The sequence below is a fragment of the Parasteatoda tepidariorum genome, chromosome 5 (genome assembly GCF_982258835.1).
Source record: "Parasteatoda tepidariorum strain Cologne lab strain chromosome 5, Ptep-v5.0, whole genome shotgun sequence".
Lineage (NCBI taxonomy): Eukaryota > Metazoa > Arthropoda > Arachnida > Araneae > Theridiidae > Parasteatoda > Parasteatoda tepidariorum.
Window position 1 is genome coordinate 114,974,226 of NC_141759.1, and position 144,179 is coordinate 115,118,404.

The following is a 144,179-nucleotide window of genomic DNA, read 5'->3' on the forward strand; positions in this document are numbered from 1 at the left end:
AACCTTAAAGTAAAATAATTTTTTAAAAATGATTTAAGCTAAAAATTTTTTATACTAAAATTAATCATAAAGGACTCCCAAATAACGACAGGCCCAGGGCCCCGAAAAACATAAAAACGGCTCTGAACAAATCAATGACGACAGTCGAACAGCGGCGCTGCCTCACCGATCCAGACTTTACTTATGTTCCCTTATAAAGACTTTACTAATAGATGTTTACAGCTAATCTTTTGTTACTTAATTGCTAGCATGTTATCTTGTTATAAATATGTTTTTTGTTGGTTTTTAAATACACTTTTTAAGTTATGATTCTTCATTTGTCGTCAAAGATGCACACAGTTTAAAAGAAAGAGCGACGTCCCTTTTATATATTTTTTCAGACAGTTTAATTACTAATAGAAACATGGTTTTTTTATTTTTTAAATACATAAGAAACCGTCTAATAGTTACTAAAAAAATCTGTTAGATTATCGGAATTATATTTCTATTAAAATCCAAAAAAAAGTAGTTTGAAAAAATGTTTTTTTATTTACATTCAAAAATTTATCAATAATTAATTTTGAAAATTAAAGAAATTTACATGTTGAATTACTTATGTTCCCTTGTGTTTAAATGATTACAAATAAGTGCAAATTCGGAAAGGCATTGTTTGGAAGTGCGCCGTCAGTCCATGCTTCGCAATGGACACTTGTATCCTTATCTACATTTAGTTTTCTCTATTTCATAACCATAAATTATTATAATTCAAAATATTAAGTTTTTTACTTATTTTGACTTTAATTATTAGGAAATAATAAAAAATATTTTGAATGAAAATTCTGCGTCAAAGGGTTTAACCTTCTACTCTTCACCTGACTGTTATCTGCCGTGGAATATTATCTCTTTTGCATTTCTGTGTTTCTTTTGTTATCTATTTTGTATTGCTTACAAAATTAAATAATATCTTTGGAAAGTTCCAGCAAAATATTTTTTTTCAATTTCATTATTATTCTTTAATAACTGGTTTGTTCAAATGTAGTTTAAAATTCCTATTGTAAATGAAATCTGCAAATTTAAATATAGAACAGCAATGTTTATATAACGAAAAAACGTTTATTGAAACTGTATTAAAAAAGTTATTTTATTTAGCTCTTTTAAAGTATGTGAATAAGCACAATAAATTAGTAAGCTAAAATGCTTGTTAATTATGGTGTAAGCAAAATATTGATTGCACAGTAAAGATATTGCTTGTATTCAGTATTGTCACCTGGAAGAGTCATTCCACAGTATTTTCAATTAGGGGTTGAATAAATTCAAATTAATGCAGCGAAAAAGCGAGAAAATTATTACTCTCATGATCATTATCTCCACTATTTTCATTTTATGATCAATAAAAAGCAAGGTCACAGAAAGGGATGTTTTATAATGTATTACATTCTCCTTTTTTCCTGACAACCTTAAATATTTCTATAAAAATTTTAAATAACTACTAACTATTGCTTTTTAATTAAATTGTGATTAACTATTACTCTATTATTTTTCAATAATTACTATTACTTAAAAAATTGCATATAATTTTACTTATTAACTGCTTTTTTAAATAACTATTACTCCACTTAGGCTCCATCATTAAATTCATGCTTGTTTTGTAGAAGGGAAATATGAAGACTGAGTCGCAACGAACATTATGGATCTATATCCATGACCATAATGTCCTCGCAATTAGGCCGTTATCTGGTAAAAAATAATATTGCTCTCGTTTTTTTTTTTTTTCTTGTTTACATGATATGTTACACGATGTACTAAAAACTGAACTCAGTGGCGCGACAGCCCATAGAGGAATATCTAACTCTTCTTCATGTCAAAAGCAATAAACTATGGTATAGTACATAGGTTCTCAACCTTTTTAACGCTGCCGCCCCCATAAGGAGCAAAAAAAAAAGTTTAAACGCCCCTTTTGTGAAAATTCAGTTATTTGGAGCATAGGGTGAGCTGAATTATAAGAGGTAACATTTTTAAGCAATATTCTTACGCGTTAACATTGTTTGGTTTTTTAAAAAAAAATAGTGTGAACGTTAACTCGATACTTTTCTCCCGACAGGTAATCTATTTATTATAATCAAAATAAATACGGTAATGAGAAAACAAACAAAGAAATCTATGCTAAAAAGAGTTATTTAAACTTAATTAGATAATTAAAAAAACATCAAAAATAATTTTTTACACTTAAGCGTGGTATCAACCAAGCAATCAAGTAACTATGTCAGTGGGATGATTTTGCTTGATGGTTCAGAGCTAGTTTCTTAACATTCGGTTCAATATTTTCAGTGAGGTGAAGACGCAAGTCCCCTCGTTGCACGATTTCGAGTCGATTTCTCTTTTTTGTGACTAGATCCGTCACAGCACAGTCCAGGGTAGAGACGACTTATGTTATCTTGAAGCCAAAATTCTGTGAGACGATCACCATTCTGGAAGCTAGCTTTCAAAGTTTCATAAGTTGAAAGTTCGACCAATTCCTCCTGAATATGAACCTCTGCTGCTTCAATATTCACGTAAGGGTTCATAACCCATTGAGGGACTTCCAGGGTCAACACATCTTTAAAACGATTAGAAAAGCCCATGTAAAAAGACTCAAGATGTTGACAATATTCCTGTATATCACCAGAGGAAATTTCACCATTCTTTTTAAGATCCGATAAGATCGGAAATAGGCTAAACTCATTCCTACCAAAATTCTGCTTCCACAAAATGAGTTTTTTTAGAAAGGCAGAAATAACTGATTTTGAAGTGATCAAATTGAGTTCGTTGCCTTGAAATTTTAAATTAACACCATTAAATTTTGCAAATAAATCCGTCATGTAGGCAACGTCTATCTTAAATTCTAGCAATCTGTCTCTCAGAGCTACATCTTTGTCTTCCAGGAACTCAAGCACAGAGTCGAAAAGATTTCATAACCTATTGAGACAGGTCATAGCTGTCTGAATAATCGATCGTTAAGAGCATTACTGCGAATTTTGTTCACAGCAGAGATAACGTATTGCAGTGACTGATGCAAGCGGTCACTGAGATTTTTTTCCAACTAAATGCTGTCTGTGAATCACGCAGTGAGCAGCTAAAATATCTGGTACCTCCCTCTTCAAAAAGGCGATAAACCCACCATGTCGACCCACCATTGCTGGAGCTCCATCAGTGGCAACAGACATAATATTCGTAAAAGTAATGTTTTTCTCTTTAAAATAATCTTTGACAGTGTTAAAAATAGATTCTCCTTTGGTATCTATAATCAAGCTTCGTGCAAAGAGCCTATCTAGAAAAAATTCTCCTTCCTCAACAAACCGGACATACGCCAACAATAAAGCCTCATTACTTGGCAAAGTTGATTCATCAACTTGCAGGGAAAATTCATTCGATATCAAAAGTTTGCATAAGGAATCCTCAACGTCTTCCGCCATCTCATCAATTCGTCGCCGCACTGTATCGTTGCTTAATGGGATATTTTTTATTACATTAGATGCGGCTGGATGGTGTAAAACTGTTTCTAAGACTTCCTTAATAGATGGAAGTATCAACTCTTCGCCTATGGTATGAGCCTTGGCCAGATTTGGCAATTAATTTTGATATATTATAAGAGGCTATCAGACCATCGTCGCATTTTTGGGACGAGGTTGCTAGTAAGCAGGGTTGGCAAGTTTTTGACACATGACGGTTTTTACCGGTTATTACCATGGTTTTTACCGTCATGTCAAAAACCCATAGTTTGGATAAAACTGTATTTTTATTTGGGTTTAACTGCTTATAATTTAAAATTAATTCATTTTTTGGCAATAAAATTTAAAACAAAGTTGCTAAAAGATATTTAAGAACAGATTTCTGCATTTTCCCCAACATGATTATATCAAAACATACTATTTGAAGTAAAATATTAGGATACTAATCAAAATTTTCAACATTTCCAAGCATCATTTTGTTTGGCATATTACGTTACTGAAGAATGTCAAGATTGATTACTTTCATTCATAAAATCTTGCTGTGAGAAACACATGTACACATAAAAAGAAAGCCTCATCAAAAAAAAACTTTTCTTATCATTTTTGTTTTCAATATTTTACACAGAAATGAGACATGAAAAAGCCTGGGAAATCCTTTTAGAGTTTCCTTGCAACATTGCACTAACCTTTTGTTATCATTATCCTCAATGATCTCGAATCCTCATTATTCTTGAATTTCAGACTCATTCATACTAAACTCAGAAATCGACTGGGCAATGAAAAATGTGCAAAATTAGTCACTTGCTATCGTATGCTTCGGCACAGTGACCCCGACTACTGAACATATAATTTTGTTTGTAATTAAGTTTTGTTTAATGTGCTTTTTCAACTGAATAAAAGCTTTTAACTTGACAAAATAGCAGTAATTCTTGACATAGCGTTTGTTAGTAGTTAGAAGTTTTGTTTAGCTTATTTCTAATATTTAAGAAATGCCAAATTTTAAATTCTTCATTTTAGTTCCTGAATTTATTAATAGTTCCAAGCTTTTTTGTTTGTTTGTTTATTTCCCAACAATTAAGAAGTGCAAAATTTTGAATCCTTTGCAAATCAAGCTATAATGATAAAAGTAAGTATCACTATTTTCAATAAGTATATTACAATATTTCTGTATGAATGTATATCCTTCCATAAGAATACGTGTATGTAGTTGCAAAATCAATAGCAATCATTTACAACATTAATTTATAAAGGCAATTATGTGAAAATAATATATTGTCCACCATATGCCATAAATAAAAGAAAACAGTAGGTTTTTAACAGTTTTTACCACTGTCATGTCAAAAACCAGTTTTTGACGGCAAAAACCCAACTCTGCTAGTAAGCCCGAGACCGAAGGTGCCTTCAGAAACTTGTCCTTGATGTTCTTTAAAAATGACAAGTCTTTATTCTGTTTGTCAGGGTGAATATTTTGCAAATGCTCCTGCAAACGAGAGGGTTTCATGGCCTCATTCGATAAAACTTTGTTACAAAGTAAACACATAGGTAGTTGAGAGTTCGACGGTGATTAAATAAATCCAAACTTCCAGTAATAAGTGGCATTGTATTGACGACACTTCTTTTTGTTAAATGACATTGTTGGCGGCAACAAAATGCAAACGATGAAAAAAAAAAAATATTTCTTAGAATTAATGAATAATATACTATGAAAAACTAATTCACACACGTACCTGGCCAAAGAAATAATGAAATCGAATTGAAACCTGGGAAAAAACTGAAAGGAGTGAATGAAAACGATCATAAGAAATACTGATCTAATCAAACATTCTTACTAAAAGAGCATGCACTTCAATTTCGCCAAATGGCTTGAATGAGTCAGAGCTATAGGAGACAGTCTTAGAAAATCCGATAACAGTAACGGCAGCTGTCTGCCAAAATCTTAATTGTGAATTAATAACCCCCCTAATATTTTTGAGGATCCTAATAAAGCAAAAATGGAATACACTCGAATTTTAAAAAAATAATAATAATTTCCTCTCGTTCTAATAATGATTTTACTCTAAAAAAAAACTAAACAGCATAGCACTTTCGATTTAAAGTTATTAAGCGAATATGAATATCAAATTGACGCCTAATCCGTCCAATAGTTCAGAACACAGTAGTCACCCCCCCGCACTAAAATCTAAAAATAGATCTAATGAATATGTAACTCTCGAAGGTCTGTGCCAGTCTAAATTTGATGAAAATAAAACTGCAAATTTATTGCTCGATAGTAAAAAAAAAAAAAAAAAAAAGTTTTATTCAAAAAAAAATAAGCCGTTCCCAGAAATAAGAAATTTATGAATCAAATTTTCGCCAAACGGCTTAAATGAGTTAGAACCATACGCCAAATGGTTTGAAAAAGTCAGAGGCAAAAATAAATGACTCATGCGCTGTGCAATACTGTTTCGAAACGGAGAAAAGGTGTCGTACAAGTTCGTCTTATTGCTGGTGCAAATGATGTATCGAATATTCTTATTTTTTCATTTAATATTAATTTAAGATTTATTTTGCTTATTAAATTAATCTTAATTTAATAATTTTATTTGGTAGTTTTAAAACTAAATTTGAATGACTAACCATGCTCATTGCCCCCCTACCGCCTATAACATATCCAACGCCCCCCTACAGCCCAAAACAAGTTCCCTGCCCCTCAGCATACTCCCATCGCCCCCGTAGAGAAACAAGGGTATAGTAAAATAGGAAAATTTGCCCATTTTAGTGAAATATATCAGGAATATTCTGAAAGTGTTATTGATGCGGAAATAAGTTTTATAAGAGTTATTTTAACTCTAAATTAATTTTTTTATTTGCTTTGAACGTGAAAATATTAGCTGTAAAATGATGAATTTTTGAAGCCACGAATTCGAATGGTTCAAATTTGAATTTCTGCTTGTATAAATTCTAAAATATTAAAAAATTAAATACTATAAAAAATTTTAAATATGAAATTTCTTAAAATAATCGTATGCTCATAATTAAATTAAATATTGCATAACATAAAATTCCGAAAACCGCATTATACGTCAAAACATAAATGATCAACGTCGATGGATAGACAATTGCAGTGTCAGCCTGAAAAAGGCAAATTACGTATGCAGCTTATGTAATGCTATTTAAGCAGCTTAATTTAAAGGCAGCTTATGTAATGCTATTTAATTAGAATTTTTGGTAACGGTTGGCGTCATTAGTTTCGCTTTTTCTTTTTTAGAATTTATCTGTTCCTGATCTTTGATTTTAAATCATTTTAAAAAATAGTTATTTAAAAGTTAAAAAATATTTACATTGAGTTAAAAAATATTACATGATATTACATTGAACTATTGATATCTCCGAAAATATTAATTGTAAAAGGGCATTATCTATCGACCTTTTTTTTATGAAATTTTTACACACTTTTTGTTTCTAGAAAACTGTTTGTCTACTTTAAGTTTTATAAACACATTTATATATAAATATACATACGTATACATATTACGTTCGTAAACATATTACGTATCCATAAATATGTATACATGTGTATAGATATACAAATATGAATGCGTATGCATACGTATATGCATAAATACTTAAAATAAACTAACAGTTTTCTAAGAAACAAAAGGATGTCCCCTCCTATGTGTGTTGAATAGAATGAGATATGTAACAGGAATCGAATAGAGGGTTTTAAGTTTTTATTCATGTATTTTACATTGCTTATTCCTAATCGTATTTAATTATAAATATTGTTCCCAATGCATTTTTTCTTGCTTATTCTAATGGACTAATATTTAAAATGTGTTTTTTTTTATAAAGTATATTTATTTAAAAGAAACTTCTTACAGCTTTAAAACCAATTATGCCACACACTTGAATTTTATCTCATGCAATTAAGCATGAAAAACTAGATCGAAAAATGTATCTAATGTCTTCAGATAGCCCCTATATAGTGAAGCAAAAAGTGTGAATAAGTAAACGTCAAGAGTAGTTTTTTTTATACATGATTGAGAATTTTGAACTATTCGTTCTATAGCTAAAGTAAACTTTATAAGCAAAATAAATTTCATAAAAATTAAACTAAGACAAGTATTAAATTTAGAATAAAGTAAAATATTGATCAATATATTATTACAAAATAGTTTAAAATTATCTCATGCATTATTTAATATTTTTAATGTCATTTAATATATTAGAACATAACTAAAACGATAAATTAAAATGCCCAAACTAAAATAAGTAATTATTATATTGTAAAATTTATCGTTAAAATGATTTACGTTGCAAGAAATGTTAAAGAAAATATTTCATAAAAATACATAAAATAACACTGCAAAAGAATTAAATATCTCATTAAAGTCCCCATTTTTTATAATAATCAGCGAATCTGAGTTATAACTGTTATAACTAGAACTTAATATAGCTAGACTATTATAAGTTCTAGCTAGAAATTTCTATATAGTATAGCTAAAGAATTGATTTCAGATTTTTTTTATTCCCCTTCTAAAAATGTTTTTCACAAATAATTTCTATCAGAAATCTCTAGGGATGTTTTTAAAATTTTTGTCTATATTTGATATCAAAAAAATTTGCTATGCTCTAGAATTGAATGTATTTTAGTTGATTTTAAAACTATAAATTAGATATCCCAAAGCTACTTCACCCAAGGCACCCTAAGTGCTCATGTGGTAATTTTCAGTCACAGAAGTTTTTTTTTTTTTTTCTTTTTGTAGGCAACAGAAACCAATTATGTATTTATGTTTTTTTGTGTTATGTTTTTTTTTTCAAGTTCATGAATAGCTAAAAAAATAACTTCATAAACACATCATGGATATTGCTCTGAAAATTTATAATAACAATTTAAAATAATTTGAAACATTAGGTGATTAAGTTTTAATGAGATCTTTTAATATGATACGTATATTAAGATGTCAGACGGTAATAAGTTTTTGAGAAAAAGTGAAAATTACTTCTCCCATAAACTAACATGGATGTAGATTATAGCTAAAAACGATGCCAACAGTCTTAAATCGACTAACAGAAACCAATCGAATAAAACTCTTTTAATTAGACACGCTTTTCTATAAATAGCCTTTTAGACTAGTAAAATTTATGGTCCGTGTTCCTTTTACTTGCCCAAGGGCGCCCCTAGGACTTCATGATGTTTTTGGAAGTGCGAACAATCAAAGGAAAAGAGGGGAGCAAATTGAAAAGGAAATGAAAGTTGAGTGCCTAAACACCTCATTGAAATGTAGAGAATTTGGTTTCCGGTCACTTTTTGAGTATCACAATTTGAAAAAAGAAAAAAATATATATTATTTATTCAGTATAATATATTTATTTTAAAAGATTTACAAGGCAATGTGTTTCTTCGTAGATTTTTGTTTTAATACAATTAATTGGAACTCAAATTTTCAAGAGCTAATCCCCCCCCCTGATTGCCTGGGACCCCAGGCGCCAAAGAGAATTTAAAAAAGAAGAAGAAATAAAAGTACATGAAATGCTCTTGTATGTTCTAAAGCATTCTAAATGGCATTTTCTTTGCAGCTGTCAAATCTTTAAAAAAATAAACCACCGTTTTTGTTATATGCAAATACACACTTCAGTAAATGAAATAAAATAACAAATGTTCTTAAATACTAATTATTTTAACTAATAACACCTCATCTACCACCGCGGTGCGGGGGGGGGGGAGAATACACGAGGTTTAAAGGACGCACGATTCCAGAATTAATAAATTTCATCTATATTGATGAGCCTTCTACGGCCTGCGGTCTTTCTTAAACATATAAATAAAATAAAAACTATACATTTTTTTCACAAAAAAAGGAAGAAAAAAATAAGGAAGAAAAATAGATTAGGAATTTTAAATTGCAAATGAGTCTTTGAACGCGCCAAATCTAAATCATTGTAGTTTTTTTATAGCTCTTTTCGTTGTTTTTTACTACAAATTTTCATAGTTTTTAAAATCCCGATAATTTTACCTCGGCAGAATTAATGCGTGAATTTCGAATTTTAGTAATGCTTTTAAAGCTCTTTATTTCAGTCCATTTCAAAGTTAATTCAAGTTATTTTCGATCGCGTTTTATCGGAAGTAAAATTTTCAAGAGCTACCCCACCCCCCTGAGTCGGATTTCCAAATGTTTCTTGTCCGATCTCTTAAATGCAATATTATAACGGCTCGAGACTTTCAAATCGGGCAAGTAATAATCTCTTTTGAAGTACGTTATTTATGTCAGTCTTATCGTAAAAACAGGCTATTTTTCCATTGCTTGTTTTCGGCAATACGCATTTTCTCATGGTTTTGAAAATACCATACTTTTAATATATATTAACACGACACGAATATGCACTTGATTTGTGCGAATATGCACTTGCGAATATGCACTTGATTTGTGCCAAATTCATCAAAAATCTAAGAGATTTTTTATTGTTCTTTCAACTGTTATTGCTAGGCTTCTCCACAGGGTTTCAAAAATCCTGTTATTTTTAATCCGGCAATAAAACGACTTGCAACTTTCGAGGCATTTTAATCATTAATTTTGATGTGTTTTACTACTGCCGATTTCATCGTCCATCCAGCATGTTATTTTACAATCTTTTTTTTTTCTTTTAAAATAGCCATTATTTCCCTTTTTTGATTTTTTCAATACAATAACATTATTACAAAACGCAAAATTCGACTGTAGGATTTAATGCGTTTTTAATTTTTTGAGCTTAATTTTTAATTTTTGGTAGTTTAAAAAAATAAGAAGAAAAAACTTTTATGATTTAATATTCATGAAATCTCTTATAATTCACTAATTAGCAATGTCCTAAGGTTAAGAATATATAGAACTTAATCCTAAATTAATATTAAATCTTATTTTGAGCAATTATGCGTGTTTTTTTTTTAAAATTTTATTTTAAAATTTAAATTACCCCATACGATTTCTTTACTTAAAATATTTACTTTGCAGTTATGTTCTCAAAAAATATTTATCTCTTTATTTTTTACTTTCATTCAAGAACATTACAGTTAATTGATTTTAAATTATACTTTTATGTTACTTGATGTGATATAAAACCGTCACTTTTTCCCCATCTTTATATTTTTCGATAAATCTATCTATTTATTCATTTATTTTTGATAAAAAGGAAATATTTTTATTTATGAGAGTATTATTTTGGTTTTCTTCAGTTGTTAATGCTTAAGAGAATTTAATTTTATGCAAATATATTACAAAGCTAACTGATAAAAAAGAAAGAATTAGTTGAATGAATTAAGATAATAAAAAGAATTATAATTATTTAAAAGAATTTAATTTAATAGAAATTTATCACTTAGTGACTGATGAAAAGAGCTGTGTGTAAAACACTTATGTTTACATTAAAATTATATCTAATCTATTCAAATACTTGGAACGTAGCCCTTCATTCAGAATGGTAGTGCACTCTACTATAGATGAATTCAATGTTGTTACTCAGTAACAATGTACTTTTCTAAATTTCGCCTTTTCATCGCGATTATTAATTCTTTGCTAATTCATATAAAAATAATTTAAATTAAAATCTATAAATTTTTATAAATTAGAATAAAATGAATGATTATAAATTAAAAACAAAATGAATGACTATAAATTCCCGATTATCTCTTCACAGTGTTCTTGTCTCATATAATATATTTTTCAAAAAATTGTGTTTAGTCTAAGATTGAGTGCATTTATAATTTTTGCTGTGGGGGGGGGGGCGCACCTAAGTCTAAAACATAATCAAATAATATTAATTCTCAGTCTTTAAGCCAGGATGTAAACATTTCCATTACAAAAATACCTGTTAGAAAAGTATATCAATTTTGAATTTTTCCGCATCAAAACTTTAAAATAATGAATGTAATTGAGAAGCAAGAAAATATGGACAGTAGGAATTTTTTTTGATCAGTAAAACAAAACTTAATGGAAAAATTATTTTTGATATAAATGTGGCATGTGTACAGATGGATGGAAATGGAATTTCTGAAGTTGAAAACAAATTGTAAAATTTGTATTGGAATTTTTTTTTTTAAAGATTACGTTACATTTGAATTTTCAACTGTGTAAGAATTAATCACTTTTAATGAATAAAACGTGGAAAAAAATGCAAATAATTATTAAATACAATCTAGTTTAAAGAATAAATGTGTTAGTCGAACAACATTATTATCACAATAAAACTTAATATTGATATTTCAACTGTAACTGTTGTACCTATTTTCGAACTTATTAATTATTCTTACTGTTCATGTATTTCATTTCAATTTTCAAACTCAGCTGTTTACTTGAACAATAGGGCAAATGAACAATAGGACAATTTTTATCACAAAACATATTTATAATGAAACTACATAAATTATTTATGCTACGTCCTGTGATTGCTTTTTTTAGGTGCACCTAAATACTTTTCATTTTTGAATGCTTATAAGTTTAATTTTTTTAACTCTAATCTGAAATATTTAGGATCCTCTCAATTCTCAATCATCTTATCTTTCATAATTTATTGCTACCAGCTGTCGAGTTAACAGCCTATTTTGTAAGTTTTTCGTTCATGCGTATCCTTTCTCAAAAGGTTGGTGAAGGGAAGGGAAGCATCAGTTAAAAAAAAGTTTAGATAGAAAGATAGTGGTGGTGCCATCTACAGAGGCGTTATTGAAATATAAGAAATTTTTAAAATGATTTGTGTAAATTTGTAATTAAATACATTGAGTTTGGGAAAAGAATACAAAAATTATGTGCTAATTAATTCGAATTATGTTAGTCAATTTAATGCAAAAATTTCCTTATTTTGTCGATGATTTCAATCAAGTCTATTCTATTTCGCATTGAAGTTAAAAATATTGGCCCAAACTTTTTAAATTCATTACTTTGTCATGAACTCATACTCCCCTCAAATATAACGGAAAATTTACCTACACTCAATAAATAAGTGCCTCAAATTTTACATTATTGCTTAGTCTAATTAAGGAAACATGCTTTATATTAGTCACACCAATTGTATCACCTGTATGCTTGGGTCACATTTTGTTATGATTAGGAAATATTTCTTTTGTATTTTTTATTAAATAATCATGTGAAGACTCTTGAGTCAGTGAAAAACGAGTGAACAAAAGAGATCTTATTATGAGCAGTAAATATATTTTATTCAATACATGAAATGCTGCCTTTTCTTTACATTGAATGATCGTTAAATACTAAGGATTGTATAAATATATTTGCACTTACAAACTATAAATAATTTATTCGGATTTCTGTTCGCAATTTTTGCATTTTAACGTCTTAATCACCAGTCATTACATTGTACATTTAACATCAAATAAAGAAAATAGGAAAGGAACTGAACATAGATTCTTGCAAAGCTTTTTATTTATTCAACGTTCATTAATTAATTAAAAAAGATGATCATTCAACAATTAAGGAAATACATATTTCTAATGAAAAGGCAGAAAATCAATACTTCGAATAAAATATAATTACATACCCTTTTAATAATCTTTTATTATTTCTTGATAAGCTTTGATTTGAAATGAGCTTTGATTCTGGAAATGAGCGCGCCATTTTCTGTTCTGTAGACATCTGTAAGAAGGACAGGGAGGAGGCGTTACTCATTATGATTAGTATACTGCGCAAGCTTGAAAACATGCCTGGAAGGGTCATCCTGTTTCCTGAGGATTCACAGGCATCCTCACGCTATACACTACCACAAATAAAAACAGATTTCTAATACAAATGTTTATTTTGAGTAAGTATTGATGATGGAAATTTTCCGGTTGCCTACTTCTGTGCTATTTTAGATTTATTTATTGTTGGTTTACCAAGTTGCAAAGCAAAGGTAGCGCTTGGGTAACTACAGAGCCGTCCCGATACTCATTCCACCGGTTCAAGACTGCAACGGTATCACAGTGTACGAATATTCATTCTGAAGTCGAATCAAATCATTAGCAATAATGCCATTATTTAAATAAGTTTGGTTACAAATACTATTAGATAATTTACATTGAGTAGCAGCATTATTTAAGTGATGGTTATTATTTCCGATCTATTTTAATGTCTAAGCTTATAAAAAAAAATGCTTTTTGTATTGTTATTGACTTTTACTGTTTACAATATAAATTGCTCTACCGACTAATCTCAGTAATAAAACTTTCTACAATATTAATATATACGTAATATGAAATAAAAAGCAAACGAAAATTTTTTAAGAGGAATTTTTTTTTAAAAAAATTTAACAAACCAATCTCAATTTTCAAATACCAAATTTTTAAATCTTGATAATGAAAAGAAAATAATTAGATTGGACGTAGTAGCAAAATGCTTCAACTGGTTAAAAAAACAACAAAATTAAATTTAACGAGTGTTGTTGATACAGTAAAAATAAAGAAGAAAAAAAAAAGAAAACTTAACAGTGAATAACTTACTTCATAATTGCAAAAAAATTAATGCCAATTTAGAAAATGAGCGAATTTGCCTAATTGAGTTTACCATTTTAATTGGTGTGCAGCATTCGACATTATTTGAAGTAAATGGAAAATATTAGCTGGAGGCAGATTAATAAATTGACATGAAGTGGTTGAAAGTTTTCTTCCTCTTTTTGAAACACATATGTTGGTATTTTTATAGTAAATTTTGTTTATTGGCGGAAGTAACATTAAATCTATAGATTGTATTTAATTGTTCATTTACTAATAATTATAATACTTTTGTATATAATCCTGATTTTTAATTTTCACTGAATTAAATGATTATTCTGTTATGTTTTTAAATAAAGTAGTGATGAAAATGATTGATATTTTAAATCTATTTTTTATAAGGATTATTATTTAATTGTAAAAAGAAACCCTCAAAGGAAATGGTGGTATTTTGTGGTGCCGAATTCATACATATTGTTAATTTTGGGACCATTTGAATGGTTTTTGGAGTTATTCCAAGAAAAAAAAGGTTTTTATGCTGCATAAAAGAAAGAGAAATATTGCAATTATCGTAACGTCTTTTTGATAAACTCTTTGTTCCTTAAAATATGTGGAGGGGTAATTGCAGTGTAGCAAATATGACTTCAATAGTTAATACTCAGGAGAGGGGTCAAAAGTTTGGGACACAGAATTGTTAATTTCACTTTTTGTGTAAATGTCTGGAGTTACACCGATGTTGAGTACTTGTAACTAATCACATGATTATGATTATGTCTAATTACGTGGTTGTGCATGGCGTGTTAACGTAGCACCTTGAGGGCATGTTTTTATTATCATGTTGAATCAACGTTTTGGATCAGATTTAGTAGGATATCTGCTAGCGATGTCACGTGTGTTTCGCACCATGCATGCTGACTCATGGAGCACGTTACTTGCTAGCATCCAATTTTCAAATTTGTTCACATACCATCTTCCAGATAAATTTTAATAAAATTGGCAGACTTGACAAATTTTAATGAAATTTGGCATGAGCATAGGTTATAATAATACAAAAAAAATTATATAACAGTTATAATACACAATCATGATTGTGTGCAACGTTTGTGGCGTAACTACCACTATAAAATCAACCATCGATATTGGCATGTTTTTATCACGTCTGGGTCACCATTGAAGGGATTTAATCTTAAGACTCTGTCAACCTTCATCTATCTAAAGGTACTTCTGGTGGAATCAAGTTAACATGTATTATATACTAGTGAATTGGTATTTAATATTTGTAGTGGTAGTTAAGCTACATTCACTATAAGTCATAAGATATGGAATAATGCTTACATAATTAAACAAGAAATTGATTAATAGGGGGGATATGGTCCTTATTGTACAGGCTAATAAAGTGATTTCATAGTAGAATTAAAATGGTTGAAGAATCTGTAGCACTTGAGCCCAATAGTTCATCAATACTGTTTTCAAGCTGTGAATGACGGTCAGAGGAAAGTTGCAAATTCCAACAGCTTTAAGACCTCATTCATATAACCTACATGAATAAAAGTGCCTCGGTTGAATTCAAGTGGGCCATTTACATGATGTCTGCCTAGATCACGAAACCTCCGCTAAGATGATGATTGATTTCTAAATTTTTTTAAAGCAGCTATCGGATTCCAACATATCTCTTAAAGAATGAAGAATTTAAACCAGGAACTCGCTATCTGCCAAGTAATATTCGAGAAAGTAATCAGGGAAGGCATTACGTTGAACTCCCGCTGATCGTGAAATAGTGAACTTTAGAGTTGGGATTAGGTTTTGAATCCTTTTGCTTACTTTTCGAGAGTGCAGCAGAGAGTGTTTATTCTAATAGAAGACGATACGAATCCTTACAGAGTTCATCTGGTCTACGATTCTCTTAAATTTAAGCAAGAAACATTCACTGGATGAATTGTTCAGTCAGATCTCCAGACCTCAAACCTATGGAGCACATGCCTAGGACTTTCCGAAGGAGGAAATTAAACTCACATTTCCTCTCCGAGAACCATTTAGGGCCTGAAAATTTCAAAGCTTATAACAATAATTATAATTATATTTACAATTGTGACCAATTTTTATAGAAAGTTCTATACTGCTTATTTACATTTTTGGAGTTGCAATGTTAAACAATTTCTGTCTCTAAGAGTGAGTCATATCGTATCTTCACATATTTTTTTCCCTTGCTTGATTCTGCAATAAATAATTCATACCTTCCGATTCAAGCCAGTGTTTTACACAATTATGCTTGTAGATTACAACTATTGAATAGATATTTTATTGCATTACATTAACCTAAGTTCATATCCAAATTTATTAACATCAGTTCAATAATTCGTAAGATAATCGACTAAATATTGAAATTATTTTAATCTATTGTATTTCAGCGAATGAAAATTTAGTTGCATACAATTGTAAAACTAGTTGATCTTAAGAAAGTTCTATGTAAAACAACATTTTTATAAGAATTTATTATTTAATTTATAATGGTCGAATTTTTGTTAAAAAATAGTATGGTACATGAATGTTTATATTATTTTAAACTACGTATATATAAACAACATTAAGTCTTTTAGTTGAGAATTATAAAGAAAACAATTTCAATATTTATCCATAATTGGAACTAACCCATAAGCATTAAAAAAAGAAAGAAACGAAAGAAACGCCGTTGTGGCAGATAACTTAAAAGAAGGTACTAGCCTACACTGGGCTGTGTGACTAGCTATATTAATGATGAAATGAGCATGTCAAATATAGTTGAAATCAGTTTTTATGGAACAAAGTGTTTAGCATGCTTTGCAAATTAGCTATGGTGCATCTTTAAAGGATGTAAGGAAATTCATAATCGATTTGAAATAATCGTAAAACCTATACGAAGGCAATTTCGAAATATATTGTACTAAATATAAAAGAAAAATTATAGACCTATTTTATGTACCCTATTTTCTCATAAAAAATATATTTGATCAAAGAATTTCCAGTGCTCTTAAGAAAAATTGATCGAATGTTTTTTTGAAAAAATGAGAGAGTCACTGTAAAAAAACTTTTTAAAAAAAATGATTGAAAAAGAAAAAACTGATTGAAAAATAACTGAGCTCCGAATTTAGAAAAAAATTCTAATAGTGCTTTACGAAGATAACTTTTAAAATAACTGTATAGAAAATAGAAAGGATGAAAAAAAAAATTTCTCTCGCTTATTAAAGAAGGACCACCATCTTCTATCCCAAAATATGTAGAAGTTAATGGATCCAAAGTTATTAATAAACTCAGCTAGAAGTGACTGCGAAGGTTTTATTTTTTTATATATTTTTTGTTTTAGAATTAAGTCCATTAGCGAGCAAAAAGATAATAGGATTTTAATAACGAAAGAGAGGGATCATTAAATATGTATCTCATAAAAATTGCTAACGCTTGAACTTTTTTCATTCCCTTTTTTTTAAATTTTTGTTTTAACTCTGGATATTCATAGGATTTTTTTTTAAATACACTACGTTCAAACACATCAAAAATCACTTACAAAATGTGAGTTATGAATGATACAAGGTTGATTGAGCTTACAAAAGCACAATTGCTTTCTGAATTAAAGATTTTTATTGAGCGTAGTCTTAATAAATGAATGACATTCAAGACGAAGGAAGATAAAATCATTATTAAAATTCAAATAGTAAAGAATAATGTAATAAAACAGAGTTTAATGGTTTCGCTTAACGATCTAAAAATTTGTGTGAAATCCCGTTAATTCTTAAGGTCTGAAAAAAAGCGATATAAAAATTGGCCATTTTAACATTATTGTACAAGCAAGGTGCTCGGTAACCACCACTCTTAATGTAGAGTTTTCGAATCATTGTCAAAAATGAAGTAATAAAAACTTTCAGGTTTTCAAAGTAATGTTTCTAATGCCAAGAAAACTGTTTACTTACTTTAGGTTTATTTTGCAAACGAAATTATTAAACCTTAAATTAAGTCAGCGAAAGCATTATTGACAGTGATCAGTGAGCGGTGGGTGACCTCTTTGATCAACCTGCGAAGGTACCGAGTGTGTGTAGTATCGATCCTTCATGCGCTGATCATCTGGCTATAGGCAAGTTCATCGGATCATCCCTCAGCTGAGGATTAAAATTGTGATGGCAAGTTTTCGGATTATCCTCAGGGATGCTTCTGAGACCGTCGCCAAAGGTCCACTGGTGCAACTCTAATGCGACGCAAATAAAGTACTACTACTATGTGCTAAATTATGACTTAGTACTCAACAACGGACGATCGTCATACTCGCGCTATTATCAAACATTTGAAGATATTTTATTTATCAGATACAAAGATACTGAAGAGTGAGAAAGGAGAGAGTCCAGGAAAAATTGTGTCAGAGATAAAAAATTAGAACAATTTAGAAACTTGTTTTATTTTTCGTAAATTTTATAAGCAATCAATAAAATTTCAAATACCAAATTTAAAACTGTAATTGAATAAATTATTCAAGAATAAAAGTTTCGCATTAAACATGCAATAATGTTTTCACTTACATTAGTAATTTTTTGTAGACATGTTGCTTGTATACTGCCACCTACTATGGACTTTCCAAACCTCAAAGCCCAGTTGTTCACTCTGAAAAATAAATAAAAGCATTCATTATTATTTTTTTTAAATACACACTTATTTATATATTTATTTATAACTAGCCGCCTAAGGCGGCCAGCTGTCCGCCACGCTGAAGGTTTTCACAAATAAAGTTTTTTAAAGCAGGAAATCTGAAGATTAGTGGACAATTAAAGTGTTCCTGTCCAGCAATTTTGTCTTCATATCCAGTTCTGCTGCAAATGTATTATAGCTCTTGAGGATGTTTGAAATTATATAGCTACAACGCTTAAGAAAAAAAAACTAAAATGCTAAATACATGAAAAGAACACGAAAACGAATAAATTTTTTATGGTATCAATTTCTATTTCTATATAATTTTTTATGGTATCAAATTCTATTTCTATATCTGTTACGTCAAGCACTCAGGTATTATAATTTGATCTAGTTGTGCTTGTATAATTTTGATCTAGTTGCGCTTTCTACGTCATTTTGTTAACATAGTTTGGTTTGTTATTTAACATCGTTTGGTTTGTTATTTCTAAGTTAACTTTCAAAAAATTGGCTGGCATCAGCATTTTTATTCTTTAAGTTGTTTATTTTTTCTTTTGGAATTCGTTCCTTTTTAGCGAAATGTTTTTCAACCTAATCGAATTCTTTGCCGACTGTTCTCTGTATATATAAAGAAAATAAAGTAAATATTTTTAAAGTGTTGTGAAAAGAATTTTTAGTTGTACAAAGTACTACAATATCGCTATAAAAATTATCGTCTTCGCTTCAGAAAAAAAAAAATAGAGAGTGGAAAGAAGAAGAAAAACTTATTATAACAATTATGAACAGCGACAAATATATCAAAGCGAAGCGTTCTATTTACGTATCGAATATGTTGCCACATTTTTAATACGAAAGTTAAACTTTTCTCCACTTTAATAAATGTAAACTAATGCGAACTTTACAATTAAATTATTAATTCCTTCGTATATTATTGGTTTAAGTTGTCGAAAATTAATATTTCAATTGTGAGGTTCGCATTAGCATACATTTATAAGAGTGGGGAAAAGTATATGCATTTTTTAATAATTTATTGAATATGGCTCTTTGAAGACGAAAAAGCAGACGAAAAGCATAGACTTACAAAATGACTGATAACTAAATAACTAATCAAAATTTTTGAAAAAGAAAAAAAATACTTCTTCATTATGTGAAAACACAATTATGGGCCGAGTTTCGTGCCCGGGCGAGGCTTCTGGGGCGATATATTGTGATTACAGACACACACACACACACACACACAGCCGCGTTTATTATTATGTATAGATTTTTGGAGCTTTATTTTTATTGTTAGGAACACAAACTTCAGTTATCGAAAGTCATATTAACATCTGTCCATATTAACCTTAATCCTAAGTCCTATATTAAGTCCATATTATTCAGCTTTACTTAGAATCAGCTTTTATTGATCAGCTTTTATTTAAACAATTTAGCTTTACATATGTTTCTTTTCAATCGTTTTGTTGTTAAAATATTTCATATATATTCTTTTTCACACCAATATTACAAAGATTCTACCCCATTTTAAAAATTGAAAGTTGAAATTAGATTAATTAAGCATTTTATATTTCTTGCAACCATTTATGAATGTTTGGAAAAGTGCTTAAAACTAGATAATATTAATTTTTAATGGTAATAAAAAATTTCAATATGCGAATTCATTAGTAAGTATAGTAAGCTTAGAGTTATATTCTTAGTAAATACAGGGTGTTCCGTTATATCTGCCCTTAATATACATTTTCAGTAGTTTTATAAGAAAATATTTAAAAAAATGTACATTAGATGGGAGGCATAAATTAATACTGTAAGTGAAGAAAACAAAAACAAGAACGCTTTCAAACTCTGACCAATCATTATTGAGCCATGAAAGATCACAGGCATGTTCAAAACAATCAAAAGCCTGATTATTTGTTTAGTGAGACTTGAAGGCATTCACTTTTCTCGAAAAACCGTCTTTAAACTTCATCATCAAATAAACTGATTTGAGATGATTTTAATCCCTTCTTTGCTTTTGTTGACGACACATGCAATTGGTCAGTGATTAAAAATGTTTTTGATTTTTCTCTCTTAAATATTATTTTGTGATCTTTTTATAAAATGCACTATTTTTTTTTACTTGATATTTTTAAAAGGATTTAAAAAATACACATTACGGGTGCTCATAGCGGAACACCATGTATTGACAATGTTAAAGGTGTAAGATTAAACTGTTGAATATAAAATATTCGAGTTGATAATGATGTTGATGTTATAAGTTTGCGTTCGTTAATTGATGTCCTTTTTTTAATCACCAAAGAACACAAAAAACTGTTCTTGCAAGATTTATTATACGTAATAAAATTCGTTTAGTGAAGGAACGTTTATGATTTATTCATGTGCAATATCCATAATGGTTTTCGTGTAGTTATGCTTAAATTTCTATAAATCATGTTTAAGTTGAATGACACTATGTAATTTAATTTAGAAAATCAAAACGATGCTCTAAAATAAGTCTAAAAAAATAAATAAATAAGAAGTCACTAAAGTACATTTGAGGTCGAGAGACCCATGTTTATCGAAAGAGACCTAAAAGGATTTTTCCAAGCATGACCACTTTTCAAATTCCAGTTTAAGGGAATAGCCTGTTTTACTTCTCACGATAAAAATTTTTTGAAAGTCTTGTAATAGGTAAATAATTTGCAAAACATTGATTTAATTTAATAAGAGTTAAGGCACAAATTCAGTAAATTTCATTAAAAAAAATGTCAATTTGTTAAAAAAGTTAACATTTATCGGTTTTGTTAAAATTACATTCGTTTTTCCATCAGGCATTTCGCGCTTAAGAGGACACCAATCTAAGGGAGAAATTTTTTATTGCAAATTCTCTTTCATCTCCATTACAAGTTTAAAATTTAAAAGAAAAAAAAGGGAGTTCAAGCAAACTTAGAGTAAGCCATGAAATGATAAAAGAAAAAAAAGTTGATAAAAGAAAAAAAAATTAAAAATATCATAAAGCAAACAAATTATTGGAACTTCTCCATTGCGTAATTCTAAGTTATCTTCTCATAATTTAATTTCATTTTGATAATTTAAAAACTTCTTTTCAGTATTAGAAACTTAATGGTTTGCTCTAGGTTTGACTAAACTCACTTTTTCTATGCTTTTCTAAATTTTAAATTAGTTATAGAGATGAAAGAAAACTTGTGACGAAACGTTTCGTTCGCGGTAAGGCAAACTCTGAAGATTGTCAAAAAGAATTATTGTCTCTCAGATTATGATGAACGTCTACTTTTTTTCTTCTTCTTTTTCTTAAAAAAATTTAAAATTTACGAATGAAGAATCACTTCGAGGAAAATCGTAATGTCATAATACGAAAGTCTGTGAATTGAATTCAATGGGATTTTTTGAAAAAATTTGCTTTGTTGCCTGAAAAAAGAAGTAAATAATCAAACTCAAAATAAAATTTTATGATTCAATAGCGAATACTTACATTGTACTACCTAAATACCAACTAAATTATTCGTTATAAGATTTAAGTGAACCTACAAAAATTGCTGGTATTAAGTTTTCTGAGAAGTTTGTGCCAGAAATTTTCCTTCTCCCATGGTATTATCATTAACATATTTAAAAAACTCACTCGTGGTACAAACTAAAAGATGTGACAGAAAATCAGGCATTTTAAAAATGCCATTAACAGTGAATGATCAGCTTTAATAACGCAAAATTACGCAGTAAACATTAAAAAAAAATATTTTCAAACTTGAAAACTAAAGGGAAAATCTTTATTTTTCAGAAATAAAAATGCTCAGCATCCTTTCGTAACACATATGACAAGTCTTCTGCAACTATTATCTATTGCAGCATCTCCACCGTAACCAAGGCCGTTTTTGTAAAATGCCTTTACTTCATAAGCATATTGCGCTCCTTTCCACTGCTCCATTATAACTTAAAATGCTTTAAAGTTTTCTGAAATAGGAAGCGCAGTGGTTTGAGCTCCGAAAATTCTGGCCAAAACTACGAATCATTAATGTTAAGTCATTAAAAGAATGAAGAAAAATATAAAATAATTCGATAATACAATATTCTAATTATTGTACTATCAATACAAAATGGTTAATAGTTTTCTGTTGTTGTTTCTAATGCCACTTGCCACACGGTCAAGCCTGCTTGGTGAAACCGAGCAAATTTAAGGCAGAGTTCAGTTCATTGAACGTGTTCAAAGAATTTGACTTATGAGCAAGTATCTACAATAATTTTTAAGACAAAGATTATTTTTTTTTTTTTGAAAAAAGAAAGAGAACCGTGAATGAGATGTACTAACCAAGGGATTTCTAAACTTTTCCAAACAAATTATCTGCTGTATAATTTTAATTAGACTCTTGTGTGCAAGATTGAAAAATACAAACATAGTTAATACAACTAATTTTTAGAATTCATTCTTCTCTAATTTGAATTAATATGAGGTATTCATTATAATTTATAAATATAAGATGAAATATAAATAAAGCGAAATTACAATACTGCTCATAGCAGTTCTTCAAACCGCAAAATAAACAAGATTTCGTTTTTTTTTTCCGATTTTTTTAATTAAATTCTCGAACGAGAACAATAGCAAATGCTGAAAACCCAGTTTTGAATAGAACACTCATAGCTTTTCTTTTACTTAGGGGAGGATACTTATATAATATATTACATTATTTAAAACTCTTTCAACTCTACCTTGAAACTTTTTTCTAAATTAACAACAAACTACTAGTAAAGCAATAAGTTAGTTTATTTAAAGTCACCACTCCTCCATGGAGCTCCATGCACTCTTCTAACCTCACGCGGTGTACAGTTTGAGAATAATTTATATAAAACATTTATAAAAAAATATTTATTATTGGTCAAAATATCAAACACATGTTAATGGATAATTTATTATGCTTTATCATTTCCTCTCATCATTCAATAATAAATAACAAATTAATTATAATTCCTGCTACACTATTTCAGAGAAAAAGCTTTTAAGATTACTGACTAGAAGTAAAATATATTTTTAGAGATTACTTATTTTCAGATAATAATACTTTATACTACTTTATCATTTATACTTCATCGGTTTTATCTCAATTATTACTGAGGTTAGAAAGAGCAAAGCAGAAATTAGAATTATCAAAGATCAGTTTTGTCTAGTGAGCTCAATCCTTAAATAAAAAGATTTTAAATTTTAATTTTTTCTCTTCATCTCAATAGTAATTGATCCCAGTTTGAAAATGTTATTTGTTCTATATCTATATATACATATATATTTTAAATTTAAATGAAACAATTTTACACAAAGTAATTTTTATTATAAAATACTGTTTATGAACACACTACGGTAGTTTCCATTGGTCTTTTCCCTCAAATATAATTAATAAATCAAAATTCTCTTAGATGATGGTTTTGAGATAATTTTAATTATTATTCTCGTTTTTTAGCTTTAATAGTAATTGGTTGTAATTAAAAAAAATTTCTTTTTGTTTTATATTTTTTCTTTTAACATTTATTTGAATTATCTTACATGAATTTGATTTTATACATATAAAAAAAAATGGTTTATTAACAGATTAAGGTAGGTACCATTGATATTTTTTATTCAAACAAAAGTATTAGATCAAAATTCTTACATGCCTGAAGTACCTTGATCCAGAATACATATATTTTTAATTGTTATAAAAAAATTTTAAAAGTGATAATTGCCTAAAAAATTACCACAAAATAAACAAATTAAAAGAAAAATTAACATTGACAAAATTTAATGATAAAAAGTACGAATTTTGGCAGTCAAAGAGATTTTTTTTTATAGTAACTTCTTCACTGATTTGTACCTGAGATTCTTTTATGCCTGAATTAGATTGATAGAAAAATCTTTTTCTTCAGAAATTGATTTATAAAAAAAAATTATAATGACAATCCTCTTGAAAAAATTATCATAAAACTACCAAATAAAAAAAAATAAAAAAAATTATTAATTTCTAAAGTCAAATTTATTATTATTATTTTTTTTGTGGAAACTTTTATCACTAATTTGTACCTGAGATTCTCCCATGCTTTCTGCTTCCTCCAGATCTATTTCATCCTCTTTGTAAGTAGAAGATTCAGACCAAGCAGACAGCCAAAAATCAGTGCCTATTTTCATGGCTTGGGTAGCTATACTGAGAAATATCACAAACAATGCCAAAGGTAGAGTACATGCATTCATATACATAAGATAAACTTTCTTTGAAATTTTGCCTCTCTCTCTCTTTCTTCCTCTTTAATGAGTTTTCCATCGGGTAACTGCACTTGCTCCAAAGAGTTAACATTGGTAATTTTATCCACTTTAAAAAAATGATAAAATTCTATTATCAATAAATAATTTCAACATTACATTTAGACAAATATAGATTTGCTAATAAATAAAAAACAAAATTAAATGAAAGTCAGGGTGCGTAGCCAAATTATTCAACAAAAATAAGCACCTTTTAAGCACTTTTCAAGCAATGAAATAATATACAAAGATGCTTCACACTAAAGCACATTTAAAAAAAAATGCTAGTTACATCTTTAAACAATAAAACAATATAATTATTTTAGAAATCTCCATTACACATATAAATCTAAACCACATACCTTCAGTATTATCTTCCTCCTCTTCTTCTTCCTCTTCAATGAGATCATCAGTTCTAGTTGATATCCTGGAATTCAACCTTGATGGAGGGCACTTCCACGACCTTCTAACTACACTTGCAGAGCTCGCACTCGACCTCAAACTCTCGACAGACTTCATGTGATTCAGGAGCTTGTGTCCAGTATCAGGATTGTCTGAATGGACGGAAGAGAATCATCATGGTCATCCCAATCGTGGCAAGGCAAGGGACTGGAAGGATCGTGAGACATCTGCCGACTAAGTGAAACCATTCTGGCTCTTGGCTTAATATCCTGAAATATATACATATTTAAAAACTTTTCAGTTATTTAAAGGAGTCTAAAATAATTAGTATGGCATATTTATTAAGGTGTGAAAACCCAATCTTGGCATATAATACATTTTTCAGACAGCATAAAAGGAAAAAAAATAGACAATGCACATGGTGAAAAAATTAAAAGAATGCAAAACCCCCTATACCCCCCAAAAAAGAGAATAGTTAGATAATAAGAATAGATAATAAGGTAAAAAAACTAAAAATTTTTTCATTCAGAATCATAACTTCACTCTTTTTCATTAATTTAAAAATTGCAAGTTTTATTACACAAAAGTTGCATGAATAAACTTAAAATATAATGAAATTTAAGAGTTTGGTATATTAGTAATGTAAATTTTAAAATAGAGATGCATAACATAACATACATGCTTTTTAACTTTTTTGTTCACCGAGGAAAAATTTCAAAACATTTATTTTCCTGTACATAACTACTTTCTTAATTTTTAAATAAATCTAAATCTTTGAGCTAAATTTGTTTTATACTTGTTTCAATTACAGAAAGTTTAAAAAAAAAAATACTGTGGTGTCAAAAGATTTTATACACATTTTAACCTTATATTTCATTGTTTTCTTCTCAATTTATTAAAATAGTGTGAAAAACAGTTTTAAATTTTTCATATTAGTTACACAGGTTTTCAATTAATTTTTAAATGCAAAGGAGATGCTCCATTGCCTAATTGAGAACCCCAGGTTGTGCACCTCTTTGATAAAACTGATTTAAACCCAAACATAAAAAGAAATAAGTTGCATATTAATTTTTAATTTATAGAAGCTCTAAAATACTTAATACTTCCAGATAATATCCAAATAAACCATGAAATTGTTTTGGAATGTTTAAAAATATTAATTACTGCTTTACAAAAAAAACCATTTCTTTTTTTGTATATTTCATTATGCTTAACTAAAACTCATCTACATAAGTTAGAATGTTAGTTAGATACAATGCCATATCGCACATCAAATTTGGTAAAATATAATTCATTAACTTATAATTATTATTTGTTAATGTACTTTATTGTAACTGTGATACTTTTATTCGATGTACATGGCAACTACAATGCATAATTTAGTTTGTTTATGTTCTACATGGCTTTATGCCTGTCTGTGTTAAGTAAGAAATATATAGTAAAAGAATTGAAATCTTTGTGAAAGAATATAGAATGCGTCACATAGGAGAATTGATACTTGACAGGCTTGGCTTACTCAAAATATAATGGAGAGAACAGTTGCGGAAAAAAACAAATGCCACGTTTCAACAACCGATTAGGTTCGATATACCCTTGCAGGTATCCCATTAATCAATCCAAAAGAACATTACCTGAGTAGACACTGTTCTGTAGAGTTGTTGCCTGGATATTAGACGAACAAGCTTATGTTTTTCCTTAGATGTACCTTCAGCTTGACTATTATCACTCATATATGCCTTTTTGGGTTTCTTCATATTAAAATTGACATCCTGCAAAAGGCTTTCCATTTCTTTGGGGGTACCTTGTTTCTTTATTGTGCAGGATTCCATTAACAGTACCTATAATTGCATACCAAATTTATAACTGATTTGTTCGTTGAAGTTTTAATCACAAGTCAATTTTAATCTCAAGAAAGTTTTATGGAAATAAGAAAAATTAGCAGAAGTAAATATGAAAAAAGAAGAAAAGAATTCCTGATTCTTAAATATTACTAAAAATGAATATTAAAATAATAATTTCGATATACAGCGTGCAGCGGTTTAAATTTCATCTGAAATTTAACTAGTAGATGATGCACAATATAATATTAAATAGTTTTCATCATTCATAGATTGTGACTTAAGTATTATTTGAAAAGTATTTCATTCTGAAGTTATATCAACATAAATTCTTTAAAAAAAAACAGAGTATTAAGCTTTTATTAAAATTGAAACCAAATGAGTAGGAATCTAATAATGTTAAAATATTTGGCGCAGCAATTTAAAGTAAAAATTCTTTAAAAAAAAGAGAAAAGCATTGAAAAAAAAATCAGTTTAAACTTCTAAATAACAGTCTAGCTTTTTAAAATTTTAAGTTGGCTTGTGATTAACAATTGAATATTTGGCAGTTTTTATATCATACAATGACTGTATAATATCATAACATATAAAGACTGACTAATTTTAAGTAACTGAAAAATACAATACACTTTCTATAAATTAGGAAATTGGGGATTAAGCTTTCATTAAAAAAATAAGTACAATTGAAAATTAAAATTTCTTTGCTTATTAATACAGACAAGATAAATATATATATAAATAAAACAAATAAATTAAATTTTTTGAAACATCAGTCTATTTTTTTAAAATTTTAAGCTTGTAAATATTGATTATTTAATATTTTTACTAGTCTTTCTTGATACTTTTATAAAAAAAATTTTTTTAAATTTTAAGTCTTAAAAAAATATAATCGATATAGAAAGTATGTATATTAAAAAATATTTGAAGAGGGGAACAATGATTTCTAAATCAAATACAAATAAATACATAAATAAATATAATAATGATATTTTACTTTTGGAGAAGATTGCAGGAATTCCAGCTTATGAGTAACCAGAACAACAGTTCTTTGCCTCCTCAGGAGAAGAGTTTTCACACCGTGCTCAAACACATAAGCTCCAACATGGGCATCCAAAGCAGACAATGGATCATCCTTTAAAAGAATAAAATACAGAGGTATTTGAATCACGATTACATAAATATATATATTAAAAAAGGTGACTGTCACTAATAAAATCCCTAGATTATAAAATCAGCTATATTTTAAAATCAAATTAGCAAGACAGGAATCATCACAATATCAAAACATTCTAAAATTATTCTTTTATGAAATCATTATCGCCATTTAGAAAATAAATTTTTTTTTGGCGCATATGTTTAAAATAATGATAAACTCCATTTTTCCTTGTCTGAATAATTAGAATTTTCTATTTTCTCAAGCCTTTTTTTAAAATACTGTTTATGAATTAAGCTATAGAATGCCTACCATCATCCAATGTCAATGATCACCATTCATTCATTAAGGTAAAGCTATCGTCCTAACTTCAATAGATGACAGAGAAGTGTAATATTTTAAAATAAACTTTAAAGAAAATGATATATTGAAAGTAATAAAATATTTTACAGGCTTTCACACCATGTTAAATCTTTAACTATAAATTTCGCTAATCAAACAAATATGCTAACATTTTAAAAGCGTTTTGTAAATTAAAGAATGTAGCTTAGGTTTAATTAAAATTTCAAATGAGGATTCAGTAAAAATAAAATCAATTTCGCTTTCAGTGTGGATGTAAAGTTGAAGTTTTACATTCTGCTTCTTGAATATATACATTCCGGTTTATAAAATCGGATGCTTTATAAAATGAATTGTTCTCAGAACAAATGTGATTTTAGTTGGTGATGGGCACTATGTAATTTATATATATATATATATATATATATATATATATATATATATATATATATATATATATATATATATATATATATATATATATATATATATATATATATATATATATATATATATATATATATATATATATACATACATATGAAGTATTTCTTTCAATACTATGCTTTTAATAAATAGAAAGGTATTAAAGAAATATTAAGTTGTCTATAAATAACTCCTCTTACCAATTTAGTTATGTAAGTTGAATAGATTCCTTTACGATTAAGCCGACATACTTACTAGCAAAACAAGTCGTGCAGGAGAATAAAAAGCTCTAGCAAGAGCAATTCTTTGTTTCTGTCCCCCGCTGAGATTCAGGCCCCTTTCACCGATTTCAGTCATGTCTCTAGCAGGCAATAAATCTATGTCAGGTTGCAAAGCACAAGCTTGGATCACTTGGTGGTACCTGTTTCAAAATCATATAAAATACAACAGGATTATAAAGGAAACAAGTCAAAGTTAGAAGAAAATATTTTGAAAGTTTTACACATTCCTTTCATTAATTAATTGAAAGGAAACCTCAAAACCATGTCATCAGCCAAAAATAATCAGTCAGCACTGCAATAATCAAGAAAGAATCAGCACTGTCAATATGCCACATGATCACTGGCTTGTCATGGCATGCCAATAGTCACTATAGTTTAATTAGATCTTAAAATTTACAATGTAAATTGTAGCGGGACGGTGGCTCAAGGGATAGAGGTCTTTCCTCCCAATGAGGTTAACAGGGAATCCCAGCGATAGTTGGTTGAAAAGAATGCTGCATCCGGCTCGAACCAATAACAGTACTGACATAAAATATCCTCAGCGGTCGACGGATCATGGGTTAGAATCTCTTTGCCATCAGGCTAACTGTGGGATTCTTAGATTTTTTTTCTCTCCATCTAACGTAAATGAGGGTTGTTAGTTCCAATAAAAAGTTCTCCACAAAGGCTAGTTTGATCTAGAAGTCCCTTGTCTTCTGGATTGTGCAGGGCTTCAAGTGGCAAAACATGGTTTTGGAGCATCTTTGGAGCAACAAAAAAGCAATTTTGGAGCAGCAAAACAAAGATTTGGAGCATATTTAATAAATAGAATTAAAAGAAGAATTTAATAACAAGAATTTTTAATTTTGTCCATTAATAACATATCTTATTTTTTACACTTTTTTGAAGGTCCCTGCATTAACAAATTAAGTTTCTTTTTGGTACCTTCCAAAGCTGTTAAATATTCTGCTATCCTCGACTTAGCCTCAGATAAGAGGATCCGTCCGCTTTCTATAATCGACATGTCTTTATTATTTTACCCATCTTTAATATTTTTTCAGCTGCGGCTAAGAGATCTTGAGAAGCCTTCAATTTTTTTTTGCAAATCAATTTCAGCAGCTTTCAATCTGCTTTCCTCAGTTTCAATGTTTTTTGCTTTCTTTTTTCTCAACCTCTAGCCGAGCAGAATAATTTTTAAATGCTGCACGAGCCACTTTAATCATATCTTTGTCAACTTTAAAGTTATTTAAACCCCTATTTTGTTGATATGTGACACAACTTCTCTCAAACCATTAACACTATGCAAATTTAAACTTGCCTTATTGTCAAGTAGCTTTTTGTTCACACTTAAACCTCTTTCAACATCGGCATTCCCATGTGGTACGCACAATAGAGCTTTGTTATAGGAGGATATTTGATATTTCCCAAATTATCTTTCTTCACAAAATAGTTTTTCCAAAACACATCAATTTGTGCATATTCATTTGAGTCAGAAGAATAACCTTCTGGTTCCCCATGTAACCTTGCCCCCTTCATCTAGTAACAAAGATGCCTCTCCAGGTTTTATAATGGATGGGGTTACTGTTGCCAGATATCTTATTGACTTAATAGAAGTTTCTTCCATTCTCATTACAGGATGCAACACTTTAAGAGGGCACAGTAACCTATTTTTTAGAGGCATTGCTTTTAATAAATGTTTTGTGCATGCCAAGTAAAAAGATCTGACACCTAAATACATATTTTTTTTTCTGAAGATAAGGATGTCATCACCTTTGTGGTATCTAGTCCAACATCTATTAAATTTGAATTTTGCCAAATTTCTGCGTTTTCTACATCCAATGATTTTAAGTCCTTTCCTGACAAACATGAAAACCAAAACTCTTTAAAAAAACGCCCTAACAATGCTTTAACTAGGAACACCATTTCATCATACAGCAAGTGAATCAATGGTGTTTCAGTGTGGAAAAGACCTAAAAATTTATTTAATATTGCCGAAATATTAAAAAAAAATTTAATAAATTCAACATTGAGTGGCTCATACTATTTTTTAAATTAATAATTACTTTATTTAATTCTGTAAAAGGTAATTCAAAACTCTAATTAATTTAACTATTATTTAAGGTTATCGAGTGCAATTTTATTAAAATTTAAATAAATGTTATTTGTAATACTATATTCAACACAACATTAACAAGATTAATATTGATCATACCAAATTTATAAAAATATGTAAAGAATTAAGCAAATTAAGAAAACTTAAATGTAAATTAGTGAATGGCCCCTAATAAATTTTTATTAAAATTGGTTACTTATAAAGTATTGCATTAATGAAATGATTAAAAAAAATTAAATAATTTTTAAATGCAAATACAATGAGTATTGAAGCTAAAAATTTTTTTTCAGAAGTAAATTATTATATTGTCCCTACACTCATAATATTTAGCAAATCTGTGATAATTAAAATTTTTTATATCAGTTGCTTTAAATCAAATCATTAAGAGATGAATTAAAGTATTTTTGAATGACAAATCTGAAAAACATAAGATTTTTTGCTGCATTTAAAATATTGAAAACCCCTCTCTTCATACTTATTTAAAATCTTGCCTCTAAATATTATTAAGTTATTTCCTAAAACAAAATAAGAGCACTGAAAATTTTGAAGGTAATAATACAATAATAAAATGCAATAAGTAAAAAAAAAAATTTTTTTTTCAAAAAAGTAACAAAGTAAAATAATTGTTTAAAAACAATCTGCAATTAGTGGATGGTCCCTCAGACAAAAAATTTAAGTTATGAAACTCAATTAGTTCTTATCCTTATTTAATCTTATCTTTATCTAATTACATGAATAAAACGGAGATAGAAAGTTTGAGGTTATGAAGCTTTGTGATTCTTGACTGTTCTGAGGATCAACATGAAATTATGTACTTAGTGGATGGTCCCCTAGTTAATTCAAGGATCATGGTATTAATCTATAAATAGAATAGCGCAAGAAGGCCATTAGCTTTCCATTGACGAAGACGATGGTACATCAATAACGATGAAATCAACAAGAGAAAAAATTTTCTTTTGCTATTAAAATTTGGCAATGTTTAGTTGGTCCCCAAAACATTTTTGGCGCAGATTCGGCGCAAATTTAACATAAAATGTCGTTTCTGCGCAGTAATGCGCAAATATACCGATTTGGCGCAAAATGCGCAGCACTTGAAGCCCTGATTGTGTTCAAAGTTCCAATGGTATGGAGTTGAACATTGGAAGTCATACACTCACAGTAAACACATAAAAAGGAGAAAAAAAATTACAAAAGAATCAACAGAATGATCAATGTAACTGATGAGCAGTTGAACATCAGGAAATTGTACTTTTTAATTGTCATTTATGGTAAGCAACTTATTTAAAGGTTAAAATGTAGTGATGTACCATTGCACCACAGATATCTGATTTTGAAATGCATGAATTTATAAGTTGCTTTATGATAAACTATCTAATGGGCAAAAATATTTAAAATTTCTTACCTGGGTTGATGTTGAAACGGAATAAAAGTTTATATATATATATATATATATATATAAACTTTGTTAAATTGTTTTAACTTAATATCGCAGAAAAGTCCCCAAATTGTTAAAATTCTGAATAAATTTCAGCTTAAAAAAAAAAAAAAACAGTTCTCTTCCTAGTTAACAAATTAAATTTCATCATCTGAAAGATCCTCCAGCTGATTTTAATAACTAGGGTACTTACTAAATTTTTTGTCAGTCACATTTTGCATAATTTGTACAAACAAAACACAACCTTACAGTGCGATTTAAGAGCATGAAACATATACTTCAAAAATCAGAATATTAAATCCAGGGACCGATCAAGACAAATTCAGGCCCAAGGCCCACCAAATTTTCTGGGCCCCTTACAAAATATTTTGAAATTAAATTACTGAAGAGTAGTCCTAATAATGAAAAAGAATCTATTGAACTGCATGATTTAAGAGAAACATTCTAAGAAATTTTGAAAGCAGACAATTGAAGATTGTTTTTCAAAGATAAAGTTTATGTATCTATAAATTCAAGCAAAATATAAAACAACAAAACATGTTATGTCAAAATAAAAATAGTTTGGTGACCACAAACAATTGAAATCAGTGATTTTCGCTGAAAGTCACTGATTAGCTGAATTTTTTTTTATTGTAAGCTGAAATTATTTTTTATTTAATACTTAAACAAACACATAGCTAGCCCACATTACATTAGACTTTTTACTAATTTTTGAGGCACCTCAGAAATTGTGGGCCCTAGGCCCATGCCTATTGGGCCTAGGCTATAATCAGATCCTGATTAAATCCACTTTAATCTAATTAGCCTTACATAATCTGACATCTTGATTACACAACTAAAATGAAAGAATGTCTATTTTTGTGGCATTACTTGTGTTTTATTCACATTGTATCATACCTGCCAACTTTTAATCCCTTCCATTATCATTTTTCCCAGTGGTATTAAAATGGAATTAAAACTTCGATTTTAAGCAAACAAATACGTTGTATTTGAGAAATTTAAGTTGACATCTATGATAGTAACGCATATTAATATATGTGCTTAATTTTTGTAAGAATAGTGGTGAACAATATCATTTAAAAATTAAGATTATGAAAGAAAAAATAGTATATAATTACTACCACTTTAAATATGAAAATAAAATCTTCCGGAAAATCCGGAAGAGTTGGCAGGTATGTTGTATAGCTAGTACAATGTGAAGTAGTAGACTGTTTATATATATATATATATATGGACAAATAACAGTTTATTTTCACATAAAATATAATGCACTAACCTTCGCCCATCATATGGCTGACCAAACAAAATATTTTCTTTAAGTGTTGCATTAACAAGCCATGGTTTTTGTGGTACATAAGCAATGAGAGGAGAGCTGTAAAAGATAGATACCATAAAAAAAGGCAAATTTTATATTTCAAAAATCAGAAATCAGTTTATAATTCAGAAACTATCTTTCTTAAAGCTACAATTAACATTTTTCAATATAAAGCAATTCTCTTACATTCATTTTTATATTGATAATTTATTTTTCAAATATTTAAAATTTCAAAAGTCGTTGAGCAGTTGATCAAGATTTTCACATCCTTTAAAGTAGTTGCTTTCCTGCATAGCAAATCTGTTACATCCCAAGTAATTTAACTGTAATGCAGCATACCAGAACAAAGCTTCGTTCAGATGCATAATGCTTAAAGGGTTAAGCAAATCTTTTTCATAAAAAAAAAAATAATTAGATTTATTACTTAGATTTTATAATTAGATTTATTTAAAATTAGTGATGCAAATTTGATAAGCTTTTTTCTTATTGTCTTAGGTCACATAAGTGAAAAACATAATGAAATTTAGGAAGAGGAACATTTTTTTTGCATCAAGACATTGTGAACAAATAATATATTGAAAGTACAGTCTTTATTATAATTAAAATTACTGTTATTATTAAAAATATTTCACACATAAAGCTATGATTTACAATTATATATTAATATTGAATCATTTAAAAATACATTACAATGTTGACCTTTTATATCAGAAAAATACCACTACTGTGGTAAGATTATTAAAATACAAAGCTTTAAGAAATGATTAAAAAAATGGAAGCAAAATTTATAAGATGGCACTCTGATGCTTATTATAGTCACAAGAAAATTTTAAACTATATTTTTCATCCTACCTTACACGTATAAAACCATCTTTAAAAAAAAAAGAAAAAGAAGGACACATGTAAAAATTTTTTATTTATTCATAGAAGAAAAAAATAACTTGGACTAGTTATTAACATAAAACTAGATAAAAACATTAAATTATAATTTCTTTATTCATTGGAATTGAGTAAACATTTAAATACATTATAAGACACTTTTATTCGATACATTATTAGTTAAGTTTAAAACTTATAATTAATAAATAGTAATTAAGCTTAAGTAAATTTAATAATAAAATCTAAACAACATTATCAAATTTAAGAAAGATCAACTTTGAGCTGCATATAAATGTTAAGTCACAATAAAGTGCAAAAGCACAAATAGTGTCCAATAAACAGACATATAATTGGTTGGCCAATATAATGAAGCAACTTCTTCAAGGACAAAAACCCTGTAAGTCAATCCTTTTTTTCCCTTTCTTTTTGTAGTATAATATTTGCATCTGGCCATTTTCTTTTTCTCATTTAGTGTTTTGAATCTGAAGAAGGTTCGTCATAATAGCAATAAAAGAATGGCATCCCTGTTTATGTGCAGTATTTGTGTGTTATTTAAAAATAATCAACTTCATTAATAAACAGTGTAAAATACTGATTAAATCATTACAAATGCCTTCAACATAATATATTTAATAGCAAAATATGGAAGATGTTCACGTATAGTGCCATAGAAGAAACTGATTACAATTAATGGTTTTCCATTACTGCGCAAAACACCATTTATTGAGTTGTAGAAATTATTATTAACATTGAGAAATATTATTAACAAACAGTAAGCAAACCTGTTCCAGTTAACTGATCCACTTATCTGGTGAAGTTCTCCAATAATTGCAGATAAAAGGGATGATTTTCCACTGCCTATGGGTCCAACAACAATAGTTAACCTACCTAAAATAAACAATTTACATTATGAACTATATCCCACAATAAACATATCATTTCATGCTTTTTTTCATAAAGCAGAGATTTAATTAAATTTCAGCTTTATTCATAAAGCAGAAATTTAGTCAAATTTAAGAAGAAATTATAAGAAAGAAATTAGCCATTTTGACAATGAACTTACTTTTTAAAATGCTAATAACAAATAACATAACTTTTATTAAGCAATAACACAATGCATTCTAGTTAATTTATTTCAGAAGTAAATTTACATTACTTTTCTATGTTTGTGTAAAAAAGTTCCTACTGAATTTTAATCCTATATAACAACTTTTAATCATAAAAACTTGAATTTTATATTAAGATAAATCAACAAAAAGAGTTTTATATTGGAAGTATACATCAGATACAGTTAGTTATTACATTTTTCATGTTATCTTGACACTAAAATGACGGATGGGGTTAATTTGGTCTCTCTTGTTTTTTTGGTGCTCAGCAATTAAATCAGTGACTTACTGAAAATGTTGAAAATTTATGACTTTCATAATTTGATCCAATTTAAGTGCTTATTTAATTATTCATTATAAGGCACTTATAAAACCTTATATCTAGAATGATAGAAGGGGCCAGAGTGGGCTCTTTGGTATTTTGGTAGGTATCCTATAACCCCAGGTAGGTAGGTTTGGGTATAAGATACTCTTCAGTAAGCATAAGGTACCCCAATTTCATTAAAAAACAAAATTATTTCAATAGATGCATGATAACTATTTAAAGAGAAAAGGAAACTAAATTATCTGAGATACTAATATTTAAATATTATTGAAAAGTCGATGTTCCATTTAGTCAAATATTTTTGATAACCAAATACAATAAAAGACCATAGAATTTTGTTGATCAAGCATTATAATAGTTTTTATTAAATTAATTATGATTATAATTTGAAATTTTGGATCAGTTTATTGAGGTAAACTAGGTTGTCTTTCTAGCAATGTTCAGACTTTCTAGAGTTAAGTTGCTATTTAAAAAATCATTTTTATCATTTGGTTATCATTTTTAATAATAATTCATTTGGTTATCATTTTTATTAAAAAAAAAATCTAAAATTATTGGAGAACAAGCTTATTGTTTAAAATTTTTATTGTTCAAAATTAAATCGAATTTAATAAAAGCTAGAAACGAAGAATAAATTTCTAAAAAATTTTTTTTACTGTATGAAACTAATTTAATAAATAAAATCCCTAAACATATGATGTGTTAATATTTAACCAACACTCTTTTCTTTATTTCCACTATAGCCCAACAACTTTGCGTCCATACTAGTCAAATTTAGTCATTAAGCCAATAATTGGTCATTTAAAGAAATGCAAATATTAAAATCTGTAATAAGCATAACCAATCATAAGATAATTTTTCCAAGTTTTTAAAACAATGAATAAAATTAATCAAAAACAGCAATTGGAAAAAATAAGAAAAATCTACTTTTCTACCATAGACTTGTTTTAAAATTTACCTAATACCTAACAATCAGGTGTGTTTGATCTGAAAATTATATATGAAAATATAAAGTTTTAATTTTGAATTTGCTAAAAATTGCAGAAAAATTTAGACTAATAATTAACAAAATTATTAAAATTGTCCACATATGCTCCTTCTCCAATAGAATCAAACAAACTTTTAACTGGTCCAAAAAATTTACTACTCAATTCATACAAACTTCAAATTAAATATATAAACATTTGAATACATGTAGCAATAATTATTTTTTTAATATTTAACCTCAGTTTAAATAATTTTAAAAATAGCAGCAAAGTAATATAAGAAAAAAACAGAGTATAATAATAATTACCAGCAGGAATCTGTACGTTGATATCTCTTAAAGTTGGAACACTGTAATGTATCATATCATGAGTAAAATATCCCTTTTTAATTGAAAGAAGAGTATTCTCTTCAAGAGGGGGATAATTATAGAATTCAGGGAGGAACACTCCATCGCCTTCTTCTGATCCTGACAGGTATACTTTACTTTCAAATGAATTCTCTTTCACTTGCAACTGAAATTATATTTATATCCTTATGTAACATAATTACTAAATTTCTTACATACCCAGGGATGAGATTAGCCAAAAGGCAAAAAAGCTGAATTTCCACGATAGTAAATTTTACGCAAGCGTAACCCTTTAATAATAAATTCCAGACAGTTTAAGGTAATAAATAATGTGTTGACATACAATTGTGTACTAATCTATTATTATATAAATGATTACATTGATACTTAACATTTAGTGAAAATAAAAATTACCAATTGAAAAAATAAAGCTGGAAATTATATTTTTCCTCAGTTCGCATAAGAGACAATTATTACTTGAAAAACTACCTGGTTTAGCAAATTAAAACTACTGAGAATTTACATTAATATTTCATTTCTTTTAATGAATACTGTTATGTGATTAATAGTAAATATATCAGTAATATTACTTTTTAAATTATATTGAAAACAAAAACTTTAACAATGGACCGAATCATTATGTTCATATCATAGTCTAATTTAAGTAGAGCCCTCTGAAACATATCAATAACAGTGAAGTAGAAATATATAGTAACTATTTAACATACAAAAATTGCTATTTTAGTTTGAAAAATTACATGACAATCAGCAACTGTTTAGATAATTGTTTTTCATTTGATAAGAATTTTGCATTTTATAGCATAAATAACAGCAATTATAAGTAAAATTTTGATGATGAGTTAATTACTCTTTTTCCAAAAAAAATAAATAAATTAATTAAATCCCTTTTTAGGTGATTGCTTTTGTTTACTATATCTTTATGTTTGCTATATTTAGTCGTTAGTCCATCTTCAAACATCTTGTAACAAATCTTATTTTTTCTTCTTTGCTTTTTCCCTTCCAGTTTCTCTGATGTTGTAACACTTACATATACTAATAATCGTCGTTAGAAAAACAGTCACCTTTATAATAACTAATTTAAAAAAAATTACTTCTCACAAGAATCGCGATAGTTGATCTTAAAATTGCGCGAATATGAATAACAATTATGGATTTTGAAATCACATGAATATGAAACTAGATATACGATTTTGAAAATGAGAAAAGACAAACTGGGATATAGAATTCTTAAGACGCGTAAATACAAATCACGATTCATAATTTTTAGATAGCGTAAATACGAATCATGATGAGCAATTTTTAGATTGCATAAATAAGAATTATGATGCATAATTTTTAGAATGCGTGAATGCAAACCCCATTGCCTTATTTTAAAATCACGTATAAATACGAAAATCAATGGTTGATATTATAAACCGCATGAGCAAATCAAGACATTGAATTTTAAACTTGAGTGAATACCAATCGCTACATAGGTTTTTAAAAAGGCGTAAATAAGAATCGCAACGTACAATATTAAAATCTCGTAAATAAGAATCGCAACATACAATATTCAAATCGTGTGAATAAGAATCGCAACACGCAAATATGAAAAGCTATGTTTGATATTAAAATCGTATGAATAAGAATCGAGATATTAGCAGATTCCAGGCTTGGGACCTCTAAAAGGTTTGTCAGAAGCAGCGTCGTTTGAACTACGAAAATCGGATTTATCTGGAGGGCGGGTAAAAAATTCGGAAAATCTTATCTGCTGCGTGTAAAAGGGGAGAAAATAGCTAAAATAAGTAAAAATGAGAAAGGATTGGTAGCTATGTAGTTTGAATTTCCTGTTTCTCTTTGAAAATCGGTGAATTTTCTAAAAGAGCAGAATATCTAAAAAAAAAAGAGAAATTTTTAGAAAATCTGAATTTTTGATAAAAAAGCTGAAAAGCTAAAAAGCGGAAAAATCTCATCCCTGCATGCCAAAAGAACATAAATAGATGTGTGCATATATTATATATATATATATATATATATATATATATATATATATATATATATATATATATATATATATATATATATATATATATATATATATATATATATATATATATATATAGCATAATAAAGACAAAAAGGATAAAAGAAAAGAGATTAATGAAAAAAATTAAGAAAAATAATAAGTTTTCTTACTCTGCATCAGCTGCAAGTACATAGAACTCACAAAATAAAATAAAAATAAAGAGTAAACAAGGAAAAAGATATAAAGGTTTCCCAAAAGAAAAAAAAATTAAATTTTTTTTAAAAAAAATCAAATTTAAAAAAATTTTACAGTTAAAAAAATTAGGAAGGGATATAATCTCATCAGCTCACACGATTCCATCTGAAAAAATAGTGCTTTCAAATAATGTAGCCAAAGCAAAAGATATCAATACAGTAGTGTGAGGAGCACCAAAAAAATTGAAACGAAAATAGAACCTATTAAGAAAAAAAAAGCAAAAAAAAAAAGCAAAGCAAAACAATAGATAATAAAAATTCAAGAAAATACGGAATAAAACTCAAAATGTTATGTGAATTCAAATGTACTCAAATTTACAGGTATTTTTCAAAAATAATTTAAAATGTTTGCCAGATTACAAAATTTGAAAATAGAAGAGGATGAAGGAAATAAACTAATGGTGCGTTCTTACTGAAGTACAGCAGCCTGTTTGACTTTTTAGTATATATATATGTGTATATGTATATATACATACACATAAAAAATGTCTCAAAATGTTGCAACAAACGTTTAGCAGAGGTAAGGTACACCAACAGAATAAATCAAAAATTGCATTACAACCCATGACCAACAGAAAAAAAGCAAATGTATGAAATCTTAAAGGACATAGGAAAGCGATGAATTAAAAAGTTATATCGGATATCTTGATAGCATATAGTGTTCAGTTGGCACCATAAGATGCTATGCAAGCTTTAGATCAAGGAAACATTGATTGCTACAGATAAATTAAATTTTTTTATATATCTAAAAACAAAATGATATAAAGTTTATAATGTTACAACAGGCACCAAGTTTACATTATCAGATGCTACACACACCCAAGACCAAGAAAGCAGGTATCACTGGAATAGCTCATTTGGCATAAAAACTGTCATAATAATTTGGCCACACTATCAGGGTAGGTGAAAGCATCTTGGTGATAGTACTAATAAGTAGCTGACAACCATGGATAAAAAGTATACAAAATCTTGTAATTCTGGAATACCATTTGCCATCACAATAGATCAAAATTTGTAAAAATTTTATAAAAAATGGTTAAAATTATAAAAACCACATATTTTAGGTAATTGATTTGAGGTAGCATCTAAATGTTGCCACTTTTAAATGAGAATATCTGCATAAAAATTTAAAACTATGATACATCTTCTGCCACCTGAATGGTCCATTGAGGTAACAGAAGATATTAATTTAAGAGATTCAATTTTGCTAGATAAATAGTGCTATTTAAATATTGAAGCAAATAAAAAGGAGAAGATATTTAGTTATAATTCCAAAATAAAGATATTAAAGATATTTTCGTTTAGAAATGATAAATTTTAAATGCTACCACTAACTGACCAACAAAATAAATTATTTTTTTTATAACTTTAAAAATTATTCGGACAAATTTTTACAAACTTTGGTTAAAAGCAGAATATATTAATTCAGAGTTACAAAATTTTGTCATACATCAAATGATGATATTTGATAGCTTTTCCTGCACTACTGCCAAAAGACTTAAAACTCTGACTTTTTTGACCCACTCTAATATATACAATGGAATGTCACATATTCAGAATTGTTCGGATTTCTACGAGTCTGGAAAATCAATTTTCTGAATAATAGGTTTTTAAGGCCAACAGAGATTGAAAGATGTGTTATTCAATAATAAATTAATGAATGATAGTTAACAGCAAGTTTCATACAATAGCGTTTTGTTATTGGATAAATCTGAAAGAAAGATGACTCACTCCTCACCCTGTGTAACAAAACCAGTCTGCAAATGTTCTGAAGTACTATAAATATTCAGCTTCATTAATATTCATAGTTTATTGCACTCAGTAAAATATACTTTTTTTTAACTTCTAGTCTTTTCATTACAGCATTTTAATAAGTTCATTAAAGCAGCATAAATGTTATCCTGAACACAATAAAAGGAAATTAAAAACCAATGTCTCTTAAAATATTGAATTGGTACTATGAAAATTAGTTAGACTGGACAGATTTGTTAAAAAAAACTGACTTGCACAAAAAAAAAGTTAAGCATATAAACTTGCCAGAACACTGCCACTATCTGGGACAAATTCAACTTTTGCATCTGGTTCTTCTGAGTGATCTCTCCATGGAAGTGTTAAATCAACCTCAGGAAGAACTAGAAATTGTAGAATACGTCTTGTACTCACCTACAAACAAAGGGGGGGGGGGAATTAACCAATGAAATAGAGTGGGTTGATTATTTTAGATTTATCTCAAAAGTTATAAATTTTCACAACAAAGATAACTTTCAGTTTAAAAATTTTAGTTTTTTATATGGATAAAACATATAAAAAAACTTATATGGTTTATCCAGAACAGTTGAGCCTTGGGGATATTTAAGTAATGATAAATGTCTGCACCAATTATCTTGGTTAAGGGGCACAAAAAAGTGCTGAGGCAGCAAAAGGCGTGGCAGAATTTAATATATGTTTATATGCTACGGTTTGCCTAGCGCCATTAAGTTATACCCTTTGAGTCGGCTCTCTTCTGTGATTTTCTTTCTAACGTTTCACATGACAAGACTGGTTGTTGCCGAAATTCAGAAATTTTTTGGCTCAGGTATTGATACGAAAATCTTCCTGAAGCTTTATTGAGCATTACTAATCAAAGTAAAAAAAAAAAAAACAGTTATGTTATAAATTAAGATATGTTATAAATTAAGATTATGTTATAAATTAAAGACAGATAGGATAATATGCACTGCTTAAAGAAAAAAAGTGTATTAAAAACATGCATTTATTAATCAAGAAAAGTTAAATATTGGCAATAAAATAAAAATATATACTAAAAATACTTTTTTTCTTAAGCAGTGATAATATGCATTGCTTAAAGAAAAAAAAAGTGTATAAAAAACATGCATTTATTAATTAAGAAAAGACAAATATTGGTAATAAAATAAAAATGTATACTAAAAATATTTTTCTTAAGCAGTGATAATATGCACTGCTTAAAGAAAAAAAAAGTGTATAATAAACATGCATTTATTAATTAAGAAACGACAAATACTGGTAATAAAATAAAAATATATACTAAATATACTGGTAATATCTTCAAAATTTCACAAATACCAATAGAATTTATTGTTTGACAAACTTTTTGATCTTCTTTAGAATAGATAAAAAATTAATTATAAAATATTTCAGAAAAATAAGACTTACCACAGCATTGATAACCATTGGGATGACAAAAGGTATTATGTAGAGTGGCACAGTAAGTTGATTGAATAGCACTAGACCTGTGAAAACATCAGCAGGCATGAGTGGTCTTCCCTCAATTTTCGAATATAATGAGAATGTCTAACATAAAAAGAAATTTTGTTAAAATATATTTATCAAATTTTAAAAAATTAAATGTGGTGGAATTTGATTTTACGAGGGTTGTAAATTAAATAGTGGCAACTTAACCTTGGAACTCACAGAAGGGCGGGCATGCGTAAATAGGGCATGGGTGGGGGGAGGTGGCGCTGTTGTCGATGTGTAGAGTGCAAAAAAAAGTCGATTTGCTTAGAAGGGTAGTTGTTGCGTGGCGTTAAAGTGAGGAGTTTCTTTTCCATCACTCTAAAGCATGTTGTGAAAAGGCTTGATGACGAACAAAGACGAGATGCTTGAACCCATCGTGCTACTGTTCTATACGGTAAAACATTTGCTCCACAGGCTTCCACTAATCCTCGCTAGCATTCTGCTGCATTTTTCCACGGACAACCTCGATTGTAAATCACGACCGCTGATCACCTTTTGAAAACATGCTTTAGAGCGATGGAAAAGAAACTCCTCACTTTAACGCCGCACAACAACTACCCTTCTAAGCACATTGACTTTTTTTTGCACTCTACATATCGACAACAGTGCCACCTCACCGCTCCCATATCCAATTTGCGCATGCCCGTCCTTCTGTGAGTTTCAAGCTTAAGTTGCCACTATTAAATCTACAACCCTCGTAAAAAGAAACTATAAAACTAATGATTTAATATATAGCATACCACTAGTGTCACAATTATTGATGATGTTTGAGTGATGAAAGCTGAAATGAAGAAAATTTATGTTAAAAAATAACTTTTGAAATTGTTTTTATTAAAAGAAAGATAATTAATATAAAATTAAAGAAAAAAAAACCTTCAAAAGTTTACATGAGCAAAAAAATTCTATTAAAAATATGCTTGGAAAACAGAAAAAGTTTTTTTGTATTTGTTTTTTCAACATCAGATACTGAACTCTTGTTCTTCGCTTTGAAAGATGCCAAAACTGTCGCTGATTTAAAGTTACCCAGTGGGCACCTGTGAACCCAAGACAGCGGATGCTGCTTACAGGGTTGCCACTCAAATCTGGAGAAAAAAATTCCCTGTACATATTATATACAATATATTAAGAGGAAACCACGATTACTGTACTCCTGCGTGAGCTATATTGGGCTAACTACATTTATTAGTTCTAATTGCTGGAAAAACAGCTGAACATACTTAAATAATGCTATAGTAAATATAATGGTTAAATATCCCATAGATTACGTTTTGAGTGGTCACCAATTTTTAAAAGACAAAAATAAGATACAAAATTCCCCAGTTCGTTAAGAAAAAATCAAAATTCCCTGCATCCCTGTTATTTTAGGTGATTTTTAAATTCCCTGTATTTTCCAGGTTCTCCTTGTGGAGTGACAACCCTGCAAGAGTGGGCCACATTTACACATCATACAACAGAGGACAATACACAGAGAGAAACTTCCATGTCCTGAGCAGGATTTGAATCTGCAACCATTGGGTTTCCAGTCAGGCACGCTGATCTTTTAGTCACCTGGCCAGCTTGTATCAAAATAAGTAAACTTTCTACCATTACTAAATCGATAGATTTAAAAAAATTATTTATTTCATGCAACTTCTACACCCCAAAACAATACTTCTTTGTCACAGAGCTTTTCGAGCCTGCTTGAAACTTTTTTGAGATTGATGTTCGAAAATAAATTGAAAATTTTAATCAGTTTCATTTTATGAAAAGATTGGAAATATTCTTTTTTTCAGGTTTTGTTTTAAATAAATGATAAGGTGTAGAATTAAAATTATTTTAAAGCAAACTTTTCATTTTAATACAAAATACACTGCAGGGACAATATTTTTTGTCACTTTTTCATCAAAATAAAAATTTATATAAAATATATATTTAAAAATTGAGAATTTGATTGGTACATTTCAAGTAGAACAATCAAACAACATTTAGTAGGAATGCTACTTAAGTTTGTAAAAATTTTGAATTGCATTTTATTATTCAATAAGATTTTGACATTTTCTTTTGCAGTTTGTTTTTCTGATAGATAACAGAATTATTATTAAAAAAAATAATAATGACATCCGAACCGTCAAACGACTAACAATCGTTAACTTTAAATTTATAAACGTCTCAAAAGTTGAAGAAATTTCGAACAGACTCCAAGAGTTCCATGTTGCTGATTAAATTCAATAACACACAATATTTTCTAGAATATCACATTAAAATAAAATGTTTTAAAATTGCTTAACATGCACTTTTTTATAAATCTCTTAATCTAATACAACTTCTACTACTTACACCACCATACATTCAGTTATAAAAATCAGCAACTTAGAATAATTTTTTTAGCATAAATATCAGTAATTTTTTTTAATATTCAAAAAATTAAAAGTAAGATAAGCTCCTCAAAAAAGCATTAATTAGGTAAAAGTCAATATATTATTTGAATCCCAAAAAAATAGGCTTATAAAAAATGTCTTCTTATTACAATAAAATTTATTATAGATATTCTTTTTAAGAAGATAAAGAGATTTAAAGAGTATCACATGAAGAAGACCAGTTAAAAATTGTGAAATATTTTTAAACATATTACAAATAAAAAATTCAGTGTGACTTTAAAAACAAGCTTTTAAAAACAGCAGATAAAAAAGTTATACACAATTATTTACAGCAAACTATAAGCCATTTAAAATTGGTATAATTTTGGGGGGAAAAATGAAGAAATCTAAATTGTTTGGAAATCTCAAAGCAGGCATAAAAGGTGAAAATATGGGAGAAATATTTTTAATTTAAAATGCATTCAAAATGCTTAGGGGCAATATAGTAATAATAAACACTTTTTTAAAAGATTACATATTTACATCAAACTGTTTTTTAGCATAGTTTCCAGATAGGTACTTAACAAGTTTCCAGTATTCGCACAACATAATAGCATGATGCGTAAAAACCTGCTATTACCTAAATAAAAATCATGCTGCCTTCAGAAGAAAAAAAAATTATAATATGATTCAACAATAGACTGACCCAAGTTTTCATTTATCCTTTTGTTTAGGAATCAATAATTCGTGTTATTATTTTGAGAAATAAATAATTGGTAGCCAATAACTCTAAAAGCTGAATTGAAAAGTTGATTTGATTCATTTTGCAAAGAATAAATTCAAATTATTACATTATAACTTATAAAATATCTTCGGTATTTATTTACATGAAAAAATTTTCAAAAGTAGAATTCCTAAATTTTAAAAGGAAAATTTCGTTAAAATAATTTCCATTTAACAATTTTTCTTCTTCTCATTTTAGTTGTTAACTTTCATTCATTAATTTAAAACGAGGTTAAACCATGTAAGTTAACTAAAATTTCAAAACATAAGTAGTTTAGAAGTGACCTTGACAAGCAAACAATAACTTGTTATACTCACTATTAAATGACACACAAACTGCATCACTTCTTAAAATTTTAAGTTCTTTATTTCGAAATTTTTGCACCAAATGAGTATAAACTGTTTCCCAGCCATATAATTTTAACAGCTTGATTCCTTGAAGTAGTTCAGTAGTTCTTTTCACTCTCTCATCAGAAACATCCTTTCAAGAATAAATACAGAACAAACTTTTAAAAATATATACATAATTATTCATTTAAACCTATTCTACAGTAGTTAATATTTCTTTTTAAAATAGTTAGCTAGAGAGTCAAATATAATATGTTAATTTTAAAAAAAATAATACAATATTTATAAGCCTATTACAAACAATTTCCAAAATAAAATTTTAAAAATTTCAACGGAGATACAAGGGTAAAAATTAAGACAATTTAGAGACTAGTCCTCAGGAATATAACTAATAGATATTGCTGGTCCATAAACATTTTCACTGATCCCTATACAGGTCTTGAGTAGATTTTATTTTTAAAAAGTTGGTTCAGTTTAGTTGAAAAATAACAAAATATTGGTTTAGTTGAAAAAAAAAATTTTTTTAACTCAGTTATGATGATATACGTTTTTGAGATCAAGACAACTTTCTATTCTTTTACATTACTTGCTAGTTCAGGGGACCACTGAATATTTTTTGGAAGCCTGAGTTGAATTTCGGAGGTACAGGACCACTTGACCAATAACGTAAATTTCGAAACCTGAAAGAGAGTGTAGGCTTTCATAGAGTTCTTTCTAATGCAAATGCTAAATTTATAACCTTGACTTATCTAACTCATCTTTGACACATCAATTCTAAAAAATTTTTAATAATAATTGTAATAACTTCTCGTCGGAATTTTTTAGATTGGTTGTCTACCATCTTATTATTTAAATTTGTTACGATTTGAAGCTTACATTTATTAATCATTGAATAATCACACAAAAAAGCAAAAAAAAAAAAAAAAAAAAAAAAACTCTTATAGAAAAGGAAGAAAAAAATTTTAACTCAAAAAAGGGTCAAAGTTAGACAGCATTCTAAGAGGAAAAGAATCTTAATCTCCAGGAAATCCTTATTTAGTGCTTTGTAAAAATGTATTCTATATAAATAAAATACAAATAATTAAAAATTTAATAACATTTTAATTACAAAGCAAATAAAAAACTATTTCAACATTTATTGAAAAAATATCTATTCTATCTAATTTTAGAAATCAGGAAAGAAAGAAATATTTTCAAATTTTTTCCCAATCAAGAAAAAGTCAAAGGAGTAAAAATTACATAATGACAATAAAAAAACAAGAATTGCAAATTTTAACTGATTTTTGAAAGTTATCACACACACATTGATATTCACACAAAATAGAAAAAAGAAAATACCAAGAGAGAGAAGAAGTAAGAAAAAGGTTCAGAATAATAGAAGTTATCCAGATGAAAACTGTAAGAGAAAGGAAGAAAAATTAAAACACTTAAACTGCAAGTAATTAAGTTAATACACAGCATTTAGAAAAAAAAGTTGGAATCATAATAAACTTCAGAAACAATAAATTAATAATCAATTTCTCTTCTTAAATTGCTAAAAAATAAAGTTTTAGTTGGTCCATAGTTTTTTATAAAAGCAATACTAACTTGAAGCTGTTTTTTTTCTCACTAATCAATCTGTAATAGTATTTTTTAACCAAGAAATTATTTTGAAAATAATTCTTCCTACAAAAACCCATTGTGGGTCAGAGGGCCATGAAGGTTGAGGTTTAACAATTTTGTGATCAACAACATCATTGTAATAATGTGGTCAGTATCTTCTCAAGCAGACGGATACCCATTGATCTCAATTTGGTGAGCTTCAATCTGCCACTAGAAAATGAACCCCAGTCCTTTACAATAAAAGCTCAGTGCCTTTGAACACTGAGCTAGAAGTGGTTCAATTATTAGGTAAAGTCAATTAATGCTGAGTCAGCAGCCTTTTATTTAGAGATTCTAGATTTTAGCCAAGCCAAAAAAAGTGGATCTGATTTTTGGTGAGCCTTAATTTGGTGAGCTTCAATCTGCCACTAGAGAATGAACCCCAGTCCTTTACAATAAAAGCTCAGTGCCTTCAACCACTGAGCAGGGCCGCCTCGGAAGAAGGAGGAGTTACAGTTGAATAGGGGACCTCGGTACTGAAAGTGATCTTCAGCTCTGACGTCATGCATCACGATCCATGTTTCAGCTGGTTTGTGTTGTATGCTGTGTTGATTACATAACAAAATTGTTTTTTTTTTCTTGTTTTTTTTCAGAAAATAATGAATGCACTACTAGTTATTATTCTAATTGTCCGTGTTTTGTTCTTATTCTTTGTTGTATGATTGCATTAAAGAAATATTAGCTTTTGGAATTTTAAGCATTTTCATTAAAATTCTAAGGAATTTCATCTAAGGCTTATATAAAATTTGTTAGTGCTGATGAAAAAAACAAATTATATTTTGTTTTTGTTGGTTAAAGCATCTAACAACACTGTCAGGCTTAAAATCTTCCCTTTGAATGATTTCTTCTGTTTGGCTATTTTAGTGAAACACATTTCAAAATGTAATTTTTATTTATTTATTCAATTTTTTTTGTGTAATACAAATTGTACAAAATTGTCAAAAATGCAATGCTATTGGTAAATAGTTTTTAAGCTTTTAGTGGGAGAATTCAATGTATTTTTAATACAATTAGGGGAGGAAAAAATATTTTTAAATATTGTTGTTACCCATGATATTGGTTACTTAATACTAGTACATAATAATTTTGCTCATTTTATTAATAGTACAATACTTAAAATATGTTTCTAATACTTTTCTTGCTTTGTTATTCTATATATTCGTTTTCAACCATGACTGGTTTAAGTCTTCTTTTGAATAGTTTCTTTTGTTTTGCTAGTTAAACAAAAATTATTGCAAGATAGTATTTATAAGAACAAATTATTCACCGCCAGTTATTTTAATTTTTCATATCTTGTCTGTATTTTTATTTATTTATTTTTTATTCTTTTTTTTATGTGACTAGTCTCCTACCTGAAAGTATTCCAATTATTTGGTTCAAAACTTCCTATTAGTAAATATCAATATATTGAATGAAGATTTAGTTGAATCATAAAAAGTGTAGTTGGTTGTTCAACTTATAGGGATTTAAAATATAATTTGCAATAAATAATTGTTAAGCAACATCATAGCTAAATCACATTTTTATTTTTTTGAATTAAAAAAAAGATAACTTGGAGAAGAAATATAAATGTTTTAACGAAATTAAACGTAATTAAATTAATACAACGTAATTATATAAGATTAAACGTAAATAACGTGGTTAAAATGTCTTAACGAAACTCATAACATTTATTAAATTTACTAGTTATCTCTCTATGCATTCAGATTCAACTTTTCTTATGGATGATAATTTCATTTGCACTAAATTTTATGAGGTTAAAGGTTTGGTAGTTTAAGATGCAAAAGAAGCTGGAATATATGCATAAAATAAATTATGTATAATTAGAATAAATTAAATTCTAATTAATGTCACGTAATTTAGGCAGAAGAGATATTTTAAAAAATTACTTGAAATTCGTTTTAAGTCAACTTAACTGATAACTTATAAATATGCAGATAGATGAAAAAGTCATTTTTCTGCACTACTTCACATAAAAATAACAAAATTAATATTCTTTTGAAATTATTTCTAAGTAAATACAATGTTTTTGTTAAAATGAAGATTCCCTTTCTAGCAAACGAAGTTAAAACGAAGATTCCCTTTCATTCAAACTACTAAAGAGAAAGAGAAGAAACGTATTTGGATCGTAATGCGTGAAGTCAGAAAACGAGTGCCGTGGCCCCCTAAACTATACCTCCTCCTTCTTTCGAGGCGGCCCTGCACTGAGCTAGAAATGACTCAATTATTAGGTAAAGTCAATTAATGCTGAGTCAGCAGCCTTTTATTTAGAGATTCTAAATTTTAGACAAGCCAAAAAAAAAGTGGATCTGATTTTTCTTCGTTTAAATTGCCTAAAAAAAGCTGGCTAAAATCTAAAAAGCCAGCTTTTATAAGCACTTGTATTTTTTAAAAACTGTAACAATATAAATTTTTTTTGATTAATTAAATTGGTGTAATTGTGTGTTATGACTGATTTGGAGCAGCAACTTTGCACTTTCAAATAGTTTGCAGCAACAGCTTTAACCATGGAAGCCTTAAAAGAATAATTTTAAACTACTTAAAACTACAATTAAAAATCAACTTATTTAATGCAGCATAAATATATGAACAATACAAAATTAACTATAATAAATTACTAATAGTCTATCTTTTTAATAGAGCATTTTTACAATTTAAAAAAATAAATATTCTATATCAATTTTAAGCACAGTTAGGAAGAATTAAAACATGAAAGAAATAGGTTTAGAACATTTTAAGACAAAAATGTCGAGTTTCGAAGCTAACATAGAACAGAAATTTCATTAACATTAATTACATTTTACATATTTACGGAATAAATACCTTTAAAAGAAAGCAAAATTAATATCATTATGTACATTAATCAGATTTTACAGCATAGTCATTAATAAAAGAAAGATAAATACATGTACAATAATTTTGAAAAATAAAATATTAAAAAGCATGTATAAACGAGCTTTTTTGAATAAAAGTTGATTGGAAAAAGAAAAAAAAGCTTTTTAGCAATCCCGCCATTTACTTTTATATGATTAGGCCTATTTGCCTTTATGACAATAAACCCACAATTCCATGCTCATAAAAATAATTGCTGACTACTGTTTAGGTCAGTTGCACATGCACACCTTGACTCCTTTTGAGATCTATGTCACCACAAAACTTATTTGAATGCATGAAAAAAATTTTAAGTCACATAGGGACAGATTTGGGCACTTTTAAGATCATTAGCCCAAGACTGCTCATTTAAATTTCTCGCAGAAATTCCTTTATTTCATTAACTGTGAATGGTCAGTGCTTATTTAAATGTTCAGATTCGATCACTTTTCATTTTTACCAGCTACCTTTTATTTTTCATAGTAATTAGATTACAGTGGCTATTTCATGCAATTCATCTATCGAAACTCAAAAGTATTGTCAATATTTGTTATAGTGTTTGGGCACTTTTGCCATTGTGACAATAGTTGTACAGTTCCACTCTCATAAAAAACCATAGCGAACTATTTAGATCAACTGTACATGCACACCATGATTCCCTTTGAAACCAATGTACCTTCTCATTTGAATTTTCGCAGAAATTCCTTTAATGGCATGGCAGGTCTAGTATTGTCAAGCAGCATGGTGATTTCACAAGATTGTATATCGGAATGTTTAGATTTGATCACTTTTCTGAGTTTTGCTAAGGTTTCTACACACCACTGAGAATTTACTATAGCTCCCATAACAAGACAAGCATGAGCTCTTTGTGACCAGTCCTTTAATTACACATTACTCACAGAAACAGAAATTATGAATCGCAACATCTGAACAATTCTCATTTTTTTTTTAAAATCAATGATGTAATGAAAAGCATTGAAAGCATAACAGATGAAAAGTGTGTGAATTCTTATCATTACAACATCAACTACCTTTTCCTAAATAGAATAGTTTTGGCTTAAAGACTTTTGTCTATATCTTTATTGATTGTTGTTAATAATTGTAATATAAAGTATAAAAATATCTTTGTAGCCATGAATAAAATTTTTTATTCATATACAGTTAAGTAGAAAAATTATTTTTAGTAAAAGCAATATTTTCTATTCTTAAATTTAATAATAATCAAAAACATTCTAAATTGTAAGATGTAAAATGTTTTGTATACTTTTAAATTACACAATTTACAGTGATAAATTCAAATATTTGAGCTAAATTGGTTGAATAGTTTCCGAGGTTAAAAAAAGGCGTATTAACATTATAAGCAGATACTCACTCACCAAAGCTTTACTTTGAATCGGAGATAATAATGTACAGATATAATACTGTATAGGAACTAAAAAAATCACAGTGGCAGCACCAATCAATGCACTGTAACCAAGTTGGAGGTAGAGCAGAACCAAAAGAAGAACAACCTGGAAAAAAAATTCTGCTTTTCAATTTTTAGAACAGGTAAATTTTAGGTTTCACCAATTATTATTATTTGAAATTACACAAAGTACATAATTGTTAAAAAAAAAAATTGTATTAAAAAAAACATTAAACCTCAAATGAATTTATTAAAAATTTTAATGGTGACTATTCTAGATTTTTCTAAATAAATTACAACAAAAATCCAGTTTATCAGATAAAAGAAGAAAAAGCATTGTTTAATATTCATCAAAATACAAGTTTTAAAATCAAAAACATTTGTTCAAGATCATTGTTTTTTTTTCTTCTTTCCTAATGGCTGCCATTCAACTATAAGTTCTGTTAAACATCATAGATTGTCGGAAACAATAACAGTATATAAAGGTTCAACTTATGTACTTAAAAAAGGCACATAAATAAAGGTGACATTATACACAAGGTTGTAAAACATTTTAACTATTTTTTTTCTTCAAGAAAGATAATTAAAATAAACAAAGTATTAAAAAAAATTCAAATATATTTTTAATAGCAAAAAATAAGTTTGCCAAAAAATAATATAAAAATACTTTTGAATTAAAATTTAAAAAAAAGAGAGCTATAGCTTTACAGTTACATACCTTTAAAGGTACAGCCCATATATAATGGCCCATGGAAAACAGCATCAACATGTTAAAAGCATCAACAGACATATGATTGACTAGAGCTCCAGTATCTAAGCCTGTAGCAGAATTTGTCTTTAATGCTTTTTTATAAACAAGACACTAAAAGAATGAGAAAGAAATTAGTAAAATCCAAATTTGCTTAAAAGCTATAGCTAACAGTACACACTAAAATAATGAATTAAAAATGTAGAAGTGCTAAATAATAACTTCGTAAATTATATAAAAATTAAAATATAATGTATACCAGCAGAACATAATTTAGAAAAAGATTATGAAAAAAAATAATTTGTATTTGAGAAAAAATAATAAGCTTTTTTTGGGAAAAATAATTAGCCTGTTTCGAATAATGTCCATAAGTAATTGAATTGCTTAACCAGAAGAGAATATAATTAAAGAACATAATTGAGAAGAATGTTGATGAAAAATTGTTACAACTCGGTTACATCATTAAAAAAAGACCTAAAGACTATGAAATGCCTTGCGTTTGGTTCACACACGATTGCACAAGAGATAGTAAGGGAAACAAAAAACCTTATTTACAGGTTCATATATTCATTCAGATAGTAGTTCGACAGCAAACTTTGCATCACTCACAAACAATTGTACACTTTGTCTTAAGTAAGAACTCCCCAAGCCATTCGCCTGGTCCCACGGCACTGACTATTGTAATGAGATATAACTATTTCAAGTAAGGGGTGAGGTGTCAATTGTTTAGGACAGGTTTTGGCTCTGGTTGGCGAGCGAAAGGGAATCGTTTTCTCCTGTCTATCGCATTAGCTCTAGAGTGAAGAGAAGCTACACCCCTAAAGAGCGCTATTCCTGTTTCCATAGCAGCAGACAGCCTCAGACTTTGTGGTGGGGGGGAGTTCTTACCATAGACAAACTATAGGTTGCTACTCACAAACAATAATAAACATGCAATGGATAGATTTCCTTGCATAATGTGGCATCTCCATACTTTGCAGGCTTATTTGATAGCACCTATTGTCAATAAAAGCATATCAGTTAGCAGTGATGCTAATCAAACATCACACTATCAGATCACTGTTGAGCAGAGTAAAAACATCATGCAAGTAAGTGAATCAGTTAAGTGAAAGAAAACACGTATGAGTACTGGTCACTCATATTTATTTGGTGATCTAATTTACATCACAATGATGCTAACAACTAAATACTTAATCTTAACTATTAAAATCACTAAAATAAATATATGTAGACTGCCAACTTGTGACTAACATTGCAGACAGATGTATGCTAATTCTCTGTTTATGAAACGCATTGTAACCATTACGTCCCCTGACAAACTATCACGTAAATACCGGATGAGGTATAAACAGGACCTCTAAAGCAAATTAAGTCCTGCTCACGTCACCAATAAGATCAGTCAACCACCATGCTTTTAAATTTGCTTATCAATGGAACTTTCAAACAAAGCAATAGAAACTATTAATTTTTTTTATTATTTATTTGTTTACAATCTTGATACTTGAAATGTCATGTGCAGTGTTATGTCCAAAAACTGCATCATTTTTATAATTATTATTTTCTTTGCATTTTAAAGAATGAAGTTAAAATGTCTTTTCAATTTCTATATTAATAAGGGAAATATCTTAATTAAATATAAATTTCCTGCAAATAACTTTTAAATCGAAAATTTAAAAGAATTATTGAAAGTAAATATTCTGATAATAAGGTTTAGCTTCTAATGCAATATTCAATTTAGAAATTCTAAAGTAATAATAAGGTAGTAAGTCTCATAGGATATAAAATTTTGAAAATTATTGTTAACATTTATGAATATACAACTGCCTATAATAACATAAGAGTAGTAAAAATGTTTAAAAAAGAGTAACAAAGTATTTCACCTGCAAAGCTGTCCTTAAGTGTGTTCCTTCTGCTATTGCTAAGTGGTTAAAATTATTTGATAATGTGCTTTGCAGGAAAGTGGCTATAAGAACAATTACAGTCATAACAAAACCATTTTGAATGAATTCCCAAGCAGTAGGATAATATGGCTGAAAAAGAAAAATCAATTTAAATTATACAAAAATCAATTTAATAATTTTAAATTATCCTTGTTAAAAACTTTAGAGAGAGAAAATACTAAATGAACTAATGAAACATTTGGGTTTAAGGAAACCCTTGTGGTCAGATAACCTAAAATAACTTTAAGTACACTACATTATTACAGGGCTGCCAACTTTCTACGCTTTATGGGAAAATTTCATATTCTGGTAGTTAAGTTTAGGTGTTAACGTATAATTCTTTGTTTTGCAAATTTGATATAAAGTTATTATCCACACCACTACATGTTAATATTTAAAAAAACTTATATGAAATGCCACTTTGTTCCAAATCTTCCGTGGTAACTCTTTTAAAATGCTATCAAAATTATGAAAAGTCTGAAAGCTTTAATTTTTCTTCCACTCATTATGATAAATGCATAGCAGTTGGCAGCCCTGTTATTACAATAAGTATTTAGTTCGAATTTATGTTTGGTTTCACTATAATATTATGTAAGTATACATTTGATACCTTTTAACCTTTAGCCATAAAAAAACAGGCAACTATTACCATACATATATGCTAAATTTTATAAAAAAATTTATTAGGTGAATACTTTCTTTCATCACCTAACATAAATCATAGTAATTTTTATGATTTAAACTTGTTAAAATATAGCTGGAAATTAGATTAAATTAGGCAATTTGTTATTATTTTGGTATGACTACGTTTTTATTATTTTATTAGCAAATCCTAGTCTCACTTTTATATTTCATAAGACAAACTAAATTAAACTAAATTTAATTGTTTTCATAAACAAATCTGGAATTGTATAATCATTATTCAGCTTTTCATTTAAGCACAACCTTAAGATCACTTTTACAAGTTTTTTTTATTATTATTGTTATTATAACCGGGGTTGAACAGCCCACTGAACAACTATCACTGCTAAACTGCGTAGCCTTGTAATTTTGAAGCCAACCCAGAAGACAAAGGAACCCCTAGATCAAGCATTGGGACAAACTAGCTATAAACAGGGTTGCAACTGTAAAAAATGAACAAAAATAGTTGCTTTTAGTATCCTCAAGCATGAAAATAGTTGCCTAAAACTATAAAAATAGTTGCCTGAACAGGAGCAAAAATTTATCAAAAATAGTAGCCAAATAATTAAAATTGTAGCTTAATTGTCAAATACTATGATAAGGACTGGTTGATGTCAGAAATTTTAAATCGTTATACATCCTCCGTTAGACATCGCGATTTAGCATATGTTCAGAAATTACCTATGGGAAATCAATCAAAAATAAATAAATAAATCTATTACCAAAGAAAATATTAATTCTAAACATATTCTACTATAATATCAATATCATTGCTTAATTTTTTCAATTAAAAAAATAAAGAAGTCAAAGCAAAAGCAAACCCAGGAGTTATTTCATTTTTCTTAAATTAAAAATGATTTAAGATTTATTGGTTTAAAAATAATAATACTGTGACAAAATATTTTACATACGTGCATTAAAATTAAAAAAAAAAAAGAAAGTAGAAAACAAACCAAAAAAATGTTCACTTCAGAAAAAAAAATATTTTTTTAAAATTATTTGTTGGAAAAAAAACATGCTTTTAAAACATCATTAGACCCTCTTTTATTCAATTATTTAAAATAATATAAAGTAGTATTAAGTAATGGTTAAATTCTGTACTGAATAAATGTCAAAATATTTTTACTTATTTATTATTATTTTCGTTTTTGAAAATAAAATTGACTAAAGATTTATTTCTTTAAAAATGACACTGACTATCTAACAAATTATAAAACAAACAAGTATTGAAAGAATTTTAATAAAATTTTAAAAAAAATACTTTAAGTACTAATGTTAAATTATTAAAAAGCATCCAAACATTACTAAACTCTTTTATTTAATTTTTTTAAAAATTTTTGTTTTTTAACTAATAGCCAAATTTTTTTAAAACAGTGTTTTCAGTTTCTCAAAAGCATTTGTTTGAGCATTTGTGCTTGATTATTAGAAATCGAGAAACAGAGATTTTGAAAGAAAACATTTCGAGATAGACAAGGAAAATACATTGAATTTAAATAGTAAATGTGAGGAATTTTAGAAATTTTGAGATATTGAGGTTTGAGATAAAACAGCTTTAACTGTAATAATAAAGGTCTTAGTTCCAGATTGAAGTTAATTTGACATGTTTAAGTTCAAAAAACATGTAAGTATTACTAAAAATTTAATATGGGGAAGCAAGCCCAGTCTCATTCTAATCGAGAAATAAAACATGATTTGTTTAACATCAAAAAGAAACTTAATAACATTTTTTTCAAGTAATAAACAAAACTCATAATTCTTAAGCAAGAATAAAATTATCTCCAAAACCCAGTAAATGTAAGACTATTTAAAAGTTTTATAACAGCTTTCTTAAGAAGACATGCAAAAGGGACCATTGGAACAGAAAGGTATTGCAATTGCAATGAAATGACGCATGAGAAATAAATCTGCAGTGAATAGAAATTAATCAGCAAAAAGAATTTCCAAGCTACTGAAACTATTTACCATTCCAATTAAAAACTGCTTTTCTTGTCTTCTTAGAAAAGTTTTAATCCTCGAGATACTCCTTGGATAAAACTGTATTTCAAAAAACTGCAAAAGATTCTCTTATTTTTTCTACACCAGAGACACAGGTGATTGTGACTCAAAGTGTATCTTATCTTTACATCACTGGGTATCTTATCTTTACATCAATTGCAACCAATTCCTTTTAAATTAGGCTTTTCTAAACCATTTAAATTAAAAAAAGAGTTAGACACAAACAAAAATTAGACTGCTAAAATAGAATCCTTGTCAAATAGGCTTTTCTACCTGATTCAAATTAAAGAAAAGTTTAGAAAGAATTAAAAAAAATTGAATCTTTGTTAAACAGAATTTTTCACAATATTCAAACTGAAACTGTTTAAAAAAGCAAATGCAAATGAGAATCACAGAAATAGTAATACCGCTAAAAGTAAAATGTGTTTTAATTAATGCGTTAAATATACGAAAAAAATTTTGAACACATATTATACAGCTATAAGTAAACAGAGTGCTTAGCCTAATATCTCAACAAAAAATAAGCAGCTTTTAAGTACTTTCTAAGCAATCAAAAAATATTTTTTAACATAACATAACAAACTTAGTAGGTTTTACTGTATAAAAAAGAAACTGAAATACATGTGACAAGTATGGGTAAGTATTGTGTTGCAGAAATGCAAATTAATGTGAATAAATTAAATTTATTACAGACCTTCCAAAAATGATTGTAATAATAAAATAATAATACTTAAAACCTAGCTTTTCTCCTACTTCAAAAACACAAAAGCTCAATCAAAATAAATATATGAATCAATATTCTAATAAATTATTTACAATGATAATAGTTGAGAAAAAATACTTACTGTGTAGACTACAGATTGTGATCCTACTTTTATCAAAAACATTGCTGCACCCAACACATGCCCAGCATAAAAAGCTTTGATTTCATCAACCTGCATAAACAATATTCTATTTTAGAGTGCATAGCCAGATTTCTCAACAAAAAATAAGCACCTTTTCAGTACTTTTCAAGCACTCAAAAATATTTTTAGTCACTATAAAAAAATTATAATTAGGATCTGTCCAATAATAAAAATAATTTTTTTCTATTGCTTAAAGTTCTTAATTTATAAACATAAAATTCAATATTTTAAAAAACTTCACACAAACATGAAAAAATTACTAGTTTCTGATAAATAAGGCAGAGAAAATTGTGAAGATAATGCTTTTTTTTGTAATTTAAAACCCCAATTGACACGGCAAAGAAAAAATCTCTTTCTAAAAGATAGAATTAAAAACTTTTTTCAAATTCCGAATAGAAAAAGCACCTTTAAGAGCTTTTAAAAAACATAAATAAAAAATAAGCACCTTCAAACATTTTTTAAAAACACTATGCTAAAATTTAATAAAGAATATTATTTAAATAAGTAATAGTAATAAGTAATAGTATTTAAATAAAGGAAAATTTAAATTTTCATTACATTATACATCCCTAAAAATATTTTGAATTAATAAATAAACATAGTAAGAAATATATACATAAACTTATCGCTGTTAAGACTACCAATGGTCGTTAGCAGCAAAATAAGCATGATGTTTCCAGAGAACTTGTAGTTTTATACTTAACTTTGTAAAACCTAACATTAACATTGTTTTATTAAATTTATATATCTAATCGTCTTGTTAGTAACTGCTATGTTCCTAATTGTGATTCTTAATTAAAAGTAAAATACAAAAGTGAGGTCGTTATTACTGAGATAACATATTATTGAGTAACCCTCAATTCTGGCATATTAGCACTGAATAATGTTTTTATTCACAATAAAAACATTAAAGCTACGCATTTCAGAAAACTGTCTTGTCTCCCCCCCCCCTTTCTGTTTTGATGGTGATGAGATTTAAGATATTTGACTCATACACAACACATTATAATATTATTTGTCCTTTACAATGTGTTTTGTGTATCAAAAATTTTAATTATTGACCAGCTCAAAAGTGCAAAGAAGCTAAATAACAGAAATATAAGTTGTCTAGATTATGACTCATATTATTAATAAATCAATATAAAGAAGACCAACATATAAATGCATTCACATACCTGTCAACATTGGAGAAACAAAATAACGGAGAATTTACTAGTGACATTTTTTAGACTACTAGTAAAGTTTTGATACATCATGCATAATCATGTAAGTCAAAAAGAGAAATTCAAAATTGGAAATAATATAAACACTTACATTATGCTAAGTAAAAAATATGTAAATAAATCTTAATCTAAAGAAGATTTTTTTTGCTTATATTTTTAAATAATAAGCAAAAATATATAAATTAAAGTTTTTTTAATTTTATTTTAGCCATCAACAGATATTTTATTGAAAAATATTTTTTGTAAAAATTTCTTCAACAAATACAGAGAAACTTACTGAATATATGGGTAAACAGGAGATAGTCGTAAAATACAGGAGTTTTTGTTAAAAAACAGGAAGGAGACGATTGAAAAAATACACTTAAAAAAGAAGTTAAGACAATTTTATGCACAGCAAATTTAGTAACCAACTATGCATTTTAATTGTTGTGTTAGGGAAGAAAATAGAAAACCTAAATAATGTAGGAAAATACAACTTATAAGCAACTAATTTTGAAATATAAATTTTACAATATACAGATCTCGCTTGAAATTACTTAATTATTTAAGCTAGTTGATGAATATTCATTCTATGTTTATTAAATATTTATGTTCTTGAAAAAATTACAAAATCTAAATAATGTAAGAAAATATAACTTATACGGAACTAATTTTGAAATAAAAATTTCACAGTATCTGCTGTATCGTATTTAACAGATATGGCTTGAAATTTTATTAAATTATAGCTAGTTGATAAATATGCATTTTAAAATGCCGACACCCTACTTGCAACAATACTGATTGTAACTTTTATTATTCCTGTAAAAGGCTGGAAGAATTTAATACTAAGTAAAATTAATGATAGCATAATTTTAAACTTTTAACAAGGGATGATTCATCAATATGTAACTATACCATTTAAAAAGTGTTTACATAATGAGATGTTAAAAATATAAAAGGTAATGTATGGTAGTAAAAGAAACATTTATGCAGCAAAACTGAAAATCAGCACCTTAGTTACAACTGGCTGGTCTAGTACGTTACAAAAATAAATTAATAAATGACAAAGGATTTAAAAATTTATACTGTAAGCACTTGGCGCCATTCTTTATTAATTGATATTTTTTTTTTTTTTTTTGATTTCAGTAGTTATGATAAATTTTGAAACATACAAGAAAGGGAATATTGGAAGTTATTTTTCAATTATGTAAATAGTTTTTAATGTAAATGCTTTTAACTAACTATTGTAAATTAAATATTTCAAATATTTAATATTATTGTAAATTAAATATTTCAAATAATAAATCTTGCCCAAATATTTCAATATTTTTTTAAATAACTTCATATATATCCAATATTTCAAATACTTATAAATTATGCTATTTTATACCAAATAAAAATTAATGTAATTTTGTTCCTCTGTGTCCATTCATAAGAGTATAGTCATTGAATGTATTTCATTTTAATGAAATAAAAAAGTCAGAGTCATGCTAATGTCAATATAGTTGTTTACTTGCCTTTAGTTAATATGTTGTCTCATAGTAGGCAAAATAATTATTAGTAAGTAATTTTAAAAACTGAATGAATAAAATTAACATGTTAATGTACTAGGATGTTTTTTTTTCGTATACTGATTAATATGCTACAGTGTAAAGTAGAAAGCTAAAAGTGCTGCCTGAAGATTTCCTTTTAAATTTGCTTGAACCTTTCTGAAATTTTTAAATTCAGAATAGGGTTAAACTTTTAAAAATGACATCCTAACAGTGATACGACGCTATTTTTGTACATTCAGAATGCAATGGGATAAACTGGATAAAATAGAAGAAATCCTTAATTATCACAGAGAATAAAATTAAAATTTATAAAAATTCATAGAAACTAAGTTTTTAAACAGGTTTTGTTCATTTATATTGAATTTGTAAATTTAATATAAAAGATGAAACTAAAACTATAAATTCCACATTTAAATTTAGTCATAAAACAAAAAATTAAGGAAGATAAGCTTTATTAAGCATTATTCTATACTTATATTTTATTCCATACCAATTAGGAGAGAAAGATATTATTCAAATAAAATTAATTTCAATTAATTATCATTTATTTCAATGCTTTTGTTGTAAGCAATTTCACTTTTTTATGTCCTAATCACACTTAAGTTCAGCATTTAGTTATTATATGACAATACTAAATATAAAAAATTATTAATGTTATTTACATAGTAAAACATATAAGTCCTTGCTTAGAGTTACTCATTAATTTAAACATACAATTTTAAATGAGAAAAAAAGTCCCCCCCCCCTAAGAGCAGTTTTGTTCTGTTGGGGTACAAACTTCATGATCTTGTTCAAACTTAGTATACAGAAATATTAAAACATTAATGCTAGTATATAATTTACACCCCTTTGAAAATCATACTTATATTAAGCTATTTTTCTATTAATGTATTAGTATTAGAGATGTAGAAATTAAAAAAAAATTACAGCTAATTTAACACATTGGACATTTATTATTCAGAAAGGTATCAACAATTCACAACTGAATATGGATTAAATAAAGAATTGTGTATTATTCACATTACGAAACAGATTTGTATGATCAATTCTTTAAAAAAATTACTTGATACCTAAATAAACTTTTGCATATTAAAAATATATTTCAGGCAAATCTCTCCACCTTTAGGTGTTACTTTCGAAGTCACTAATATTGGGAATTATAATAAGAATTTAAGGGCTATTAAACCATAACCACTCTCAAATAAAGAAAACTAAAAAATTGAGATTTCAATAATTTATAGTACAGTTAATTGAATTTTTCTTCAAAGTTAATAATGAATTAACTATTTGCAATGTAAGAAAAACTAAATTGTATCTTAAATGTATCTAATTTTGTAAAATATTAAAGAAATATATATCCCATTGAATTAGCAATAAAACTGATAACTGATTTCTTTGGACCATTGAGAAACATAAATAAAAGAAATGTGATTGTCAATTAAAATAACTTTGCACAATTTCTTGATTCATAAGAATTTAGGACAATATATATCCTTCTTAATGAAGAAAAAATATTTTTATTTCTTGAAAAAAAAAGTACTTTGAAAAATTCTTATTTATAAATGTTTTCCACTAAAATTAAAATGCTTTAATTATATATAGATCAATACAATAAGTTAAAAGTATTACACTTATTATTAGCAAAAATTTTACTTACCAGATGAAACAGTGAAGACAGAATTGTCGTCTGACATGGTAGCTTGCTTGGTTGAATCATCTTGTATGCACACAGGTTGATAAGTTTATGATCCTTCGTTCCAAAGCTCTTGCCATACCAGGATTTCCACAGAAAAAATGAACAAAATAGTTGCTTTTAGCAGTCTGAAGTATGAAGTAGCCAAAAACTATGAAAATAGTTGCCTAAATAAGAACAAAAATTCATCAAAAATATGACTAAAATTTTGTTAATGACCTAATTGTCATATACCATGATTTATTTAGTCAAGTTGGTAGCAAATATGATAATTTTTAAATAAACGTTATGCTCCAGCACTATTTTCAATTTTATCAATAATTGATCTAGGAAATAAATAAATAAATATATATATATATATATATATATATATATATATATATATATATATATATATATATATATATATATATATATATATATATATATATATATATATATATATATATATATATATATATATATATATATATATATATATATATATATATATATATATATATATATATATATATATATATAGTTAAAAATGATCAGTCAAATTCGAAATTCACGCATCGTAATATAGTTTCAAAAAAATTTTTTTTTTTAAAAAGCATGTGGAATTTTGTAGCCATTGAAATATAACCAATGAAAAGGCGATCGAGAAACAAAATGGTTTTACAATGGCTATATTTAAGAATATGTCAACAATTTTTGAAAATAATTATTTTTCTAAGAGAAAATCTAGCAAAATAATAGGTACACAGAATAATAGGTGATAGTAAAATAAAAATTACAATAATATAAAATGCTTGTTTAAGAATTACTTAGTCTGAAGATAAAACATTTCTTTAAATTCTTCATAAAAAACCTATTTTCTAAAAACTAATTTATATGTATATTATATATATATATATTCGACTAATTTACTGAGTCTATCTACAGCACCATTTGCATAAATCAAAATTTGTCTACAATCCAAATGTAATCAAGTAGAGACTATTATAAAAATAGGACTTATCCAGAATGTACGGCAAAATTTAAATTCACAAATTTAATTGATAATTTAAGGTAAATTAAATTTAAAAACAAGAAATGTAATGTATGTTTAAATTTATTTTAAAGCATGAAATTATACTTAAAAAAGATAGAATAATCTGTATGTCATGAACAGTTGAAAAGAAAGGGAGTAGTTGCTTCAAGTTGCATAGTTAAAACATAAAAAAAGGCTACACCACACAGCTAAAATATGCATGTCATTCCATTAAAGTATAATGCAGAGTATTTTATTACTTCTCAATTTTTAAGCAATTCTCGTACAAGAATTTCTGCAGAGTTTTTTTGCACACAAATTTATCACTTCATAGTTCCTTTGCAGACAAACTGCCACATATCTCTGCAGAATGTTTGGGTGAATATTAAAATGCTTCTGTAAAAAACTTACATTGCAGCAACTAAGTAATAAAAGTGCTGCATCTGCCACCTAACTTTTAGAGAACCACAGAAACATTAACTGAATTGGATGTTTTGGACAGTGTGAAAAATAAAAACAAAACAGCAATAAATTGTGAGGAAGACGAAGAAGATGAAGACAGACATGATGAAGAAATCACTAATCCTTCATATGATGAAATGTTAAAATTATTTTAAACAATTCAATAGTAGATAATAATTTACAAGATAAAGATGTATCAATTTCTAATTTAATTATGCCAAGTGTTTATGAATTTAAAATTTGTGTTATGTTGTTCAAGTATTTCAAATGGTGATTTTCTATTTAACGAATTTTCCATATAAGGAACTATTTATCATGATTTAGTGACTTTGTTAAATAGAGGTTCGACTGTATTTTAAAAAACAAAACTTGTAAGAAGGTATTCCTCAACACAATTTTATAATACTGATATTAAAGTAATAATTCTAACGTTTCAAAGTCATATTAAAATGTTTGTTTGTTTGTTCTTCAGCGGTAAAAAAATTATGTGTCTTATTTACCAAAACTCCTTTTAGCTAGTAGTACATTGTTTGTGAAAGGTTAAAAACCATCTAAGAAGAATATACTGCAATAGAGAGATTTTACTGTGTTTGAAATAAAATAATTATTTACCTTTTTACTGCAAAATAATTTCATCACCACATCATACTGACAAATAATTACAGTTTGAGATGTAGTACAACAAATGAAGGGTCCATTTGTTACAGCATTTTCTTGAACAGCAAACAAATGGCAGTTCTTTATATTTGCCACAGACTTTAAAGTGGTGGGCTGATAGGAGGAAACAAATACCAGTGATTTCAGGCAATCTAGATCAACTGAACTCAATTCCCAATCCTCACCTATTGAATATATTAATTTACATTTTTCAGAAAATTTCAGGAAGTTATACGAACAGTTTTATAAAATATTGACACTATGAAATATTTAAAATAAAAAATTATGCAAACAAAGAATCCCAAATAATTTCATATCAATAATTTCTTAGGAAGAGGAGTCTGACTATCTTTTTCAGTCAGATTTAACATCCCATATATTATTGGACATATTACGCATAGTATAGCAAGAACATTTTCATATGTGGTTATTTCAAGCGAAACTTCTTAGGGGGGCATTTATCTAAGAATAAAAATGCAACTCCATAGGCCACTTTTTATCCCCACTATTAAAGAGTAAAAAATAAAAATTAAAATAAAAAAATTTAAAAAAAAGAAGAACCTCGTGAAATGATGTGAAGAAGACACAAATCAAATTCAGCAATATATTTGTTTGTTAAATGTTTTATATTATATGTCTAAGGATATACAAACTTAGCATGGTAGTATGTATAGTAAGTTGCCAGTTTTTCATATTTCACTTGTGATACTTATCCATTGTGTTTCTTTTCAAAAATAGCAGAATTAATCAGAATGACTTTCTTTTAAAGATAAAATATTTAAATACTTTGATTTCTTGATCCAAGAATAAGACTGTAGTATTATTTAAAAAAAATTAAATAGAGTTCAAAAACTAGGAGGAAGAAATAATTATTAATTAAATTATATAAAAGTAAAAATTGTACATGAAAGTAAATATAAAAGTGTTATGTAAGAGTAAAAAATTATAAATTATAAAAAAGACAATTTTTCTAATGCTATTTTTTTTTTGACCTAAAAGACTTGGTTAAGACTGCTTCCTAAACATAAATTAAAATAAAAGTATTTAAACAAAATATTATTTTACATTAACTATTTTCTCTTTTTATACTAAAATAAACTATTTTTGACTCACAGCTACAATAGCTACTTGAAATGGTTTGGAATTTATTCTTAGAGATCCAAAGACAACACTGGCATATGTTGTTACATAGCAGAGCAGATGGGTCACCCAGTCTTCATTTCAAACTTCCTACCTTTAAATACAAAGGAATAGTATATTAGAGTAAATTCTGAACCACAGAGAAATAATAGGAAGAGCAATTTTATCAAACATCTAAATTTTAGCACATACAATCCTTGGCTAAGTCAAGGAAAGTGAAGACTGGAAGCACCATGCACACTGGGTGTGACAAAACTAACTTGCGAAGTTATCGAAAGACTTTTACCATTTGATCTCAGCTTACATTAGAGAGCTAGTATTTTACGAAAATAATTATTCTAACAGAATAACAGCATTTCCAATTCTCATCCTCTTTTCCCTTTCTAACGTTAATATTTATAAATTTTCATTTACAAAAATTCATTTTAACTGTGCTGCATAATTTGATTAAAAAATTATATTTACCATTTATAAGGAGTGCAACATTAATAATTTTTAGACTCATAATTTGAAAAACACGCATTATTCCATCAATTTTTTTAATGGATGAAGGAGACTCATCTTGCATATCTGTAAGAGCATATAATCCTTCTATCGCATCCAAGAGCATAACCTAATAAAAACATACTTATAATTATTGCAAAAGAAATTAAAAATGGTTCAAATTAACAACAAGTCTTATACTTACTTGTTCATCAAATATACTTGCACATAAAGGATCAATAGCTTTACTGTCTTAGAGACTTATAATTGTTTTTGTATCCAATCTCTTAAAAAATAAAAAGATAGAATTTGTTTAATGTTAAGCTTAAATATTTACTAACTAAATGAAAAACAATAAAAGTAAATAAATGAATATTAATAAATAAATTAAATAGGTGAGTAAATCAAATAATTAAATAAGTATAGCATTTACAAAAAGAACTAGGTATACAGTTTTAGGAAATGGTAACATATTAAAAATTTAACTAATTTTTTACAGAAGCAGTGAAAATACCACATATCATGAGTTACTCAACATACAGAAGAATCGCACAAGGACATTTCACTAAATGTAGATAAAATAAGTAATACAACAATCTATTAATTAGATAATTAAGCTTCATTGAATACAGCAAATACAAACAAAATAACAAAATATAATAGTCTTAATAAAACCATGAAACATTATATATATATATATATATATATATATATATATATATATATATATATATATATATATATATATATATATATATATATATATATATATATATATATATATATATACGCAGTCAAACCTCTATATCTCGAGCTTGAAGGGAGAGGAAAAAAAATTCGAGATATCGAAAATCGCATGCTATCGATGGTAGAATAAAGAAAAATGCTCTTTACATACCTTATTTAATATTCCATATTTATTTTAAAAACACTTTTTACACTTTCATTTTAAAAAAAAATTCAATTGTTGTTTGTTTTAGAGATGTGTAAGAAAGTTTGTCTATAACATTTTCTAAGTGGACCATAATATTCGGCTGCCTCCCAATAAATCTCCTCACAGTATCTACTGCAGAAAGTGCTTGTTTGTTACTAACATTGAGCGGTAAATCTTAGATTTCCTCATCCTCTTCTTCTGATATAGCTCACAAGAAGCTTTTCTTTGTGCGATGATATCATTGTCTTCCCACTGATCACACACTGTTACAGCATTATCTACGTTTACAAAGTCAGGAAATTCCATGTCATCAAGCTTCATGAGTCGGGTCAATCTGTTCCTATCATTTTCGGTGTAGTTTTCATTAGAATTAACGATATTGATTGTTTGACTATTTTTGTGATCTTTAATGAGTCCAGACTTCTTGAAGCCATTCATTATCGTAGAGGAAGACACATCATTTCATGCCTTGTCAGCCATTCTTAAATTATTTTTTTTTTTGGAATATTTTTTTAATTTTAGAAAAAGATCTACACTATTTATGGAAAAAAAATTCAAGTTATCGAGGGATTAGAAAAAAAAATTCCTGAAACCAAGTTCTTTTTAGAATTGAGTGTATAGGAAATTTGAAGGGAATTTTTTTTCTCTTCGAGATATCAAAAAATTCGTGAAATCGAGGTTCGAGTTAGCGAGGTTCATCTGTTTACATACATATATATACTGATTTCTATACACTATCAGGATCAGTGAAGATTTAAATACTGGATTCTACAAAAGATTTTAAAACAGGCTTGAAATAGTGATTCCAATTTTAAAACTGCAACATACTTTATATATAGGTTAAACAGCTTAGGTGAAAGGATAAAGTTATGTACTTTTTACTTAACTTACTTTAAGACTACTGCCTACTTTTGAAAGGCTTATTTCAGCTGCTTTTTCCAAAACAGATACCCACATTTGCTTTTCATTGAAGTTAGATGTCATGATATACAAGATCCTAAAATGAACAAGCAATAAAAATAAGAACAAGGAAATGATTTTTAAAAAAAGCGAGAAAGAAAGAGATAATACATTAGATTAAATTACCATCATTGGAAACGCTAAAGCAATACATGTTAAATTGAATGCAAAAAATAATTTTAACAAAAAAATTGAGCAGCACATAAAATTTGTATAGAATTTAACAATGAAGTTTAATAGACGTAGCATTATTAGAAGCATGTTACTTGACTAATCGAAATAACTTAAACTTTTTAAATACCGAGCCCTCCAAACCACAACATGCCCAGAATACCGCAAACACCCGAAGTAGGAAAACAAGTAGCAAAAATTTCCTACCACCAGTTTTACTCTGGAATGACAGAATGACTGATCAACTCTTTATTCACCTGTGGAAATATCCCCAAAATAGGAGTTCAAAGGGAAGAAAGACATAATTTGAAGCAAGAATATCGCTAACGTAACGAGATTTATAAAATGTTAATAAATGCTTGCATTTATTTTCGGTTTTTATTTTTTTTTTTAAATTTTATTATTTATATTAAAACATAAGTATGTAATTCCATGTAATCCAGTTATACAAAATCTAAATTAAGCATTTAAATTCATAATAATATTCTCGCACAAATAAAATCCTTTTTTTTTCGTTGCAAAACGAAAACTAATATAATTCAATAACTTAAATGATTGAAAAATAAATTTTAAATTTCTTAGAAACCAACATTTAAAATTAACATCAGTCATTAAGGAGAAATTAATTTGGTGATAGTACTAAATATTATTCAACCTAAATGTGTGTCTTATTTTATATCAATTTACAATATGAAATAAGAGAAACTTTTCTTATTATTTAACAAGGCTCTGAAACCATTAAAAATATTATCCCCAGAAACTATAATTCCTCCTCAAGGTATAAAAAATACTTTTTGCTCTAGCCAGCATTAAATTCATTTCAATGAAGTTTTCATTTGTAAATTATATTCCTTCAAGCGCTGTACCATAAAAGAGTTTGTAAACTTGTGCATAAAAATTAAAAAAATGCTGAAGAACTATTTTAACAATAATATTTTAAGTACAATATTTCTATATCATTTTAAAAAATCAAAAAGTTCAATTTTTTTTTCAAATAAATTATCTTATCTGGTGATGTGAATTTCAGTTCATTGCATCGGAAAAAATTTTTAAGTTTGAAAATTAAAAAGTATAATAATTAATAAAATTATTTGTTATAAGGTTCTTGTAAATAATCTAAATTGTTTAACTAATTTTTAATTATTTGAAAGTAAACGACTCGAAATAGATGCCAAATCTTGTATATGTCTTTCCATAATTCATATAAAAATATTTTGAAGCATCCATTTCTTCGTTTTTGAAACATCCATTATTGCTGTAATTTTTCCACATGTCCTCTTCATACGAGTATTTGCTAATTTTTCTCAAGAATTTTTAAAATATTGTCGTTAAAAATGAAAATGCATAAATATGTGTAATTAAGTAAATTGATCTAAAAAAATTATATTCATAATAAAAACAATAAAACTGCTTTTGAATTTCTATAAATAATTGCTATAGTAAAAGTAAGTTTATGTGCAATTTAATAAGAATCTAATAATTGGAAAATTATCATAAATTGAAAAAGTGGATTGAAAGCAAACAAATTAAATGTTCAACTATATAACAATATCTTCAAAGCTTAGCAAATATATATATATATATATATATACACAATGTCTAAATTTTTATTTCATAACTATTAATTTTTCTTAATTTCATTTTTAAAAATTTTAATGACTATATTTAATAATCTATATTTAATTACTATATTGAATGCATAATTTTTTAACCTCCGACCCCTTCGTTAATCAGCCAGACAGCTATTCTTTACGTATGCTAGGGAACACAATTACTTCCTATTTCAACAATGCTTTCTAGGCTAAGATTTATCTTTCTGTCACGTTTCACATGATGCTCCTCGAGCTTTGTGACCTTGATCAAATTACAGTTGATAAGTTGCATTTCAGATACTATGGAAAACATTCTGATGAGAATTATATATTGCTTTTAATCTAATTATTCAGAAACATTTCAACAAATAATGATAAAGTAAGATTTTATTTATGTTAACTTTTATAAAACTTTCAGAATTTAAAATTCCAACAAGTGAAAACACCTGAAAATTACCTTTTAGGCAAGCATATAGTGTGGGGAAATGATTCAACTTTCAGAACAAATGGTAAATCTGAATTGGCTGCATAAGGAAGTTCAGTAGCAGAAACCGAACTTGATACTGTGATTGATGATTTATCTGATAAAAAGTCTATTTCCAGTAAAGCTTCATCAGGGTCCTTCTCCTCTGCAGTTTCAAATATGTAAAGAACACTATCTTCAAAGCGCATATATCTTCCATCCCAGCCATGTTTGTTAATTCTAAGAAAAAGACAAATAATTGTATTAAATGAATGTAAGTAATTAAATGATAAATTATGCCCAATTTTGGTTTAAATTCGAATGTTTATTCAGGTGTTCTTAGGTATTGTTCAAGAACAATTCAGAAGTTCTTTTTATTACTTTTTACTATGAAAAACCAAAATAACAGTTAAAGAAATAAATTTGTAAACTAACAGAAAATATACAATGTTTAACTTATTACGACCTTGTATACTAAACCATAACATTTGATGAAAATTTAAACAAAAATTTAAAGTAAATAACTTAAGGAATTCATTTGGCAGTTGGTCTGGCAGAAATAAAGTAGATTTGTCTTGTAATTACTATGCAAAATTAATACAGTAGTTCACTTTTAGTATAATAGTCCAAGTTTTAACTATTCATTAATTCACAATTGTTTGTTTGGAGCTACTGCATTGTGATAAAACCAAATGTAAATAGTACTAAGTTTACACTTACTTTGGCACTTTTATCCATCCTTCTGATATGTTTGGAATTGTTTCAACTTTATCGACTGACGGAAAATTGCTTACAGCAGTTTTGAAATGCTGCATGAAACCTGTCGGTAATCCTCAGGTTTTTGGCGATGATGAAGCACATTTTGGATGACATTCTAACAGACATTCTACAAAAAATAAAAATAATAAATTAGGAAAAAACTAATATCGTGTAATGAATAAGACTTAAAAATTATATTATCTAATCTATAAATTACATTTCAGGTAAAAAAAAAAGAAAGAAAGAAATTGATCGGGCATGTATTTTTTATCTTACATGCATCACCAGATATTTAACTCCTTAATTAGAAATAATATTTAAGTGCCCCTTCTCACTTTAACAATAATGAACAGATAAGTGGCACCAAAATAGAAAGAAAAAAATTGACCTAATAAGATACTAATAGATTGACCTAATAAATGTTACTGAATTATGTAATTAAATATTTAATAAACAAAGTAAGCTTAATCTTTTTTACTGAAATGTGAAACTCAGAAATTTGAAATGTGAAAGAGCTTTGTTGTTTTTATAGCTATTACTTAATATTTTCAAATACGTAGTGAACATTCAAAAAAGGATGTTTTAAGACTAAAGGTTTCTTTTAAGACTAATATGCCCAGCATGGCATTTAAAAATTTTAAGATTTTTCAAGCTCTTTTCATATAGCTGTCATTTACCAAAAATTATAACCATGATTATATAATATAGAACAATTTCAGTCACGAAAAAAATTAAAACCTTATGTTTTTCATTATGAATTGAAAAGTGTGATGCATGTCTGGAAATAAAGCTCTATGATGTTCTTTTTTGCAAGAAATAGTGACAAAACATATACATAAGCTTTTCTTATCCATAGCTTTTTCCATTTAAACAATTTGGATTGATTTGCTGATAATGGTTGTGGAACTCGCTGACTGTACCAAGCAATCTAATTTGTTTTAATGCTAGGAATGCAAAGAATAATGAAATTCATTGTCCATTTACTGAGATTTATGTTGAAAGTGTTAAGTCAAATTATTGTATGGTCAGAAGGTGTGTTAAAAAACATTTGACGAAAAACTAAAGAAGCAAGGAGAGGCCTTCAGTTGTCAGTGATGATTTAATAAGTTACATTGATATGAGAGAAAAGATATTTTACACCGCCAACTTTTTCTGATGAATAAGCTGGAATTGCATAAACAGTTTTGCATGAAATTACTTCCAGGTACTTAAATTACCATAAGTTGTGTACCAATTGCAGGCCAAAAGTGCCTACAGATGTCCACAAAATTAAAAGACTTTGGGTTTTGATATTTTTTTTTTCCTGGTAGAGATAAGGGAGAGACATAGTTCAGAAATTTGTCTAACCGACACATTCTTTGAGGAAGATATGAGCACGTTTTTCGCAATGATGAAGCACAACATAGAAAAAAGTTCAAGATGTGTCTTTTTATATAAGAATAAAAATTGACTGGAAAAAAAAGATATCTTAAGACATAAGGTCATCAGATTTTTTTCATAAAAAAAATTATTGGAAGAAATAAGCAAATTTTTTTCAGAAGTTTTTGATGTTTCAAGCAAGCTAATGTGCTAGGTTTGAGTCTTATCTCTATCCTTGAAGTGATAAATTTTTTCTTTAGCAGCACTAACAGCAAATTAAGTAAACTAAAGCTCAGCAGCAAAGTAACGAGACAAAAAAGTCCCTCAGAAAGTACAAGAATAAAACAAAAAATTACCTTGACATTTAACAATTGATCTTCCTAAATACATAGAGTCCAAGCAAATGCAACATTTAGAATTTCTCATGCACACAACCTCACAGAAACGATGTGGTATTTTATGCTTCATTCCTTGAGGATGGACAATTCTTTCACTATTTTCATTAGAATCACAGTTAGAGTCAGACTTAGAACTCGGCGAGTAAGTGATTGCAGTGTGCATAGCTCGTAAATTTGGTGTAGCAGTGGGCATCAACTTTTGTAGCCGTTGATTCTGATAAATTGCTTACTGGAAAAGAATTTGGGAGCAAAACATTTTAACACAAAATTTCAAAATGGGGGAAATTATATAATATCTAGAAGAATGTTGTAAACTTAAAATCATGTTTTATGCTAGTCATCACTTATAATTTAATCTGTGCAATCATATAATCTCATTAATCCTCCTTGCAATATTGGACCTCCATTATGGTCTTCCATCTCACCCATTACAGATTATCCAAAATAAAGTGTGCCTTTAAAATTTAAATTTTTAGAATGCATTTTAAAAGAAAATGTCTAAGTTAAAAATGACCTTAAAGCACTTAAAATTTTACAAAAAATCTTAAAATTATCACTTAAAATTAAGAAATTTTGCACTTAAAATTTAAAATGCACTGTGAAAAAAAAAGATAAATTCTTTTTTTATGGTTTTTACTTTACTTGGGTGCTCCAAATTAATGATTCAAACATCTTTACATATGCCATTTGCTATGTTTAACATAAAAACAAAATTTAGAAGTGTGAGCAATAAACAACTAATGTCTAATAACAGAGAAATATATTAATAACTCAGTAAAGAAGATATATTGATTAATAACTGAGTTAACTAATGCCTAATAATTAAGAAATAAACTAAGTTAATTAATAACCATAGAAGTTTTTAGCTAAAATTCAATTTTAATGAGAAGGATTTCAGGGTGCTTTCGATTTAATTTTTATAAAAGATTATTACAAAATTTATAATATTTAGAAAAGATATTTTTTTCAGTTAAAACATATTTTTATGAAGACAAATACAATTGAGAGTATTTCTACAGACATATGACAATAATAACAATTAAAAAAAAAACATCTCTCACTAAGTTAACTAACTAGATTATTTTTTATAAACAAGCTGATTTTTCAATTTTTGCAATATAGGGTTGGAAGGGCTATCACATGATTGTATCTTCACAACATAACCCATTGTATCAATTATAATCATCCTAAAATAAAAAGTCAAATAAAAAAATATTATTAATTTAATATACGTTCTTTACTTTCTCTCTAGTGAGTTATAGATCGCATATTTGATTAATCATTTTTTGACGCGATATACTTCTGTCGATTTCATCGAATATCTCTGGATTATTCGGTAATTATAACAGCGTAGTTTTATAAATCCTGAAATTTTTAATGTGATAATATTATTGATCCTGAAATTGAATCACACATTTAAATAATTTTTTTCACGACACTTTCTTTGTAAGCTTTATCGTTAATATGAAGGATTTTGTCAAATAGTTATTTCTACGCTTTTCCACGTGATTTTAATTAATTGCTTTTTCACGAGTTTTTTCTGGTGTTATCGTAAATCTAAATGACTTTTAAGCAGTTATTACAACTTTTCAACGAGATTTCAAAAATGTCATTTTTTATTATTTCTCAAGTTTCAAATTGTCCATAGCATATATACCATAGCATACATATATTAATATACATTAAAAAATTTTCAATAGACCAATTGGTTACCTGAAAAGTTCCGTTAAAAAGTACAATAAAAACAGAAAAAAATAAAAGTTAAACCCTTATATCGCTACTGGCGCACGTCTTTACGTGCTGGCCGCTTAATCAGAGCTCCGATGCATCAAGATGATAGCTGCTATACCGGTTCACTGACATATGCTTTAAATTGAGCTTAGAAACTATGCATACTCCAGACGTTCTACAAAAACACAATTTTTATCCGGTAAACAAACTGGACAGCTATTTTCTTACAAAACAGTAGGCTGTCAAAATAAACATCAGGCTGTATGCATAAATATTAATTGTTATTGAACAACAAATTAACTGACTTTTCAGCATTGCTTGCAGAGGAAATAATAATTCAATAAAGGAGAAGGGCACAAATGTCAGATTAACCGAAAAATGTTACACATGCAGTATAAAATTCAAGGCACTGATATACTGTGGCTTTATTTTTTTTTGTTTTCTACTTACTTTTGTAAGCCTCGTGCTATACTTTGTGGTGCAATCGTTTAAATAAAAAAGAAATAAATAAAGAAAGAAAGAAAAGGATTAAATACATCACCTACAAATGTATCATGACGTGAAGCAGCAACTTTATCTTTGGACTTCCCAATGATGGGAACATCTGAAAATAACAAATCAACAATATCAAATAATCATACTTACATACACAGGATATCTGCAAAATTTTAGACTTTCAAATTCATGACCTTCCATGACTAATTCGAAGAGTTTTTCATGACTTAACATTACTACTTTCTCCGACAAAAAACACAACAAAAAATTTAAAAAAACATTATAATAACATTCATTGAAATGGTAGGTATAACCAAAACTGTTATACTCTGCATCCTCATATTTATAGATTTGAAATTTAAAAAACACAGTCAAGAAAGAGTGGAAGCAATGAAATACACTGGTTATCATAAATTAAGGAAAATTCACAAAAATCGCGATAACTCAAGAAATTACACATGGAATTTTATGAAACTTACCCACAATATACAACACATAGTAAGGTATTAAACAACATAAAAAGAAATTATCAGACATTAATAGTAGTATAGAAATTAGCACATGTATAAAATAAACAAATTGGAAGTATCGGTTTGCAATAGAAAAAGTACCTTTAATATGGAATATGATTGCCTCTAGAAGCAATACAGCACAAACAGCGATGTGTGATGCTTTCAATTATGCGGTCTATCAGTTCAATAGGAAGTGAGAGCCATTGCTCTTGTAAAGCAGTTGCAAGCGTGGCAAGGGTCTGAGGGGGCGGATTGATGGCAGATACACGCCTCCCTAGAGCATCCCAAACGTGCTCGATAGGATTCAAGTCCGGGGATCGAGCTGGCCACTCCATGCGAGTAATTGTTTCCTGTTGAAGATAATCATCAACAATGCGAGCTCTGTGTGGTCTTGCATTATCGTCCTGTAACAGGAAGCAATCACCAATTGCCCCGGCATATGGGCGCACATAAGCATCAAGGATGTTGTCTCGATAAACCTGAGCATTCACGGTTCCCCTTGGAAAGACATGGAGGTATGTGCGCCCTCCTAAGGATATGCCTCCCCAAACACAGACACTGCCTCTTCCGTATGCATCTCTTTCACGGATGTTTGATGGATGATAACGGGTCCCAGGTTCTCTCCATATCAAATAACGTCTACTGTCACTTTCTAGACTAAACCTGGACTCATCCGTAAAGAGAACAGGCCTCCATTGATCTGACGTCCAGTGGACATGTTGTCGGGCCCACTGCAAACGGTCTCTCCTATGGCGTGATGTGAGCGGCACGCAAATGGCTGGTCGTCTCGCATACAGACCACCTTCGTGGAGCCTTCTGCGCACAGTTGACGTTGACACCAACCTTCCGGTGGCTGCAGCAAGAGAGGATCTAAGATGTGTCGGAGTAGCGGTTCTATTCCTGCGTGCACTTAATGTCAAATATCGGTCATCGGCACTGGTCGTAACAGTTGGCCGTCCTTGACTGAACCTCCTAGATGCCGAATCTGTGGTTTGAAATTGCCTCCAAAGTCTATGAACCACAGATGGACTCACATTTAGCCATCTGGCCACTTCTGATTGACTCTGCCCTGCCTCTAGTCTCCCGATGGCTCTCCATCGTAGTTCTTCAGGCAAATGATGCCTAGAGGTCATTATTACGAATTGGCTATCTCAGATTTTCAATGTCGCAATCACAGTAAAATTTGTGTGCTTTCTCTCAAACTTGGACTTTTATGCTCCAGGCAGATGACGTAAGCCGAGTGCAGCGCCACTAATTTGCATATTGCAATTTTACTCAGCTACTCTTAGTGGACAACATATGCAAATTTTGCACGGTTTGGCTTACTTTTGAAAGAGTTATCGCTATTTTTGTGATTTTTCCTTAATTTATGATAACCAGTGTAGTTGAAAAAATACAAAAGTAAATAATTTGTTTTTCCTTTTCTCTGTATAATTATATTCTAAAGATATTTTTCTTGTTCATCCGTAAGAAAAGAAAGACTTTTAATTTTTCTGTTCGCATTTCGGAATAAAAAAAAATCGGTAATCACTGGCTTTGCTTCCGTTAGAATTTTGAATTGATAACATTAAGAAATTAAATAATGACAAAAATTCTGAAATCACAGAAGTTTAAAAGATAATTTGCTCTAGAAATCCTTTTCCTTTCATTTTTTATAATGAACACCATAATTTTTAAGGAACATGATAAAAACATTTTATATTTTAATAAAATAAGACTGTTAGTGGGGATTTTGTTACAAATTCAGATATTCACAACACCATGAAATTAAATTCCATTTCAAAAATTTGATTTTTTGGCGGCCATAAGCCATGACTTTCCATGATTTTTTTTTTAAAAAAAGTCAAAATCGTTACATTTCATGACACATTTTGCTCAATAGCGAACTTCATGAGTTTTCATGATTTCTCATGACTTTCCAGGTGCGCAGACCTACGCGTAATGCATGCTCTTTAAATCTAGTTAAAAGAAGCTTTCTTATCTTCTATCAAAGGTCGAGTAGCCACGGGCACACTTTTGATATCGTCTGGTAATTCTGAAGGTTCTAATGTGTATTGACGCAAATCTTTTTTCAAACCAACAATAGAAACTGACAAGCCTTAAAAAATGCGTTTATGAGCAATGAAAGGGAGCACTTTCGTCACCTCGCTATTCTAATCATGTGGAACAATTAAAGAGCATAGTTGAAAACCTTAGACAAGGTAAAAATTACCTGCCAGCTCTACCCCTAGGTTAAAATATGCCCCATTATAGTTTCAGTTACTCTTAAACCAGGGACTATCTTTCCAGCTCATCATGGTTCGTAGTGTAAATGCTAGTCTGTTCACGTTATACAAGAGAGGTCGGGGGTTTGTATCCCAGTTGAGGAGATTGAATTTTATCAAATAATATTTTGCAAGTGGATAACTATTTAGTATATTTTATTCAGTTTATAAGTTATTTTTCAATTAATTTTTTTTTAAAAAACTTAGAATTTATAAGAACAAAAAAAAAATGAATCGATGTTTAGTATATTTAATTAAAACATGAGGATTACTTTTTTTTTTTAAATAAAAAGTTGTAATAAATATGTTTTAATAACTAAATTTTTTTAATTTATAATAATTTTAAGTTTTCATTAAACTTAATTATGAAAATATAAACAAAACTATATTATCAGGCTTGTTTAAAAAAGATAAAAAAGACTATTTATTACTTAAGTATAATCCATCGAATTTCAAATAATCAGAATGCATTCGAAATAAATTTTGCATTTTTAATTGAATGATTTTCCAGTTATGTAATAAATAGTTTTTTTTAACTAGTCCAACATACTTTTGCTCACATTTTCATAATTGAATTTAATAAAAAATTAAATTATTTATTATAAAATTTAAAAAAATTCAGTTAGCTTATCAAAAAATTTTAAATGACTTTTTAAAAAGAATAATCCATACATTTTGATAAAAAAGAATAAAAAATTAAATACTTAATTTTTTTTGTTTTTGAAATTTTAAATTTTTTTAATGGTAACAATATAATATTAACTGAATAAAATATACCAATTAGTTCTTAGGACACAAATCTAGAGAAAAAAATCAAATGCCCCATCTGAAATTTGAATCCCCCCCCGCAACTTCTCCGGCAGAAAGCGGATAGCCTAACCATTAAACTACAAATCCACACATTGTTAGTTTAGATGAACTGAAACCCTTATGAGACTTATTTAACCCGCAGGGACTGAACTGACAGTTAGCCTTTACCCTATAAAATGCCTTCAACCATACTTTTGAATTTAAGATTAATTTTATTTTAATAGAAATTGTACGGATGTGTACTTTATGTATAAGTGAACAAAAAGACAAGCAGCATTTGCGTGAATTTAGTAACATCAGCTTAGAACAATATATCATAAGTAGGATCACATTGGAAATCATTTCTAGAAACCATCTTTACACTGAAAAATTACACTTTTTCAAAATATAACCCTGTATATTCAAATCTTCTTTCTCTCTATATTTCTCTGTATATTAAAATTTTCTTTCTTCAAATCTTCTTTCTATTGCTAATATAAATTTCAAAATTTTACCTGGGTTGCCACTCAAATCTGGGAAAAAATTTCCCTGTACATATTGCAGGGAGCGTAGCCGAATATCCCAACAAAAAATAAGCATCTTTGAAGTACTTTTTAAGCACTCAAAAAGTATTTTTAATCACTAAACACATTAACAAAATGCAAAATAATTTTCAAAGAATTTACATGATCCGATAAAATAGCCAATTTCTGACAAAGAACTCTTTTCTTGATTATATTAGCCATTTTAAAATGATCAAAAGATTTTTCGGCTCGATATCAGAGGGTAGAAAATGAAGCTAGAAATTGAGAACATCTTGAGAAAATGCAGCAGAGTAGCAAGAATCTCAACTAATCCAACTCAGTGGACGCACATGCAGACACCTCAAGTACTTCATATGTCACCATGATTGATGCTATCATACGCTACGGACAAACAGCACGCCGAAATGAATTGTGAAAACATTCAACATGGTAAAGAAAGAAAAAATCTTCTAAAAGGGAAAATTAAGTACTTTTTAAAATTACCTCATGAAAATAGCAGTTTTAATTGCTTTAAAAAAAGAAAATCATAAATAAGCACTTTTAAGAACTTTTTAAAAACGCTACGCACCATGCATTATACAGATTATATTAAAAGGAAACACAATTACTGTGCTCTTGTGCTTCATTAGGGTAACTATGCTAGTTTTAATTGCTGGAAAATCTTGGAGGAAAAAAAGGAACAGCTGAATATATTTAAATAATGCTATAGTAAATGAAATAGTTTAGTATAGTTGGAATATCATCCTATCCCATAGATTGCATTGAGTGGTCACCATTATGCATTGAGTGGTCACCATTTTTTCAGAAAGAAACTAATTTCCCTGTATTTTCCAAAATTGTAAAGAAAAAACAATCGAAATTCCCCGTTATTTCAGGTGATTTCCCCTGTGGAGTGACAACCCTGGATAATTAGAAAACTGTACGTGTACATATTTTCTATTTAGAAACCATCTCTGGCATAGTTGATTTTAGACTATAAAATTAAGCTTTTTCAAAACATTACTTCATACCTACTTTCACTAAATTATTGTAAATAAAAATTTCAAAGCTTTATTTATAAATTTAATAAGCGAAACAGATGTACCATTCAAGATGAATTGGGAGTCCTTTTTGCTTCTGATTTAGGATATTTAAATAGAAGGTTGCTCTCACTTCATCATCACAATCCAGGAAGCTCCTCTGCAGAAGGACTGAAATATTTGGGAGAAGCTCTTCACAGTGAGCGCCAAACTTAGCCAAAGAATTCACAGCAGCTGCAAAATAAATGTATGTACAGTCCGCAAAAAAAAAAAGATATCACCCTGGATAACTTTTGTTCTAATGATCGGATTTTCACGATCTAAGTGTCCATCTTAATGGTTCCCGGGGGTGACCTCAAATATGCTGATTAATTAGTGCTAACTATTAATTAAGTTACGAAATCAGACACAAAAACGTACTTTCTCTGAATAAACATGTATTTTTTTTTACATATTTGGATTCCTGACCTTCAAAATAGGGGGGGTAGACAAAATTTCGAAAAAAATGGGTTGTAAATTAGGTGGCAATAAGGATTTATATATCTGGCGATGGTTTAAAAATATGCCAAATTACCTCGCCATAGAAGGGGAAATAATTTATAACAACCATAAAGAAATTGAATGAATGACAAGATGGGAAAAGATAGTGCTTCTCGTTGCTAAGCAACCAAAAGAATTTTTCGCGTTGCTTTCTGGGCTTTTTTCTTTTCTTTTTTTTTTTTTTTTAAATCTCCTTTAAAAAGGAAATTTAAATAAATTAATAAATTATTTTTGATTCTCCAAGATTACAGAATCTTTGAATTTTTATCTGACATTATTTATTTTTTTAAAGCTGTTTTAATGTAATTTGTATGACAGTTTTGAATTAAAACCAAATTTTCATAAGTTATCATAAATTTATGAAGAGTTGTAGGGTTAAATGCTTTTGCCCCTCACTTCGAGTTTCTTTGGAAAGGAAAAAAAAAAGCGATCAAGCAAAGGTGGACCTGAAAAAAGATAGCTATTCTGATGCATAATCACAAAATTTTATAGAAATCACGGTATTTATTTTCGATAAAATTGTAAAACTTAATAAATGTTATATGGCATTTTAAAAGCATTTTGATATATATATATATATATATATATATATATATATATATATATATATATATATATATATATATATATATATATATATATATATATATATATATATATATATATATATATATATATATATATATATATATGTCAGGTATCTATGCCGAGTTACTTCAAACTACACCATAATGCGATGATGGTTATCATCAACTAATTCAATCAACCATATGATCAATAACAATAATATTTATTCCTCAATAATAACATGAGTCACATAGACTCTAACCACTTAGGTTCGAACCACACAGGTTTCAGGTTTTACCTAAAAACAACCAGTTTCACTTAGAAACTACATCAACTGACTAACTCTTCATTTACATCGAGAAAGTTCGTTGCTTTTCGTTAAAGAGAGCGACATCTGGCGTACTAACAGAGAGGCTGTAGTCTCGCATGTTACATATATATATATATATATATATATATATATATATATATATATATATATATATATATGATATACATATTCAAAATGAAGAATAAAACAAAGAAAAATTATAGACATATGAAAAAAAGGGGGGTGGGAAATAATAAGTAAAAAAATAACAAACAACATATTTAAAAAAAAAAAAATGTGAAATTTTAATTAAAAAACCGGAAAAAAAGCCGGAAAAAAAAAGATATAATCTTTTCATCAGCCCACACGATTATATCCGCAAAACAGAGTGCTTTCTGATATTGTATCAATAAAGCCAAAGCAAAATATATTAATACAATAGTGTGAGGAGCACTCAAAAATTTTTTTATAAAACAGCAACATAAAATTAGATCATAAAAAGTAAAAATAACATGTAAAAACAGATAATAAAATAAAATAAAAAGAAAAAACATTAAGAAGGGGGGACTATAAAGTGAGTAGCAAAATCATAACAACTTACATGGACAGAAATTTTTCAAGAATGATTTAAAAATGTTTTCGCAGAAAGATTGCCAGATTACAAAATATGAAAACAAAAGATGAAAGCAAAAGCGCAAATCAAGTGTAACAAGAGGGTTTTAAAGTGTCGTTCTTACTGCACTGCTGAAGTGATTAGTTATTCTGAGTTTTGATTTGTTAGTTACCAAGGATGGTCCCGAAATGGATGTGCGCAAGGTAATATTATACTGGATAATTTCAAAAATAATTTGTTACACAGAAATAATTTTAATATTTAACTAACTTTTTTAAAAAAAAATATTTTGTTAGTTATGCATGTGAAGTGTTTAGTAAAAATAATTTCTTAAAATATCAGAACACGAAAACATTGAAAATTTTAACAGAACAAAATTATTTTAACACTTTAAAATTTATTCTGTTATTACTACACATACAAGCCTATTTGCTCACTATTGCAACTGGAAGAGCAACTTTTCAACTAACACACCTGTTTTCAATGAATGAATGAAAGAAATGGTCAAAAGCTGACTCCCTACAGTTTCCCCAGATGGTCAACTCACAAAAAGGTTTAGATTAGCTTTTTACACTATTTCACCAAACAAGTAAAATATTAACATACATTGCAAAATGACAGAAAATTTTCTGAATTTTTTTTTCTGGTCAACTTATGAGGGTTTTAGAATAGAATTTCATAATACTCCTAGACAAAATTAACTTATTTCAGTGGTCAACATACAAGATAGACAGGTGGTCAAGTTACAAAGGTTTTGCTTCTTTATTATGTAGGAAAATTTCCGTTCTTGATAATTGAGGTCAACTTATTCAGGTGTAAAACTTACAAGTGTGGTCAACTTGGCAGGTTTCACTGTATAAATAAATCATTAATATTTTTGTTTTTTTATTACGAAATATTAGGAGAAATTTGTATACATAATTTCTTCAAAACGTGTGTTAAAACTATGATTATAAGTTATTTAAGAAGAAAAAAGTCAAATGGAGTAAAAGAACAATTTTTGAGATGATGATTCTAAAAATAGCACGTTTTTCAAATCTTTTTACAATTTTTTATTTTAGTAGTTGTTTAACAAAACAAGGCATATCGAACATTTTCCTGATATAGCAATATTTTTTTGAACGGTGCAAAAGTTGAGAAATCATACAAACAACTTTTAAGGCAAATATTTTCAACTTTTTAAGACAAAAGAGTAACTTAAAAGGGTTAGCGCACAAGATTAACTTTGAATGTTGAATTAAAATTGCATGCCCATAGTTTTTTGTTCATTTAAAAAACAAAACAATCTGTTAAATTTTTCCCCTGTGCGCACATACGCATTTACTTTTCATTACTCGAATAAATAAGAAGCAATAAAAAAATAAAATTAACAATGTATCTTCATTTTTCGTAAACAATAGTATTTTTAGTAAATAGTCAGCTGTTCTGCTTCAAATAATATTGTGTGTGATTAGTAGAATATTTTTAATTTCTTAACAAGATTTAATTCTCAGATAGCTGGCAATAATTCTAAGTTTTCTTTCAATAAGAACTTAGCAATAATTAAAAAAGTAATTTTATTTTAAAGAAAAACATAAATTAAAGTACTTAAGCGATTGATTAGTATATTATTGGAAGAAAAATATACATAATAGAATTTTAAAAAAAATTGCATTAAAATTCAATAAAAAAGTTAGAAAAATAATTCTGCGAAACACGCACAGACAGGTAATTTACAAATTTATTTTAAGATTAAGGCGATATATAAGATGTAAAGAAGTTTTAAAAAACTCTACTCTAAACTCAGCTGCACGACAGCCCATGGAGGGCCAAGGCCTACTGTGCCCACCTCAGTTTTCTGAACCTAGGGCTCTGGGGTGCAGGAGCAGATGTTCCGGTCAGGTGGTCAGCCGAACGCGGAACCCCCAGTGTTTAGTTCCCAATCATGCTTGGTATTTATTTATCGACCCACTGAAGGGATGAAAGGCTGAGTCAGCCTTGCCCGGCCCGAGGAACGACATCGCGAAGCGCTACCGCTCAGCCACCGGGCGAAGTTTTAAGATGATTAAAAATGTTGACTACGCATTCGTATTAATAATTATAAAATTTATATTCAAGAAATTGATAAATATATTATTCCAAATCTATGCATACGTATGTATATTATTGAAAGTACGTAAGTAGTAGTATATTATTGCATACGTATGTATATTATTGTATCAGTTATTGAAAAAGAAAATCAAAAATTAAAAAATAATCACATTAAGTAAGCACAATCTGGTGCATAATCATATTCTATCAGATGCACGCCTTTATAAAACTAGACATTCGTTGAATAAAGTGTTTTTTATTCAAAATGTTTTATTCATAATTTCCTTACTGAATTACAAATAAATTATTAAATGACTAAAAAGAAACATCGTATTTTATAGTTTGAAAGAAATAAAAATAAAAAGATTAGCAAACGATTATTAGCGAAAAAAATATGAATGAAATTTTACACTACGCGCGCGAAGTCAAGTTCCTCGCAAGTTTATCACATTTTAATATTAATCGCCCCATTTAATCATTTTTTTATTGTCGCCAAATTATTTTTTTAAAAATAATTAATTTTAATTTTTTTCAGATTCTAATAAATAAAAACAGTTGAAACTTTAGATTTTTCTATTGAAAAATATGTAGATTATTATGGTATAAAAAAATTCATACCTTATAATTCAATATTTTTTCATCCTCACTTTAATTAAATAATAAAAAATAATAAATAAATATTAAAAATTATTTTTTTCATGAAATTATCTTTGGGTAAATGAGTTTTATGAGTGGGTGCAATTTTTTTTTGAATTGCTTCATTAGTTTTGAAAATATAACTGAAAACGCAAAAAGCGAAATTAACATTAAGGGGTACGAACTTTGGATCGCTCTCCTGACCAAACTATGGGGACCACATTTCCCAGATTGCGGCTACCCCCTATATTTTGAAGGTCAGGAATCCAAATATGTAAAAAAAAATACATGTTTATTCAGAGAAAGTACGTTTTTGTGTCTGATTTCGTAACTTAATTAATAGTTAGCACTAATTAATTAGCATATTTGAGGTCACCCCCGGGAACCATTAAGATTGACACTTAGATCGTGAAAATCCGATCATTAGAACAAAAGTTATTCAGGGTGATATCTTTTTTTTTTTGCTGACTGTACATTCAAAACAATGATCAATCACATGAATGTAATACATTCCCGCCAACATTGAAGAAGTAAAATAACAGAGATTTTACTAGCGACATTTATTAGGCTACGAGTAAAGTTTTGATACATCATGCATAATCATGTAAGTCAAAAAGAGAAATTCAAAATTAGAAATAATATAAGCACTTACATGTAGCAAAATGATATGTATATAAATCTTAATCTAAAGAAGATTTTTTTATACCATTATTTATAAATTATTTTATAAACTATTTTATAAACGTTGTTAAACAGACAACCCTATTTTGGGTTTACGGCTACTAATGTTCAACTCTGTCACCTTGTCATTTTGAACCCAATCCAAAAGACAAGGGAACTCCTGGATTGATCAAGTACTGGGAGAAATTTGCCTCCTTGGAGGACTTTTTGAAGGAACTAACCCACATTTACATTACATAAAGAGAAAACCACGAAAACGTCTCACAGTTAGCCTGACTGCAAGGAGTACTTAAACTATTAACACTCAACATACTGAAGTGCTAGCAATATCACTATCTGTTGAGGAATAAGAGAAGTATTTTTGCCATCAGCGGGCATTATATTGGGAAAATTTTTTTAAAATAACTTTCTTCAAAAAATACAGCGAAATTTTAAAATGTATGGGTTAACAGGAGATAGTCGTAAAATACAAGAGTCTTCGTTAAGGAACAGGACAATTGGCAGGTATGGTAATAATAAAATTCGAAAATATCGTTTTGCTTCACAAGAGTGCAGTAAGAACGAAAAATACAATTATTAAATAAAGTTGTTCAAATTTTTCTCATCACAAAAAAGTTTATAAAAGTAATTTTATGTTAAAGTTATAAATATTATTATGCTTTAATGTATATGGAATATCTCAACCTGGTTACCATGCTATGTACTTATAAATCAGTCGATTTCTTGAATATTTCTTTTCTTCTCAAAATTATATGCCATGTAAAGAAATGTCTTCATTGCTCCATTTTGTTTCTCGATGTTGCCATATTTGCGGGAACAAAACTGCGGGAAACATGTTTACGCAAGATATGAACTGTCCCATTTTAAATTTTTCTTAAAATTTAAAATAAAACTGTTTTCAGTTTTAGAACTAATTATTTTTTAATTGAATTGTTAATATTTCGTGATAGTTCAAATTTCTCCTTTCATGTAAAAATTTGTCAAAATTTTCATTATTCTACTATCACTATCTTTTTCGTACAACTCAGGAGAACCTGGGTTCAGATAATTAAAAAAATTAAGATTATAAATGATAATAAAACGTTTCGTAAAATTTTGAAAACAAGTAACATATTAAAAACTTAGCAAGCTATTTCTGTTTGATATAGTAAAATTCGTTAAAATAGTTCGAGATATAGCGTACAAATCAACAAGTAAAATTAATATTAAGGGGCTCAAAATTTTGAGGGCTCTCTGAGCAAATTATATAAACCATATATCCCAGATACAGAATACAAATCCGTCGAAAAAAGGGGCATATTTTTTCAGTAAAAGTATATTTTGGGATCTGATTTCGTAACTTAAGGTATATTCTGCACTGATTTAATACCGTATTTGAGGTAACTCCCTTGAACCATTAAGATTTAGTTTTAGAAAGTGAAGATTTGATTATTAGATCAAAAGTTATTCCTGGTGGTATGCTATTTTTAAGAATAATTTATCTTAGAATTCTGAATTTTTCATGATAGTTTAACAAAAGTACAAAAATGATTTAAGTGCAAATATTTTAGAGATACATCGATTTTTTATAAATTAATTTTCTTTAGATTTAAATGGGTTACAGTAGTTTTGCTGTAAGATTTTTCTTTTATACTTGGATTAAATTGCTCAGGATAAAACAAGTTATAACACGTATTTTTTTTTCTCAAAAAATCGAAACTTTTGGAACGAAAAATCCTTGAGATCCCTTAAGGGTGCATGATAGATATGTGGTCAACAAAAGGTGCATTATTTTGAAGAACATGCAGGAATTTTAAGAATAACAGTAGAATTTCTTAGTTATGCAGAAGATAACTTAAACAGTGGTCGCACACGCATTGCTTCATATTTTAAACGAGTTCCTATAGCGGGTTACGTGTTAAGGCAAAATTCTATTTTGCATTTGTCTATTTCTCAGTTAAACAAAAAATATATTTCACTGAATATTATTTGGAAGGTAGGTTTCGTGGATTTTTTTCGGTGGTATAACGATTTCTTACGGTAAACTCAAATTTGACGGCAGACAGTGTTGTTGGCTGAATGGTTTATGGTGTTTCAGATTTTAAGAGGATAAGTTAATTAAAACTTAATTTGACCATAACTCTTTTTGAGGAGTATGCTGACAATCATCTAATGATTACTGAGAAATCGAATTTTAAAAAGGTCATATTTTTAAAATTCGATTTTTAAATAACTATTCGACCAATTTTGCTCAAAATATGTATCTTGCCAAGCAAAATTACATACTTTAAAGTGGTGTAAAAAATTATATACTTAACAATTCAAAACGTTTCAAACTTATGTTAAATAAATTAATACAAAATGATAAATATTAACAAAACGTTATTTTCTTAATGGATAGAACTGTACACGAGCTGTAACTGAAATGCGGCGAAATACGCAAAAAAGTAAAATTAACATTAAGGGGTCCAAATTGTACCGTTCTCCTGAACAAATTATTTCTCAGGTTGTTGCCACCACATATATTTTAGGAGACAGAAATCCAAATCCGAATTTAAAAAAAAGAGGTATGTATATTAAGAGAATACGTTTTTCTGTCTGATTTCGTAACTCAAAATCGGCTGCACTAATTAATTAGCACATTTGAGGTCATCCTCTCGAACCATTAAGATTGGGTCCTAGAACGTTAAGATCCGATCATTAAATTAAAAGTTATTCAGAATGGTCCGTTTTCTTTACTGCCAATCTAAAATATCTCGCTGAATAAATTTGATCTATAACTAAAAAAAAAGTTATTTAAGATGTCCCCTCATCTCCGCACTAACTCTTCTCTCCTTTACTAATTTTTGATACAAACAGATTAGAAGCTAAAATTATGTTTAAATTAGCAAATAATACAATAAATATTGCAAATCTTAAATAAAACATGATAGTTTTTAATTTCATATATTTTTTTTCACTTCATATTGTCGATACAAAGTGTTCTTAAGGAAAATAAAAAATGTGTACGTTTATTTCTTAAAGAAAATATTATTTAGACACTAACAGTAAATGCCTATGTAAACCTGCACATGGAGTCTTTAAAATTTTGGTAAATCATACAGTAACATCTGCTAGTACTCCAAGTTCAACACTTACATGAAGAGCATTTTATAGAGTATCAAAACTCCACATTTTTATGTTAGAAAAAAATTTTTTTATTAATAATACTCCAAATTGCCGATCACTGGTCAAGTGGTTACTGTACTGGACTAAGGGACCAGTGGTTGTGGGTTCGAATATCAAGGTAGAAATGTATGTAACTTTTTCTCTCTCCGTATTCTAATGTCTTTTCTTCTAAGCGATTTTATTTTATTTTATAACCGTCGTTGAATAGCTGACCAGCCAATTTTAGGTGTACGACTACTAATGTTCTACTCTGTAACCGATTTCGAACCAATACAGAAGACAAGGAGACTCCTGGATCAGTATCCCCAAAAGTGTGATTTGTTACGGGAACAGGGAGGACTTTGCGACTCGACAGATTTAACGTGCATCAGTCCATTACATGTTCCAATACATGTTCAAATATTTATATTAATTGCTCATTTAAAAAAATATTTATGTGGTCTTTGGTGTAAAAAATGCCTATAATAATAATAAACTATTCATACAATTTAAAAATATTAACAAGAGAATACATATACGTTTTAGACAAAAGAATCGTCTTAAACAGTGGTTAGAACTTCAAATGTAGTCGCTACTACTGTAGTCGCTACTTTTTTGTAGTTTGTAGTGTAGCGTACTACTTTCTTTAAAAAAAACTAGTTTAGGGAGATACAAAAAAAAAAAAGACAGCAATTCTTAGCAACTACTTTTCTCGGTAGTTGAGAAAAAAATTAAAGCTCTAAGGGATTTAATTTTTCGAATTTGATTGGTGCGAATCTTCGCGGGATCGTCAATGAATGCAATGAAAATGACTCTGTGGCTGCAGCTGAGCTTTAATAGATATTACGTATTTAAAATTACGTATAACTAGGAATTAAAATAGACAATTAATCACTTTGGTACATACAAATACAAATGCACACTTGGTACTTACACATACAAATGCACACTTGTGAAACATTGATGTTGTTTCAATTTTAAAGAAACGGAATGCATTTTTTATGTACTTAATTTATAAGAGAAAATAAAAAAGCATTTAGCAATTGAAAAGATGCGATTATTTGATAATTTCGCATTTCTTAAATTAAATTTTCGCTGTCGAAATATGTGTAAAAATTTGAAGGTTAAATGAACAAATTCGTAAACATTTTTTTGGAAAAACAAACTCACTCTTGTAAACATAAATCTCTCTCAATTATTCCCTTACATTTCATGTAGGCCAATTTGTTATTCAAAACCATTTTGAATATAGTTGCAAATTAAGTTTTTCATCAAAGTTTGTCTCCTAAAAGTAGTGAAATAGTTACTACAATTTCAATAGCCACTCCATTTTAAAAAAGTAGTAGTAGTTGCTGTTAACTACATTCGTAACAAAGTAGTTGTAGTTGTAATAAACTATAAAAACAATGTTTTTCCGACCACTGATCTTAAATGTAATATTTCACTTAATTAGCTTTAATATAGAATCAGTTCATCTAAAAATAATTTTTCAATGTAACTTAATACAATTTTTTAGACTGATAATTACGGAAACTTCCGACTTTTAAAATGCTTAATATTACTAAGTTTTTGAGCTTTTTTATCAAAATATCTGAGAGTTAAGAAAACTTACCGAAAAATTTCTGAAGTTACAGATGCCTGCTATCCGGAATCAAGGAGCTTTTGGCACTGAGTAGACCACCGCCAGTGCTATTGCCACACAACCATACAAATAATAAGAACTCATCGGACTTTTTCTAAAACCTAGAAATGTGCAAACACTTTGTTGCAATAATAATCAGATTACTTTAAAAAACATCTACTTCATTCCTACTATTATTTTTCATTGCAAAATATTTTAATAATTAAGTATTGACAAATTTTTGTTTAAATTTAATATTAAAAATAAACTGGGAACTATTATGGTTTTGCCGTTCATATACGAATTGTGCGTAAAAATGTCATTTTTGTTTTTTGAATTATGTTGATTGAAATAATTTATTAAATTGCGAATTTTCAAAAGTTATTATTATTATTTTACAACTGAACGGGTACTGCCTCATTGACACAGGAAAGCCCACACATTTTTTTTCTACATTATAAACATATCCCCCAGTCATTAGAGAATTTCTATATTTTCAGAAAATATATTTCTTTTTTAACAGTAGCAAGTATTTTGTATTAATAAATTAGATTAAGTACAGGGGTCGGACAAAATAATGGAAACACTTCGATACTAACAAACTTTTTGATGTTTCTCAAAAAATATTTAAAAAAATCAGTTTACAAATTTATAAGTGTGATTAGATCGTGCGATTTCTCCTACATATAAATGAAGTTTAAAACTTTGTGAGGTTTGGGAGACTGACAATAAATTACGAACGGAAATTTTTTCAACACTACGGCTGCGCTAAAAAATGTAACAAAAATGGGCACTTTTATGACTGTTTTCTTCAAAATGATGCAACAATTAAGTGGTTAAATACAATCTCTCACTTAATTGATTTTGATACCAAATCAATTCATCAAAAGAGATAATTTTTTCCCACACGATATAATTCTTTACACTAAGAAATCTGGTAAGTAATGACTTTTGAAATAGTAAATATTGGAATATTTTTGGGCTTTTGTTATCAAAATATCTGAGAGTTGAGAAGACGTACCGAAAGATTTTCGAGGTCTCAGGTGCTTGCTGCCCGCAAGTATTCATTTTTTAAAACAATGAAAACAAATTGGGAACTATCATGGTCTTGCCTATCAAATAGGTAGCCTTTCAAATACCCGTAAGAAATTCTTAATTTACCTAACATTAAAAATAGTTGGCAGGAATCGCTACAAACTACAGTAATATACAATAGTTTAGCTACTTCTAACCACTGATCATAAGTTATAATTTTTTTTACTACTAAACTGGTACTAAGAATTAAAACAAGAGAACTATCATGTCTTTTTTGTACATTATAAACATATCCTCCTGTCACTAGAGAATTTCTGTATTTTCAGAAAATATTTTTCTTTCTAACTAGTTACTAAAATTATGTATTAATACATTACAATAAATAGAGTTTTGTCCACAATAACATATGAAAAATTTAAACAGTTCAGTGAAAAAAGATATCACCCTTAATAATTTTTGTTCGGATGATTTGATTTTCACAAAAAAGTGTCAATCTTAATGGTTCCATCGGATGAAGTCACCCATTACTAGTTCCAATCTTAATGGGTGATAACAAATATGCTAATTAGTGTTAACTACTAATTAATCCACGAAATCAAATACAAAAACGTACTTTCTCGGAATAAACATGGACTTTTCTTTTAGATATATGGATTTTTCACGCTTAAAATCTGGGGGAGGGCAGGTAGCTGCAATCTAGAAATTGTGATCCTTATAGTATACTATAATATTCTATTTTTGATTTCCTAGTTATTTTACTATTTAGAACATAAAGTCTTTAAGATTTTTAGCACAATTTAATTAATGGAACATTAAACAATTCCTAATAGATTAATATCAATGTATAGTAACTTTTTATAGAAATGTATCATAAAGAGGATAAACAGCACCAGTTAGTCAATATTCTTTCGTAACAGCAATTGATTTTGATTAAGATTTTTAATACAGTTTAAGAATTTCTCAGTCACATAACATTAAAGTAGAATTACAATATATTAAAGAAAAAAAAGAAACGAAAAAAAAAATTTAAAATTGCGAAATGATCCCCCAATTTGCCATTCAAAAATGCCATGACATGATTGCTGTATTTTACTTTATTTTAAAACGATCGTTGAACAGCCGACCCATTCTTTTTCCTGCTACTAATGTTGAACTCCGTAGCCTTGGAATTTTGAACCCAATCCAGAAGACAAGGGAACTCCTGGATCAAATATTGGGAGAAATTTACCTTCGTCGAGCACTTTTTGGTGGAACTAACCCGCATTTGCGTTACATGGAGAGAAAAACATGAAAACCTCCCATAGTTATCCCGATGGCCAAGAGACTCAAACCCATGATTCGTCTAACACTGAGGATATTTTACGTCAGCACTGTGATCGGTGAAAGTCGTATGCGGAATTCGCATCAACCTGGCCTCGCTGGGATTCAAACCTGGTTCACCTCAGTGGAAGGCGAACGCTTTATACCCTGAGACATCGTGTCTCTATGATTACTGTATTGATTGTAACCAATCATTATAAGAAACGATAGTTGTGAAACTACCAAATTCAACCTTCATGATTTGTTGCTGGATTGACTGAAAATAATAAATAAGTACATCAACTTAAAATGATCACCATTAAAGTTAGATGGTGTATCAAATTTTCATTATTAATTAAAATAAAAAGACTCTGGCATGAAAATCTATTTTTCCCTATTCTTCGATTTGAATAGATTATTTTAAAATCCTTGTTGACTTGAGTAGAAAACGGTGATCTTTTGAACGTACAAAAAATTCGGGAATAACTGGGCAAAAAGCTGAAAGTTAAAAAGTCTACCGAAGTCAGTCTACCAAAGTCAAAATTTTTGATGGTCATATCAAAACATTTTGATGGTTTTTGTTGGTCTCAATGAGATTAATGATGGTCCAACATCCTTTGATGGTCATCATCATCCAGCATTTTCCATTATGCGTTCATGGTTTTCTATATGCCAACAAGCTTCATTTATTCCATGATGGAAATTGCTGCTTTAATACTTTATCGGTAAATCATCAAGAGAAGTTTGATTCTCAGGGACCAACAATCAATGATGGTTCCAACTATACATTTCCATGATGGTTTGTTGGTTCTCAGAACTATACCATCAAAACATTTTAGTATTTTTTTATTTTTATTTTGGAAAATCATGAATAGGTTCGAATTCCTACATTAGGATGGTTGTTTATGCTTGATTTCTAAAAAGACTATGGTGGAAATTTCTGATTGTTTAACATGAAAAAGCCATCAAAACAAGTTGCTATTCTTATGTTGAACCATAATAGATCATTCGAATTCCTACTTTGGGATGATGGTTATTTATTTTGGTTACCATCAAAATTACAATGTTTTTATGGTGAAATTATTGATGGTTACCATCAAGATTATGTTGGTCAAAAATTTTGACTTGGTTAATTTAGCAGAATATTTTGGATATCAAGATAACTACAAACTTTACAATATAGAATGCATTTCATGCTACGTATAATTTCTTTTATAAACTTATAATCCCAAGTTAAAACTTTTGATGGTTTTCTATTGATGGACTAACATACATTCTTAGACAACAAACATTCTTGACTGTAACCATCAATAATTTCATCATAAACGATTATATTTTTTGATAGTAACCAACATAAGTTACCATACCCCCAATGTAGGAACTCTGACTGATTTATGAAGGTCCAATATAAGAATAGCAACTTATTTTGATGATAAGTTCATGTTAAATCGTTGGAAATTTCCTTCATAGTTTCTAAGAAATCAAATGTTAGAACGATTATGAAAAACCATCTCCCCTATGTAAAAAATCGGACTGATTAAAGATGGAAAAACATTAAAAAAATGTTTTGATGGTATATTCCTGACAGCCACCAAGAATTCTTACACTACAACCGTTTTCTTTAGGGATACAAACACAAGCTGTCTTAATTGTTTTTTATTTTTGTTGTTGTAGTTTATTTACGTCGCACTGGAGTTGCATAATGGGCTATTGGCGACTGTCTGGGAAACATCCGTGAGGATAGTCTGAAGGCATGAAATCCCAATTTAGATCCTTTGCAGAGGGGATGGCACCCCTGCTTCAGTAGCCCGACGACCTGAACGTTAATTTGAGCACTTTACGATAGAACAGTTTAACGAGGAAAAATACCGCACACCCTTCGGTCCCTACACAAACTAATCCAAGTGGTTACCCACCCGCACACTGACGGCAGCCAATGATGTTTGACTTCGGCGATCTGCTGGGAACGGTTTCTTAACGATCAGTCCACTGCGAGACTCAATTGTTTTTTTAAGTTTGAATAGAAGTAATAGAGATGTTTATTATGCTGTAGAATTTTTACCAAACTTCGAATAATGGAAAGTTTTTTCTTCTATTACAATATTAACTACTCGAGGTTGCTAATATTGACTTCGCGTGGTGGTATATTCTTTAAGGGTTTCAATAACTATATAGGGTTGCTAAAACTCTAATTTGAAACCTGTTTCTTTCGCCAAATGTTTAGAGATGAACATTAGTAACAATTCAGGAGTCTGACCTTCTGTTCATTTACAAGTCAAAATTCTTGATCGTCCCATCAAAACATTTTGAAGGTTTTTGCTGGTTTCAGTGCGTTTCATGATGGTCCAACATCAATTGATGGTCACCATCATCCAACATTTTTCATTATGCGTTCATGGTCTTTGATATGCCAACAAACTTCCATCATTCTATGATGGAAATTGCTTTACTTTAATACTATGATGGTTAATCATCTACACTATGATGGTTAACCACCAAGAGAAATTTGACTTTCAAGGACCAAAATTTCATGATAATCTCGGATGATTTCAACTATACAAATTTTATATTCATTAATCAAGTCCGATTAACAAGAAAAATAAATATATTTGCAGATGGATCCAAGAAGAGTGATGGTACGGGTGCTGCAATTGTACAATATGAAGATGGCATAATCACATCAACCACGCAATTGAAACATAACTCCAACAACACTATATTCCAGGCTGAAGCAATAACATTAAAGGAAGCCATGACTCAGGCCATAAAACAACAAATCGCAAGGCAAACTACATTATGGTCAGACAATAATAGCACTTAAAAATTATAATACCACTCATCATATTATACAGGACATCCAAAATCTACTTAATATTACTAATGGCCTCCAAATCTCATGGATTAAAGCACATAATAAACAACGATGGAAATGAACAAGCTGATAACTTAGCTAAAGAGGCAATTAATAAGGGTCAATTTTTCAACATCAAAGTTCCACATTCATTCATTAAGCTTAAAGCTAAAACGCAAATTAAGAAGGCAATATTCACATATTGAAGAAATCTTAAAATATAAGTTTAGAGGGGTTTACGACGTCCTACAATAGGTTAACGTTTGAAGGCAAAATTCGATTATTTTTTTTTCAAAGAAATTGGCTGAAACCTTTTTAAGACGTAACTGTTTTTTTGGAGGATGGGCTAACGAAAATACTGTTTCGGGCAAACGAGTTCCAAAATTAGACTAAAATTTTGAGCTTAAATTGAAATGTATTATTTAGTCAGAAATCAGACAAAGCTTCTCACTTATTTTTCAACGGTCAAGAAAAAAATTTAGATGACTAAATCCGCAGGTGGTCAGTATGCACCACAAATGACACGCATAGAGTGGCAGAACTCATACCAATATTCCTTTCAATATATTTGTTTTTTCAGCTAAGGAATGTGTGTTACTTTCTTATAGCTAATTTGTAATGAACTTTTTTTAAAAAACAAAGTCATTGATGAACACCTTCAAAACTTTTCAACTTAACTTTGCAACTATCTAACGTAACTCTTTCATACGAACGCTCTTACGAAAATTTGTACTTAATTCAGGATTTTCTAGATGCAAAAGTCAGTCTCGAACTTTTGGTTCAAGAACTCATTTTAGTCATAAGTCTTTTTTGTGGGGTAATATATCGAAATTTTTTGTTGGGCTAATGACTTTCTAAATTGGGCTAAAATTATCTAAAAGGCATTTTGGTCATTAATTTTATTTCAGCGATAAGTTAGTTATAAGTTTTGATGTGCCGACGCGAGCTAACGATTTTCTAAAATCGGCAACGTGTTGGAGCAAAATTTGTATTTGCCATCTTTACATTTTAGCCCAAATTCGTTTGGGCTAAAAATTTCTCGGAAGGTTTCAGATTTCCTACAATAATCTTAAATTTGGTGGAATAACATAAGGTGTTTAACATCATAATTTAGCAAAGAAACACAACCGGACCATAACTATTTTTCGGCTGATTAACATTTAAACCTTTGGTTCTTGGGACAAAAATTAGTTAAAACCTGTTTCTGTTGTGGCTCTTTTCCCCTTTTTTATGGGTGGACTAACGAAATTTTTAGTCGTGTTGACACGAGAGATTAATTCCCCACAATAAGCTAATAGTTCGAAACGAAATTCGTAAATTTAGTCCAAAAATTGGTTTAGTCAATTAAAAACTGTTTTGGCTGAAAAAGAAAACACTTTTAAGTTGGTAAATAGAAAGTATTTACGCAATAGCATATGTGACTCAGAAGAATATAAAGGATCCAAACTTACGAGACCATCGGCATGAAGCACCGGCTGCCTTTACTTCCCAGGTAAGTCGGTAAGAATCCATTTGAAAATGGTGAGCTTCGACTAGACAACCGGGTTTGTACCTCAATTCTTTCCAATGATATCACAGTGAACATTGCCTTAGCCACTTGGACATCTTGGCTTAAAAAAAATTTAAAAAAAACTTTTCGGCAAGTTGGCTAATTAAAAAGTTTGGTGCGCAATAATAGGCAAATCCTATCCTCATATAGGGCTAACTCTGAGTTTAGTAAAAACTGACGAACTTTAGTTTCATGGTCAAAAATTGGCTAAGCTACGTCTAATTTCAATTTTTTTTTTTGGTGGATTGCTTGGGGTAACAAAATTTTTACAGGAAAATAATATTTCGAGGCCAAAATCAATATTGCAGTTTCAATCATTTCATCGAGTCAAAAATCATTTAAAGCTTGTTTTGGCTATTTCTTAAAGATAATTTGCTAATTTTTGAATGTTCTTTGGCGATTGTGATCTGGAACGGCTGATTTCTAGATCATAAAATATATAAAACCTATTTTGGAAAGCATTCTGTATTTATGCTAATAATCTAACGAATCTTGAGAATGAGCGACGAATCTATATATCTAGAATCTAAATATCTAGAAGGATAATTGCTTACTATTAGAGGCTAACTTTAAACGCGAAATTCAAATTTGAGATTTCCGGGACAAAAATTATTTATAGTTTGTTTTTGCCGTGCCATAATTTTTTTTGTCGAATGGGCTGACAAGAACATATTTTGGATTAGAATGCACTAATAATTTCTTACAATGTACTCGAGTTCTGAAAAAAAATGAACTTGTTTCTATTTGAAAATATAGTTAAAATTTATTAATACAAAACTTTTTTTTAACAAATTCGATAACGATTTACTTATTTTACTTTATTTTATAACCGTCGTTGAACAGCTGATCCAGTTTTTGGGTTTGCGACTACCAATATTCAACTTCATAGCAACTTAATTTTGAACCCAATCCAGAAGACAAGGGAACTCCTGGATCAAGTATTAAGAAAAAATGACTTCGTGGAGGGCTTTTTGATGGAACTAAATCGCATTTGCGTTACATGGAGAGGAAGACCACGAGAACCTCCAACGGTTTGCCTGGCGGCAAAGGGACTCTAACTCATGATCCCTCTACCATTGAGGATATTTCACGTCAGCACTTTGGTCGGTGAACGGATGCGGAATTCGTATCTACCAGCCATCGCGGCTCTATTGCATAGTAAAATGAAGGCGATGGTGGTAGCGTCGTTGGCTGCTCACTTCACTTGCGGGTCATAAATTCCATAGCCTTTCAATTTTGAACCTAATCCAGAAGAAAAGGGAACTCCTGGATTAAGTATTAGGAAAAAAATGCCTTCGAGGAGGCCTTTTTGATGGAACTAAACCCATTTGCGTTACATGGAGACGAAGACCACGGGAACCTCCCACGGTTAGCCTAACGGCAAAGGGACTCTATCCCATGATCCCTCTACCACTGAGGATATTTCACGTCAGCACTGTGGTCTGTGCAATTCGTATCGACTAGCCATCGGGGGATTCGAACCCGGTTCTCTTCATTGTAAAAGCTCTATCCCCTGAACCATGACGACTTAACGAATATCCTATGGAATTTACATTGCCCTACAATGAAGTTGTATTTGAATGTAAAATCCATATTTGTAGTTTTTTATTCAAAAAGAAGATGAAAAAACGTTAAACCTTTTATATAAATATAATATGCAACATGTAATATTATTATTATTATTTTAGCTGCGATGTTAACGAAAGTACCGATTTTCTAAATTAGGCTAAAACTGAGATATTAAATTAAAACTTAGCAGATGGCAAAGAGGAATTTATAAATTTCTCCGGAGGCTACGAATACAATGATTTAGACTAATTTGTGCCGCTATGAGGTCCGAGAAGGACTTATTGTTTGATATGTTTTATTTTTTAGAGTCCTTCTTTAGGTTACTGGGTGAATTTGGACGGAGAGTAGCTAAAACTTGTTTAGAACATTGTTTTTAGCAGTCAAGCAAACCGATATTTCTGATGAGCAAACAATATTCTATAATCTTTACAGTAGTTTGAACCATATTTTATAAATTTTCAAAAAAAATTTTTATGAAAATTCTTATGTTCTCTAGTAATTAGTATGCACTTTTCATTAACTTAACGAAGTGGTATTTTGAAAATATTAATTAGAATATATTTCTCAAATATTTTATGGGTTATTGTTACATATTTTATGGGTCTGCAGAAAGCATTCTAAAATCGACGTAATTTTCTCAAATGGAATGTATAAATAAATACAAAAAAGATTGCGCTCTTCAAAATCAATGTTTATTGGAGAAGTAGTTTAAGAGAAAATGCTTCTTGAGTGTAGAAATTTAACATTTTGAGCTAAAAAAGCTAGCAATAGGAAGAGTTACAAATGTTAAAAAGAAGCCAAGAGTTCTCAAAAAAGAATAAAAAATATTTCTACTGTAATTAGAATTAAAACTTAAAATGTTCTAGAATATTTATTCAGAAGTAAACATTAAAAAAAAATTGAATTTCGGGCGAATCCATTGGTCGAAAAGACTACATTAATTTTTGTAGTTTACTACAGCTACTTTGCTACAAATGTAATTAACTACACCAGCAAATACTTTTTTAAATGTAGTGACTATCAACTACTTTGGAATTGTAGTAACTACTTCACTGCTTTAAAGGAAACGAACTTTGCTTGAGAACTTAATTTACACCGAAGTTTAAAATGGTTTTGAATAAGAAATCGGCTTACATTATATATAAGGAAATGTATTTAAGGAATACTTATTCATGTTTACAAGAACGAGTTTGTTATTTCAAAACATTTTTTTCGAATTTTTTCGTTTAGCCTTCAATATTTTATGCCTTTTCCGACAGCGAATATTTAATTTAAGAAATGCGAAATTATCAAACATTATACGAAATAATTAGTTTTTTTTTATTGTTCTAGACCATTTTATTTAGTCTAAGAAATTAAGTACATCGAAAATACCTTCCGTTTGTTTAAAATATTATCAGTGCTTTACGAGTATGCATTCGCTTATGAAGTTGTAATTAATTATCAAAGTGATTAATTATCTATTTTTCGTAATGGCTAGTTTAAATCTATGATAACGCTCAGCTGCAGCCACAGGGTCATTTTTCATTGCATCCATTGATGGACCCCCGAAGATTTGCATCCATCAAATTCGAAAAATTAAATTCGTTAGAACCATGTTTCTAAAATTAGTTACCAGGACTCGCTACAAACTACTGTTTTTGTTTGTATCACACTCTACTCACTAGGAGTGGGTGATAAATCGATGCATAAGAAAATATCGATTCTAAGCAATCATCGCCGATCCGATCTTTAGATTTCCTATTTTACGAGGCATCGGAAATCGTGATACACTGAGATGTGTACAATATTTTCCTATGTATATCGTTGACATCTATGTCTACACGCGTGATGTTGTGAATTGTTCCCGATAGTACATCGATCGTTTGCAAGCTCGTGCGAAGAGTATTTTCCTCTGTAAGTGTGCAGCGATATCCGTGGAGATGATTTATATCTTACCCCGATTTTTTTACATTGTGACTCATCATCCTTTGAAATAACATCACGAGTGGGAATTCACAAGCAAAAGTGTGACCTAAGTAATTAATTTCCTGTTTTTCATAATAATTAGTCTAAATATTACGTTATACGCGATTTTTAAATGTGTAATTTCTGTTAAATCTCAGCTGCATCCATAGGGTTATTTTCTTTCCATCCATTGATTAACCTGCGAAGATTCACCACCATTAAATTTGAAAAATTAGTTACGTTAGAACTGTGTTTCTTTTCTAAACTAACATTAAAAGTAGTTGCCAGGAATTGCTACAAACTACTTTTTTTTGTATCGTATTACTCACTCAGGGTGCGTAGCCAAACCTTTCAACAAAAAATAAGCACCTTTTAACCCGTACTTTTTAAGCACTCAAAAAATATTTTTAAGCACTATACATTAACAAAATATACATACATTAACAAAAGCTATATACATTAACAAAAGGCAAAATAATTTTCAAAGACTTTACATGATCGTGATAAAATAACTAGTTTCTGACAAAGAACTCTTTTCTTGGTTATATTAGTCATCATAAAAAGATCGAGAGAGTTTTCGGTACGATATCAGAGGGTGGAAAATGAAGTCTGAAATTGAGAATATCTTGCAAAATGCAGCAGAGTTGCAAACGAGAGTACAAGAATCTCACCGATCCCAGCTCACTAGATGCACATGCGGACCCCTCAAGTATTTCATCAAACCTGCAACATGATTGGACCGATGGTACGCCGTATTGGATTATGGTTGAATGAATTGTAAAAACGTTGAACGTGAAAACCATGCTTTTGCATACTTGACGAAAATCAACATGGTAAAGAAGAAAAAAAAATCTCATTTTCGAAAGGGGAAAGTTAAGCACTTTTTAAAAACACCCCATGACAAAAGCACCTTTAAGGGCATTTAAGTAACGAAAATCGAAAATACGCACCTTTAAGTACTTTTTGAAAACACTACACACTATGTCACTACACTACTTTTGTAAAAAAATAGCACACTACACTACAAACTACGAAGAAAAGTAGCAACTACAGTAGTTTCACTACGTATAGGGCGTTGCTTCCGACCACTGCAATACATTTTATGTCTTAATAGATTCTTCGTGCAATTATTTGCTGAAAAAAAATGGAACGAGGAAGAAATGTGTAAAAGCACCAATAACCACATATTGTTTACTTTGCATACTAAAGCTGCCTCAGATAGTAAAATTCCCTTGTAAATTTACAATGAAGTTTTTAAAAATAAATTATAAGCCAACCACATATAAAAAAAAATGTCTTCATCAATAAGTAAACCCCTGTAGCAGAATTTTTTTGGGGGCTTTCTGCAACGTGCCTCCTTAATACTAATATCTTTCTGCAAGATAGTTTTAAAAATAAAAAATATATACCTGTTACTAATTTAAAGTAACAAAATCATCAACTTCAAAAAAAAACTTCCATTAAAAATTAAATTATATAACTTTTTCATTCGAACATTTAATATTTTTGCAGATATTCCAGTATTTTATGGGGGGAAAACACACTAATTATTTCCTTTTTCACATTTTGTAAATCATTGCATTAGAAAAAAACGTGAAATCAGTTGCAGTAACTACCAAAAAAATTATTTACGACAAAATCACTCGAATCGAACTTTTCCAAAAAAAAAAAAGATTACTAAATGTGAGTTTTCATTTTGAGATTCAGTTATTGTAAAAAATGATATCTTATTAAAAATATAGGATTTTAATAATTGTGGAAATCAATAGTAATAACTACATTAAAAAAATAGATTGAAACCTCTTACAGAAAAGAAAACCGAAATTTTTAACTTCTCAAAGGAAAAATTTTGTGTCCAGCGACAGTGTCCCCTTGTCACCACGATTCTGCCACGGGGAAGTAAACAAAACACATACAAGTAATCCTTACAAAAAGAGAAATCATATGATGCCAGCACAGTCTTTCATTTGACACTCATAATTTAAAAATATAGAAATTTTGTTATAACTTTGACCTATTTTATGTATTCAACCAAAATGTGTAAATCAATGTCTAGCACTTTTCGAAAATTGATGACTAACAATAGAAAATGCATTAATTTAAAGTAAAGTCTAACCAAGTGAATAGATTAGAGCTTTCGATCTCTATTTCAGCGGTTACTACTATAGTTGCAACTACTAATATACTCAAATTGTTTTTTTTTTCTGTTGTTTTTTTTAACACAGCAGTTTCAGAAATATACTTTAAAATTTAAAAAAAAAATTATGAGGCCTTTTCTATTTTTAGCTCTTATATTTTTAAAATAAATACAAATCAGAAGCATATTGTATCTAAGTAATTTAAAAGTAATATAAATTATTTATTTTAAAAAAAATGTTTTTTAGTAGGATAGTTGTGAAATAAATTACTTTAACTTAACCAATTAGGACAAATTACAAGATAATTTTAGAGTTAAATCACAATCCCCATAGAAAAAAATTATTAGTATGCTGACAATTTCAAATATATTTTTTTAGTATTAATTAATTTAAAATGAATTGAATAAACATCAGATTAACCAATTTTAAAAAAATAATGTTTTTTTAGTTATTAAAAGTAATTTTTCTTGTATAACAGAAAGAATTTATTTAAAACACTAAATGTAAGTTATGACTAAGTTTATGAAACTTCTTTTTTCGCATTGACAACAAAACGAAGAAAAAAAAACTGATCTCTGAGTTCGGCAGAAGTTAAAAAACAAACTGTTTATGTAAACCAACAATCTGAGCTATATTTTTTTTTTGATTATGTTTTTTAATCTACAAAGGTTACACTATAATTAAGACTATTCTTTTTGTTTTCATGATGCTCCATAATTTATACAGATCACTTAATAATTTGTACACGAAAGAGAAGTATTCTAATAAAGTAGCAAAAGAACAAAAACCTCATAAATCCATCATCTATGTATATATATATATATATATATATATATATATATATATATATATATATATATATATATATATATATATATATATATATATATATATATATATATATATATATATATATATATATATATATATATATATATATATATATATATATATATATATATATATAGAAACTTTTCAAGCATTTTTCTTTGGATTTTATAAATACTACATTTAGCAAGTTTATGTCAGAATAAAGGACTGTAATAAGTTAAGTACAAGTATAGAGCAATTTTATTAATGTAGTTATTATGAATAGTTCGCACAGGCAATGGCACCATTGCAGTGTAGCACATAAGAGTCACACTGTCTTATTAAATTTATGAGCTGAGGTATTCATCAATGCCATATGGTGTCCAATATATTAAACTGTTGCAACTCCAAACACTGAATTTATATTTTTGTGTACATAGAAAAATTCAATGAATTTTCCAGTCAAAATCTAGTAGTACTGAAAAACTACTTGGTAGTATTTCAGTATTACTAAGTAGCATACCCAAGTAGTTTGAAATTAAAGGTTTCACAAGATTTCTAAGAAAGAATTTACACTTCAAAAAAAAGTACTACAAGGAGCTAGTATTTAATGAGCGAGTAAAATCAGCTCAAATAGCGAAGCAATCTGAAAGGGTTGACAGGCACAATCAGTGTGTACATTGCAGTCGGACCTCTATTTAACAAAGTCGCCCGAAAATAAGTTTGTTGGAAGGAAAATTACCTAAATAGTAAATCACCTTTTGAAATACTTAAACAATACAAAACATTTTATAAATTCATGAACACTAGACATAATTAAAATAGCAATTTATACACCTTTATCTTGTAAACTAACATCTACTATTTATTTTATAAGTCATAAAAGAAATCTGCATGGAAAGCAAGAAAAGCGCAAAACATTATCTAGTATATGTCATAAATTTTCAACTGAAAAAAAAAGCTAAATTTATGTACCATATTATTGCTGCATTTAGTGTAAAAGTAATTTTAAACAGACATCACCACATGCATTCTTAAGTTTAATTGCTACTGATAAAATCCGTTAATTTCGTCTGAGTTTTTTGTTTTAAATGCAAACAAAAAGGGATTTTACAGCTTACTCTGTAAATTAAGTGGCTTAAAAAATCAATTCAAGGTCATTTCCCCAATAGAATGCGTCAACAAGTTTGAAATGTTCTGAAATATTTTGGGAAACATTTCAGAACATTTCAAACATGTGGATCTCAAAGAAAAGTTTGTGAAATAGAAAATTCCCTTCTATTTGGAAGTTATTTTAACAAGAAATTTCCAAAATTCTTGAAGAAACAAAATCGCAAAATAGAGGAATTCGCAAAATGGAAGTTCGTTAAAAAGAAGTCCGACTTTATTTAAAAAATATTGCAATGAAAACTTGTGGTGAAACCTAAATTATGAATTAAAAAGAATTTCGTATTGTTAATAGATTTTGGAATAAGCATTATTTATTGCTTTAAAGTACATTAAAAAAATTTCTTTTAGTCAATAACAATATGAGTAACTACAGGTTGATTGTAATTTGTAACCCTGAGTTGAGGAAAAGCTTCTGCATAATACAATTGTATTTTGCTTGTTCCTACTAATTTCATCTTTTTTGTAAGATAAAAACTTACCTGTCGTAAATAAAATTAATAATATTTTACTCAGTGAGTTAACTGAAGTTATTGGCTCGTATATTTGTCTATTTTGGATGTTATATAAATGTTTTAAGGAATGTTTGATCTTGAATTTTATGAGATTCGATTTGACTACTTTAAATATTTAGAAGGATTTGGAAACCAGGCAGTCATTTTTTTATACATATAAATCACTTATTAGAAGAATTATCAATAATAAATTATTTATCGTACCTATTGTAAGTAAAATACATTAATAAAAAATAAAGCTATTTTTAAAAATATTTCTTTAAAAAAATCCTTATTTTACTTTATTTAATTTTCTAAAAAAAACAACTAGTCCTTTTACAGTGCATTGCATAGCAATATAGTAGTAGTTACAGAATAATATGAAAAAGAATTAAAAGATTATAAAATCATCTTATATTCTGCATAGTTGTATTAAAAAAATATCGAACATCAGTGACTAGACTACAGTAGACTTACATCCATAATATTAACCATTAAAATAAATTTTTAAAAAAAATTGACATGCATTGTAAATTATGCTTCAATTGGCGTATTTGTTAAGCTCTAAAATAGGCTGAAGTTTCTAAAGTTAGCTTGCAAGCTAATGAAAAATGAATAGTTAATACAAGTTAATAAAAAATTTAACTTGCAAAAACAAAAATAGTTATAAAATGCATGTTCTTTTTTGGTACATTGTAATAACATTGCTTTTTTTATAATAATTTTAAACTGAATTTTAGATTAAAATTATTATAAAAAACTGATATTTTAAAAAAAAACTTCTTTAAATAACAAATTTAATAATACTCAGCAGTTAAGAAAAAAAGAAAGTCACCTGTTTTTATCCACATCTTCAACAATCGAAAGCAGTCTAAATGGCACAAATGATGCACTAGTCGTTGCTTTGACCTGAAAAAAATTTATAATCATTAACATTTTCAAACATATATATACCATAACATATTATCATCACATAAAAGGCAGGAGATCTAAAAAATGCAATATAACTAGAAAATACCGTAATTTCTAGGACTATAATTTAAGTCGATTAAAGAAGCTTCAAGGAAGTAAAATATAAAAAGTAAAATCACAATTAGCTATATGTTTATAACATAAAAGGTAGAATGAATATTCTTTTAAGGAAAGATAGTATTATAGATCAAACACTTTTTCACAAAACTAAATTGACAAAATTGGGTAAAGACCAAAAGGGAATAAGAAATAAATAGAAAATTTAAAAGAAGAAAACGATGAAAAATATAAAAACGACATTTTAAAATTTTTCATCAATTTCATAAATTTCATTGTTTTTTTCTTTTAAATTTTCTATTAGTTTCAATTGTCTTATGGAATTTCTGCTGCACTTCACAACTGTCCTTTGGAATTGTAGTATTTAACAGCTTTGTACAATTTTTAATATCTCTTTTTATTAAGAAAGAAATAATTATTTTGGTATGCAGATGACTAAAATATTTAACGTTAGTTAAATATTTTAGACATCTGCAAATATTTAACTAAATATTTGCAGATGACTAAATATTTAATGTTAGTAATCAAATTTCACTTATTTTTTCCTTGATACCTAAATATCCATCTATTGAATAAAGACCAAGAAAATAGCAAGAAATTTCCATGCTTTTTTCGTGAAATTTTAAAACTAAAATTTTTATACAAAATCTTAAAAGCACTAAAAAATATTAAAGAAAGCTAAAAAAAAGCAGTAAGTTGTGTATCTATCACATTTACATAAGAAATCTGAAGTAGAACTGGCTGTTAATCAAATCCTTTGAAAAATGAAAGAAACAATGAGGAATTGAAAGCTGCGAATAATCAGCGATGTAATAAAAAGATCAAAGGAACCAAAAAAATTATTAAAATAACATACAAATAATTTACTAATTACATGCAGTTGAGTTAATGTGACTCCATAAATTTTTCAATACAAATTTTATGTTATTGGCATATTTTATTTCATAACCGTCGTTGAATGGCCAACCCAATGTTTGGGTTTACAACTATTAATGTTCAACTGCGTAACCTTGTAATTTTGAACCCAATCCAGAAGACAAGGGATCTCCTGGATCAAGTATTGAGAGAAATTCACGGAGGACTTCATGAAACTAAACCACATTTGCGTTACATGAAGAGGAAGACCACGAGAACCTCCCAATGTTAGCCTGACGGCAAAGGGACTCTAACCCATGATCCCTCTACCACTGAGGATATTTACCTTCAGCACTGTGGTCGGTGATGTTGCCGGATGCGGAATTCGGATCGACCAGCCATTGCGGCTCTATTGCATATTAAAATGAAGGCGACGGTTGTAGCGCCGTTGGCTGCTCACTTCAAGTGCGAACTTGCGGGTCATAAATTCAATTTCAGAAGCTGCCTAAACCACCAGTGTAAATACACAGAAAGGTACACATTAAATCTATTGTGGCTAAAAGTGCCATGTTGATTGTGGTGTGAAAGTTTAGAGAGAAGGATACCAACTCAGGCGTTGTCCACGTTATCTGATCACGACCATAATAACATAGCATTCCTACCACGCTTAATAAACGATGAAGACCTGAAAAACGGGACTAGGTGCTTAGCCATTGTTTGGTGGAGTGAACGATATTACTCCAACAGATCAAAAAAGGAGGTAAACGGGAAAATTTATTATCTAAATAAGAAGACAAAAATAAATTATTTAAAACAAATTTATGTTATTTAGTTGCCAAAAAATTACGATAAATTAAAATTTAGAGTTAATTGAACAAAAAGTAAAATTATTATTTATGATATTATTGTACCTTAAATTTGAACTAAACTTATAATAAATGTATTATTAGTTAAATATAGTTTAAAATCGATTAAATAAAAGATTTCATTAATTTTAGAGTGAATCTTAATAAATCTAAACACACATTTCCTTAAGACTCGTTTTATTTTTAAGTTATTTGTAAAGCGTCTTTATCGTAAAAGTAACATTATATTTAAGTTTGAAATAAATGGATATTTTCTTAAATTTTTTTTTCTTCAGTTTTTATTTTTTATTAATAATTATATACTCATTGTTGCAAAAAAATATATTTATCTCTCTCAAGGTTTTCAATTTATAGCTTACACTGTGCTTGATATCATAAACAAAAAAAAAATTGAATAAATAAAAGAAAAATAAGGTTAGATGTTGCCAGAAATAAATCTTAACATTCATATAAAAATTTAAAAAAATATTAGATATTCAAGAGACATATCTTTTTCAATTTGAATTGAAGTTTTTGAACTGAAATATAATTACATATTGTTAATAAGTAAAATAACTTATATTTTTCTGTTTTTAATTGTGTTGCACATTTGGAATTATTAAGTTTAAATATTTTTTTCTAGTGCAGTTGAAATTTTCAAATGCAGCTAACGATGCTTTAAATGCTACGATTGAGATATCATTATATTAATACATATCATTGCAATAACTATATATTTTATAAACAAAGATATTTTTTCCTTTGATAATGAAAAGATATAATATACACTGACTTTTAAGCGAAGAAAAAGAATTATAACTGCGAATCGGTGCGAGCAAGGAGAAGGGTCTCAAAATCCAGTTAAAAATGGTTAGAAGAAATATATTATAAAATATAGAAACTTTTAAGAAAAAAATATATAAAGCATAGAAAAAAAATATAGATAGAAATTTTGTTTAAAAAAATATTCTATAAGTAAAATTGATTTATAATTCACTGATATAGAAAGCATCAATTGTATTGTATAATCAAAGAAACTAAAAATGAGTTGAAACTACAAATGGCATTCTCAAAAATATTTAATAATTTAAGTAACTGTCTTCCAAAGTTTGAATTTCATGAAAGCCGCGGTATTTTTGTACATTTAAATATTATTGTTTAAATAATTATGATTCATCGGCTGCAGAAATATTATTAGTTATTAATTTCAATACTTTATTTTTTAACATTTAATTTATTAGACGTGAAAATAAAATTAAATCTATCTTATTATTCATCATGTCACATTCCTATTTCTGATACTTACAGAAAGAGCTTTCTTCAAAGAAATGTAAACAAATCTTTAAATTAAATACAATTTGAATTTCTAACTGAGAGTATTAAAATTATATTAAAATTATATTGCTATATTTTAATATGAAATTTACATTACAATGTAATTTAGTTTTGTGCATATAATGTAATGAAATTAAAAATAAAACCAATATCAAATTAAATTGAAAAACAACAATTTCAACCGAAGCTTAATCATATTTTATGCATGAACACAAAACATAGAGTAAACATAAAATATTGGAAGACACAAGTATTAAATTAGATTGAATCATATCATCATTTAAAAATACGCAGTATGCTTTTGCAGTCTTTAATATTCGATTTTTCAACACAAAAAACACGTTAGGTTTTATATTTAAATAAATTCAGTAATTAAAGTAAAATTAATCTGTATGATATACTAACATAACGACACATTTAAAATAATTATATTTCTGAAACAAATATTACTTTCAAAAGGTATTTCATTATTGCGCTTTCAAATTTCTGTTAAAAAAATCTGGAAAATATCAGAATTGATCAATTGCATTTTGACACTCTGACATTTTGTCAATTGACACTCTGCATTTTGTATTAGAATCTATTTCTTCTGATAACGCACTACACACAAAAACCTGTTGATGATTGGTTAAATCTCAAACTCCACCCACTTTTAAATCTTTTGTTTAGCGGTAATGCCATTTTTCTTCGGAATCTGGATTCCTAAAAATTGATGAATCTCATATTCTAGATTTAGGTTTTTTTAAGGAGTGTAATAAATAGAAATTTATTATAGTGTTTTTTCAATACTTTTAAAGATAAATTATTTTTCTGTAGATGGCACCACTATGGTAAAGTTTAAATTCAATCATAATAATGATATTTTTTTTGGAAATTTTGAATTAGTCGTTTAAAATGGGATTTTTGGGGGGAAATCTGGGTAACTAAATTTATTAATATTTATTGGGAATGGTATTATAACTTCTATAGGGTATTAGTGGGTTTATGACTGTTTTTTCTCAGGGATAATTTTTTTTTTGGTTCTGACGTCCGCCGGATGCGGGATAACTCTGGATTTGGTAAACAGGTCAATCTAGATTCTTTCGCCTTGCTGAAGGGAGGATAAAAGAGAAGTGAAGAGTGTGGCTGAGGGCAGTAACCCGGAGGATACGGAGCTTGTCCGCAGGAAAGGTGGTCCGTGACAGCATCTCGGAGATGGTGGATCGTGAACTTAAGGAAAGTTAAACTGAAGTCTCTAGCGGGAAGAACAACCGTGATTAGCCGATATCTTCGAGACGGTGGGCCAAGTCCGAACGTATTTATGCTGGAAGTCCGGTGTTCCCCTTTTGCACGCCTAAGCCTAATGAAGTTAGAATAGCTGGAGAAATTTTGAGATCCTAGCCGAGGAGTTTGCCCACGAGCTCATCTACCATTCCGGAGGGCGGTTCCGGAGGGCAAACAGTAAATTCTTTTGGGTACTTATAAAACTTTAAATTTTATTTCGTTAACATTTTAGAGGAATCATTTACCGTAAATCCTGAACTGTTTATGTTGTGTTTTTTTTTTTTTTTTGTATCGGAGAACAATGAGTATTTAAGTGTGATTTATAGACATCATAAACCAAGTCTTAAGTGCTTTTAGTAATGTTAAATGCAGTTTTTATTTCTTAAATGTCTTTTTTTGAACTGTATGACTTGAATATTATGCTTGAGTGTTTTAAGGTTGCATGTTGTTTTAATTAATGTATAAAGGGAAGTGTTTATTCCCATGTTAGCATTTGGAAATGTGTGGAATTATGTTTCTTGAAGATTTAGAGTTGCAATAAAAACGAGTTTTAAATGTTAAGAGTTTCCTGTAATTCATTAGATACTAGTCTACTTTATAACCTGGGTAACCGTTATTAAAGTTAAATTTAGAGATCACAGCTAGAGGGGTACAGGAGCTTCAATTCAGATTTCTCAAGGTCCCTGCTAAGACACCAAGAGTTTACAGTACATTCATGCTATGAAAACAGTTAATAAAGTAGCTACTTTTAAAAGAAGAAAAATTAAAAACTCTCATAAGAAATAGCACGTAATGGATGTCGATATTTCCTAATCTAATATTTTGAATCAAGTATAAACAGGAGTTGTATGTGAATAATTAGAAATGTATTATTATGAAAATGGTAAATAAACTAAGCTTTTTAAATAAAAAAATATATGTGGGGATAGTAGTTATCGACAACGTCAACCTTCATTTATGAAAAGGTTCCCCAACATTGAATCGAGTTAACATGTCTTATATACTAGTGAATTCGAATTGTATTATTGTAGTGGTAGACACACTGCAATGTACAAACTAATAAATTAATAAGCGTCAATATTTCCTAATATTTTTGAATCCAGATCAACCAGAAGTTATAGGCAGACAATCAGGAGTAAAAGGGGGGATTGCGAGCCCAAATCAAAAATCCTGGCAAGTTTCTTGAGTAAAATCATTAATGACGCATTTCAAAAAATTAATGTCTTTATAAACTTAAGCAATTAGCGAAAAATCCGGATTTTTCCCGGAGCACAATCAGGAGTATATTGTGTTTTAATATTATTGATTCAACCATGATCTTACCCGAACTGTCAAAATGGAAAAAAAAAGGGTGGGGTGGTATTCAAAATCCTAGAAAATAGTCTTGTTCTTTAGCAAACACATGAAAGGAAAGAGTGTGCTATGAATAAAGTTGGGGATTTTTATCTGCTTTGAAACCCTAATAATGTTATGTAAAACAGCATCAATTGGGGAACCGCTTATTTATTTATTTTATTTACCTTCTTACGTGCTTGATAACATGTTCAATGTAAAAAAAAGTTGTTTGCGAAAATTGTGAAACGTGAACACTAAAAAGTTGCAAGTGTTGGGTTAAAAATCGCGTTGATGAAAAGTGGGAGATATTATAAAAATGGTAAGTAAACTAAAGCTTTTAAATAAAAACCAAACAAACATGTCTTATCGAAATAAATAAGGAAGTAAATAGCTTAAATATTTCTTATTATGTAGAAGAATATTAGATAAAACAAAGAATATAATAATAGTTTGCACGCAGTAACAAAATAATTAAAAACAATATAGAAAATAAAACTTACTAACCTCACCTTGGGATGGTGTTACAACGAAAGATCTGTGTTTCTCAAAGTTTTTGTCATCGACGCAACTACTGAAATGATGTTGCTCAAAAATCAGTGCTGAAACCAAAAATAAATATATAGAGAGAGAATAATGAAAAAAGAAAAAAATAGTTAAAAATAAAGTTAAAAATCCGAAAAAAGGTGGGGAAATTCATAAAAATCCGGAAAATAAAAGATATAATACTTTCCTCAGCTCACACGATTATATCAGCAAAAAGGAGAGCTTTCTAATATTGTATCAATATAGCCGAAGCAAAATATATCAATACAATAGTGTGAGAATATAATCGTGTGAGCTAATGAAAAAACTATATCTTTTTTCTTCCTTTTTCATTATTCTGTAAATTTTACATGTTTTCTCTACATTTTGAACTTACTTTATGAGTTCTATATACTTACAGCTTATGTGCAGCAAATGAATGAAAAAAAAACTTTTTCTTTGCTATTTACTAATTTGCTAATACTATTTAACTATAAGAATAAATACATGTAGTATTATTATTGTTTATTCTTCGTTAAAATTTAGTATTAATGTTTACTCTCATTTTAATTGATAATTTGAGTATCTTAAAATACAATTAGTACTTTTTTAAATTAAATATTGGGCTAGTTGAATTTAATAAACTGATTGAACTTTTTAATATTACATCTAAGCAAAACTTTCAAATACATATAATCATTTTCATCTAATTCTGATATGTACAGTGGTCTTAGCATCAAGAAGGAAACTAAATAAAAACAAAGAATAAATAGGAAAAAGAAAAAAAATAGAGAAATACTAATAATAGAAAAATTTTGAATAAAAAAATACTTTTTCTTTACATTTAACCATATGATTTAAATACATGTAGTATTAATATTTACTCTTCATTAATTTTTTTTCAATGTTTACTCTTATTTTAATTCATAGTTTAAGTATCTTAAAAACAAAATTAATGTTATTTTTAATTAAATAGTGAGCTAGAGTCAATTTTTAATTAAATAGTGAGTTAATGTCAATAAACTGATTTAGCTTTTTAATATTGCATCCAAGTAAAACTTTCAAATAAATGTCAATTTGATCTAAGTCTGGTCAGCGGCCTTAGCATCAAGAAGAAAATTATAGAAACTATAAGAATAGAAACAAAGAGTAAGTACGGAAAAAAAATCAATAAAAAAATAATAAAACAGAGAATTGTGAATCTATATTTTGTCTATGTTCTGTGGATCTGAATAAAACCATGTATCAATGAAAAGATGAGCCCATGTAGATAAAATAAAAATAATAATAGGTTAATAATAAACAATCCAAACTAAAATCAGACTTAATTTTTCATATATTTCCATTACAATTTCCAAGAGAGAAAAAATTAACAGTAAAAATGTTATCTGAATATAAAAATTTAAATAAAATTGAAATATTTAATTAAATAGTAAAACATATAATTTTTTATTTAATAATTTTTGCATAAATCTGTGGAGAACAATGAACTTTTGCTTGCTAGCCATAGGTCTAATGACCTGTGCCCATCTTTATGAAGAAGTTAAAAGTAATTAACCATGTAAAAACATAACAATGTCAAATCTAAATATATATATAAAACTTATAAAATGCTTCTATTAAAAAAAAATTAATAGGAGAACGAAGAAAAAGACACTACATAAATAAAAGACCTGGTAAATAGACAGAGATTCAAAGTCATAGAGGTAAGCTTGATAAAATTCATGGGATCTAAGATTAAAATTAGAAAGAGCCTCTTTTTCATATTCTATCAAATACCTCAATCATAACTAACTAAACATCAGAAACACTAGGAAGATTAAAGTGATGAGGAAACAGCGTGTCTAGCTAAATCTTTCAATAAAAATAAGAACCTTTTAAGTACTTTTTAAGCACTATGTACATGAACAAAATGCAAAGTAATTTTCAGACAAAGAAACTATAGTCATGATGAAATAACTAGTTTCTGACAAAGTACACTTTTTTTAATTATATTAGCCACCATAAAAGAAAAGTGAGACTTTTCAGTTCGATTTCAGAGGGTGAAAAATGAAGCCTGAAAATAAGAATATCTTGCAAAATGCAGCAGGGTTGTGCATGAAAGTCAGAGAATATCACCGAACCCAAGCTCAGTATACGCACATGCGGACATGCAAGTATTTCATCAAACATGTAAAATGATTGGCGCTTTCATACACTACTACTGACCAACGGAAATGCATTGAGCTTGAATGAATTGTGAAAACTTTGAAAAGAACAATGTGAAAACCACTCTTTTGCATAATGCGTGACGAATGGTAAAGAAAAAAATCTCATTTTCAAAAAGGGAAAATTAAGCACTTTTTAAAAACAATCAATAAAAAGGGCACTTTTAGGGGCTTTTAAAATTCAAAAATAAGCAATCTTTAAGAATGCTACAGACCATGGGAAAAATACATTCATAGTTCAAGAATGAAAACAAATCAGGCAGAAAGAAGATTGAAAAAGTAATGAATAAGAAAAATAACTGTTTTTTATATAAAAAAAATAGTTATTTTCAAAAAGAATTGATTAAAAATTCTCTTTATCACCACTCGAATGTCAAGGGGAACAAAATTGTATACAGAGTGTGCAGTCAGATTTTTCAACAAAAAATAAGCGCCAGTACTTTTTTATCACTCAAAAAATATTTTAAATCACTTTCGAAAAAAATTATAATTAGGAACTGTGCGGCAAAAAATTATTTTTTTCTATCGTTTAAAGTTCTTAAATTATTAACATAAAATCAATAAAATTCAAAAATTTTACATAATCATGATGGATTAACTAGTTTCTGATGAATATTGCAGAGAAAATTGTAAAAATCATGTCTTTTTTGCAATTTAAAATGGTAATTGACAAGACAAAGAAAAAATTTCAAAGAAAAATTAAGCTCTTTTTACATATCCCAAATAGAAAAAAGCACCTGTAAGGGTTTTTTAAAAAACGCAAATGCAAAATAAGCCCTTTTTAGAAAAGCTACGCACTGCGTTCATAACCATCATGTAATAACAATGCATTAAAAACAAAAATTATTACAAATGTTTACTTCAAAAGAAACACGCATTCAAAATAATTATCAATGAAAAGAATTATTCATTCATAAAAAACACTTAAATTAATCTAAAACAAATGTTAAACAGTTAAAGAATTAATTATTGTTATTTATAACTTCATACAGATACAAACTATGAAAATAAGAGATTACACATTTCTTTTTTTTAAATTTTGTTACTTATAAATAGCAGAACAGTAAATAAATAAGAATATTAGTAAAAAAAAAATAATCTTCCAAAATTTTTAAAAAACATAAAAAACAACAAGCTAAAAAATTTTGCTAAAATAAAAATTACCTTTCATTGCGTCACCTTGTTTTAAATTATCTTCTAAATTCACAAATATTTTAAGACTAAGCTGTAAAAAGCTTTTCATGAGCATCATTCCATGCAGTTTGCACTTATGAATTATTCCCTGAAAATTAATAAGTTTTTAAATGATAAAAAATTCATCAAGCTATGCTAAAAAATCAAATGATACATTTACAATAAGTAAAATAAGGCAAAACTACTTTTTTTTAATTAAAAACTACTACAAATATTATTTCCAAAAAAAAAATTCAAAGTTTCCAAACTAACTCAAAGTAAATTACATTTAAAAAGTCAAGAGATCATATCTTGCTTAAAATATTTGATCCAAAGTTAGAAAAAAAAATTTCTACAAATCAGAACACAATTTTTTTTTAAAAAAAGAAAGAAAACTTTCATATTACATTAACTAAATTTTGGACTGTACAAAGACAATTTTATAGAACTCAATTGATATGGCGCAGATACTGAAGAAGCTACTTCAAAATTATCCTTTTTAGTCTTATAAAATGTCATGCAATATTGTTTTAGACTTTATCTGTGTTTCAAACTATTTTCCTAATATGGTATATATATATATATATATATATATATATATATATATATATATATATATATATATATATATATATATATACATACGCAGTCGGACTTCTATGTAATGAATTTTTCTTTGAGAACCACCCATCCTTATTTCTCAAAATATTTCAAACTTGTGGATGTATTTTATGGAGAAAATGAACTTGAATTGATTTTCGAGGCCATTTAACCTTTAGATAAAGCAGTAAAATCCCGTTCCTTTTTTGTTTGCATACTTAACAAAAAACTCAGACAAAATTAACAGATTTTATCAGTAGCAATTAAACTTAAGAATGCATGTGGTAATGTATGCTTAAAATTACTTTTATAATAAATACAGCTATAATTTTATGCATAAATTAATCTTTTTTTAGTTGAAAACGTATGTAACATGATAGTATAACACTGAATAATGTTCACCTCTCTTCCTGCTTACAATTTATGAAATAAATAGTATGTACTAGTTTACACGATAAAGATGCATCAATTGCTATTTTACTTATGTCTAGTGTTTATGAATTTAAAGCCTGTTTTGTGATAGTATTTAAAAAGGTATTTCCTTTTTAACGAATTTTCCATGTATCGAATTTATTATCAAGATTTAGTGTCATCCTTAAATAGAGGTTTGATTGTATAGATATAACTTTACAATATATACAATATATCAAAACTTTATTAATTAGAACACTCAAAGAATTGACAAAGAGCTGCAGTCATTTAGATTGATAATTCTTAGTCACTTCAGTCTTAAGCAATAATCTTCAAATTCTTCTTTATTCTTGAAAGTTTTGTGTTTAGAGAGAAGTAAATTTAAAGAAATATAAATATTAGCAAGTATATCCTGATTTTTAAAATTTTTTTTAAGGAAAATAGTATACTACAAAAAAAAATTTACTTATCAGTTCAAAATGCTATTTAAGATGGTATGTACATTGGTAATTCTCAATCGTTTTAATAAAAAAAAATATTGAAATTGTTATTTCCCAAAAAAACTACACATAGAAAAGAAAAATAAAGCAATAAATTGAATAGAAAATAATTTTGAATTAAAAAAAAATAGCCTCAATTTGTTTCAACAATCCCCCAGTACAACAAAACATTTTGAAATAACTCAACATTGTTTTATGAATATCTAAGAAATGATTTCATTGCACTTTTAGGAAAAGCAACAAAAAAATGATATTCAGAAAATTTCCAGATAAGGAATAATTTGTAAAATTGTAAAAATATCAAATTCAACAAATCAAAAGGTTTTAAGCATGGCAACATTATAATAAAAAAAAGTAATAAGTTCATAAGTCTTCTCTTAATATAATTTTAAAGCTATACACCCATAAGCAGTACTTAAATATAAATTTAGATGCATAATGTAAAAACAATTGTGCAAGGATTATTTAGTTAAGCCAACGTTTCACGAAGAATGAGTAGGAATTGGCTTGGTAATAATTGCTGTTTTTGAAAATCAGAGTTATGTTTAAAACACTTATTGTTGTTGTAGGCCATTAGGGTGTGATTGCATTTATTTTCTAGAGGTACAATCTATAGCCAAGAATTTGACTTCTGCCACACCCAGACCCCGTTTTCACGAACACGAGTCCCGCCCACTGCTAACCAGAATATCCCTTTAAAACACTTGCTTTTCACATTAAACAAAACACTTATTTTAAGCATGTTTCTTTAAACATTATTCTTTGTTAAGTTCAGAAATTGACATAGAAAATTCTAAGTCAGAGAAGCACCTATATCTTAGTACAAAAACCATAAGTTTGAAACAAATTATTTGCTTACAGCAACTGAACCTAAATTGGCAATTATTTTAGCTCATTAAAAAGATATTGATAAAAAAGTGTTTCCAGCAAAGTCTCATGCAGTTTAACGCTCACTTGCAGAATTAAAAACAAAAATTTCCAACAAGGTTTTTTTTGTAGAAAGAAAAATACGACTAATTTTGGGGTTGCTAAAGCAGCAAAACTTGTAACAATATTCAAAGATTTTACAAAATAATACATCTTTATGTTTTTAAAGTAAGTGTGCTTTGAAATAATTATTTTTTACTTTGTAAATAAAAACAATTTTAATGCATACATGAAAAAATAAAATCTGCACGAATATTCCTTGCATTAAAAAAAAGTATTTGTAGAAAGAAAAATAAGACTATTCCTTTTTTATGCAATGTATTTGTAGAAGGAAAAAAACTGTAGAAAGAAAAATAAGACTATTGGTGGGTTGCTAAGGCAGCAAAATTTGTAACAATATTCAAAGCTCTTATTAAATGAAATATTTCATGTTTCTAAAATAAAAGTGCTTTAAAACAAATTTCTTTCACGTTGTAAATAAAAAACAATTTTAACACATACATGAAAATATAAAATATGCACGAATATTTCTTGCATTACGAAAATAATTGTAGAAAAAAAAATATGACTATTCTTTCCATATATTTATTTCTACAAAGTATTTGTAGAAAGAAAAAATATAGGACTTTTGGGGGATTGCTAAAGCAACAATATTCAAAGTTCTTACAAAATAATACATTTTCATATTACTAAAACAAATGGGCTTTAAAATAAATATCTTTCACATTATGACTAAGAAAAATTTTAATACATACGTGAAAAAATAAAATATGTACGAATATTCCTTGCATCAAAAAAATGTTTTATGCATAACATTTTTTTCTACAATCATTTCATTTCATAGAATGGGAAACATATTAATTTTTTTAATGTTAATTCATATAAAATGGATAAATTAACTAAGACATGTTGTAAAATTTTAAACTAACAGTTTTGCTATCGAATAATTTATTACCTCTTCAGAAATATAGACCACTATTTTTTCAATTGCATGAACAAACACTTCATTCTTCAAGTTCTATAAAAGAAAAATTCAGCTAAATTTAACTTTTTGGTGCAAGGAAAAAGAACTAAATAAATAAACAAGCAATGCTTTTAAATAGCTCTGTGATACAGCATGCACTTTCTTTGATACCTTAAATTGTTTAATATACACTAGTTTCTGAAATGATTAATTTTTACATGAAATTAGTTGTATTTTATTTGTATCAGTTAAAACATTGAAATTTTGTAGTTAAAATATTTTTAACTATAAAATAACATTTCCTTTTGCTGAAAACAAATTATAAATGCCAAAACTGTTTTAAGAGTTCATGATTTATTAAAAAAGGAAATTTAAGTTATTAGAAAAACAAAATGCAAGGAATATTATAGTGAACTAATATTACTTGCATTATAATTTTAGAGCTTTCTGAATTTGTTTTCAACTAAAGTGGAATAATCTTTAAAAAAAAGTTCACAGAACAATAACCCATTTTCAAATAGTTTACGTACTTGAATTTCTTATTATTCAATAATTACACATCCTACAGTTTTGTTGGGTAAAAATTTTTTACAAAGTCTTTCTAATAAAATTTTTGTAAAGGAATTTTAATTCATAATTAAAAAAGCGATTTTGATTCAAGTTTTAATCTGTCATATATATTGCATGATATAGACTGAAGCAGTGCAATAACACCTTACAAATTTGTCAACAAATAATTTAGTAAAAATATCTATCAATAAAAGTGCGTTTTTTACAAATCTAAAAGATAAGACTGAAAAATATAGTTTACTGCAGAATTTAGTTTTAATAAAATGTTAAAACAAATTTATCAAACAAACTGAAATAGATTCTTATTTTACTATTACATTTTCTTACTTTATTATGCCTGGCATAAACAAATAAAACAAATTATTTAGAAACTAGAAAACGATGAATTTGAAGATTTTTACTAAATAATTTTCAATACTCAAAATCTTATTTATTTACTGTAAACAAATATAACAAATCTAAAACGAAAGCTACAATACTAAAAGTTTTAATGACTCAAAGAAAGAAAGTAACAGCTGAAAAATGTTTGACTTAATGATTAGATTTTCAGTACTAACATAAAATGTTAATAACTTTGGAATTATTAACATTATTAACGATCTATTAACGATATGCAAAGAAATTTGTATAAACGATATTTAAAACAGAAAAATCAGTCACGAAAACGTCTTTAAATAACCTTTATATCTTAACACTCAAGGAGGACATCTCTTAAATCTGATCCCAATAGAAACCAGTCAAATGTTTGGTTCTTTAATGATAATTTTACTTTTTGCATATGTCTTAAGAACTATTTTAAAAAATACAACAAAATTGCACAAATCTAAAGAGTTTCTTACGAATCATAATTTTGTGAAATTATTTCTTGTTCTATTATTTATTATTTAGTTGCATCAAAAATTATTAAAGTATTTTTTTGAGCTTGATGCACTGTACTTAATAAGTAGTTTGCATAAGAAATCACGCATTAACTGATGTTTATTTTTCAAAGATTAAATAAATTATATTTAAAGGTTAAATAAATTATTTCTTGTTCTATTATTTATTATTTAGTTGCATCAAAAATTATTAAAGTATTTTTTTGAACTTGATGCACTGTAATTAATAAGTAGTTTTGCATAAAAAATCATGCATTAACTGATGTTTATTTTTTAAAGATTAAATAAATTATATTTATTTAATAAAGAATCTAATATAAAAATATACATAAACAAAAAATACCATCAGCTGAGATCTAGATTTTACTAATTGTCTTTCTGCAGCCAGATTAGGAATAAATTTTTTCCCAGATCAAACTAAAAAAAAAAGAAAGAATAAATTAGAATATGAATTTTTATTTTTTTTTATTTACCAAACTATGATAACTTAGCATGTTAATAAACTGACTAACTTGATAAGTTTACGTTTCACATTTCACTCTTAGCAAATTATCAATTTCAATAAGGAAAAAACTTTCTAACTTAACACTTGATCTTGAACTATTACTTAAATTGCTTAGAATTTGATATTTACTACCATTGCTAACTTACGTCTCGACTCTTCAGTCCATGACGACGGAACTTGGCCTTCTTTACTACAAAACTATACTTTTTCCTCTCTACAGCTTTCATTTTCCAATTTTTGATTTTTTTTTTTAAATCTCCCTCTACCTCATCTAGCCATCTTTTTTGGGGGACATATACAGGGTGTCTATAAAGGAACTCCGGGGTTTTGAGGCAAAATATTTTAATGAAATAAAAAAACATACATACATGTTTTATACATGACTGAAAAGCTTACATTTTCAAGTTTTTTTTAACACTTAGTAAAGTTCTATATGAGCCCCGTTAGTGGCACGGCAGACGTCTAAACGGTATTCTGCCTCTTCCCATGTCCTGGCGAGCATGTCTGGGGTGACGGTTGCCACACAATTGACTATTCGTTCCCTCAGATGTTGAAAATCACGATTTTTCTCTGCGCTTTGTACGGTAACTAAAGATTTCGTTTCTATGAGCCAAATAACACATTGAGCCTTTTGTTGCGGAGTCGCCATCATTTCAAATTTCGCGACATCATTTCAAGGTCAACGCCCTGCAGCGTCGCCAACAATTGATACAAACATTCCCAATTGGTATGAGTAAATCTTTTTGAGCTACTCTTTTCAGAGAAATCGACTAAATTTTGCCATCTTTTATAGTTAGTGAGATATGAATTTTTAAATCCCCGGAGTTCTTTTATAGACACCCTGTATATATATATATATATATATATATATATATATATATATATATATATATATATATATATATATATATATATATATTGCAGAGCAGAGGTCGCCAAAGTGGTCTATATAGACCCCCACGGGTCTATTTAACAAAAGTGGGGGTCGATCTGAGCCAGGGGGTCGAATGGGGGTCGATCCAAATCGAAAGGGTCGATTGGGGGTCGAAGAAAAAACAGTTCTTAATACACAAATCACACATACCTAATTAAGTATGTAAAATTTGTGAATTTCTTTATAATTGAATTAATATCAGTTTCTTTATAAAATATAAATTAATAAACGTATATTTATTTGGGTGAAACAAGTATTTACGTACCAGCGCGCAGTGGCACGTACTCTGCACTTCTGGTTTATAAGTCATATGCATATGTGCGCTTGTCCAAATGTCACGTGTGACGAGCATTGACGCTACAAACGCAAATATCATACGCAGTTTCAGCTATCTTTGCAAACTGTGAACAGTGTTGAATATTTGCAGCGTCATTATTGAAACTTTTATAGTTTTGGAAAATTAGTTGTTGTTTCGATAAAACCATTCGTTTAGTTTAGATATCAATTTTAATTATCAATGCATGTAAAAAAAGAAGGTAAGCATTAATAAGATGGCAGCAATATATAATTAATGTACAGCCCGCCACAAAACTATGGCACTCTTTGTATTTTTTTACGAAAATTACAAAATTGACCAATTTTAACGAAAATTAAAATTGACAAATTTTGACGAAAATTAAAATTGAACAATTTTGAACCCAATATAGCGAACCTTGCAAAAAAAACACCCTGCGCACCAATCTCATTGATTAATAAGCACTAAATCTTTAGTTACTTTACTTATTATTTCTATTTATTCAAAATTACTTATTATTTAATAAATATTAAGGTATTTAAATTTCAACATTAATATATTTTTCATAAAACTATAGTTACACAATGTAATATTACTTTAATAAATGTTTAAAATCATAAAATAAATGTACAAACACGTATCTAATAGAGTTTTATTTTAATTAACAGAAAATTACTTTTATGGGGGTCTATGGAGATTTCTAAAAATTATATAAGGGTCGATGATCAAAAACGTTTGGCGACCCCTGTTGTAGAGTATGACATAGTGATGGAGGAGAAAAAGAGAGATAAGAGCTTTTTATATATTTCTCCCACATGGAATGTTCTATACCAGGGGGGGGGGGCAACCTGCGGCTCACGAGCTCTTGAAGGATTATTTGTGGCTCGCGATAAGTGTATCCGAGTTCCCTTTTCATTTTTGTGCTATTATATTTTAAAAAAATTATTATCCTTCCGTATGTGTTTCAAAATGTATTTTAAATTACTGACAACAAATATGAAAGACTAAGTGTAACGTTGTAACTAATTTCATTTCCGTTCAAGTTAAGAATGATATGACTAATCGAAAACTGCACGAACGAACATAAGCAGTGGCGTAATCGACTGACTCCAGACCGATTTTGAATTTGTGAACTTTCATTGCGGTGGGCAGTTGGCACTGTGCTCTGGAGGAAACTATTTGTATCACTCTTGCTACGGATGTAATTTGCAATCTGGAGTTTTTGGAGGGTTAACTAAATGTGTTTCGTAGTATGTAACACGTGTTATTATTGTTTTAATAACACAAAACTTGTATTTTTCAAATTTCTTTATTTATTTCCAGTTTTTTTAAAAATATGACGACAGAGAACGAAAATAAAAAAAAGAAAATACGAGCAAGAAAATGGAAATTTTAATAATGAGGGGGAGAATTTCCTTTTTATTGACAATAACGGAAAAACATTATGTGTTATTTGTAATTCTACGGTCAAAAATTTTAAAGCTAGCAATTTAAGTCGACACTATGAAACAAATCATCCCCAGTTTCCTAATCAGCATCCACCAAATTCCAAATTAAGATAAGATAAACTTGCTTCCTTAAAATAAAATTTAAATAAGCAGTAGTCAATTTTGATGATTTTTATAGCAATCAAGCTAATGATGTGGCTGAAGCCAGTTTTGTTATAGCCTGGAATATTGCTCGTGCAAAACGCCCGTATGGAGAGGGAGAGTTTATTAGAAAAACTTGGAAGATGTACTTAAAGTTTTAGATCCAAATAATGCAGCATTGCACCAAGTTGTTTCGCAAAGTCCCATCTCGAGACACACAACCGAACGACGCATAACTGCGATTAATACATCTCTTGCATATAATTAAAAAAATGAATTGAAGCATCTTGCATTCAGTTTAGCCCTCGACGAATCAACAGATATCATAGATCTTCCTCAATTGGCAGTTTTCAAACGTTTTGTTTCACCTGACTTCGTTATTAAAGAAGAATTAGATTTATTAGCACTTCAAGAATCAACCCGTGGTGTCGATATTAAAAATGTAAAAATTCCATAATGAAAACTTTTGATGAGCCTCTTAATAAACTTGTAAGCATTGCAAGTGATGGAGCTTCGGCAATTATGGGTAAAAAAAATCAGTCTTGTTGGGCTTTTAAGAGATGATTCAAAAATTCCAAAATTCATACCGATAAAAAAAGGCTGCTTGTCGAATTATTTCAATATTCGGAACAACGCACTTATGTAAATCATTTCATTCCACTTTAAAATTCGTGAAATCCAAATTATCAGTATTACCTAACCAGCCTCTTAAAGAATTACTCAGAAGTGTTGTCACCAATTATTCACCAAATTTTAAAGAATTATCAAGAGAAGTAAAATAAATGTGTTTAATTTTTAATATTTAAATTCAATGCACAAATTTTGTACTTTTATTTATATGCCTTCAAAAAATGTAACTTCTGTAAAACAAATTATTTTAATACCTTTTTTGCATACCTTTTAAATGCGTGTTTAATTGCATCTCGCGAAAAATTTCACATTTTGAAAAATGGCTCGACTATCAAGGAGCTTGCCCACCCCTGTTCTATACCATCAAGCTAAGGGTTGTCTCAACTGAAGTAGAATAATACTATACTTAACACGCTATGAAAACTTAAGCATTCATTTTGTTACCTACATTGTTTTCATATAACTAAATTTTTGAATTTGAAATTTCTTCAATTTTTTTGGATAAATAATATTTATTCTTGCTTTTAACTTCAACAAAAATTTGGAAAATACAAAAATTTCAGGACATTTATGTTTTATTTAATTTCATCCATCGTTGAGCTGCCGGCCAAATTTTGGGTTTACGATTACTAATATTCAACTCCGTAGCCAATCCAGATTAAGATTTTATAAGACTAATAAGATTTTATAAGACTAATAAGATTTTAAACCAATCCAGAAGACAATGAAACTCCTGGATCAGTACCCCCAGAGGTATTGATTTGTTATAGGAACATGGAGGACTTTGCGACTTGACAGATTTAACGTGCATCAGTCACCATTTACTACACAGTCTTCGGTTGACGGGGATCGAACCCACGAACTCTTGGACATGGGCGCAGTGCTACCAACCAGGCTATCCGGACCTTCAGGACAGTTATAGAAATGTTTAATAATTAAGGACATTTAAGGTCACTTTCTTTTGTTAGAGAAATTAAGAAATTGAAAGGAATTGAGCCCTTAATAAAACTTATTTAATTTATAGAATATTTGTTCCCAATTTACAGAAATTACATTATAAAACTGGAATCATCAACAAAAATTAATAAATGAATACCTAAAACTTTTTAATAGACATGAAATCAATAGCAAAAAGTATATGCCTCAATGCAAAAAGGTGAAACAAGTAATATAGAAAAAAAATTAAAGTAAATTCCTACTCAAAAGAAATTTTTTATTTTAGTTACGTTTTAATAAAAAAATACAGTTTTTTCTCCTATATGAAACTTAAATTAATTAATTAAATTTAATGAATTAATTAATATTTGAAAAAAAAAATTATATTAACATCAAGTGTCATCCACTACAAATATTTAAACTTGAATGGATGAATGAAAAGTATTTTATGAACGATTGAAAATTTGAACGAGATACAGGAAGAGTGCGAACTAATGGTAGGAATTAATTGAAAAAAACAAACTTACAGGTCCTGGTTTTTTCACTTCAGACTTAAAGCTTATCTTTGTAAAAACTGGATCTCCATAAACTGAATGGTGGACTTGCTCGGTTGAAGTTGCTTTGATAACATCCTTTCAAGAAATAACAGTAAAGTGAAAATATAAATAGACAACCCCAATTATTAACATCAATAAAATATATTTTTATCGTAAATTAATGAAATTTTTATAAAGTAGGAAACCTTTTTGAAATTTGATTTAGTATTTTGTGTGGCTATAATAAATCTCAAGGGGACAATAAATTGCAGTTAAAAGAACAAAAATAAAGTTAATAGAATAAGTTGAACAGGATGATAATGTAAATCTGACATTAATACTTGCAATACTATTTAAGAAAAATTATCAAATTTACTAAATTAGTATCTAAAAGGTAACAATAAAAATGTAACACATTATTTTTTGCCCCCTCCCCCAAAAAAAAGTCAATTCACCAAATTAAAATCAAAAATAAGCAAAATTAAATGTTTATAAAAAAAGAATAATAATATGCACAACTGGATAGCAGTAATCTCATTAACAAATAGCTAAAATCAGATTCTTCATTTTCAAAACCTGTGCTTTCTAGAAACAATGATTTTTTTTAAATATTTCTTTTATATTTCAGTTTATGAAAAACAAAGAGCAAAATGACACCTTAAGTCCCAAATTAAAAGTTACTGAACCTTTCAAGAGAGTTTATAGTAACTTCTTAGCTATTAAATGATATTTTTGATTAACAATTCAAAAATATGCATCGTTGTTGAGTTATCGTGATTTAAAAAAATAGTAACTTAAGATTTTAAATATGCTTACTTATTACTTTACAACACCACTTAATGAAAATTCAAGATTACGTCAGCATTACGCCTGCAAAATGTAGTAATCTTAGCTTGATATAAGCATTTTTGCTTCTTTTTCATCCATTGAATCAATTTGAATTAAATGCGAAATATTTAGACAAGTTGTTTAAAAGTATAAAATTATAAATGAGATGTATTAATACACTATATATATATATATATATATATATATATATATATATATATATATATATATATATATATATATATATATATATATATATATATATATATATATATATATATATATATATATAAAAGTAACACATGCAATTAAATTATTTATCAATAGATAAGGAATAAAATACTTTCATTACTTATTTTAATATTACATAGAGTTTTAAGTAAAATAATATTAAATGAAAATATCTTCAATGAGTTATCAATATTTTTGTTAAAATTTTTCTGCTAATATAAAAAAATATGATTGAAAAAAAATACAATAATGAATACAGAAAAAAAAGGAAAAATAAAGTGTAAAGTTCAAAAAATTACCTCATTCCCGGTAGTTCTTTTAATTATAGCAATGTTTAATGTATCTTTAAGAAAAAGATGGAGGAAATTTTTTCCAATGTTTTATCTCAACTTATTCAATAAATTACTTTATTAAACTACTTATGAAAATTATCAAAACATGGAATTGGAAATGATTTATTTTATTTTAAGCATTTTGAATTATCATTACTTAACCTTAACTTGTTCATATTAATACTTCATGCAGATATTTTTGCTTTTGCAATGATATGTAAATAATACAATGTAATAATGCAATGATATGTGGATATTTATTCATCGCCATTTAAATAAATAGTGTTTCACAGAATCAATTAAACTTAAACGTTGTTACTCCATTGAATGGTAACAACAATTTTATAATGACAAAATATGTATTTAAAATTATTGACATATCTATCAACATTGGAGAAATAAAATAAGGGATATTTTACTAGCAACCTTCGTAGGCTTCGAGTAATGTTCTGATACATCATGCATAATCATGTAAATCGAAAAGAGGAATTCAAAATTGGAAATAATATAATCACATAAATTTAGAAAAATTAAAAAATATGTATATAAATCTTAATCTAAAGAAGATTTTATAAACCATTATTTATAATTTCATTTATAATTGTCGTTGAATACAGTCCACCTAAATTTGGGTTTATGACTACTAATGTTCAACTCAATAACCTTGTAATTTTAGACCCAATCCAGAAAACAAGAGAAATCCTGGATTTGGTATTGGGAGAAATTTGTCTTTGTGGAGGAATTTTTGATGGGACTATCCTGCATTTGAGGTTCACAAAGAGGAAAACCTCCCAAGGTGAGCCAGACAACAAGGTGATTGTCCACCTACAACTGAGGATATTTTATATCAGCACTGTTGTCGGTGCAAGCTGGATGCGGAATATTTATCGACCAGCCATCTCTGGGATTCGAACCTGATTCACCTCATTGGAAGGCAAGCGCTCTATCTTCTGAGCCACCAAAACTAACGTGGTTGTTATAACAAAAATGAGTTAAAACTTATTTTTGACCAAATCTGATGAAAATTTTTGTTACTGTAACAAAAGGATGTTATATTATAAAACAGCACGCAGCCCTGTTCATGTTTGGGGCCCAGAGGGGCACAGGAATTAGGGCCCTTTGAAAGAATTGGAATTCTATTTTTTGAAAATGTAAATAAAGTGTTTTTACTTCCGCTTCGTAAATTTATTTACAAATTTATAAGAAATATTAAACGTTCTTTAATGAGCTAAATATTTTATATTTAAAGCACTTGCTTATTATTTAACATAGTTCATTTTAGAATTTATTGTAAAAAAATTTTAAAAATTAAATTTGTTGGTCCTTAACTTAATGAGTACCAATAAAATTAGTACCAATAACTAGTTTTTTCTGTTTAAGAAATATTTTTGACCTTAGACAGTTGAAACAGTTTCAAATGTCGCTTAAACTTAACCCAAAGAATATTTTTAAAGCGTTTTTACTCAATCGGGAAAACAAAATGTTTGCCTGAATAATTAAACAACAAATAAAACAGTTCATGAATTTTCGACTCAGTGATGCATTTCAACTTTTAAAAACTGATGCGTGAAAGAAATTTTTTTTTAACAAATAAAACCAATGATCTTCCGAATCAGCAAAAAATGTTGAAATGCATATATTACTGTTAGTGATCGAAATGAAGAAAATGTCAACAGGTGAATGTTAACCTACGTCAGTGGTAGACGGGTCATGGGTTAGAGACCCCTTGCCGTAAGGCTAACCGTGGAAGGTTCTCGTGATTTTCCTCTCCATGTAATGCAAAAGCGGGTTAGTTCCATCAGAGCGTCCTATGTTATATGTTGCAAAATGTAGCAGAGTTGCACATAAGAGTACAAGATTTTCACCGAGCTCAGTAGATGCGCATGCAGACTCCCAAGTATTTCATCAAACATGATTGGGGGCCTATCATACGTTGCGGGCCGAAGGTACCCCGAAATGGATTGTGGTTGAATGAATTATGAAAACGTTGAATAGAACAAAGTGAAAACCACGCTTTTGCATAATACGCAGCGAAGATCGTCACGGTAAAGGAAAAAACCTCATTTTAGAAAAGGAAAAATTAAGCACTTTAAAAAACACCCCATGAAAAAAAGCCTCTTTAAGGGCTTTTGAAAAACGAAAAAGAGTTTTAAAAATCTTTTTATTTCAAAATTCATTTTGTGGGGGATGGGGATATTATATATAGATAGATGGATACTATTTTAATGAAATGATTAAAAACTGAATTTACCAGTGTACATTACTTACATTTAAAAATCAAAATAGTGGTAGCTTGCAGACATTTTCTGACTTCAATCATTCAGTTCTGCTGCTAAAAAATAATATATGTTAATAAAGATATTATATAGTATCAGTCGTTGCAAAGTTACACAAAACAGAAATGCTATCGTTTAAGACAGTTTTAATTTATTGACTACATAGAAAAGGTCAAGTAAAACTAGAATATATTTTTAAAAAAATCCATTTATGGGTATGCATTGTTATTAGAATTGCAGCAGATCTTTGAATTTATATTAAAGCTGTGAAAGGCTTTTGAGACTGCTGCTAATTTTTTTTAATACATAAGGTACCTAATTTTACTTTTTTAATGTTACTTTTATTTATCTAGAACTTATAATTGCTAATTTTTTAAAGTTTTATTCGAGTCTTTATACTAAAGAACCGGTTTTTGTGAAATTAAAAAAAATTTAATCAATATTTCGAGAAAATAAAATAAGAGCCTGTTTTTGATATTTTGAGAAAAATCTTTTCACATTTCTCCGAATCTAAAATTATTGTAGAACTCAGTTCCTGTTTTTGTATATATGTGAAAAATAAAATCCCGATTTTGTGAGTAAATAAAAACACAAAAGCCTTTTTTTAAACAGTTGTAGCATTCACTGGCGTTGGAACCATAGGGGTCCGGACCCCCTCCCCCCCAATAATTGGGAAGCCAGGGTCCATTATTTTGAGAAAATATTTCTGTCTTGTTTCCATAACTTTTAATTCTTTTTCTCTCTTTCTTATTTTTACATAGTGCAACTTATTATATTATGTAATTAAAAGAAAATTAGTAAAATGTAAAATACACACAAAAAATGCACTGTATAAAAAAATAAAACAGGTGTTTAGAGAACTACAAGAAATGTCACGGCCGCCCTTTCCTTCAATAAGCAATAAAACACTCTTCCCACCATTTTTTTTCTTCTCACTGTTAAATGATAAAGATGATTCTCCCTCAACATCACACACGTAGTCATTTGATACCCCAAAAATAGCCTCCTTAAGGGAAAGGATATGGGAAAATGGCCTTAGCATTTTAAAATTATCTTTATCGTATTTATGGCCCTGGGCTCTTTTGTCCTCTTTTTTTAAAATGTCAAATATCAACAGACCCCTATCTATTCATAAATTGTCTCAAACAGGCAATTATCTAGAATTTCTAGGGGGGATTTCTTTTAGGTAGGGGGAAATTCTTGTAGATATTTTCTGTTTTTTTTTGGTGGTTTTGTCAAGAAACTTTCTCTGACATACCATCAGCATTGGCACGACAGCCCTTTGTGAGCCTGGGCCTTCCTCAAAAGCTTTTCCCATTCTGCCCTTCTCCCAGCAATTGTTTTCCAGTTCTTTACTTTTAGGATGGCAAAATCCTCATCCACACAGTCCTTCCATCTCTTTTTGGGCCTTCCTCTGGGCCTTTTATTGGAGAGGGTTGCATTAGAGACTCTCAATGCTGTTCGTTCTGTGCTCATTCTTACTACATGCCCGGCCAATCTCATTCTACTTAATTTAATAGATTTAATTATATCATCGCCATCAAAGATCCTATATATTTCAAAATTATATCTTTTCCTCCAGTTGTCGTTATCGAGTACAGGGCCAAAGATGGTTCGTAGGACCTTCCTTTCGAAGGTTGCTAATAACTTCTATTCCCTTTTTGTTAAAGTCCATGTCTCTGAAGCATAAGTCAAAACTGACTTGATTAATACCTTATAAAGTAAGATCTCAGTCCATCTTTTTATTAAACGAGATTTCAATAATGATCTTAAACCATAGAAGCAGCGATTGGCTGCGATTATTCTTTTTCTGATTTCAGGATTGATGTCATTTTGATAGTTTATTTCTGACCGTAAAATTTTTTACAGATTCAAATTTAAAAGAACGTAATTTAAACAATTTAGGGATGGTTTCTATTGTACCACAATACATATATTTTTTTTTCTCGACATTCACAAGTAAATTTTTCTAGCTGATTTTTCCAGTGCCAAAAAATTTTCACTCAGTGCTGCCCTCGATCTTGCGATGATATCTACATCATCGGCGTATGCCAAAATCTGCACTGATTTATTAAATATGACCACGCACCATGGCACACAAGAAATCATTAGAAGCACTCAATCGCACATTAAAAGGTTTGAGAGGAAATGAGCAGCTCTTTGGTGGTGCACTCATTTTGCTAGCTGGTGATTTTAGACAAACTCTACCAGTCATACCCCGTTCAACACCAGCAGATGAATTGAATGCATGTCTCAAATCATCAGTGTTATGGTGGTATGTGGAGAAAATATCTTTAAAGACCAATATGCGTATTCAATTACAACAAGATGAATCTTCTGAACGATTTTCAAAACAATTGTTAGATATTCGGAATAGTAAAATAGAAATGGACCAATCCACACACCGTATTACATTACCAGAAAACTTTTGTCACATTGTAAAATCCACTGATGAATTGATTGCAAAAGTTTTTCCAAATTTATCGCAGAATTATAAAAATAATCATTGGGTTAGTGAGCGTGCTATATTGGCAGCCAAAACCATTGATGTGAATTTAATAAACTGCAAAATTGAAAATGAAATACCTGATGAAGGAACAACATATAAATCCATAGATACTGTTGTCAATCAAGATGAATCAGTTAATTATCCAATAGAATTTTTAAATTCATTGGATCTACCAGGAATGCCACCGCATATTTTAGCTTTGAAAATTGGTTCCCCAATCATCCTTCTACGAAATATAAAGTTACCGCGACTATGCAATGGGACTAGACTATCAGTAAAAAAATTTATGAATAACATAATTGAGGCAACCATTTTAAATGGAAAACACCAAAGAGAACATGAACTAATACCACGCATTCCCATGATACCAACGAATACTATAGTTGAATTCAAACGTCTACAGTTTCCAGTACGATTAGCCTTTGCAATGACCATTAACAAAGCACAGGGACAATCATTGCAAGTATGTGGATTAAATTTGACAAATCCATGCTTCTCACATGGACAGCTGTACGTTGCGTGTTCACGAGTTGGAAAACCATCAAATTTATTTGTTCTTGCACCAGATAGGAAAAGAAAATTTTTTGTATATTTACAAGCACTACTAAGATAAAGTTCACCATCAATCATCAAATATCATTCATTTCATGATGATATCGTTTGCAATATTGCTTAATATCACAAGTGAAGAAACATGTTTATTCTACCACCAACTATGTATATCTACGTTTCATTATATTCAAATGACATATAAGTAGGGATAATTTTATTATTAATTTCCATTTTGATGTATTGTATACATTTGATCATTAATCACAGCAGCGTGTGAACGGGTACAGCTAGTAATCAATAAGTCGATATTAATCAGCATGCACAAGCCTGTACCAAAGCAATTAATAAAGTCAAAATAATTAAATTTTGTTATTTATTGTTATTTCTCGGTCTTTTTAATGACTTTACGTTAGATTAAGAGAAACACATTTTTTAAGAAGTTCAATTAAACAAAATAAAGATTAACAAAACATAGCTGCCACTGATCAGGCATGCCAACTCATTATGGTCAAAATTTACCTCAGACATATTTCTCCATTAATTTTACTCAAAAAATAATAATAACTTTTGCTATTTATTTCAATTACCGTTGATTTTAACATATTTAGTTTCATAAAAATGTTACAAAAACGCAACTATAAACGAAATAAACACGACACATAGGCGTGGACCTTGCGCCTAAATGCCGTTTATGTTGTTCCTTGAGTTTACCTGGTGAAACAAATCAAAAAATATTTTATTATTAAAGAATCTGCAATAAATGACCTTTTTATAATTAAATCTCAAGTTATATTTTTCAATTTTCGTAAGAAAATATGAGGAATTTCGGTTTTAAAGTCATGTTTTAACAAACATATTTGAAAAAACGTATTTTGAAATAAAATGTATTTTTCTAATCTCTCGATATTAGATAACTCGTTTAACTACTATGACAAACTTGATAAATGAAAAATACTTCCGTGATGCTGTCTAAAATGTAATTATTTCAAATAATGCATAACAAATATCTTTGAGAATATTTTTCTATGAATACGAGGTAATGGTTGGACATAGCATACTGCAGATAGACGCGTAGATAATGGAAAAATCTGTATTCCTTCGTTTAATAACTTTAAATTTTCATCAATTTACTAAAAAACAAAATTTAAAAAAAAAACATCTGTAGCATTTTTATTAATGTAGGATAGGAATTTATTAATTATTATTTATCCTCATCAGTAGTATGTTAACACGGATCCGTCAGACCTAGATCTTTCCTATTTTTTTTTTTTTTTTTTTTTGCGCCAGAGTTACATTAGAGCAATGATCACCTTGCTTTAGTACGCTTTGTTTTGATCTTCTACCGTTAAATTCTGCATTTCATTCTACTGTAACTATATTAAACATTACCTATCTTCTTCTAGTTTTCATAGAAGAAACTATTTTTTGACAAACTTAGGTGTCCGTTTTATACCATTGTAATCTCGTCTTTCATCACACGAAGTTCCTTCTTTCGACATCCTTTCTTACCATTATTGTCTTTCAATTTTTTGAACTTACTGACTAGAGTCTTTGATCTTGAACTCCCTTTAAATTTTTGCTGTTGAACTTTCTTTATCATCGCAATAGCACGAATATTTATTGAAGAAAAAGCTTCTATCTGTTCTTTTCATGATCAGTTAATCTCTTTACCTTTGGCAATTTTCACAAAGAGCACCAAAACTTTGAAAAAATACAATAAAAAATGCAAAAAAATACATAGCAAAAATGCCCTGCAAATTTGCAAATACAAGTGTTTTTACGATCTTCCTAGCTGCCTAAATATTACTAGTGACCTCAGTTGCCTAAATCTTACTAGTGGCTGTAGTTGCCTAAATATAAAGTTTTTACTCATGCTAAAATACTAATTTGGAGCATAAAATTTTTTTCTGAAAATGACGTGATTACAAATCTTGTATGTAATATTATTTCTTAATAATATACTTTAAGAATTAAATAAAAGGGATTTAAATTGTGTTTTTTGATTTTCTTAAATGTTTTTACTAGTCTGAAAGTTTCCACTCAGACGGTAATTTAGACATACTACAATGCCATTAGACATACTACAATTGATTAGTAATTTTCTGTGCACTTAATAGTATTTTTTCATAGAATTGTTTTCAGGATGTTTCGTAAAGACTACTACTTGGATAAATTTCTTAAATTCTTGTCAAAAAAAAAAGGATCACAAATTAACACATTAGGGGAGAAAAAGAAAATCAAAACATGATCAATCATCAATTGAGAAGGTGAGATTAAAAATGTATGTTTATTTGCCGAAAAAAACATAGTGTAATTGAAAGACACTTCAAGCTAAATTCAGCAATCAAACTGGTTTTAAAGTTTTAATTCCGTTTATCTTAATAGTGATTCTTACTTTTTCTTATCGTTTTTCCCTGCTTTTAAATGGTAGTTTGCGATTTCTAATTTGTATATTTTTTTAAACTTAATTCTTAAAGCTGATTCTCAAATTATATATGAGGACGTAGATTACGGAACACTCTGCATCATAGAATCAAGATGTTTCAGTTTTCAAAATTACATATTGAATGTTAGTAAAAGATATTGATTTGATTGTGAAATATAATTTTCTTCTGTTTGATATCATGCTTTTGTCATACATATATATATATATAATAAGGACAAGGGTAATATTTTTCTCTTTTTCTCAAGAAACTTGAAAATAACAGTTTTAAGTATGGTCCCCCCCCCCCAATAAATTTTATGTGACGACGCCAACGCTCAGTACACCATGCAATTGGGGGGGGGGGTAAATTCCATTTTAAAAATTAGATTTTTTGGGAACCTAAATCTATGACTCCTTATGATTTTTTTTTTGTTTTTTTTGTGAAAAATAGTTAAAAACATGACATTTCATGACAAATTTCGTTCAATACCGAAATTCATGACTTCCCATGATTTCTCAAGACTTTCCAGGTGCGCAGATACCCTGTATTTAAATCCTTTCAGTTTTACTTGTCAGCTTGTAATTAAGTTAACAATTATAAGCATTTTAGTGTTTTCATACATTCTGAAAAATTTTATTTAACCTTACAGGAGTATAGATTTAATATTTTTGGAAGAATAAAAAATTTGTGATCTTAGAATTGTCTTCATTAGTAAGGCATGCGTATACTGGTGCCAATTAATTGTAAATCATAAATCTTAATTGATCCTTATGCATAAATAATCATATGTAAACCATCTAAAAGTAAATAACATATTTTTTATTACATTTTAAAAAGAATTTTTGCATATTTTTTATTAATGAAATGAACATTCTAGAATTGTTTTTTATTAATTAGCTGAAAATTTTACTCGAATCAAATGCTTTGAATTTTCATTAAACCTTAATATTAGTTAAAACGTAAAGCATTTGCTTTTATATTTTATTTAGTTGTTGCATCAAGCATATGAAAGGCTACTGGAAAAATTCACCATTTTTCAACTAATATAGTAAAGAGCTGATTTTATCAAATTTTATATTTTATGTAGGAGGTAGATTGGTACTCGGAAGGATAAAATATTCTTTAAAAAAATTATTCCACGTGTTTTTCAAAATTAATCTATTATCTGTAGATTTTTGGGTTGAAGTTATTAGAATAATATTAATAAATAATTGAAGAATGTAAATTTTTATTTCTTTGCAATTAAGTATTTTAAGGTATTTTTATAGATAAAATCCTTAATATTTATACAGAGGGGTTTCAAATTCTTGGAACGAATTTTAAGGGTAGGTGCAGGACATTGTAACAATCATTTATTTTATAGAATTACGCAGTACCATTTATTGCATGGGCGCGCAAGTGAGGCCGTTAGGCGCAAACAAAAAATAAGAGACGAAAGGAAAGACAAATTTTTTTAGTGAAAGCGTCGTAGGCAAGAGTAATGTTTACAATAACTTGTCGAAATTGCTTGATACGTGCTTGACAGCGTCGGTGGAGCGATTGGCGCACACGTTCAAAGATGCCAGTTATTTCACGCACACGTATAGCACTTTCGGATATTCGAGCAACTAAAGTGGGCTGGAGCATCATCATGCTAAAACCGCATGCAGTGACGAATTTCGATCGGAACATCCGGCAGCAGTTCTGGTAACACATGTTCTAGAAAAATGAGATAGCATTCGCCATTAAGTCACGTCGGTAGTAAGTGTGGGCCAATCAAAAGTTCGTTGACAATACCAGTCCACACATTCATACAGAATGGTTGTTGATGCGCATGTGGTGGCGTTACACGTGGATTCACGGTTACTCTATACATGGGAATTGCGCGTTCAAGTCAAACCTTCGCGTGTAAACGTCGCCTCATCTGTAAATAGTACATTAAGTATAAAGTGAGGCTGCAGCGCACGTTGCTGTACCACCCACTGGCAGAAGTTCAGGCGGAGAGGACTATCAGCTGAATTCAAAGCTTGTACTCGCTAAAAATAGAAAGGAAGTCAGCGATTTTAATTTAAAATTCTACAAACTGTCTGATAACTCAGACCTACCTGATGAGAAACAGCTTTTGTCTCGTGTCTTTCAGCAACAACGTTCAAGATGCTTTCTTACAGGCGTGGACTGTGTACAGTTTTTCGTCGACCAGTTTCATGTCTGGTGAAGAAAAGAAAACTCGATTCACGAAGTTGACGATGTAACAACTGAATAATTCTGTGAATCGGCATTCGTGAATCCGAAAACTGCACGCGATACATTCGTAGCTCAACTCTGCCGTTACCATTTGCGCTGCCGTACATGCAAGGCATGTTTGCTTTTTCGACGAACACAAAGTCTCTCATCGTAGAAGTTAGCATAATTGAGAGCTTTCCTTTACTGAGATGCATCATGTTGAACGGTGGCTAGACATCTACTGCACTCTACCGGCGTCCATTTCTCTTTTCTCTTACTTCTCCTGTTTGCGCCTCACCCCGTCAATTGCGCCCATACATTCCTAAACATTAAATGATTGTTACAAAGTCCGGAAGGACGGATATAGAAAAATGTATATAAAGGGCAATCGTAATGAAATAATCTGTATGCGTAATTGTTAGCTAGTTAGTTTTGAAAGGTGTTCCGTGATTACCACTTTTAATATATATTTTTGAAATTTTTGTCAAAATTGAAGTAAAAAAATTAACGAAATAGTGCTTGTCAATTAATATTTCAGTATGGAAAGAAACAAGAAACACCATCCCGGCGAATCACTTTAAAAAGGAAAACGAGGTTAAAAGAATCTAAACCGGTTTGATTGCCGAAATAAAACGGAGAGTAGTTGAAACCTGATTTTTATGAATATTTCCTACTTTTATAAGACAATCAAACTGGTTTTGTTGTTTTTATTTTTCACTTTTGGCAAGAAATTCGACGAAGTTTGATGATTATACAATTTCGTTATATCAGGTTTTTTTGAAGCATATATTCAAATATAGTTTCTGGCATAATCGGGAATTCCGTCAGAGGACAGTAAGGCGCCATCTTATGATTTTGAACTGATTTATCAAATACCACGTGTTACGTGATTTTAAAACTTATAATATTTCCAATATAATTTTGTAGGATGAAACTTAATAAACTTCAAGGCAAATATATAAAATTAATAAGTTACAAGGCAAACCAAAATTTTTATAGAAAGAGACATTGAAAAGTTAAGACATTTATTTATTTGTGCAAAAATATCACATTTTCGCACTAATAGAGGTTTTGGAATAATTATTTAGTTTAGTTTATTTTAATTTAATTTTGAGTAAAGTTAATCAGCAAATAGGCAAATAATTTCCTTATAGTTTATTATAAGCCACGAAACTTGTTTCATTAAATAATAAATTCTTAAGTATTATTCGCTGGCTAAATAAAATTAAAGTAATAAAATATAAAAACCAACTTTTATACTAGAAAACCTATTCATTTAAAATGGTAAAACTTCATTACTAATAGAATTTAAATGGAGTTAAAAAATTCTGATTTTATCATTTTTAAAAAAGTTTTCTTCATTAAAAAGAAAACGAGGGATTGGGACTGGAAAATCCTTTCGTCTGGAAAAGTTCATGAGTATAGAAAAATTGAAGTTGATTATAGTATATATATATATCGTTAAAAGCACTTGAGAGTTTTTTTTTTCTCGCGAGTGAAGAAAATAAGAAATTTTGCTAATAATGCTTTTAAGGAATGCGTTTAACAGTCTTTTTTTGGGATCTTAAGAGAGCTAGTATTTCCGATAAAAAAACCGTTACATGAATGGTGTGTAAAATTTAAAATTTGCGATGTATAAAATAGTTAACAAAGAAAAATAAGGATGGAACTTTTTACTTACATTCTTTATCTTTCAAGAGCATTAATTCCTCTTCTTCTGTTTAAAGAGAAGGAGTCAGGCAATGTTAGAGTCAATCTAGCAGATTCTAATGAGTCAGTCATACACTTATATGTCGGGTAATTGCGAGCAAATCCTTAAAAGCTGAAATATAATAAATTATAATTTAAATCAACCGTTTCTTTTTTAATCACAGGAAACGCGGAAAAAAAATTGAAGAGAAAATGTGAAGTGGATATTCGAATCTATGAACGCAAAAACAGAAAACCGGGATGATACTAAAAATCACATTGAAGGGAAAAAATTTGAGAGAAATTGAATGAAATGAGAACTCCATGGGAAAAATCGGAAAAATAGAAAAAAACACAGATTGGAAAAATGTAAAAAAACGATGAGAATACAAAAAACACAATGGAAAAAAATCAAAAAATATACTAGAAAAAATTAAAAAAAAAAATTCAATGGAAAAAAACACAATGGAAGAAAACAATGGAAGAAACACAATGGAAAATACACAATGGAAAAATGAAAAAACACACCAGAAAAATGGAAAAAAACAATAGAAAAATAAAAAAAACACAATGGAAAAAAGAAAAATTTCACACAGAAAAAAAATCGAAAAAACACTGAAAAAATAAAAACAATGGAAAAATACAATGGATAAAATTGAAATTAAAAACACTCCACAGGAAAAATTGAAAAAATACTATATAAAAATAGAAAAAAACACAGATTGGAAAAATGTCCCAGTCGACCCAGTTTTGGGGTTTACGACTACTAATGTTCGACTCCGTTGCCTTGAAATTTTGAACCAATCCAGAAGAGAAGGAAACTCCTGGATCAGTATCCCCAAAGGTATTGATTTGTTATGGGAACATGGAGGACTTTGTGACTCAACAGATTTAACGGGCACCAGTCACCGTTTACTACACGGGGAGTCTTCGGTCGGTGGGGTCCGAACTCTAGATCTCTTGGATATGAGTCCAGTACCATACCAACAAAGCTATCCAGGCCTTTTAGTTGATTTAATATTTTTTAATAACTTTTTACAGGTGGGGTAGGTAACAAAAAGTTTCATTAATTATTTCCTACGATAGGCTAATTTTTGAACGCTAAGTCCAATTTCCTGTTCAATTTCATGGTCAGAAATTAGCTGAACTTGTTTTTGGTCATAATTATATTTAGCGTCTGGGGTGCTAATTTCTTTTAGCGTTTATTATAAAATCATTATTAATAACTGCAGTTTATGAATGTGTGTCACCTATTGCTAATTCGTAATAAACAATGCTAAAAGTAAATAACGTTTATTATTCATTGATGAAGATCTTAAAATCCTTTCACCATTTTCAACTTCATATTATGCATCGAAGAATTGATGAAAATTAAAAAAGTCATCGGTGTAAAATATTTCAACTTTGTTATTTGTACACGCAAAATAATTGCTAAAAAAAGTAAGAATCAGCCCATCACATTTTCTTGCTCATTGAAAATTATTTATACACTTATTTTACATTTTAATTTCCATCATAATTCAACTAAATGTTTAGTAACAAAATAAAAATCTGTATTGTTTAAGTATAAAAAATAAATTATTTCTTAGTTTCGTGTTTCATATTAGTACTTTCTTTAAAATTTAGCAATGACGCAGAATTTTTATTAAACACATTTTTCATAAAATTTTGTAATAATTTAGATCAAAATGAGTGAAAATATCATATTTAGCATTTCAACAATTTATGGTTATGAAATACAGCATGAAATGTCGGATGGCTCATTTCTTCGCAGTTATTTAGATCGAAGAGAAACAGCTATTCATCATTGAAACATAATTTTAAAATCAATTTTTGATAAATTTTTGAATATCAAGGATAAAAAATTTTAAACTACTTCTTCAGATTGTATTTTTTAGCACAAATATAATTCCGATAAAGTAAGAGATTTTTTTAGTAACCATTAGACTGATGTTATAATTAAAAAGTACCAAAATATATTTTTACTTATAATTAGATTGTCAGAAAACAATGTATAAAAGGGAAACCGATGTTCTATCTGAGTCAAATGGTTAAACTTGATTGATTTTTTTTACTGCAAATTTTATTTCAGTTGATTTTAAAAATTAAAATAGAGAGGCACATTTTAAGATTTTTACACTTAAGATCCTCACTAGATTAATGATCGCTGTTTTTTAATTATTAGTATACGCTTTTCATTAGTTTAACGCGCACGCGAGGGTGTTTTTCAAAATATTAATTCAATTGTCTTCAGCAATTTTCTATAGGTTATATCACTCCAGAAATTTTTCATTGAATATAAAAAAAATGTATTCAACAAAATTAAAATTTATTGGAGCAGTAGTTTCAGAGAAAATGTTTGTTTTGCAGTTTGGAGTTTTGAGAAGAAAAGAAAGCTAGCAAAAGAAACACGTGTCAAAAGTTGACAAGTGGCATCAAAATCTATTAAAAAATTATAAGAAAATATTTCCATTGCAAGTAGAACAAAACTAAAATATTTTTAGAACCATGATTGATAAATAAAAGTTACGTGGACATCTTAATTTATGAAACAAGAGAAAAAATTTCTTACCAGAATTATGTTACTCCACATTAGACAGCATTTACACCCTAACATCCCTGTCCAAATATTAAGGGCCACAAATTGTCCTGCGTAAATTGAAAAAATAACAAAAAGCATAAGCAAAGTTTTAATAAGCATTTCAAATCACAAAATTAAATAAAAATGTATTAATATGTTCACAACACTTTTAATTAAAATAACGAATATGCGCATGGTGCAAAAGAAACATGTGAGTAATATAGAAGAGATGGCATAAGTTTTTACTGTGTTTTTGCAAGGCTTGTTTGATTATTTCTTTAAAATATACACTGAACAATAAAAATGAATTAAAAATTATTAAACTTAAGCATTGCTTTTTCTTTTCCTCACAATCCATGCATGCGATTAACTATTAAACAGGTAAAGACAAGCTGACTAACAGGTTTGTATAAATTTTTTTTTTGTGTCAATTTCCAGTTGTCTATGTGTGAATTGTTCTTTTGTTTATTAGACAGGGGTGATTGTGAGCCCAAGTCAAAATTCCGGAAAATTTCTTGAGTTACACATACCTATACCATTTACACATACCTATGATGACCTGGAGAAGTAATTAAAATTTACAAATATGTCTTTCTTTCTTGAGTTTATGATTATAATAACTATTTACTGATAAAAAAATAAATATTAATCATGAATATAAGCTTATAAAGTATCTGGCTCTCCCTTACAAAAAAATAAACTGTGTTTTTAAGTTCTACCTTTGAAAATTTGATTTCCAGAAATTCTGTGATCAATAATTTTTTGAAATGTCTGGACCTTCGATCTCCGGAAACTTCCGGATCACTGTTAGCGAAAAATCCGGAAATCCGGAACTTTTCCGGAGCACAATCAGCCCTGATTAGATCAGGGTGCGTAGAAAAATCTTTCAACAAAACAAAAAGCACCTTTTAAATACTTTTTAAGTACTAAAAACATAACAAATTGAGAATATCTTTCAAATTGCAGCAGAGTTGCACATGAGAGCAAAAATCTCACCGAACCCAGCTCAGTCGACGCACAAGCGGACTCGCAAGTATTTCATCAAACATGTAAAAGGATTGACGCTTTTATACGCCATGGACCAATGGTAATGTATTGTGGTTAAATGAATTGTGAAAACGTTGAATAGAACAATGTGAAAACCACGTTTTTCCGTAATACGTGGCGAAAATCGACAGGGTAACGAGAAAAAAAATCATTTTCGAAAAGGGAAAATTAAGCACTTTTTAAAAACACCTATTAAAAAAGCACCTTCATGAATTATTTAAAATAAATTGACAAAAGAAAAGGCACATACTTATGAAAAAATAAATACAAACAACTTATTGATGGACTTACACAAATTTGCATTAGTATTTCCCATTCCGATCTTCAAATCAAAACTAAATTCGTTAATAAAGAAATGTGCTTCCCTAACAACTAATTTCAACTTAAGTTCTTTTTAGTTTTCATTTCAACGGCCTATTTCATTCATTTTTAGCTTATGACTGAAAACAAATCTATGCCTAGATTAGATTCAGCTTGCTAATTCAACTGTCGGATTACAAACCTAATTTAAGATACGAAAAAATTTTATTCCTACTATTA

At 28.5% G+C, this 144,179-nt stretch overlaps 5 protein-coding genes and 1 long non-coding RNA gene across 6 annotated transcripts; 1 reads left to right on the top strand and 5 right to left on the bottom strand.

Moving 5' to 3' along the window:
* Positions 1-18,435: 18,435 nt before the first annotated feature.
* Positions 18,436-46,857, bottom strand: LOC147810030 (ATP-binding cassette sub-family C member 8-like). The gene is made up of 13 exons (XM_087164852.1): positions 46,693-46,857; positions 43,996-44,036; positions 43,175-43,312; positions 42,038-42,163; positions 37,682-37,886; positions 35,739-35,844; positions 34,039-34,134; positions 29,210-29,375; positions 28,031-28,168; positions 26,830-27,036; positions 25,159-25,467; positions 24,581-24,866; positions 18,436-18,522 (listed from the first exon to the last, which is right to left on the bottom strand). The coding sequence occupies exons 3-11, from the start codon at positions 43,271-43,273 to the stop codon at positions 25,321-25,323; spliced, it is 1,290 nt and encodes a 429-aa protein (XP_087020978.1). The 5' UTR covers positions 43,274-43,312; positions 43,996-44,036; positions 46,693-46,857; the 3' UTR covers positions 18,436-18,522; positions 24,581-24,866; positions 25,159-25,320.
* Positions 46,858-51,914: 5,057 nt separating this feature from the next.
* On the bottom strand, positions 51,915-58,987 carry LOC147810031 (ATP-binding cassette sub-family C member 8-like). The gene is made up of 5 exons (XM_087162967.1): positions 58,849-58,987; positions 55,268-55,417; positions 53,307-53,501; positions 52,611-52,745; positions 51,915-52,112 (listed from the first exon to the last, which is right to left on the bottom strand). Exons 1-5 carry the CDS (start codon positions 58,942-58,944, stop codon positions 51,915-51,917), a joined length of 774 nt encoding a protein of 257 aa, XP_087019093.1. The 5' UTR covers positions 58,945-58,987.
* Positions 58,988-63,346: 4,359 nt separating this feature from the next.
* LOC147810032 (citron rho-interacting kinase-like) lies at positions 63,347-67,240 on the bottom strand. The gene is made up of 3 exons (XM_087162968.1): positions 67,096-67,240; positions 65,446-65,675; positions 63,347-63,523 (listed from the first exon to the last, which is right to left on the bottom strand). Exons 1-3 carry the CDS (start codon positions 67,238-67,240, stop codon positions 63,377-63,379), a joined length of 522 nt encoding a protein of 173 aa, XP_087019094.1. The 3' UTR covers positions 63,347-63,376.
* Positions 67,241-67,288: 48 nt separating this feature from the next.
* LOC147810033 (citron Rho-interacting kinase-like) lies at positions 67,289-73,969 on the bottom strand. Its single transcript, XM_087164853.1, has 5 exons — positions 73,708-73,969; positions 71,954-72,119; positions 71,228-71,473; positions 68,939-69,044; positions 67,289-67,399 (listed from the first exon to the last, which is right to left on the bottom strand). The coding sequence occupies exons 2-5, from the start codon at positions 72,046-72,048 to the stop codon at positions 67,367-67,369; spliced, it is 480 nt and encodes a 159-aa protein (XP_087020979.1). The 5' UTR covers positions 72,049-72,119; positions 73,708-73,969; the 3' UTR covers positions 67,289-67,366.
* A 46,077-nt stretch (positions 73,970-120,046) lies between these two features.
* Positions 120,047-130,691, bottom strand: LOC147810034 (uncharacterized). The gene is made up of 4 exons (XR_015434060.1): positions 130,626-130,691; positions 126,958-127,062; positions 121,885-121,958; positions 120,047-120,147 (listed from the first exon to the last, which is right to left on the bottom strand). It is a non-coding gene; the product is annotated as an uncharacterized LOC147810034 (long non-coding RNA).
* A 2,032-nt stretch (positions 130,692-132,723) lies between these two features.
* LOC147810035 (ATP-dependent DNA helicase PIF1-like) lies at positions 132,724-133,755 on the top strand. Its single transcript, XM_087162969.1, has one exon. It carries the CDS (start codon positions 132,724-132,726, stop codon positions 133,753-133,755), a length of 1,032 nt encoding a protein of 343 aa, XP_087019095.1.
* Positions 133,756-144,179: the final 10,424 nt, after the last annotated feature.

Coding starts and splice junctions, on each gene's coding strand:
- LOC147810035 (XM_087162969.1), top strand. CDS start 132,724: ATGGCACACAAGAAATCATTAGAAGCACTCAATCGCACATTAAAAGGT.
- LOC147810031 (XM_087162967.1), bottom strand. CDS start 58,944: ATGCAGGTTGATGAAATCAAAGCTTTTTATGCTGGGCATGTGTTGGGT. Junction 55,418..58,848: donor CACAATCTGTAGTCTACACA/GTAAGTATTTTT, acceptor TTTCTTTTTCAG/CCATATTATCCTACTGCTTG. Junction 53,502..55,267: donor ACTTAAGGACAGCTTTGCAG/GTGAAATACTTT, acceptor TCATTCTTTTAG/TGTCTTGTTTATAAAAAAGC.
- LOC147810033 (XM_087164853.1), bottom strand. CDS start 72,048: ATGCAGCATTTCAAAACTGCTGTAAGCAATTTTCCGTCAGTCGATAAA. Junction 71,474..71,953: donor GGATGGATAAAAGTGCCAAA/GTAAGTGTAAAC, acceptor TCTTTTTCTTAG/AATTAACAAACATGGCTGGG. Junction 69,045..71,227: donor ACTATATGCTTGCCTAAAAG/GTAATTTTCAGG, acceptor TGTTCATTTTAG/GATCTTGTATATCATGACAT.
- LOC147810030 (XM_087164852.1), bottom strand. CDS start 43,273: ATGCCTGCTGATGTTTTCACAGGTCTAGTGCTATTCAATCAACTTACT. Junction 29,376..34,038: donor CAGCCATATGATGGGCGAAG/GTTAGTGCATTA, acceptor ATTTTGAAACAG/GTACCACCAAGTGATCCAAG. Junction 28,169..29,209: donor CTGCACGACTTGTTTTGCTA/GTAAGTATGTCG, acceptor ATTCTTTTAAAG/GATGATCCATTGTCTGCTTT.
- LOC147810032 (XM_087162968.1), bottom strand. CDS start 67,240: ATGCTCTTGGATGCGATAGAAGGATTATATGCTCTTACAGATATGCAA. Junction 65,676..67,095: donor TGTTGCACTCCTTATAAATG/GTAAATATAATT, acceptor TATATTCAATAG/GTGAGGATTGGGAATTGAGT. Junction 63,524..65,445: donor AATTATTTTGCAGTAAAAAG/GTAAATAATTAT, acceptor GTTCTTATTTAG/GCAACTATTTTCATAGTTTT.